This window comes from Vidua macroura, chromosome 15 (assembly GCF_024509145.1).
Source record: "Vidua macroura isolate BioBank_ID:100142 chromosome 15, ASM2450914v1, whole genome shotgun sequence".
Taxonomy (NCBI): Eukaryota; Metazoa; Chordata; class Aves; order Passeriformes; family Viduidae; genus Vidua; species Vidua macroura.
This window is the reverse complement of record NC_071585.1, coordinates 15782982-15918679: the sequence shown is the minus strand read 5'-3', so window position 1 is coordinate 15918679 and position 135698 is coordinate 15782982. Positions and strand designations below refer to the sequence as shown.

Below are 135698 nucleotides of genomic sequence, written 5' to 3'. Positions count from 1 at the left end.
GAGATACATTTTCCATCTGTTCACCAACAGCAAGGGACACAGAACTCTTCTTCCTATAGGAACTTTCTCTTTTGGAGTTAAGAGAAATATTCTATCATTTTGGCACCATCTTCCTCCTCCTTTTTGTCTATTCAAAAATAGCAATGCATGAAGACCCCAAACGTTTTGGAACTGCAAAAGATGACACTAAGCAGAGGTTCAGAATTAGTCTCTTCTCAGCCACAGACCAAGGGGATTTATGTTTATTGATTATGTGAAAAACATAAAGAATTGAGCAGCAACTGAGCTGACAAAACACCCTGTGAACAAAAGCTGTAGGTCATGGACTTAAATCAATGGGCATTTGAATATTGAACTGTGGGAAGTTCTGGAGGCAAAACCAACCAACCAAACACTCTGAAGGCTGCATCTTTTCAACAAGAGTCTTTTCTCCCCTATCCAGGACTTTTTGAAGTGTGCTGGGGGAGCAGCATTTCCTTGCTGCACAATCCACAGGTGAAGGCCAAGATCAGCATCTTTGGGAGGGTTTGTCAGGACGCTGTTGTTTCTCTTTCCCTTCTGTGGAAGCTTCTCCCTGGCTCCCTGAGAGGTTTTAGCCCTTCCACCCTGACCCACAGACACTCCCAAGTGGCTCATGGCTGTTAAACTGTCCTCATCCTTCTTGAATGGACCAGACCCAGCTCAGTTGTAAATTCTGTGAGGAGTGGCTGAGGGAGTTGGGGTTGTTTAGCCTGGAAAAGAGGAAAACTGGGAGGACCTTCTGGCTCTGCACAACTGACAAGAGGGGACAGCTGGGGAGTTGGGCTGTGCTCCCAGGGAACAGGGACAGGAGGAGAGGGAACGGCCTCAGGCTGGGCCAGGGCAGGCTCAGGGTGGACAGCAGCAGGAATTTCCCCATGGAAAGGGTGCTCAGGCCCTGGAACTGCCCAGGGAGGTTTGGATCCCCATCCCTGGAGCGTCCCAGGAAGGGCTGGAGGTGGCACTCAGTGCTCTGGTATCACTGACGAGGCTCTTGGACTCAGTGATCTTCCAGGTTTTTTTCCATCCTAAATGATTCTGCAATTCTGCGAACTTATGGTGAGAGTCACCCGAAAGCAGATTCAGTGAAATGTATTTTTAAAGAAATTGACAGTTCAGTGTGGAAGTATTGCTGGGCTGGTTCCAGCTGATCAGATGGATGGATGGACAGCCATGCTGCCTGTCAGAATGACGAGGCTCCATCTCATCACCATCCCTGCGTAGGTACAGCCTGCCTACCTACTCACAGCAAGAACATTTCTCAACAGGACCCTTATTTCAAAAAAAAAATTAATTAAAAATTTGAGGTTTTTCTGTGGAGGCTTTCTCATACATCCCTATAATAATAGTATACATAATACATGTGTTCTGTTACTTCATTTTCTTCTACTTTTGATGAGATAGGTTTACTAAAATCTGAAATTTAAATATTTATACTGTAGGCTTTTTGATTAGCATATTTTGAAGCTAATCATAATAGGGCTAAGCTCATTTAGTGGATGTCAGTAAAATGAATAATGAATTCAGTGACAGGGGTGAAGAGGAAAGAATGAAAAAGAAGTAATTTATACTTGTGAGAAGGATAATGTCTGTTACATGGGGACAGACCTACAGAAAGTTAAGTAGGAGACAGCTCCTACTCCCTTTCCAATTCAAGGAACAATTTTTCAGAGAATGCACTTTTGGAGCATGAAATATTTTAATCTCAAGTTTAAAACTTCCACTAAACTGGCTTTCAAAGTTTCCCTTAAGTTTAATGGGAAAGTATTCAGATTCTTTTAACATATGGTACAAAGCTGATCACAGGGAGAATTTAAATCCTGGTCTGAAAGTACCAGGGGATGCAGCTCTCAGGATCTCAAATACCAGCCTCGTGCAAGTCCAAAAGAGCAGATTAATACAATTGTTCTGTTATCATCTATACACATATATTATAAATATATGTAATCCTGAACTTTAGGAGGTCTTGTTTGTTTATTCTGTGCAGCCACAAAGGTCAGAGGATGATTAGGAAACCAAAACTGATCTATGTGCATGACTGAAAGTACTGAGCTCTGACAGAAATGTCTGGCATCATGCAATTTGTCACAAAATGATGAGAACAAGCAAAACAGAAGTCAACTAAACAGCAGAGAAGGATTTATTTTGTTTCATCTTAGACGACTGTGACACATAACATTTTGTCTCAGCCAGTCAGCCCTGACAAAGAGCATCTCCGGAGCATCATCCACCCAGGCTCTTGGAGAGGTCACTGTTCCATGAGGGACTGGTGCTTGGTATTGCCTTTTGTTTGCTATCAACCATTTCCTTGATTTATTTTTTCCCCCTAATTTTGCCAAATTTGTGGGAACATGAAAGGTGAAACTATGGAATGATAATTGCCCAACCCATCAGATCAAGACCATTGTACAAGATCTGCTACTCAACACTAAAGCAAGTCAAAGAAAAAAACTCTTCATTTACATCAACTGAAAGCATTCACAAGTCTGAGAGGCAAATTCATTGGTTTGGCTAAAAAAAGCCAGAGACAAATTTCAAAATTTAAAAAAAAAAAAAAAAAAATTGGTCCTGACATTTCTCTAATGAAAAGTCTAGGAGCTTTTTAATATGAAAAACATTGCATTTAGAAATTAACTTAAATACGTTTTAAAGGAAGGAATCATTCCTAAATGAAACAAACTCATGAATGCACTGTAAAAAGGTCAAATGGGAGGCAGTTCCTCAATCCAAACCTAATTCCCCTGATTTTGATTCCATCCAAATCGTATTTGTAACGTAATTAATTAATGAATTTAGCCAGGCTGATGAGCTGGCACCATGACAAGCTCCATTGAGAAAGTCACTTCATTCCTTCGGCTGAGTTCAGCGTCAGGAGCAAACTGCAGCCCTGCTCCTGCCAATGTGATGCCCGAACAAGGACAGATTCTTGAAGTGGTGTGATGACTTGGCCTTTTCAGGCTGTGATTTATCCCAAAACAATTATGGCAGTGAGACCCATGGTTGGCTGTCACCACATCCATTGCCTGGCATCACCTGAATTTGCTTTTTTATTTTTCTATCTGGTTGCCCACAGATCCTTCCCTCTCCTGTTTCCCAAGCCAAGCAGCTGAGATCTCTGATGGACCCTGGCCACACTGCAGCCCCTCTGCTCTCCTCAGCCTTTCAGCTGGGCTTGAGTTCCATTTAGAGCCCTGTAAAAATCCTTAAATTCTTCCCAAACAGAATTTGCAGGTGGGAACAGAGGTGGTGTTGCATTGCACGAAGCTTTTCATTGCAAAGCTGATCAAGCTACAACTGATCTTCCCCATGAGGAGGAAATCCAATTATCCTGTATTTTTAAAAGAGGTGTAAATCATTAATTTATAAACACTTCTTTCTGTACCAATATTCAGAATATGTCTTGTATCTATTTAGAAGACCAAGGGGACAGATTATTATGTTCTTATGAAGTTTAATGGAATTTGAGCACCTAACTCCCAAAGGCTTCTTTGACAACTGCATTTAAAGTCATTTACCAAAGAGATGGAGATCTTTTTAAAACAGTTTCTCTAGTCTACACTTGATATCTTCCTCCTTTCCTTTTGTTGTGGTGGCTGTTATAAATATTCCATGGTTTTTGTGAGCCTCAGCAGACCAAAAATGATCTTCAAAGAACTCGTTTACATGTATTCACATATTGAAAAAACCCTAAGATTCTCTTTAAAAGAAATACTATTGGTGTTTCTGCAAGTCTGCAGATAGTGAAAAGAAATTATTTGCAGCAAATTATATTTTCACTGAGGAACAAAGGGGCAGAGGAAAGGATGAGAGCACTGAAGAAGTGATATATGTTCCAAGAATTCCTGTTATGAAGCTCTTGAGTTCTTCAAGGGTTGATTGTGCAAGATAGTGAGAGAGTTAAAACTCCACTGATAAACCAGGGACTCTTTGTTCTCTATCCTCTCCACCACAAGTTGTCAATGAAGGGAAAGGGCAAGCAGAGCAGCTAAAACAATCCTGAAATGCTGTGGTTTGTACTCACACCTCCAAAGGTGATTTATCTGATGGGCATTTCAGTTAAAGCAGTAGAAACAAAAACTCTTCCAAAGCATGGTGGTGTCAGTTGGAGAAATTCCAGGACAAAGTCAGAGGAGAAGGAGATGAAATCAAAGTACAGGTCTAGCTGTGAGTAAATAAATAACAATATTTTAAAATATTATAAGATTATCCTGTCTGTATCTTTTTTTTGGGGGGGGAGCTTCTCAGAACTGTGGCCAAACAAAACCTTGGTTTTCCTGATGCACATCCAACCTGGCCTTGGAGACCTCCAGGGATCCAGGGGCAGCCACAGCTTCTCTGGGCACCCTGTGCCAGGGCCTCCCCACCCTCACAGGGAACAATTTCTTCTGTACATTCAACTTACATTTTCTCCTCCTGCAGTGGGAAGCCCTTGTCCTGTCACTCCAGTTCCTGAAGAACTGTCCCTCTCCTGCTTCCTTGCAGGCCCTTCAGGTCTCCACACAACCTTCTCTTCTCCAGGCTGAACAGCCCCAACTCCCTCAGCCTGTCCCCATAGAGGAGGGGCTCCAATCCTCTTATCAGCTCCTCTGGACTTGCTCCAACAGCTGCATTTCCTTCTCATGCTGGGGCATCAGCCCTGTGCCCAGGATTCCAGGTGGGTCTTAAGAGAGCAGAGTAGAGGGGGAGAATCACCTCTGTGGCAGGCACATTCTTCTCTCTCTCAGGATTTTTCCATAGAGGAGCACTGAGAGAAGAAAGAGAAAACAATTTCTATTTCTGCTCCTTGTTTTTCCCATGTGGAATATGTTTGGAGAATTGTTTACCTGGGGTGATTGCTTGGTTGGATTCTGGTGAGGATTGTTTGAGCCTGGTGGCCAATCCAATCCAATCCAATCCAACCCAACCCAATCCAATCCAATCCAATCCAATCCAATCCAATCCAATCCAATCCAATCCACCTGTGGCTGGATTCTCAGAGAGGGTCACGAGTTGTTAGTTAGATATGGTAGTTAGAAAAAGTAGGTTTGTGGTTTTAGTATCTCCTTTAAATAGTATATTAATGTATTATAGCATAGTTATAATAAAGAAATCATTCAGCCTCCTGAACTGGAGTCAGACATCAGCATTTCTTCCCACCGGGTTCACCTGCGTTTACAATGCACCTCCTTCCAAGGATCCATCCTCCAAACCAAGCTGGGGCACTGCTGCTCCTTGTCCTGCCCCTTCTCCTTTATTCTCCCTTTATTCTCCCTTTATTCTCCCTTTATTCTCCTTCAATCTCCTTTATTTCTGATGACAGCAAAAGCAAACAGGGGCGCTCAGAATTTTTCCCGGTCGAAAATTTCAAGTTTTTCCCAGCAGCTCTACGATTTTGCCTCGTGCCTGACAAAGAGTGGAACAGGAACACGGCACTTGAGCAATACCCACAGGGTAATCAATCACTGTGGGAGGAGATTGAAAACAATCTGGCCTCCCACAGGAGGTTCAAAGCCACCAGCACCATTTTATGCACCACCAGCACATGTTTTATGCATCTGTTATTCTGTAGTGGGAAGCCATTCAACAGATGGTTTCATTTTCACTTACATTAGGTATATAAAATTGGGAGCCTGTTTGTAACAAGTGATAATCAAATTTGAGCTGTAAAAATAAGTGTATTGATGCCACCCAAACTTTCAGTACATGTTTGCTACTACTTTAATGAGAGGTGAGGTTTCAGATACTCAAGATCCATGTTGATAGAGTTACAGAAGGATCCACCCTCCAAGCCAAGACTGGGTCAATTCTGCTCCTCCAGCACCTTCTGCTTTAGCTCTGACGAAATCAAAAGCAGGCTGGGATGCTCAGGATCTTTCCCCATCCAAAATTTCAAGTTTTTCCAGCAGCTTGCAATTTTCCAAGCTCAGTTATTCACCAGGATCACCTAGAACCCAAGAGGCACAGTGACAGGATGTGAGGACCATCACCTCTGAGTGCAAGTGGCCAAATCATATCTTAATTGTGCTTATTTATTGCTTGAAAAACAGATTTTCATATTATCTGAAAACTGAACAGACAGGACTTCCAGACAGAATTGATGTGGATTTAAATTCAGTTTACAACTCAGGGAGTGCATAAGTGTTTGAAAACCATTGGGTCATGAGCAATGAAAGGCACAAAGTTGAGAGGCTTTTCCAAACTTGCACTTATAATCAACAATGAAAACTGAACATTCTTGATATTCCTATAAGCCCCAAACTCCTTTGAAATTCTTGTCAAAATTCACATTCTCAATGACTGTGCCTTAAGTGAATGTTTTGTGAAATTATTCCCCACTGCCAGCAGCTTCCCACCTTCCAACATCCCTTTGATCAGGGATGAACACATGGAGAATTTTCTGGCCCCCTGCTCACTGATCAGGCTTTGTGCCTTTCCATCATGCTGAATTCTTCCCAAAATAAAGAATCCATATATAAATTCCAGGAAAAAGTTCTAACTATGATTTTTAAAAAAAATTTTAAAAAAAAGTTAGTTTATGTTAACATTTTAGGCAATGATTTGCACTTAATAGCTGAAATGACAGAGATGAGCTGAAGCACTTTCTGAATGCAGATGTTTCAAAAGCAAATGTAAAAAGTGGATTTGTGGTGGCCTTGGGGGAAAAAAGTGAAATATTTCTGACAGTGATGGTGTAGCATTTTTCTAACATTGTTTTTGCTTTCTTTTTCTTTTATTTTTTTTTCCATTTTCAAGTTTCACTCAAGATAAAAATTTTTATTGCTTGAGGGAACAGACAGACAGGAACTAATGAAAAAAAGGGAAAGATGAGCAGCTTCAGGCACATGGCATTAAAAGGGACCTCCCACCCCCTCCTACCATTTCACCCCCTAGACTTTACTGGGTCAAGAATTCTCTCTTTTGAGCAAATCATTCCCATGGTTTGTTGGGTTTGAGATGGTTTTGGTTTCTTTCCTGCAACATTGCCTGAAACGTTCAGTTCTGCTGGGAAAGATGTTGGTGTTCTTCTGTGACATTTCCTGGGCTGCTTGCCTGGAAGGCTCTGCTCAATCTCACACTCTGCCCGTGGGGAGGGAAGGGAAGGGAGCTGACAAGCCCTGGGGAGGGAGAAGAGCTGGCAGCAGGGATGGGCCAGGGGGAGGAAGGCTGGGGGGTGAGGAGGAGGAGGAGGAGGGTCTGCCATCAGCCTTCCAGCCTCCCCCAGAGCAAAGACTTCCATGAAAATCTAAGCCTTAGGCTGGAGTGTCAAAGGAAAAGATACAGAAGAAGAAACCAATTTTGGTTTCCTCAAAACAGCCAGGGACTCGCTCAGAGCTGCTGGTGCAGAAGGAGACATTTTTACCTGGAACAATTTTCCATGAGACTTCTTCTCCCCTTCTCCAACCAAAACTCATCACACCAATGCCCTCTTTGCTCCCCTCACTTTTCACAGCTCTGTTTCTTCACTTGCCCTTTATATTCTGATCTCATATTGAAGCATCTTCCCTCTCTCTTGCCCACTGGCAAAGCACAGGTTAGTTTTATATCTCCCAAAGGTGCAAAGCATTGAAAATCACAGACCAAGGCCTCATTTCTCCTGCCTTAACTTCTCTAACCACAGTTAAGCACTGCCAGGGGAAGAGCCTCCAGCACCTGCAGCCTGGCCAGAGCTGTTTCCTGGTTTTATCCCAAATTATTGCTCACAGACCCTCTGTAAGCACCTTCTGCCACCTGGTGCTTCCATATCCCTGACAGCACATTTCTGTGCTGCCAGATCACCCAGCCATGCAACACACTCTGGATGAAACAGGGACATCCAAATGCTTTGGACAAGGTGTTAAGTTTCCTAAAGCCCCCCCAAAAAAACACATTTTCCCAGGTCTGTAGCTATGTGCTTGCTCTGCATCTCTTTTTCACAGGGGCAGATTTTAAAAATGTGCAGCATTTTTGATGCACATTTTTTTTCCCCTTGCTAAGGACGCTGTCACCAAGACTTGGGCTATAGATTGCCTTTTTCCTGGCTATGAACTGACTAACATCTTTCAGGACCAACACATTTATAACCTGTGTTTTCTCATCCATTTCTGTGCCCATCTCTTCCAGCCATATGTGCAGAAGAAAAAGCTGCACTTGGAGGAAACATGCATTTGGAAAACAAGGATTGTTGTTGTTGTTGCTGCTGTTGTTGTTCCCTCCTTGGCCCAGGATCTGAGGGTTCCTTGCTGCCCTGGCTGCAGACAGAGTGGGGATGGCAGAGCCAAGGAGGGGACAGGAGATTTGTTCTGCAGGGGACAGGGTAGCAGGACCAAGGATGACAGCAGGGCAGCATCCCCAGCTAGAGCAGACGAAGCCTCCCAGTGCTTTGACAAGAACTGAGGGAGTCCAGGGGCCACAGGCAGGGTCTGCCACAGTCCAGAGCCCAGAGAAGTGATGGGGACCTGCAAATCAAACCATGAGGTCGGAGCCTGTGGGCTGGAATTCCCGATTCCCATCCTGCACCCACTTGTGGAGCCCCACCATGAGCCCTCACACCAGGGTGGCTCCCAGGAACTGCCTTGGCCCAGCCAGCTGGTTCCTCTGCAGCAGAAACATTTCATTCTTGAAATGTTTTTGGCTGCACTTTGCCTTAAAAATAAAATGTGCAAAATCAATCTGTGTAGCAATATTGAAATCTGACAGCATCACTCTGCACAGGGCAGGTTATTCACACGAGCACTCACAGCAATGATCCCACCTTTCCCTAGAAGCATTGATTACAGGTGAGATAAAAGAGTGAGTTTGCTCCCTAATTCATATTAGCCACACGTTATTTCTGCAAAGAAATGGGTGCACTCAGTGTCTGTGCAAATACATCTTCTGGGGAGCTGCAGGTGGTGATTATGAGGTTCCCTGTGTCAGCTCATGTCAGGTGACAGATGTGGAGCAAGGCTCTTTCTGGGCAAGGAAATCATTAGCAGACTTCAGAGACACAGTGATGTAAATCAGAGGTGAATCAGCCTTGCAATATAAATCCAGAGAATGGCCAGGCATGGCAGTTAAAAACAGGACAGTGGCAATTCCCAAATATCTGGGCAGCTCTCTGCAGTCAAGATGCCTTTGGGCACACCAGAGCCGTGGACAGCAATGAAATCTCATGGCTCAGTCCTGGGGGTGCTGCTGGGGAATGCCCCCAAAGACTCCCCATGAGCTGCTCACAGGATGGCCTCCTCCTGCTGGGTGACTCCTCTCCTACAGACCTGTTACTTACTGCAAACCACCCATCCCAACAAGTCTGTTGACATATTAGATTCAGGCTTCATTTGTGTGTTGAGTTGCTCAGGAGAACTCATCCTCCAAGACTTCACGGGGAGAGCTGGGGAGCTGCAGGAGCAGAGTGCATGTCATTTATTTAATGGAAAAAAATAAAATATGCATCAAAGCATCTTCGTGGAAGTTGTTAGGATGCAGCTCAGCTTTAATTTGTAAGATGGTGGCATTTCTACACTGTCACTTCAGTATCATCACTGCCATCACTGGCATCACTCGTTATTGGCAGCTCTGAATATTTGATTACAGCCTCACACACGCACGCTGCCTACAACAGGCTCTGATTCCTCTGAATCCCACAGCTCAAGCAGGATCCTGCTGGATCTGTCACAGATCCCAGACCTCTAAAGAAAACTGTGGAGCTGCAGTTTAGGGAGGGTAAACTCTGTGCTGTTGCTCACTGCTTAAATTAGTGACAGTCACATACTTTATCTCAGTGGCAGGCGGTGTTAGGCTTCTTTATGTGAGCAAGACAGAAAAGCAAAGATCTGGCTCTCATTGCTGAGTAAAAATCCAGCAATTAAATTCAGGAAAATAAAAAAGATCCAACAATTGCTATGAAGAACTTCTCCTGTTCTGTTGAATATTTGCATGAGCAATTAACTGCCTTCTGCCTAAAATTCTCCTTCAAAGGTAATAGATACAGCATATTTTCTCCCTTCTTGCCCCAAGCTGGTCTGCAGTGAATGATGTACATTGTAAAAATACTGTTATTTCAGCCCAGGAGGGGCTGCAGGGAGCTGGTGGATAAAAGGATGATTTTTTTAGACAGTTTCTTAGAAAACTGCACTGAAAAGTACAATAAAAAAGTATATTAGGATGCAATTTGTCCTCAAGATGTTCTGAGATTAAAAAAAACCCATATTGTGATACTGGTTGTTCAGTTAAAGAGGACAAAATTGCACTCAGTATATTCAGGAATCACTGGGTTTTTTAGAAATAAATCAACCCTGACAGGGCCGTTCCTTGTCCAGATTTTAATGATCTGTGTCACTAAAAGCCATGTTCTTTGTCTGAGCTGAGTCCTCCTCAGCAAATACCTCAATCAGCCTTGGAATAGAACCCGAGGAGGGATGGGGCTGTGGCTGGATGCTGCTGAGCAGAGCAGGCAGAGGCAGCTCCCTGGGTTTATTAACACGCTAATAAACGTTAATTTAACGGGAGAAGCAGAGGTTGGAGATGCAGGGCTGCCACAGAGCTCCTGGAGCCCTGGGGAAGGGGTGATTCCCTGTGATGCCTCCATCTGACAACGGGAATTTCCAGGGAAAATGTCCTGCCAAACCGGCCCTGTTAGCAGGCTGAGCACAGCAGGAGAGCTCCCTCGTGGAAAAGGGAAATACAGATGGTTTAAATCTCCCTGGCAGGGAAGGGATGGGGGGAAGCTGTGTGTGCACAGCAGAGCTCTGGGGTAGCAAAGCAAAGGTCTGGCTGATAAAGCTTAATGGATGTGGGCAACATAAGCAAAGGAGCTGAACTGAGAAGATGCTGTTGTTCAGAAAGGGAGTGAAAAAAAAAACCTGTCATTAACAAGCCTTCAGGATACCTCTAAAATAGCCCACTTTTTATATTTGATGTATGAATAACCTAGGTGTTATCCAACGTGATAAAACCCACCTTAATCTTATGCTACTCTGAAACTGTAAGATTTTGATTCTTTCACTGTTCAGTTTTGGCTCTTTCCCTTTTATTTTGAAATACATATTCAACTTCTGGAGGTTTTACTTTTGCTTGATATAGCTTTGAATCTGTGCTCTGGGCAAAAAGCCACGTTGACACACAAACAGGTTAAAAAATGTCCTGTGAAAGCATTGCTTGGAAAATATCACCTTCCAACTGAAAATCTCACAAAACCAGCCCTGCTCTCTATTTTCAGGGCTTTCAAAAAGGCTCATATTTCAGGTATTTTGCATTTTACTGTATGCTTTCCACATGCTTTCCATGACATACTTTAAAAAAACAATCCCAAGCCTTTCTGCTTTTGAGAAAAGACCTTCATTTTGGAATACAAAAGGTTTTGTAATTCTCTCTTCTATTTCAGGAGAATATTCATACTAAATAAGAATTCGTGCTTCTATAAGTAAATCATTTATCTTTAATTTTTCTGTAGGAGGAGATCCTCATCCAGACTCAGAGCCTGGAATCTCATAAGAAATTCCAAAGGGGTAAGGGTAGCTTACATAGGAAATTACATTTTTTATGGTTGTTTTGCTTGTGTAAGAGGAAAACCATGGATTGCTGAGACCACCCTGAGCCCATCCTGCTGTGTTTGATGTGTCCTTATCAAAGGGGAGGAAGGAGCAGATGTGGAATGAGCAGAAAATGCCCCAGCTCCTGCAGAACCAGGGGGTTCAGGCTCAGAGCCCAAAAGAGAGCATCTCTTGCTGCTGGCAGCCTGGGGTGGGACATCAACCTCCCAGCCCTGGGATCACCTAATTCAGAACCTAAATCTCTCTCCAGTCCCAGCTCACCAGCATCACTTTGCCTGGTGGCTTTTAATATTTGAAATAAAACCAGCAGCTGTTATGCAATGTAGCATATTTGAGGCACTTAAAAAGAGATAAAGGGGCGGGAGGGGGGGGGAAGAAGGAAAAGGAAAGGAAACCTTTACTTTAAAAGGAACCTTAAATCTTTATTTTACTTTGACATGAGGGGAAATTCTGCAAGTGGTTTGGGTTGAAGGATTTGCTGCAAGTGTTGACAAGGCATCTCAGGGGTTACACAGCTCTAGTTCTGCTTGCACCTAACACCTCTGGAGAAGGGCAAGTTGCTGCCTTCAGAGATGAGGCTGGTCCTCCCCATGCTGTGAGCAGCAAGCTCAGAGCCCTGGGACCGAATGGGGGCTGAGACAGAGGTTTTTGTTTCATTTTAAACCTTTGCAGAACTCTCCCTCCCCAGCCTCACAGTCTGGGACTGCCAGGCACATGTCCCTGAGCACGGGCTGTGTGTGACCTTGTCCCCTTCAAACTGCAGGGGGCACTTCTAAACCTCCGTGGGGAGCCACATCTGCCTGCTTTAGCCTGGAGCTCTCTTTTTCACCCAGAGAGGTGTGGCTGAATCAGGTTTAATATGTTTTGTCATTGTTGTTAGCTGACCTTACTTTTTCAGACAGCTAATTCTTCATCATCAGCTGTGTCATCCACTTCATCATGTACTTCCTGGCTGGATAAACTACTAGTGTTTGATGCTAGACATGTATCTTATTACTTCAGTAGCCAGAATTATTGCAAATTAATTATTTTGGTGGCAAACAGGACCTGTGTTGGTGTGCCCAGGTGTGTGTCTGCTTGTATTCAACTCCTGTGAGCCATTCCCTGCGGCTTTGAGTTTGGTTATTCATGCTCATGGAATCATCAGGGTTGGAAAAGACTGCCAAGATCATCAAGTCCAACCTTCAACCCAATTCCACCATGGACATTGAACCATATCCCAAAGAGCCACATTTACTCCCTTTCTGAGCATTTTCAGGGACACAGGGAGCAGAGAGCAGCGAGAACTCACCGTGCTCAGCTCCAAACCTTTATTTTCCCAGAGCAGCCTTCTCTATTCCAGTCTTTCCTGAAGGATGGGCATTACAGCTCCTGCACACCCATCCACCCCCAGGCTCCTCTGGGCAGGTGCCAGGGTCGGAGCAGCAGCACCTGCCCATTGCTGAGGTGCTGCCCCAGGTGCATCTCCAGAGGCAGCTGCTCCCACTGAGCATCCCCCGTGCCAAATCTGGGAGAGCCACAAAGTAAATCAGCTCCAAACCAACACCAAAAGGCCCAGAGCAGAGCATGGACCAAGTAATGAGACACAAAAATGCTCTTTTCTTTATTTACACAGTACTCTAATTATTGTTGTAGGGCCAGAGCAACACGAGTTACATCTGGATGAGGATTTTATCCCAGCCCTCCTAATGAGGGCATGGCAGAGGCTGGAAAAGCCAGAACTCTGCCCTCAGCCCTCTGTCTGCAGCTCCCCTCGGTGAGCAGCCCCAGGCTGAGCTCTCCCCATGCTCTGCACAGCTCACACGGCTGCTGCTCTTCTCCCTGCTGCAAATTTCCCAGTTCCTCTGTGGAATGAGCATCCTCAAATGTCTCCTCGCCTGACTCATTGCTGCCTGGAGAGGATGGCTGAAGCTCTGAGCTCACTTTCTACCTCTCGGGCTTGTGGCTGAGCCTGTGACTCACACATCACCCCCTTGGACTTCTTTGGGCTCAGGACATTTTCTAATTTCTCTCAAGATTCACTGCCCATGACCCATTCTGGAAAATGTAGAAAACTTTTTTTGTCTTGATCCACTTCTCTCTTCCTCCTGAATTCCTTCACTGCACATTGCCATTTCCTGCATTTTCAGCTGTCTGAGCCCTTTGTAAATACATATTTTTGTCTACACACACAAAACAAAACCTCTCCTCTGTTATTAGAATCACAGAATGGTTTGGGTTGTAAAGGAGCTTAAAACTCATCTCATTCCACACTCTGCCATGTGCAGGGACAGCTTCCACTATCCCAGACTGTTCCAAGCTCTGTCCAGCCTGGCCTTGGACGCTTCCAGGGATGCAGGGGCAGCCACAGCTTCTCTGGGCACCCTGTGCCAAGGCCTCATCACCCTCACAGGATGAATTCTTTTTTTTATATATAACCAAAATTTCCCCTTTTTCAGTCTGAACCCATCACTACTTGTACCATCACTACAATTTCTAACAATGAGTCCCTCTCCAGCTTCCTTTCCTGTCCTTTACTCTGATTTCCAGGACTTCACTGCAAACACCAAATTGCTCCAGAGACAAATTGCTGGTTTTGTTGAGTGTTTTTTCCAGCAGACATCCTGGTTAGCTTTTCAAGCTCTTGGTCCTGTCTGAAGACAGCCATCCATCAGATGTGCACCAGCTGAAGAAAAGTCTTCAGAAGAGTATTTTGGAGAGAAATTAAGCTTGTAGCCCCACCTGAGCTCCTTAAATCCATGTCAGAACAGAGATCCTGGGCTGTCCTGTGGTGAAATTCTCCCTTCTGTGGTTATTTGAGCTCTCAGCCAGTGCACTCAGCCCCCAGGACAGATCACAGCATGAGGGAAAGGCAGAAGCACATTACAGAAAATAGGATGCTAAATTTGAAATTTGTTTTAGTGCTTATGCCCAGCCACAAGCTGCTCTCCTTTTTCTTTAGAAGTTTCCCTTAGTCTACATATGTTAAGATTTATATTTCAAATCTGAAAACAGCCATTTCTTGGAGATAAACAGACAACAAGCAATTGATTCCAATCAGAAAATTTGTTTTTCTTCATTTGTTTTAAAGCCCCTGCAGAATTAACTATTTCTATCTGAATAATGGATAGAATAGAGTAAGGTGAAAGCTAAATTCAGAGGTGCAGACACATCTTGTTAGGCAAGTTCAGGGTGCAAGGGTGCACAAAACCAAGAAAAGTGTCAGTCACAAGGAAAGTGACTGAAGAAAACAAGAACAAGAAAAGGAGCAAACAAGAAAAATGAAAATACAGGTTGAAAGGCTGAATACAGCACTGCCCATGCAGCCTTTTTGCATTAACTGAGAGCAGCCCTTCCCGAGCTTTCCCTGGGCCAGGGCAGGAGCAGGAGAGGAGGAGAAGAGAAGAGGAAGCACAGCAGCTCCTGCACAGCAGGAGCAAAACCAGTCTCTAAAAAGGGGCCTTCTCCTCATCCCCACCCACAAGCTGTAGCAATGATGTTAAAACAGTAAATTAATTTAAAAACACACTATGGAAGGGAAGGCAACGCTGCCTGCACAGGCAGCTGGGCAATGGAGCAAGCTCTCAGCAGAACTTGCCTTTGTCAGGAAAAGAGGTGAAGAGTGACAGGAGATGTGGCAGCAAGCTCAAGAGCCTCAGCAAAAAGGTTCTCTTCCGCAATTTCTTGATATTCACAGCCAGATTTAAATATCACTCATTCCACAGCGTTTCAACACAAGGTGCCAGTTTGGAGTGCAGTGCTGTTAAGTGACAATTTTTATCTAATGCACCGTGACGGTACAGAACACTGGTGAAAAATGGGCAGGCACTGTGCACTTATAAATTCTGATTTTGGAGCTATTCTTTCGAGGGGCTATTTGCTTTTCATGTTCATTTCTTCCTTCACTGGAGCCTGACATTTCAGCTGAAGTTATCTCCTCTCATTTAGGGAGCAATGTATCCGAGCACAGCTAAAACTCACATCAGCTTTATTATTGCCTAGCAGAGAAAACAGTGGTTAACTGACAGCAGAATGAAGGGGAATAAAGCAATTACAATATTAGTGTTTGCCTCACAGATGGGGGAGCTACTAAATAACCACGAGTCCATTACAGGGGATTTCTCAGATGCTAAGAAGGTTAAATGGTTGAATGACTTATCCAAAAGTGATTGCTTTTCTGATCCCAGGTCCCTCGTGCTATGGCAACATTACCTTATTGCTTTCAAAATCACTCATGTGGCTTTTTTAAATTATGATTTGACTCTTCTGAAAGGTACCATCCCAACCATCTGGAGCCAGTCAGCTCTGCCCAAGGCATTTAAAGCTCCCAGCACAGGCAGGACAGCAAGGGACAAACAACCCCAGGGCTGTGCCTGCTGCTGGAGGGACCAGGGAGAGGGCCAAGGTTTGTGCTTCACCCAAATCACCCAGAAAAGGATATTCCACAGCTGTCACAGCCTTGCCACAGCACAGGGTGGGACTCAGAAATTCACCCCAGCTGATGGGAAATGCTCCCACAGAGCCCTCTCCTTTGAGCTGCAGCTTTTCCATCAGCCTGGATGGGTTTTTTCCCTCCCTTCCCAAGCTTTCCATGAGCTTTAGGATTAAATAAGCAAGCCAGCATTAGCCCAGAGAAGAAAATCATGTCTGAGTTGATCAAATAGTTTTGTGAGGTTATGCTGCACATGTGTCAGTGGAGTAGATCTTCCAGTCTTTCTTTTCTGTAGAAATCTTCAAACACTGAGGAAATTGGTCAGGAAGAAAGTAAAATACATCAGTAAAACAGAAGAAATACTTTTACGATCTAGAGACAAAAGAACTCAGTGTTCTCAGGCACATGGTGGAATTTATTGGGTTGTCCTGTGCAAGGCTAAGATTTGGGCTCAATCCTTGTGGGTCCCTTCCAACTCAGCTTATTCTGTGATTTGTGATTCTGTGCACTGACATGCCAGCTCCTCCTGAGATTCTCCAGGAAATGAAAATTAATCCATTTTTAGATTCTTTCAGACAAGCTCAGATCCTCAATCTAAGCACGTCCTGTCTTTCTCCATTCCATCAGCTCCATCAAAAGCCCTGGGTACTTGAAATGGAAATGAATCGTGTAAAGGAGCTCTGGATTTGTCATTCAGTTTTGGAAATAAAAATCTTTCTTTGATCCTGCAAGATGTCATGCTCACTGCCTGAGCATGTCAGCAAAACCAAATTATGGAGCTGCTGTGTTTTTTGCTGCCTCTCAATTCCTATGACACAGGAATTGTAAGGGATTCTGCCTTTTTAGGCTCAGATAAATATCAGCAATTTAATTGCTTTCTTTAAGCTTGGGTATGGAAAGTTGATGGAACCATTAGGAAAACAGGGTCATGTAAGTGGGTTTTTTCCAGTCAGTTAAGGGGGGGGAAAAAAGTAACTGTGATGTCTATAGACATAAAAAATAACTTAAACAATTCTTTACCCCTCTCCACACTCACTTTAGTACCTCAAAAAGGTCATGTCTAATTGGAGCACAGAGCCAGAATGCAGCTTGCTTCTATTCCAGAACACTTTGTACAGTACTCATCATCAGAACTCCTGTTCAGGGAGACTCATAACATACAGGGCAGATTTTGTGTCTTAATATCACAGATTATTTTAAATGTACAACATTCTGCACGACCGTGCAATCCTGCAAAGCTGTTGCCAGCAATTCCTGCTTCAAATTCCTGTCAGACAGCAGAAACTCTCATGGTGAACACGAGCTGGATATGCTGTAAGTGAGGCAGGATTGGTGTGAATTCCAGCAGAGCAGGCTGACAGCCCTGTGGGGAGCGTTTTCCCCCACGATTCTGCCCAAGGAAACCTTCTGGAGTCAGGTCTGGGCATCACAAGTGGGAGCAGCAGCTCTCCAGCATTGGTCTGTGCTGTCAGCAGCACGTTGTGAGTGGGACACGACTCCTTTTATTTTTTTGCAAATTCACCAAATCCCTCGTGTCTCTTTCTCATCTTTTTGCCTCAATGTGAGTTGAACCTCCAGCTGCTCATTTTCCTTTTTATTTCTGTTGCTTAAGTCCGCTCAAGCTGTGCCAGCTTTAATAGGAAAGACTTCTGCTGATCTCCTTTCCTGGATGACAGAGCTGGAATCACCTTGGGCACACAGTTGTTCACTAAACACACACATGGAAGCAAGTATCAGCAGTATCTTCCCTTTCTCACATTCTGTTGTATGTTTTTATTAAAGATCTAAAAAGCACAAATGAAACTTCTCCCTCTTTGTTCTCATTTAGTAATAAATCCTTAATATTGGAGAACTTGTCTTAGGTGAAGCTCAAAACTTCAGTGGAGAAGTTAGGTTCTTCAGGTAAGCCTGGAAGGAGAAGGAGCACATTTGGTGGAGTGGTGGGGTTTTTTGTGAGGTGCCCACACAGCCCCGAGCACACAGGAGGTGAGGTAGTTTCAGGGACACCTAAATTCCTGAAGTTCAGGTGTATTTTTCCCTGATGGAACAGCAAAATCCAACAGAAGGCACCTATAGATCCAGCCACCTGCAGAACTGTCTGCCCTTGCTCCAAAACACAGCAACCCTCGAGCTTCCCCTCACAACAGCCCCAAATTTTCATGTGGGAGACACAACTTTCCTTTTCTCCTGTTCTCTTATGCTGCACTGATTTCACTGCTGTGACTGACACTTTGAAAGTTTGTGGGTCTGCCTGAGGCACAGATCCAGCATAGAAAAATCTCTCTGCAAAGGCTGAGGCTCAGCAAAAGAGATAAGTGACTGAAAAAAGGGTCTTCTGAGGGAGAGATCAGACAGTCTTAAGGTGGTCTGGGTCTCACCCCAACCACATTGTCCTAATCAGCAGGGGGATTCTCAGATCTCCTATATGCCAGGATAAATCTAATGCAAGTCACAGGGAGTAAATTATATTACTGTGGGTTTACTCAGCAGTAAGAGATCAACATTTGTCCCCGAGTGACTCCAGCATTTCTTCCCTGTGTGTGCAGTCCCCCCCCCTGCTAATGCATCCCCCACAGGAGGGAATGTTTCTTCTTCTAAGCAGGAAAGAGGGGAACAAGCCAATTGCAGTTTGCTTGATGGGAGAATTTCAAATGTGCAATTTCCCTAAGACAGAGGCTCCTGTCTCAAACAAACACAGATATGTAACCGTGCCCTCACATGGAAAACACAATAAACTCAGACTGTGAAAATGGGAGATTCCTCAGAGCTCGAGAGGCTTCATTCCTCTGCATTTCTCTCCTGAAACATCTTTTGCATTAATCCAGAGAGAGACCAGTTGTCCAGATCCTCATAACCATGCACCCTGCCTGCTGTATGCTCTAGGATGCACCAGGAATTAAGTAGCTGCTCATCTGGCACCGTCTCTTTCCCTGAACTCCTGATTAGAAAGTGCTCCCGGGCAGAGCAGGGATTGCCTGAGCTCATTTCTAATCCAGCTCCAGATGACACAGTCAGGTTAACCAGGTGCTCTCCACACCCATCCCACGGGGCAGAGCTGCTCCCAGCCCTCACCACAGACTGGAGTTTGGAATTGTCCATTTGAATGTCAGTGTGCTGTTCACAGCTCCCTCCTCCTGCTCCTGGCTGAGGAGAACAAAAAGCACAATAAAGTGGATGCTTTCACTGCTTACATTTTGCTTATCTCCCTGTTGTCCAGCAAACATCCTCATCTGCTGTGACTCTGTTTCAGGTAACTCATTAATTCCTTGGCTCATGATTGACCTTTCTAGGTGTGACCAGGAAATCAATCAGAAAATCTCTCACCTTCATAGCTATTGCTGAAAGGAATCACAGATGTCCCAAATCAAATGTTTGTTTCCACCTCACAGCGAGTTCTGCATTGGTGGGGAGGAAGTTTGGGATTTTTTTGGAGGGTGGTTTTCAGTATTGAAACTCTTCTGCCTAGTTCAGAATGAAGATTTCTGAAGCCTGCACATTTAATCACAAGTCTTTTCTCCAGCTAAGGAGAAATTCTCAGCATGACCACAATGAAAGAAAATAAAATCATGTTTATCAGTATTAACTGAAAGCTTGGTGCCCATGTCTAGACACACAAATTTTCCTGCAGTAGTAAACATTGGTTTTGATTAGAAAATTGTTCTTACTCCAGTTTTAACCTCACAAGACAGAATTGTTACTTGGCAGCTGAGATCTGAGAAAGCTCAGAAGCTGGCCAGTTAGAAGTAATATTTTTCACTTTTAACGAAAAAATATTTTCTGTATTTTTCTCCATCATGCTTGGAAAAAACGTTGTTTTACTGCAGGGCTCTGACTGCAGCTCTGCATCACATGGGAGTCCAGTGGCAGAGAACAGCACTTAGAGCATTAAAAATGCATTCTCCACGTATCAAACCAAAAGAAGTGTGCCTCTTGGCAGCATTGCTGGCCTAATTTTGGCTGCAGAATGAATAAAATCCAGGCTTCCACTGAAATCCCAGCATGTAGCTGCAGGCAGGGAGATACCAGGGAGGGAGTTTGGGCGGTTTTTGGGGCAGGGGCTGTGGGTGCCCTCACCATCAGGGCTCTGTGCTGATGGAGGCAGCATTGCTGAGCATCCCAAGGGCAGCTGTAGAGGGATTGGATCTGCAACATTTGTCTCCTGAAATCACCAGGCTCCTTTAAATATCTCTGCCCAGCCGAGATGCACCGGGGCAGCCTCGTTCATCCCTCAGCAGCTCCCAGCAGTGCTTTCTTGCCAGGGATGGGAGCAGCTCCTGGAGCTCCTGACGGGAGGGAGCACGGGGAGGTTGATCTGGCAGCACCCACACTTCAGTCCTCTGACAGCAGCTGGGTGGGAATGGCTCCATCTCCTCAAAGGGAGCACTCAGGACTAGCTGACACTGTCCCAAAAATCTGCCTGTTGAAGGATTGCTGCAGGCAATCCTTATTTTTTCTTTTTTTTTTTTTTTTTTTCTTAATGAGAGAGGCTGATTTCAGAGAGGAACAGAGGAGGCAGAAGCTGTTTGGGGTGCCAACGTATCACAGATTGGTTTGGGTTCTAAAGGACCTCAAAGCTCATCTCTAAGGGACCTCAAAGCCATCTGCAGGTACACTTTCCACTATCCCAGATTGCTCCCAGCCCTGTCCAACCTGGCCTTGGACACCTCCAAGGATCCAGGGGCAGCCACAGCTCCTCTGGCTAACCTGTGCCAGGGCCTGCCCACCCTCACAGACAAGACTTTTTTCCTAACATCTAATCTAAAACTCCTCTCTTTTAGTTTAAAACGATTCCCCCATCATTATTTGTCCGTGTAAGAGGCAAGGGGCACAGCATGACAGCTGTAATGAGGGTAAGTTGGGGAGTATTATGATGAACTCAGGGTCTCCCAACCCCTCAAATCCAGGCCTTGTGTGACAACAGCAGCTCCTCCAAGACTGACAAATGATAATGACTCTCTGAAAGCAACATTTAAACCTCCTCGTGGATGTTCCTCCCATCTCAGCTTCCCACTGAGACAGATGTGATAGATGGGAACAAGCTGGAGTTAAAGTATGAAGTGGCATCACCCCCCCGAGCCCGCAGGAACGAGCTCCTCCCTGAGAGCCGAGCTCCTCACAGGGTGCTGGCTGGAATAACAACCACAGAAATCACTGAAGCACTCAAGTCTTGGCCCTGTGGCTATCCCCTGACCTGTCTGTGGTGACCCTGAGGCCCATTTATTTGTGTCTCTTCCTATTTGGCTTTTCCATGGGCTGTCTATACAACCTGAGCTGTGCCCACACATCAGAGCAGGCTTTGACCCACAGGTGCCTGAGAGGGAAATCAAACCCTGAGAAACCACCCTGCAGCATTACATGCCATCCTTTTATTTTCCTTAAGGAACTAAAATGCAAGGAGCATTTTGATTAATTCAGCTGAAACAATTACAGTCTATTTAGTGCCCTTGAGTTATGGATACAACTAAACATGGACTTGCTGCTAAAAAAAGCAGCAGTGTTACAAGACAATGCAAATTAAATTAGTCCTTTGTAATAAAACAAGATATTCAGTCCAAGCAAGGGAAATCCTCACTTCAGCTTCTCAGAGAGGAAGGTCCTGCTTCCTTATGTTACCTTTCTCTTCAGCTCAGTGACTCCAGGTTTCCCTGGGCAATGTTTCTGGAGCATTGTTTTTGCTCACCCTAACAAGTGAGCTGGCCTTCATTACCCACAGGTATTTGTAGTTTAAAAATATTACATAAGAAACAGAGGAAATTAGCATTCAGGAATGATTTTGTGTCAGTTGTGAGCAATAGAAAGCAGTAAAATAAAATCACATTATAAAATGTAATAGAATCAAAAATTAAACAATAAACTAAAACAGCAGTGAAGCTCTTTGATTTTAGGGAAAAGTGTATTTTCTCCTCAGACACTCCATGCTTCCCCTCCAGCTGAACTGGGAAAACCCCAGAGGCTTTTACTGGTGAATCTTTCCTACATTTGACTTTGAGCACAGGCAGCAAATGGACGTGGAGAGGAATCACCAGTCATTTTGAAAAGGGAAGTGAAGGAAATATTGAACCACAATCCATTGATTGCAGCCTGTGGTGTACAAAGTGTTTCCTTCATGGAGTGGGAATGGGTGGGCACTGCCACGGGGGAGATCCTGCTGGGGCTCCTCACTCACACTCAGCACAGTTTTGTGGTGTTTTCCCTCCCTTACATCCCATCAGTGGGGTGGGAATCCAGCCCTTCACTGATGGGTTCTTTTCCTGGGTGTCAGGATTGATAACTCTATATTCTCATTGCTTTTATCGTGCAGCTGGGTCGTTACTTCAACCACATGTCAGAATTGAGGGTGTTTGCACAGCAGAGCTGGATAAATACTGCAAAATAAAAACCATTTCTGTAAGTGGTTTTTGAGCTGGGAAGCACTGGAGAGCAGCATTCCAGGGGTTAAGTTTACCAAGGGGTATGAGCTCACCGATTTTTCGGCCTTTTTTTGAGAATGCCTCAGTGAATTCACTCAGGGGACTCTCCCTGTCCCAGCCCAAAACGTGCAGCATTGCCCTGGGGATGTGGCAGGATCCTGGGATGCTGCAGCCGTGCACGGCTGGGAGTGCCAGGGGTGTCCCACGGGTCAGAGCGTGCCTGCCTGGGCTGCAAACACGCTGCTAAAATCACCTTCAAATCACATTCCCACAATTTACTTTATCTTAATAAGTAAAGGATAAAGAGGCTGAAGGAGTGAACATGCATTAGAGACAGGGAAGGGGGAAGAAGGAATTTGCTCCTGCTGAAAAGCAGCAGGACAGCCACAAAGGGCAGGAATTCCTGTGCTGTAGCCTGGGTACAAAAATGCCACTTACAGAGGTAAAAGTCCACAGAGACTCCCAGCAAAAGGCCAATTAATCACACTTATTATAATGGAAGTTACCTTCACATTCTCATTTAATCAATTTTTAAAAATATAATCAATATTTTACAGGGGAGCTAAACAGCACAACTGAAATGACTAAATGTCTAAATGTGACTGCCTATACTCTTTGCTAGGAAGGCTTTTACTCATGCCACACCTCATCCCTCACTGCATTTTATCCTCTCAAGCAAGTAAGAAAAGTGACTGGAAGTTTCTGCATTAAACTGTTTTAATCAGAAATTGTTCCTTTTTTTTTTTTTAAGATTGTCATACATGCATAAAATGCATTGAAAATGTTCTACTTTATAAGGATCGTAATGATATTTAATTTTTTCTGAAATTTTAACTATTATAATCTTTCTCACTTCAAATATACTGCTGTTCTTTAAGCCATAATCTTGCTTTTGCGAAAATTAACTCAAACTGTTTGCAAACAAATCCAGAAAAACATGACAATGGATCAGGTTTTGGACTTACAAAAAAGATACCAACAGAAAATGTTTTTTTTCCCTCAAAAATAATTTCCCACTGCTCAAAACCAGCTGTTTCCAGGGGGTTCCTTTCACTTTGTCCCATATCCCAAGAGACCTGGTGGGATCCAGGGTTCCAGGAGGCTGCAGGAGCTGCTGGAGCAGAGTCTGTTCAGCTGAGAACACAAATCCACATCAAATTCTGATACCAGCACAGAAGAGCAAAGAGAAGGAAACCGGATGGTCCCACTTACAATGCTGAAATCATTACAGGAATTGCCACAAAAGCTTAGTAAACAAGAAAGTGAGAAAGTAAATAACAGTATCATTAAATCTTTTTTTATTGTTATTTAAAGCACTTTCAGGATGCAATTTCAAAGTGTATTTTCACAATTTTTTTAAACGTTTCATCTCTCTGGCACAAAGTGCTGGCATGGAAGATCTGTCAGTCCTGACAGGTTTGTCCTTTTAATGCAGGTGATGCAGGCCTGGTTCATCTCCTGCTTCTGTAACAAAGAAATTTCATTTAATTTCACCATTTGTCCCTTCCACACGCTCCATGAATCCTTTAATTGAGGATGATGGATGAGCACACACATGAAAATAGATTATTGGTACTGACACAGAGAGGCATCCAAATCATTAAGAACTTGGCACCATTGAGAACTCCTTTATTAACAGAAATAAAATGGAAGCAGGGGGAAATGCCTGGTGTCTGAATCCAGAATTCCCTCTGAAATTAAGAGAAACTTTGCAATGGTGGCAAAGGTCAGGGAAATGTTTGATTCCTCTGCTTGCTTCAGTGGAAGGACAATCTGGGAAGCAAATATTTCCCTCATTCACTTCTTTCAAGATCTCAAAAATATTCTCTTGTCTTTGGAAAATGTGAAATTAATAGGAATTCTATTATCTGAAAATCAAGGGATGGGAGCAGGAAAAGGCTTTTACCAAACCAATTGTTTAATGCAAGCCATGTTAACTTGTTTCATTTTGTTTTAATGTTTAAGTTGCTTGTCAGTATATTCAAACCAGAGATCTGAGTTTTAAAATCTCACACTGCAAACTCTATATTTAAGTACATCAAAAATAAAATCATTTTGAAAATGTAACAAATTATTTATACAAACAACACTTTTTCTGATTAACTGGTTTGGGTTGGGTTTTTGTTTTCATTATTTGAAATATCCCACAAACTCTTTTATTCCTCTTGGGTGGGAACTATTCAAATAGAAAAAAAATGCAACTGGTTTGGAGGCTGTGCCACACACAGCCCTGAGCAAGAACCTCATTCCCTGCTGAGCTGTTCCTGTGTGCCGCAGGGACTGGGAGCTGGTTTGGTCCCTGGGTCTGGGCTCTTCCCTCATCTCCCCCTGGATGCCCAGGACTGTGGCAGGGCACGTGGGCACAGGGTTTGCCCAGTGCCACCCCCCAGCCCCGCTCCCCTGCAGCCAACCCTGCAGCCCCTTTCTCTTTTGTGCCTCTTCAACCCCAAACCATCCATGCCAGCAGCTCCAGAGGGTGATAATGAACCAGAGCCAGGGTATTCCTTTGATCCCATTTCCATCCTGGGGGAAGCCAACCCCACACAGAGAGACAGGAACTGAAGCCAGGCCACTGGCACAAATCACATTATTTTGGTGGGTCCAAGTGTGTGGCTGCAGCTCTCCGTGGTGGCTACCAGGATTTGCACCTCCTGCCATCCTTCACCAGGCACTAAGGAAATTCCTTCACCAAAAAGCCAACAGGAACTTCCCTCTTGAAAAAGGGAGGAACAGCCTGCCACGACCAAAAGGGAAATGAAATTGTGATAGAAAAGCAATGGCCACCAGCACAGCAGGGCCAGCAGCTTTCTCCTGTGTCATTGCCCAGAACTTTTCCCTAGAAATCAAATTAAACAAAGCATGGCAGAAACTTGCTGTTTGGTTCTGACTGTGATTGTAACAACAACCAACATGATAACAGCTGTTATATAACCATTATGCACTCGATTTACACGTTCAGCCCCAAAATCACCTCTGTAGAAAGGTGCTGGCAGTGGTGGCTGGGCAGGGCCAGCACAGGGCTCAGCTGATCCCTCGGGTGCCACAATGCAACCCCAGCTCTGACATCTGGGGTGTGGCAGGAGCACCAGATTCTCTCTCAAAGGTAGGATCATCACCTGAACCAAGATTGGAGCCCAACACTTGGTTCACAGACCAGTGCAGGAACACCTTGGATTTGTGTTTCCACCTTTTAAAAGCGATGAAATAAATACCACAGTGTTCCTTGTCTAAGTCACATTCATTGTGTGGCCACACAGGCCACGTGTTCATCTCTAGGAACACACTCTGCTGTCAGTACACTAGAAACCAAAACAAATGCTGGAATAATCTGCCTTTCAAGATACTATTCATAGCAGGTTTTTGAGATTTCAATCAGATTTGGTTGCTTCTGAAAGCTATTGATTTGAAAAAAATCCAGGATTGGCTCCTAGTAACTGTGTCATGATACCTGTACCTCAGCAAAAAGCATTTCTTCATTCACCCTCTATCTTTTGCATGCTTTGTTAAGTTAGAAACTCAAATCAGCGCAAAATTCTTGATGAGAGGAGAAATATATTCAGATTTAATCTGGTGATTGCAGCTCATTTGTTGCCAACAGCTCCTTCATCAAGGCCATCAGGTGAATTATTAACCTCTTCCATCCACAAACAGAAAAATACCTTCAGTCACGAGGAAGCAAAAAGAGAAAAAAAAGTTCCTTGGTTTATCTTGCATTCATGTCCTGTCATGGGAAAGGGACACAGTGAGGTTCACTCTATGGAAGAAAACACTGCTGGAGGGGAGTAAGGCAGGGAGAAAAGTGTGAGCAGGGCAGGGAAAAAGTGTGAGCAGGGCAGGGAGAAAAGTGTGAGCAGGGCACGAAGAAAAGCATGAGCAGGGCAGGGAGAAAAGTGTGAGCAGGGCAGGGAGAAAAGTGTGAGCAAGACAGGGAGAAGATTGCCTGATTTCTCCAGAAGAGATGTGGGGACCGTCCTGGTGGGAGCAGTGACATCCCAGTGTCCTGGCACTTCCTGGCTCCTCTGTGGCTCTGCCTCTGCCCAGCCACTCACTGCAGCACGTGGTGAGAAAAGACTTTCCTGGGGACGTGTTCCACCAAAGTGGCCAAAGTTGTCTCAGGGGAGACACTCTCAGAAATGAGTTCCAGAGCAGCAGCTGCCTGCCAGGGTGGAACAGCCAGCAATCCTCCCGGGCTACTCACAGGCTACTCCAGCCAAACCTCATCAGTCAAACCTCATCAAACTCCCTGCTCTCAGCTCCACAGAGCCCAGCGAGGGCCTGGCACTCCTCCATCCCCTGGGGTGCCCCCTGACATTGGTGTGACCAGTAGTTCCAGCAGACCACTGGTTTTGAGCAGACAGGGAGCAGGCACAGAGCAGGTAAGGAATGCAGCTTCTGAGCAATTAATTCAGCACATAAATAGAGAAGCAGTTAGCAGTTGCCTGCTGCTGTCCCTGCTAGCCACCCCTGACACTGGTGTCCAGGCTCTGCAACAGGTAAGGGAGGCATTTCTGGGAGTAGGATGTGGGAAGGGGACTCTTGGCTGTGCTGGGGGAAAGGATTTTAATTTGGACTTTCTTCCAAGCAAAGGGTAACTGGGGCAAATAAAGCCAAAAAAAGGCAACAGAAAGAGTCTGGTAGTAATGGGAGGAAAGGCAGAGAGGACAGGTAGAGGCACTTGCTGGGAAGGCTGGAAAACAAAGGGTAAATGGGGTGTGTTGGTAAATGAGGATCAAGGCAAATTCATGTTATTTTAAAATGTATGGAAGGAGAAGGAGCCAGAAGCAAAAATTAGTTAAATCAAATGAGAGAAAAAACAATAAAACAAAGCCATTCAAGGGTCTCAACAGTCTCTCACACCTAGGGGACACTCCCAGCAGCAACAGCAGCAGCACTTCACTAAACTTCACAGAGCCCCCTGAAACTCAGATCCTTCTGCAAGCAAGGAGGTTCTGTGACAGCTCCTGGTCAAGCAGAGCAAGCATTTATTACAGAATACAAATCATTCCCTATGAACCCCTGCAAAAACAGCACCTTGCTTTACACGATCTCCTTAAACCACATTTTGTATTTTGCTTTTGTATCAGACTGCTGGGAATTTTGAGAATAAGTAAGAAATCACAGTACCTCCTCTTTGGCCTGTGTACTTTTAAAGGAATGAGGTCATTTCTAAAAGGCAACCCCAAAAAATCAGGCAGTAGGAAATTTTCCCAAAGGAGCCCAGAGAGGCTGGAGGCAGCCAGGATGCCCTGTGTGCCTCAGACCTGCTGCTTCACTGACCCCCAGGAGCAGCCAGGGAGGGGGACCTGGACATTCCCACAGCTCCTGCACCAGCTCCAGTCCCAGCTGCTGGACTGGTCGTGCTGGTGCTGCTCGAGGCAGAAGTGACCATGTAGATTTGTTTCTTCATTTCAAAATGAATGTGCTGACAGAGGCAAAAGCAAAGGGCTGGCAGGAGCAGAGGGATCCTCAGCTGCACCCATCATCACCTCACTGCCGAAATGGCTCATTTTGCTCCAAAAACACACCAGCAGTGGGGCTGTATCAGGCTTTGAGAAGGACTCCACAGCTTGGGAGGGAAAAAAAGAAAAAAGAAATGGAAGAATAACAATAAAAACATGTTATAAACCAAATTCACTATGCTGTTACACCAAGGTAAAAAATAATCTTTTAAATTAAAGTCAACAGTAGGTCGAGCTTTACACATTTAAAGCAGAGAGTGGCTTTTTCCAAACTGATTTTACTGCTTTCAAATCCTAGTTTAGAGCAAGGGTTCAGTGGTCTCTAGTAAGGAGGTTTTCCTCTGCTTTTAACAGAAATTCTCGTCTGCCTCATGGGTGTGATCCCAAATAAGGGCAAATGGGAAAATAAAGGAACAATCCTTCCCTTTAACACAATCAATACAACTGCCAAAACCCAGCATGTATTTAACAAATGCAATGTAGATTGCTTTATTTGGCCTTCTGTTCACAAAATAATTTTATTATATGTATGAAAGCAGCATACAGGCAATAAAATTATGAAAACATTCACAATACATAAATACACAGACCTGATGCAGGATGTATATAGTTTGTTAGACTTTAAATTTTTTTTTCCCTCTCAGTTCTCTTTTTCTGACAACACATTTGTTTTGATATATGTTATGAAAAATTTGCTCCAAAGGGTATTTTATCCCATTTAGAAAAGAAATGGGCTCCTTTGAATGCTGCTGAATATTAACACCCAACGTTCCTGTTGCTAATGCTCACTGATTGCTTTTGGCATTACAGAGGGAAAGCAGCAGGGAAGGACAGTGGAAAAGTAGCAGGATTTTTTAATTAAACATTGGCAACTTTTTTGGAGTTCACAGGAGGATTTCGAGATGGAGGCTGCAGTTCCACCCGTATTTAGAAATGTTTTAATCCAAAATGGTAATGAGGCCACTATTCCTTATCGATTGGAGTATTGACATGGCAATCACTAAACTGTAATGTCCTCCCAGCTCCCGGGGAAAAGCACCAGGGACCTCAGGTTTTAAATCTGACTGTGACAGAGGAGCAGACAGACAGCAGGGTCCAGGTGGTCCTGCAGGATAACAAGGTTTTGGCATCCTTCCTACCATTATAACCCAGTGTGTTTGTTCAGAAAAGATATCCAAGACTTGAAATAAGAAAAGTCTGAGAAAGCTGTTTATCTTACATAAATACAAAACACTATATACTAAGAATTGTTATCTAAGAAGCTTTCCTTCCCAAATTGGATTCTTCTTAAGGTTGTAGTCATATTTAAGGTATTTACAGATCCACAAACTTGACATTCTAGCAAAGTCTCTGTAACATGAAACTTTTTAAAAATAAATAGCAGCAATTTCTTTTATTTCTGTAAGGGAAGAGAATTCGCAACTCAGTCAACTCTGGTCCTATCTTTTGAAAGAAACCCCACTTAAAAATAAAAAAAAGCCCACAAGCAAACCAACTCCACACAACATCAGTTCTCTTGATTCCTTCATTTCTTGCTGAGCTCCTTAACATTCCTCTGTTCCCCTCACCAGCTCTCCAGACTATCAGAGCCTGTAATAAAGTGCTGACTGGTTGACTGGTCAAAATGCAGTTATGACACTCCAAAAATATCCCATTATTTAAACATCTTAAATAACATAAATAAAGCTAGATCTGTTTATAACATATGAAAAATATCAATTTAAAACATGAAATAAATAAAACCAGTATCAACATATTACCTCCCAAAGCTTTAAAAATAACCATTCTCGTTATAAGGCTCAATTATTTGTCAGAAATAATTTTAAGAAGGCATCTACCTACCTTTACAATCCCCCAGTCATTAATTAGGACCTGTTAACACCCACTATCACAAGACAAAGCAATCTTTTAACTTCTAGTAAACATTAATCTTTAAATACTCAACACTTATCTTTTGCCTCACTTTTAGCTAGAAATTGGTTTCTCTGTACAGAGAAGAAGCAACATTTGCTTTGTAACTGCACTGTATCTAAATTTGTAGATTTTTTTCCTCAGTGTGAACAGTACAGTTTAACATCCTTTTTTATAACCAATTTCCAGTATCTTTTTCTGTTTATTTAAATGTTTGAAATGTTAAATTTGCTCTGAATGCCAGGAAAATTAATTCTGGGCTTGGTGTAAATGTGCATTTTTCTCCCTTAGAGCTTAGGTTCTTACCAAAAAGATCTTGTATATCTTTTTTTTTTTCCCCAAAAAGATTATTACAATATACACCATTAGGTCTTGCTGACTAAACCTTACTGTTCAGGTTTTATGCTGCCCATTCTGTGTAATGGGATTAATCTTTTCCAAAGAAACATCAGCTTCATAATCCAAGATACCCGACAGTGCTGGAGACATTTTCTCCAAGGTCTTTGACAGTTCACCCTCCTCGTCTTCCTTTTTTAGAGGTTCTTCTTCCGGGCAGATAATGGAGTGTGGAATCAGATAAACCAGATTAGACTCTTTGGGGCTGGACCCTTTGGGCTCATGTTGGCTGGAAAAAACCACAGCCCCATTGTTGTTAATGCTGACAGTCTCGATGGCATTGCCAGACAAGGGGCAGAGCCTGTAGCAGCCCAGCAAGGTGGAGAATGCCTTGCGGAAATCAGCGTTGAAGGCATAAATGATGGGGTTGAGGGAAGAATTGGCCCATCCAAACCATATAAAAACATCAAAGGTGGTGGAATTAATGCAGAAAGCCTCTGCTCCCTTGGACGGCTGGGTGGGCTCGCAGAAGGGAATCATGCAGTTCAACACAAAAAATGGCAACCAGCAGCACACAAACACCCCCATGATCACCGAGAGGGTCTTTAACACCTTTGTTTCCCTCTTGAAGGACATTTTGAAGTTGCTCTCTGGCTGCTGGCAGTCCATGCTGCTCCTGTTGCCACCCGGGTTATGGCAGTTCTTGGCATGCACTGCTGCTCTCTCCAGAGCCGAGATGCGCCGGATTTGCTTCTGAGCAATCCGGTATATCCTGGTGTAGGTCACTATCATGATGGCCACGGGGATGTAGAAGCTAATTAGAGAAGAGGAGATGGCATACATCCTGTTTAGGCTAGAATCACAGTTGTCCATGCTTACACCTTCTAAGGTGGCATTGAAGTCCAAAAAGCTCGTGGTTGTAGCCTTGTGCCAGTTCAGCTGCACTGGGATGAAGGAGATCAACACGGACAAAGTCCACGCCACGCTGATCATGATGAAGGCTGCCTTGGGGGTCATTTTCCTCTCGTACCTAAATGGGCTGGAGATGGCCCAGTATCTGTCCACGCTAATGACACAGAGGTTTAAGATGGAGGCTGTTGAGCACATAATATCAAAGGCCACCCAGATGTTGCAAAATGAACCAAAAGGCCAGAAACCGGCGATCTCAGCCACAGCTTTCCAAGGCATGACCAAAACTGCCACTAAGAGATCTGACACGGCCAAGGAGATGACAAAGAAGTTGGTCACCTTGGACCTGAGGTGGCGAAACCGAATGACAGCTGCGCAGACCAGCGTGTTTCCCAGCAGCGTGGAGAGGATCAGGAGCGAGAGGAAGCAGCCCGTGAGGATCCGAAAGGAAGAGGAGTCCCTTTCCACCAGCAACCCTTCCCCGTCCATAGTGGTCTCGTTCCAAGTCATTGTTTCTCCTGAGGGAAAATCATATCATGATTTTCATGACGACATCAACTCCTCTCCTTGCAGAGATCAGAGAGATCAGACGGCCACTAATTACTCATCACCAAACCGAGCAAAGGTCTTTTCCTACAGTCCCTTCGCCCCCAGACTGACCTCACCCTCTTTGAATCATCCTGAACAACATCCTGAAAGCTCTGTGAGCAGGATCTGAAAATGCACAAACACAGTCCACCCTACAAACAGGGGGTTTTGGCAATCCCTTCAGAAACACACTGCACAACCCTGGCACAGAGTAGCCTAACTCAGACAGCTCACCTGTAAATGTTCTGCTGCCGTCCTCTGCAAGCACACCCCACACACAGCAAAGCAATCACTTTTCCATGCTTGCATCTATTCCCACTTAAATAGACTATTGATCGAGTGTTTCCAGTGTCCGCTGCACCAGCCCTTCATATTTACTGAAGCGTATCAGACAAGATGCCTTTTCTCTAGTTCCCAAAATGTCTCACTAATGAAACACTCCATCCTTCCTCCTCGGTACATTCCTGTTACAAAATGCACCAGTTCTCTCTCTGTTTCTTGGCAGTATCGGAAAGCAAATCTCCACTTTGTTTCAAACTGTTTTACATTTCCAAGACAAAATAAATAAACATATGGTAGGTGTGTTTTAAAGGTTTTCAGCAAGAAGTAGCTCAGGTTATTTAGTTTGACTTAAACAAGAAATGCTGGCTCCTACCTTTCACCTCTGATTCCCTGTTTGCTCTGGGACGCAGGGCCGTCTCTCCTCCTGTTTTAGTTTTGGAATTGCATAGCAAATCTTATATACAAAACCAACACAGGAACACTGCTTTGCATCGTGTATGTGGGCTTTTTTCCCTGAAAGTGCAAATTGGCAGGGGAAAAGTAAGAGTGGACCACCAGGAGTTAGTTTTCAAGGGAGCAGCAGGTCTGTGCCGTCGGACCGTGCGTGACGGACCCTGCTGGTGTGTGCCCAGCTCCCTCCATCCCACGGCCCCCGCTGATCACTCTGCAAACTTTCTTGGCCGAATCAGTCCCAGTCGCACTTTGTACATCCCGCAGAGGCGGCACATCGGGGCAAATCATCCCAGGCAAAAGGCACGGTATTCCCAACACTGGCAAGAGCCGATTACCAGTTTTTCCCTCGGACGTTTGCCGGATGAAGAAAAAGGCGAGAGGAGAAGGACCCGAGTGACCTTCCCTCGGCCACCACGCCGGTGATGCCCGCAGTGGGTTCCTCTTCCAGCAGGAACAAGTCGCTTTAACACTCCGTTGACAAGTTATAGCTCTCCATAACTACTCCGGAATAATCCCACCTCCTGCTCAGCGGGGCTGCGCTCCAGGGATCGGGTCCAGCTCTTACCATGCTTTTTCCCTCTCGGAAAGGCGCAGGCGGAGGCAGCTCGTCACACTCTCCCGCTGCCCGCCCCGGGCCGCGCATCTCCCGGCTTCCTTCTGCCCGGGGCAGGGCTCGGCAGCATCGCCCCTCCAGGAACGCTCTGTCTGCCTGGCGACTCCTTCCTAAAGGATTAAGACAAGGGAATGACAGGCATGGAGGCACGCAGCGGGCAAAAAGCCACCCCCCTTCTCCTCCTCTAACATCTTCGGTCGGTCGCCGCTTCTTCTGGGCAGCTTTTCCTGCCTTCCTGGGGAATAACGTCCCGGGCAGCCGGGGCGAGAGGCAGAGCGGGGCTCCGGGAGCGGCTCTCGTGGAGTTTAGCGCGGCCGGGATTACTTTGCCCGAGCTGCGGGACGCGCGGGGCGCTGCGAGCCGCGCTCGGTGCGCTGCTGCGGACAGTGAGTACCGGCCCCGCGCCTCCGCGACGGGCGATGCTCGGGAGGGGCCGCGGGGCGAGGCACCGCCACGCGGGACAGCGGTGATGGCCCGGAGCACGCTCGGGAGCCGCTCCCGGCACGGCGGGGCAGCGGCCGGGGCTGGGGGCTCGGCCGGGGCAGCGCTCCGTGCGCCGCCCCCTGCCTGGCGCAGCCCCCGGCTCCCGGCGCAGCCGCGGCCGCCGGGCTCCCTCTCCTGGGCGGCCGCGGCCCCGCCGGGGGTGGGCACGGACGGGGGGCAGCGTCCCACCCCGCTCCCAGCCCGGCTTCGCGGCTGACACCGCGGCTGGCATCGTCACCCTGTGGGCAGGGAGCGGGGAAAAGCCACGGACAGGCTCCGCGTCCCCGCTGGATCGTGCGGGCTCCAGAGAGGGCACGGGGAGGGACAAACACTGCGGAGCCGCCGGAGCCCCGAGCGGGGCACCCCCGAGGGCAGGGAAAGCCCGTCCGAGCAGACCCGCAGCTCCCTCTAAAACCTCTTGGCAAACTCCCCCGCCCCGTTGGGTAGTGAGCACCAAAACCGGAGCGGCTGTTACTCAAATCATTCTTTCTACTAAAGGGTCTTTTCTTGCTTACCTTAGCTGCGACAGGCAGGGAAAGAGGAACATGCTGATTTGCAGCCTTTGCACAGGAATCTTACCCCCCAAAAAATCAGAAAATAAATATAAAAGACAGCACAAGGAGGTTTAAAAACCTACTAGAAGAACAAATACTCTCATTAAGTTTTCAACGTAAATTCTGTGGGACCCAGCACATGTGAAGTTGCTTTATTTCTCATAATGTCACTTAAAGCAGTGCTAAGCTAACCTTGACTAGTTAACTGAAACACTTGTTTTCCTTTCCCTTTCTTTTTTTATAAATTTTAACTGCTTCTCACCAAGTTCTCATCCCGCCCTCCCCTGCTTATTATCCTGTCCTTTAATCATCATTCATCCCCAGAGGAGGGTGAAAATAGACAAGAAAATGAATCCTGTGCTGCTTGGTAATCGAGATGTCTAATGAAACCCACTGTGAGTTTTCTTTTTCTATTTTCAAGATCGTTTTTCTATTGTCTCCTGTTCTTAAAGCTCCACACAGGTGAGGTTTAGTGCATGATAAGTATTTGCTGCAAAGGTACCATGTTCCTGTTTTTCCATAGAAACCCTGGGCTGAGGGGAACATTGCTTGCAGAAGAAGCCACTGAGCGCACTTGATTTTATTTGCAATAACTTCTAGAGGCTCTCCTAAAATTACTTTCAACCACAGCTATCCTGGATAATTCCAGGAGAAATCACAACTTGCAGTCACCCAAAAAGCAAAGTTTTTGAGACATATTCCAGAGAAATACTGAGGTACACATTGCTGAGGAGAGAAAAGTCTGCTCTAAGCATCTGCATATCAGCTCATCCAGTGAACTCTTCTTTTCAGTTCCTTTTTACCAGGGAGTGGCCTTTCCTGGGGGAGAGGCTGGGTTCAGCATTGGAAGAACCTAATGCTGCTGATATGAGTGAGGGTTTCACTTGAATCTGACATTAAAGAAAACCTTTTGGATCACTACTTGCAGCAGCTTGTAAGACTCTCACAGCCCTTACTTTTTGGCAATTCAAGCATCAGTTTCCGAAGCCAGAGCCTCTCTCCTGTCTCTCCCCTAAGTTTGTGTGACCAGTCCAGGGATGAATGTGAGGTCTGGCTCAGCCCTGACTGCAAAGCCCCTTCAGCAGTTTCAAACACCAGCAGCTCATCTAGGGCACCCTGCTGTACTCATTTGTCACTTCTGCTAATTTATGAGCTTTTAAAACTTTCATGACTCACCAGTCATACCCAGATGAGGAACAAAAGCAAAATCCACTAAATCCATATTATTATTTAGGTAAATTTAATGCTTGGATTAGGCAGCAGATTGCCACAGCTCTGGGAGACAGTTACATGAGTGTTGGGTCATTTTTCCTTTTGCTGCTCTCTGACCAAGCTGTTCCCAGCCAGTGTGAGCAGAATCAGCTCTGGTCCAGCTCTGGGCTTGTCTGAAACTGTCAGCCACAGGATGATGGTGCAGGTGTTTCCTGGAGATTCAGAAAAAAGCACAGAGCTTGTTAAATTCTCCCTGGGTACCCACATAAAACAGCTGCTTAACTTTATTTAATGTTTTTCAATCACTACCAACTGCTGCTGGAATCAAAGCAATGGCCAGCAAAAGAAAGATTTTGTGTCTCTATTCCCAGCTGCTCCTCCCAGGAGATGATGGTTGGAGAAGGCCCTACTTAGTCCATATGAAGACTTAAAAATACAAATACTAAGTAGCACGTTGATCCAAATCATCTTAATTCAAGCAGAAATTAGCTACTGGAAGACCAAGTCCAAGCTGAACAAAGCCCAGATCTTGCATTCAGAGATGAACATTCTTTAACCTAAATAGTGCACACGCTAGACCTGGAGAAAGCTTAGCTGAATTTACAAAATATATTGTAGTATGTGGATACAAATTGTACTCACATCACCCTCGGGAGGACTTTTTATGTCTGCAAGCATGGGATTTACTAAACATGAAATCAGCTGAGACATATTCTCAGAAATAATGTCTAAAAGAGCTGTCAGATTTGTAAATAAGTGGTTATACTAATAAGCTGAGATAAATTTAGCCTCATTGTAACCTTCTTGAAAAAGTCAAGGGCTCCTGGAAATGAAACAGCTCTGAAGTCTTTTAAAGATCAGTGAAGCACATTGCTTAAATTGATATAATGTTGTGCATTCCATGAGGAAAAACACAGTAGTGACTACAAAATCACAGAGCAAAGTGTGGCAGCAGAAAAAAAAAAAAAAAACAACACTGCTAACATCTCCAAGGATCTCAAGTCTCACTCTTGAATGATAAAGATCCATCAGCAGGGAGAACGGATCAGTGAGAGAAATGATTTCTAGTCCCCAAAGGCAGACAACAAATATTCAGGCCTAAATATTCAGTATTTGAGCGTGAGCACTGTTTTTTGACTGTAGATTATAGTCACTGCAGCTGGCCCTCAGTGCCTGGCAGATTCAGCAGGGCTGATCTCGAAAAGCACATCAGTGCTCAAAAAGCACATCAGCACATGTTGACTTGTGAACTATTTTTCCAATGGCAGCCACAGAGCATCCCTTGGTATCAGGTCACTGGTGAAGCATGTGAGGAAATTTGAACACTGGCAGGGAAAAGGAAAATCAAAAAAGTCCAGAGAGAAGCATCATGTATGAAAGTCTGAATTTAAATGAGTCATTTGAGGGGGCTCATTCAGGCTGGACACAGAGGGTAGTGCAGGAGGGTATAAATTGCAAGGATTTGCTGTGCAGTGCTACTGCTCCCCGGGATCTGGAGCTCATGCACTGGCTGCAGGGTGCTCAGAAGGCAGGACCAGGCACTGCTGCTCCCCTGGCATCTCCCCTCTCAGGCACTGATGCATCAGCACAGCCTCACTCCCAGCCAGGAGAGCCCAACTCCAGCCCTGGGCCACAACGGATGGAACCTGCAGAAAGGATTTCTGCTTGCAGGAGATCAGGCAGCCGCCTCCCAAAAGGCAGCCGCGTGTCACCCACAGGCTTTAGGAGTGCTGAAAACCATCCTCTGGTTGTTCCATCTTCCCCTCCCAGCCCTCTCCTTCTCAGAGCGTGTTGAAGCTCTGCTCCCCTTTCCCTCCCTTCCTCCCCAGTGCTCCCTCTCTCATGTCCCTGGAGCAGGTTTCAGCTGTAATCCCCCCAGATTTTACAACAAAATGGCTCTTTTTGGAGAGGTGAGGAAGACAGGAAAGAAAGAGAAGTACTAAACCTGCTGCCAGGGATCCAAGCAGAAGCTGTCACCTGCACAGTCCCCAGCCCCAGGAGCTGTGGGTAATTTAAACTCAGTGTGATGCTGCCAATAACTGTGTTATTTAATCTGCAGAGCTCATGCAGTGACTTTTTATGGGGTTTTTCCAGTTCCACCCACTCACTCCCACAGGATCAGAGAAAGAAAATTTTCCCACAAGGAATACTTGGAGTGACCTCCTCTTGCAGCTCAACCTGCTCTGCCAATCCAAAGGCCATTTACTGGATCTTAAATCACCCTGGAAATCACTCAAGCAGGGAAACCTAAAAATCCCCCCCTTTTCTTTCTGGGATTTCCATCTGCCAGAGATACGGGGCAGGAGAGGGATTACTGCCCTGCCAACACTTCCCTCCAGAGTGGGTAGAGAGCCAAACTGCAGAGGATGATAAGAATAAATTATAGCTGAGAGGAGAGCTCTAAGGAAAGGAAAATGCATCCTCTGACTGCCTCATCCCTGCGGCACAGCAGAACAGTGCCAGGAAATCCACAGCAAACTAACAAGACTCTTTCCTTAAAACCTAATCTACACCAACAAATGTGGAATACCTCAACATTTCTGATCATTTCACTGACAAGTGTGGAGACTGGATGTACCCCTGAATTTTATATTCTAGTCCATGTATATAAAAACCTTAGCTGATTGCTAAGGGCCTACTCTATGAAATGGCTCATAAAGTAGTAAGTCAGCACAAAAATTCAGAGTGGGCCATTGCCTCCCAATTTAAGCTTTATTTGTATATGCATATTTTTACTACTGTACAGCTTTAATTCTTTCACTCCACACTGGACATTTTAGGTCCTCAGAAAAAAAAAAAAACAAAACCAACAAAACCTGAATATGTGAATCAAAAGAAAAGTCATGGATAAAATGACAGCACTTTTCATGTTAAAGATGGCTTTGACATATTAATTAACATCTCAGAGATGAAATAAAGCCAGCGATATCGAATGATTCATTAGAATGAAATTAATCTGAGGAATAATTAACTCTGAGGGGATGGAGAAAAAGAATACAAATAGATATATTAGCAGCAAAACTCTTCACCAATGAGTGTGACAGTGATTTCTAGCAGCAGTGGATGAGACTGCAGATAATACAATTTTCTCAGCAGATGGCTTGGTAGGTGGCACTCTCCCTCTTAAGCTGCTCTTACAGATTTACTCCTGAGCTGCGTGCCAGCATCAAATAGATCCTTACCCATATTCCAGCCCAGCCCCTGACTGATGGATGGAGAAGGAATGTTTAACAGAACTGTTTAACTGCAGTTTTGTTGGTTTTCTGGTGCAGGACATAAGATGAAGAAGTGTGTGCTTGGTACCCACAGCAAGTAGACAATAGTTTGCCCTATATTTGGTTATTAAATCCACATTATTACACATCCAGTGTGGTCAGGTTCCACAGCCCTTCCACTGGCAGGCTACAAATCCTTGAATTAAAGTTGACTAAACTAATACTTACCAAATAAGCAGAAACATCACTTCTCACTCCTAGTGAAGACTGGCAGCAGCACCACAGGGAGCCACAGGAGCCCAGCCAGGGCTCTCTGCAAGGGGAGCAGCCCCATGGTGCCCATGGGGCACAGCAGGTACAGCTACAGGAGACAGGATCAGTCCAGCACGGACCAGACCACTCCAAATGTGCCAGTCGTGCAGCTCTGCTGTTGACAGCATTATCTGCAGCTCCCCACACTGTTGTTGCAATGTTGTAGTTCCACCTTCAGGTTCTGGGATTAAACTCTTCTCCAAGGCTCCTTGTCAAAGTCAAATCACATAGTCTGGGCTTGACAGAAGTCAGAAATGTCCCACCAAGTTCAATAAAACACTGGAACAATATTCCAAACAAGAATCTGTACCAAGGTCTAAGCCTTGGGCTGCTTCACTCCTCCTGATGTAACTTTCATGCACACCTTTGAAAAACCCTGTGATCCAACTGCCCCAAACTATGATGTTGTCCCAAATCCACTCTCACCCTTGTTCAGCTGGATCTGTTATCCTGTCCCAGCCTCTCTGCCTGGCCCACCACATCAGGCAGAACTCTTTCTTCCTCCTGACATGAGTAACTTCTCCCTCTTTGCATTCTGCTTTGATGTCCTTGGCTTTTCCCTGCCCTGTTGCTGGGACAGTCTCTAACAGGCTGTACTTTCCCAGGCTGGAAATGTTCCCTGAGGTTCATTATCCACTTGTCAATATCTGTCCCAAGGTCAGGGGCCTTCCAAGGCAGACATTTCTTCCTGCTCCCTTCCCACAAAGCTCATCAGGGCTCAGCTCCAGGCATCCAGAGTCTCTTCTCAGTCCATCAAACCAGCCCTCTCCATTGAGGAGAGGCTAAAAGTAGGGATGTCTTCCATGTCAGTAGAAAGTTCCCTGGTGCTTTCCAGTAATTGTGTACTATTTATGGGAATTCCCTTCTGCTTTCCAAAATTTCCCTTCTGCTCTTCAGAAATTTCCCACAGCTTTCTAAGAGCTGTGCATTTCCTCCTAGGATTTCTCCACTGCCTTATTGCAGTTCCTCCTCACTTCATAGAAAATTCCCTCCAGCTTCCTGGGAATTTGTAGGCAATTTTTTCAAAACTCACATTTGCTTTCCTGGGGTTCTCCCACAGCTCTCTAAGAATTCGATTTTCCTTTCTAAGGATTTCCCATAATTTTTCCATGAGTTCCCTGTAATTTTCTAGGACTTGCCCATGTTTTTCTAGACATTTGCCATACCTTTCCAGGAATTTCCTGCTGCTACGAATCTCTGACTGCTCTCTAGGCACTTCTGTCTGCTTTCAGGTGTATCTAGCAGGTTGTGGCACAGTGTCAAGGGTTTTTCCATGCTGGTTGTGCTGCTGAGTGTTGTGATGTGCCCAGTTGTCCTCTGGTGTCTTTTTTTATCATATATGACAGATTTTGTCATTGTTGTGCTGACACGCCTCATTCTCATACTTTTAACTATTTTATAAAGCCACGGGAAAGGCTCAGGAGGTGAAAGTAAAAGGATTAATCAATATCTGGTCCCTAGATGCTGATGAAAAAAAATTGTCAGGTCTGTTTGAAGGAGCTGTGAGAGCTGGCATGGATCTTTCATGGCAGCAATGATCCCACATGAGACATTTATAAAATAGCCACATCACAGCCTTTCCTAATCCCCTTGAAAGGCTGCTTTATCCCTTTAAACACAGCTTTATGTCCCTTCTAAATGCAGATTGGCTTTTCATCTTCATTCCCTTCCATTCTTATCCAATATAACTGTGCATCTAGAGAACGAGGAAAATTGAGTATGCATTAATTTAGCTTGGCACAGTAGAGCATGAGTAACCTAGAACTGAGTTCAAATATTGCAGATGGAGCCAAAGCATTTAAGTGATTTTGTAAGTAACACTCTATCAGCTTATATAAGAGATTCATTACAATTTATATTGCCAAAAATTGTTGTGTTACTTGCCTGTTTGATCCAATTTCCCAAGCTAATAGTTTATTCCTTATCAGCTGAGACTGGGAAAACAGAGTGGTGGTTTTTGAGGTACTGACACAGACTCACAGAAATCGCTGGCTCATTTACAAAAACAATCCTTGAACTCCCTCAGAGTGTACCGATGTCCCAGTCTGAAGTTTGGATCTTCCACATAAAATTAATGTATATTACGTCAGGAAACCACAGGAAATGCTGGATATACGTGGTTCACCTTGCCCAGCATTCTGCTCCTGATAGCAAAACCCAGCACAGAACCTTCACAGGCACCTCCCATCAAGTGCTAACAAATCATTCCTGGAAATGTTGCTGGTTTCTTCTGGCAAACCCCTGATAACAGCCAGCTTGGTGCCAAGGCCAGCTCCTGACATCATATTCCAGAGCCAGTCACTGAAAACACCCCAGATCCTTGCATGTGCCTTTGGGAACATCATCACATCATTCCCCACTGCTCTACAGCTACTTTTTTTCATGGAGCAGAAAAGTCTTGACAACTAGCACGTTTCCCTTCACTCTGACTGCACTGTTTTCAACCCAAGGTTTGAAATTCCTGGTCCTGCAGTGCCACTTACTGGACATTTCTGTTCATAAAAGCATGTGCAGCACCTCTTCATTTGCTCATTTGATTCTCAGGGCTAATCTGAAATGGAGAAAAACATAAAATACAACAGTGCTCACTTAGGAATACAGGAAAGCAAATACAATAATGCTTATTTCTTAGATGAGGCAGTAATTGTGGAGGAACAGAAATCCTCCTTTTCTGGTCAGTGTGGGGAAGAATTTGCCCTGTAATAGTCTGGGAATTCTTCCAGGTGGAAACATGCAGATGGTCAAATTCACCCCTAGTTCAACAAATGTACATGGGAGTTTGCAGGATTTATTAATATATCCCTTAGGAAATAAGGAAATGCAAGGAATGCTTCAAAAGGAGCTGGGGTGGGGTTTATTTGATTAATCCAGACACACATTTTTAATAGAGACAAAAACATTTTAGTGTGAAAATTAGTGCAGATGAAAAAAGACATAGAGTCAGAGGGCAGATATTCTTTGTGACTACACATATTCACCCATTTGCCTTTCAGTTTGTAGCTCATGAGTAACTGGTGGTGATGCCTCAGAGCCATCTCGAGCCTTCTCAGGATTCATGGCAAAATATCAGATTTGTTACTCAGCAATGGGAGAAATGACTCGTCCAGTGAAAGAGAAGTTATGTAGCTGCTCAAAACCATCTGCACTGAGCACTGAGCAAACTATTAACTCAAGCAGCTTTGCATGTAGTGACTCAGAGAAAGAATTTAGGTATTCATACATCCACATTAAATACTCTGCAAGCAGAATTTCAATTGTGATGTGAAGAAAAGTCCACATGTTGTTTTAAATCAGATTAACAAATTGGTATCTTTGGCATACAAGGAAATTACAGGCAGAACACATCAGTCCTCAGAATGCAAACCATACAAAACAACCCCAGTTTTACCCAACAACAACTAATTTATTTCTCTGCACAACATCCAGCTGTTTCCATTTCATGAACAAGGTGTTTTTCCTGCTCAGTCATTGCCATGTTTTTTAGCAACAAGTGTTATGGCCAGATACCACCACAGATGTACCAGTGTTGGATCTGTCAGTGGTCATGGAGCCTGGAATCTGACTGACAAGATTAAAAAGAATTATATATTAGCAGGGAAATATATAAACTGTGCACAAATTTTATTGTGCAGTGCAAGGATATCAGTGACAGTTTTTATTCTTTAATGGTGGACTCTCACTTGGTATATTTGCAGCTGCAATTGACATATTTATATCTCTAAGACTTAAGTTGTGGAGCCACAGGGGAAATAGAACAGGAGACATCTGAGATTGAATGTGGCTGTGTCAGAATGAAAGTTGACTCTTAATTTTTTATTAAAAATCATTAAATTAGTTGGCTTTCAGTTAAAAACTGAAAGCAAACTCCAGCCTACACAATTCTATTTTATGAAATGTATATATATATATATAATATTTCATAGAAGTTGAGTATTAACAGCAAAGCCTTCATCAGTAAGTGCAACTCCACAAACACTTGATATCTGGGTAGAGTCATGGGTTTTTAATATAAAATTCCCACTCAGTATCCTACAATGAGCAGAGAGAGGAAAGTCAGCCCTGTATCCAAAGAGCTGAAGAGTAGGATTGCTCTGCTGGCACAGCTGCCACTCCTCCAGGGATGAGACCTCTGGACAGAGCAGTGATCTTACAATGGGAATTTCAACAGAGGAGCTGGGCTGGGCTATAGATGGCATTTGCAATCTGTCTCTGTGTTATTCTGATCCACAAAAGAGCTGAACGAGCTCAGTTTGCGGGCTGTAAGGGGCTGCAGCACCGCGGGGTCTGCACGCGTGTCCCCCTGCTCCCAGGGGAATCAGCACCAGGGATGGGATGGGATGGGATGGGATGGGATGGGATGGGATGGGATGGGATGGGATGGGATGGGATGGGATGGGATGGGTGGGATGGGATGGGATGGGATGGGATGGGTTCGGGCTCGGGTTCGGCTGGTCTTTGTCCGGCCGATACCGCCCCGGGCTGTGGCCCCGCCGATCCCAAAGATTCCCATCACGGTGCTCCCCCTGCGCCCGGCCCGGGGACAGTGTCACCTGCCGGGACACCTGGAATTAGCGGACGCCGGGCACGACCGAGAGGGTTGCACAGGGCTGATGGGAACCTCGGGGGAAGTAAAAAAACAAAGCAGAAGGTTTGAAATTCCGAAGTGTTTCTACTGTCGCAGCAGCCCAGCCACTCTGAGAATAACAGAAAGAAGGAAAATGACAGTGAGGAAGCCACCATTTGCCCCTGTGTCGATTTCCTTCTCCACAGCTGTATCCAGAGCATCATTTCTGGGTGTCAGCAGCTTTGAATTGCTGAAATAGAGATGAAGACACATCCTGCCCTGAGAACTGCCGCCTTCCCAGTGCCCACACCACACACCAGGGTTCCGGGCTGGGAGCCCGGCTGAGGAAGGGATGTGTGTGAGCAGAGGGTGACCGTGACATGCGGATCCTCCTTATCTGGCTGCTAATGCACTTTTTATCTCCTCCCTCAGGTGCGAGCGCTGTGACAAGCCTCGTACTTGAGCGACCTTCAGAGCAGCCTCCTGAGCTGACGGTGCTGTCCTCACACATGGCAATTTATTGTCCCTCATCGCCAGGTTTGGGGGCGTTAGTGGGGCTTGGGTTTCTGGTAATAACCCTGAAACAACAACCCCAAGCAGCGTGGAGGAGATTGACGGCAGACCTCACCACGCTCCCTGTATGGGCCATTCGGGGCCGTACTTAGGGGTTGGACTCGATGATCCTCGGGGTTCCCCTAAACTCAGAATAGTCCGTGATTCTGTGATTCTGTGGGCTGCAGCTTCCTCAGGAGGGGCAGCACCGATCTCTGCCCTCTGTGACCAGTGATAGCACTCGAGAGAATCGCTGGAGCTGTGTCAGGGGAGAAAATCAGGAAAAGGTTCTTCACTCTTTAAAGGGCTCCACAGGGAAGCCCAAGAGAGCTCACAAGGAGCGTTTGTTTGGCAAACGCTCTCGGCACAGGGTGGGATTCTTCGGCCTGTGTGGGGGGCCAGCAGTGGGACCCTGACGATCCCAGCGGGTCCCCCCCCCAGCAGAGAATATTCCATGAAATAATTAACAGCGGTGACTGTGCGAGAAACGCGAGGCAGCCCGAGCCGAGCCGGGCCCTCAGGCCAGCGGGCTGAGGGAGGCGCGGGCGGCCCCGGGCGCTGCCCGCACGGCCCTGCCCGGCCCGGCCCCGCCGGGGCGGAGCGAGGCGGAGCGGGGCGGCCCCGCCGGCTCCCGGCCCCTCGCCCGCCGCGCCGAGCCGAGCCGAGCCAGGCTCTTCCGGGCAGCGGGGCCAGCGCGGCGCGGGGCCGGCGGCCGGGTGAGTACCGGGGCCGGGCAGCCCCTGCGGGGATGGGCTGCGGCCGGGGACGGGCGGAGGAGCCGGTGGCACTCCCAAGTGCTGTACTGTGCTGACCGGGCAGGGACCCAGCTCCATCTGCCACCTCAGTCCCCTCCACGGGGACCCAGCCCCCCCCTCCGTGTTGCTGTGTTCCCTTCACCGGGGAGCAGCCCCGCCGTGTGGCCTCGGCCCCTGTGCAGAAGCCCAGCCCCGTTTGTCACCTCTGTTACCCCTGCAGAGGCCCTGATCTGTTTGTGAGCTCTCCTCCCTTCTCAGGGGTGCAGCCCCGTCTGCCTCCTCCAGCCCTTCCACAGGGACCCAGCCTCATCTTCCTCCTCCAGCCCCTCCACAGGGACCCATCTGCCACAGGGGACCAGCCCTGCGTGTCACCTCCGCTCCCCCGCAGAGCCCCTGACCTGTTTTGTCGCCCTGTCCCCTCCCCTGGGGTGCAGCCCCATGTGTCAGCCCATCTCCTCCGTAGGGGTCTAGCCCTGTGTGTCACCCCTGTCACCTCCCCAGAGTCCCAGTCCCATGTGCCACCCTGTCCCTGTGGAAGCTGGACGCTGGCAGTGTGGGGCTGTCACAGCCCCCTCCTCCCTGCACAAGTAACAGCTCCCTGCTTCCCCAGCCGCTCCCAAAACCTGCCCCTGACCACTCGCTGTCCCCTGAGCAGCACTGTCTGTGTCACAGGGATTGCGTGACAGCGGCACAGACTCCAGGCCTGCAAGAGACGAGCCTCCCTGCTGCAGGATCATCATTTCCAGGGGAGGAACACGCCAAATAACTCCAAGGTCAGACACGTGATAGTCAGAGACAGAATTTTAAATATGAGTATTAATGATTTTTTTTTTAATTTATTGAATCATAAATAATCTATTGTTATTATACTGGTGGGCGGGGTGAAGATTGGTTTTGTACCAATGTGCAATTAAAATATCACCTGGATGGAAGAAGATATATGAAACAGTGAAAAAGTACAGAAGAGAGCCGTGAACACACCTGGGGGTAGAGCCAAAGCTACTGCAGTTTATTGGTGGGGGTTAAAACACAAGGAGCAGAAACAAGCTTGCAGCAATCAGGACTGAAATTAGAGGTTGCACTAACCTTGGTTAGCAAAGGAGGTTTATTTTCCTGAATGTGGAGATGAGGTGGACACGTGCGGCGTCTCTGGACGTGCCTCGTGCAGTGGGAGGGGAGGTGGCAAAGCAAAGCTGTCAGAGCTGAGCTGGCTGCAGGGACCTCTAACATCTGGATCTGTCTTTAATGCAGAATGATGAAATCTCTGGTCAAGTTACACGCCAAAGATGGCTCCTGTTTTGAGGAGAGAGCCCCAGCAGCAAGCTCATCGCTGCTGCTTTTGTTGCTAGGCTACAAGTGGGATGTACATTTATAAGCAAAAAAAAAAAAAAAAATAAACCAAGCATCTTGTAGTGTTGCCATTCTTTGTCTTCTCCAGCATTCCATTTAGGATTGCAGTAGGAAAAATCATAGTGCGGACAAAGATTTTTTTTTTTCCCCCTGGTGATTTAAGTAGGCATTTTACTGGTGGAAGGTGCTTTGAGAAAGAAAAACTTGGCAAGTGGCTTTAACATTTGGTGTAAGTACATTGCATCAGACTCCCAGTCATCAGCTGTGCTGCTTATTTCAAACTGTGGCAGCAAATGTACTGCAAATAGAGGAACACCACTGCTTACAGACCCTGATAAGTCTCACATGTGCTCTTTTACCACCACACAAAAGTGCTTTTTTCCCCAGAAAATCTATTAGTTCATCCCATTTGAACTAATTAACTGCCATGACTGACATCCCTGGAGAGGGCCTTGTGTTCCTTTCTTTGCCAGAGCAATTAAAACGTGGATTTGCCTTTCTGCTGTTGCTTTGCCAGTGTTTTGTAGTTTTAAAGTAGAACAGGTCACTTTTTCCTAATCAGAGGGAGGTTTATTTCCTGTGTTTTCTCCTAAGCCAACACAGCAACCTTTTGGGTGGGCATTGTGGAAAATTGGGCACTGGAAAAGAAAAATCTTGAGTTTGTTCAAAGAGCCCCAAAAAAGGAACAATGTGTTACTTGAGGAATAAAGAGACCTAGCAGGACTCTGGAGTATTTCTCTATCAAAGTGGCATTGTTTTCAGCTCTGCAAAAACAAGCAGCTGTGGGCACTTGGATTTACAAAGAGAAGGAAGAAGAGAAGCTCTTCTCCCCATTTTCTGGCAGCAGGTACTTTTCTCAGCCTCAAGATTTTCCAGGCTGCATCTCATTTCCCAGGACAAGGCACTGACAGCTGGACATCAGGTTGTTAAGGGACTGCTTTAAAGAATGGAGATGTAGGGGCCTAAGTGTGTCAAATCTTATTTTTGTCTCTCCCAGTGCACATGAAGTATCAGCAGCACCTGGCTCTAACTTTTGAACTATTCTTATTCAAAAGAATCCTAAAGGATTCTGTGAAGAAAGAGGTTCTGCTGTTATCTTCTATTTTTACTGGGTTTTCAGGGAAAAGCCTCGCTCTTGTTCTTTAAAAAAAGAATTCTTAGTTGCCTCTAGAAGATTTTGTGAATCTTTATCTGACCTGAGCACCTTTACCTCACCAGAACTTATGGGTCTAAGTCCTGGTAAAGGACACCACAAAAGTGACACCTTTCAGCATTTGTGCAGGCTGGTTGGAATTCTGTTTTAAGCTGGATTACCCAGCTCATCCCATGCTTTGTAACAGGAGGTTGCAGGTTGGGAGTTGGGCACCAAGAAGTGAAATGTCACAGTGAGCATTATCACAATTATATCTGCTCTGCTTTTGGATGTGGAATTCTCTTTAGACTTCTCCCTGAGTTCACACTTGCATCATCATGAAATTTCCTTTTCTGTCACTCTAGTCCCAGTTTTAGCTGATACTGTAAAGAAACTGATGAAAAATCTTAATTTTGGAGTGGAGTTTTTCAAGGCTTGGGTTAAAATACAAGGTGTCAGTAACATAAGAAAATATCAATTGTTCCAAGGAAGGTGGCAAAGCTTCATTTCATCATTTGTGCACTGCTGCATGAGTTTAAGTTGCCCAGAATTTCCCAGATCATTTACCCATCTGGATTATTCAGTCATGTAACATAGTTTAAAATAAGTGATCAAATATCTGGGTTGTTCAAAATTGAGTGAAATAAATACTCATTGCTATTCTTCTCACTGTTGCTTTGGTTTGAAAAGTGGTTGCATGACCTTCAAATGTGATGTTTAAAAGATGAACTTTGTCAAGGAGCAGCAGAGAGTTGAACTCCTGACAACTCCTGAATCTGCATTTTGTATAATTGTTGCAACTGCTACTGTTAACCTTTAAACAAGGTTTAAAGTCTTCTGCTGTTGCTGGTTCTGTGGAAAATCTAAATGTAGCCTTTGTACCAAAACTGCTGATCAGGTTTTGTATGTAATTATTGTGTTAATGCAAGCCACTCTCACTTATTCTGAAGCCCTTTATTCCCCCCAGTTAATATTAGTATTAAACTTTAGCGTGTGAACTGGCAGATGATTCCATCTGATCAGAGAAATTTGCCATGGGCAGGGACATCTTCCACTAAACCAGGCCCCGTCTAACCTGGCCTTGGACACTTCCAGGGAGTAGCCACAGCTTCTCTGGGCCCCCTGGGTGCTTCACCAGCCTCACAGGGAGGGATGTTTTCCTGATATCCAAACTAACCCTACTCTATTTCAGTTTGAAGCCGTTCCCCCTTGTCCTGTTGCTCCAGGCCCTTGTAAAAAGTCTCTCTTCATCTTTCCTGTGAGCTCCCTTCAGGCAATGGAAGGCCACAATAAGGCTGAACATTCCCAATTCTCTCAGCTTTTCCTCACTGGAGGAAAAACACAGCCATGTGTTGAGGAAAAACTTTATGAACTCACCATCAGTTATGACTCTGAAAAGATGGTACACAGGAGGAGCCACACAGGGATAATCAAACCTCTGTGTGAGTGCTGGGGAGACAAAGAGTGCCAAAAATGTCCCTGGTCATGGGAATGCCAGCCCTGGTATTGTTCAGGGGGCCAGGGTTTGCCCAGCACAGCTGATGCTCAGCCAGACAATCCCGCAGCACGAGGCAGGATTTAGCTGCTCTTCTCCACGGGCAGTTTGGATACGCTGCTCTAATTTGGAAACTGAAAGGGTTTAGTGATATGAATGTGCCAGAGAGCATAGTCCAGCCTTCAGTGCTGATTTAATTTGCTGGGGAAAACAGCTGCAGGGTTTCCAGGTACAAGTGGTTTTATTAAATACCTTCCTAATTGTTCTGTTATGTGAAATAGTGAAAATATGGATGATTTTCTCCCTTTCTGGGTGTTTTCCATGAGAGTTGTTAATTGTTTGACTGCTTTACGATGTCATTCTTTATCCTTTCCAGTACTGCTGATCCTCCTATGTGAACATAACCTCAAAGTGACATTTCAGTACAGATTATTACAACAACTGATGTGTTTGTAAAATTCACTTTGTTTCCCAAATCCTCTGTTCATGTCTTTGTGTGTGGAGAAGAGCAATTGCCTGGGCAATTTTGCTGCTTCCACATTAAAAGTAAAGGTGCTGTTGATTAAAATTTTATCCTATTTCAGGATTAGTTGGTATTTTCTGCATAGCAGCAGGTGGGAACAATAAATTCAGGTGTTTACATATATGGGCACCTTAATTAATTAATTAATGGTTAGGCAGTTTGCCTTCATTGGTTGATTGTAACAAAGCAAACAGTTTTATCTTTGTCTTTATTGTGCTTTTACTTTCCAGTTCCCTTGCAAACTTTGTTTATCTCAAGGTTCAGCTTGATTTATTTAAATTTTATTTAATCCTAATGTCCTTTATTTTTCCTGTACCCAATTTGATTAGGGGTAATGAGAACTTAAATCTTGGGCACACTTAGTACAGATGGAAAATTAGATCACTGAAAGTAGTGGAGTTCCACCCTTGACAAAGCATTGTAGTTAAAATAATAATTAAATCTTAAGTAGTTTTATTACAGTGCTTTTATTATTAAGTATTTGAATGGGTTATGCAAACAGCAGCTCCCCTCTGAAATTGTATCTGAAAATTAAGGTGACAGGTAGGTAAAAATAGTGTTGCAGCAACTTAAATTGAGGGTGTTGCCCCTTTTTCTTACAGTTTAAATAAAAAAATGGAACTTTAAAAAAATCCATCTAATTTATGATGATGACTATGGCTGTCAGAAAATATATTGATGAAATATTTTTGGGCAGTTGCCACTTTTACTTTGTAGTTGGACATTTTGTTTTATAAAGGGATCACTTTGAAGTATATCAGCACTTTATGAGCTTAGGTGTTTGCTTTATGGGATTTATTTCCCTTTTCAGCATTTACTAATGGGGCCTGATGAGTCATGAGTAGCATCATGCAGTCTCTTTAAAAGAAGAAACTAGCTTTTGTTGTAAAAATATTTTGCTGGAAAACTTCTAAGTTTTCAAGACAGAAATTCCCTGGTTCTCTTAGGCACTGTTGTAACAGGTCTGTGATTCAGAGTCCCATGACTGGCAAACTCAGCCACCTTTTTTACTTCACTGCAAGTTCTACCTATCTCCATATTATTCTCCACTCGTTTTTTTTACACTCCCGTGTGTGTGTGACATCTGCTCTTTCTCTGTGGGCAGTGGTGGTCTGTCTGGTTTATTTTAAGTTCTTTAGAACAGCTTTGTTCCTACTTATCTGCTAAATGGGCAAATCAGCCACATCACTGAGAGAAGAAAATCTGTTTGTGTACTTAAATAGCTGTCACCTAAAATTTAAACCCCTTTTTCAGGAGATTTAACCTTTTTGCAGGGTGGGCAGCTGTCCCATCCCCCCTCCCCCCATCCTGTGCAGGATTGAATGTCCTTTATTAAGATTAGTAATAGTGAAGTCCATGTTCTCTGTTCCCATCTTTCTAAACAGTCACAGACATTTCAGGCATGACTTTTTGTTGTAGCACATGAATTAATGGATGTTTTCCATTTTCCTGCTAGGTTTCTTTTCTGCTGCTGCAGCAGCACTAAGCCTGTTTTGTGGATTTACGAGGAGAAAGAGAGACCAAACCTGTGCTGACCTGTCTCTGGTAGCTGAGTCTGGCTAGGATGGGAAACAGCAGGAGGAAAGGCATAGAAACATCTGGGAAAATTCCAGGGCAGAATTGTGGCTCCTGTGCAGGGGCAATTCCTGGCTCAGTCCCTGCCCATTCCTCTGGTGCCACTGCCAGGCCCCGGGGCAGAGCCTGGCCCTGCTCTGACCTCCCTGCACCCAGGGACAGCCAGGGACAGCCAGGGACACCCAGGGACACCCAGGGCTGAGAGCTCCTCTCCAGGCTGGGCAGCCCCAGCTCCCTCAGCCTTTCCTGGGCATGGAGGAGCTCCAGGCCCTTCCTCAGCTCCGCAGCCTCTGCTGGCCCCAGGAGCTCCAGGTCTCCTTGTCCTGAGGATCCAGAGCTGGATATAGCACCCCAGAGGTGCCTCAAAGGGTTGAGCAGAGAGGCAGGATCACTCCCTGACCTGCTGAAAATGCTCTTCCCAGGGTCCTGTTGGCATTCTTGGTCACCAGGACACTCTGCTGGTCATGGAGAGCTCATTGTCCAGCAGGACTCCAGAGCTGCTCTCCAGCAGGTCACCCCAGCTGTGCAGCTGCAGGGCTTCATTTCCCTCCAGTACCATCTTTTTGCCAAGGTAGTAAATTCCATCAGCTCACCTGGGTCAAGGAACATCAGAGCAGGGGAGGGGATAAAGACAGGATGTGAACGTGTTTAATCTCCTGTGTTCTGTACATTCACCTTTAATGATTGCTTCAGTCTGAAAAAATCCTGAATTGTTTCAGGATGGATGAATTTAACTGGCATGAACTGAACCATCTGCAGTGAAGGCAGATCCTTAATGTTTGGATTTCTTATTACTGAGGGATGTGGGTTTGTGAACAGAGGTATCAGAAGTAAATAAAGGGAATTTCCAGAGAACCCAGTCATGTATATTCTAATCAGGATAAAAATAAAGAATTATCCAGAATGAAAAGAAAGAAAAAAGCTTCCATGGATGCACTGCTTTATTCAGCATGCATTAGACAGCTTTAACCAGATTATTATAAGCTATCCTAAAGCAGCTTTAATCTTTCTTAATGAAACTGATAATTTAATTAGAAAATCATTTACACTTGAACTTTCCTGCAAGTAAGGGAAGCAGTCACAGAACAAGTTACCAGCCCTAATGTACTGATTTTTATCTTTATTTTGGTGGAAAAGAGGGTTTAAATAAATGAGTGCACTTGCTTTCGTAGGGCTTTGCAAAACCAGCAGTTCCCATTTTAGACCAGAAGATGGACTATTAATTCACAACACAGCACTGTTCACAGGAGGGTGTTTTTAATGGCAAAGTAGTAAGAAAAGGAAAAGAAACCTAAGGAGCATCTCCTGTTGAGATGCTGTGCATGAGAAATCTGTTCTCCAAATCTGTCCTGAGTCTTTTTTCATTTCCATGATCTGTGTTCATCCTGCATTGTGCCTGGTTGAGAGATGTACACGTGAAAATAATCCTGCTAATGAACAGTGCTGCACAATAATGAACTTAACAGTGAGGGAAATGTGAGGGGCAAAAGGGGAAAAGATTTTCCCCTACTGTACCAGATCTATTAGCGTTCTGGTATCATAGAAGCACAGAATTATTTGGGTTGGGAGGGGCCTTAAAGATCATCTAAAATTGGATCTTTATTTATAAATATATAAAAATGGGTTTTTATAGATCCAATTTCTTTCTGCCATTTGAAACAAGCATTATTTGAAGGAGGATATTTTTTTCCCACTGGTCGTTGAATAGGCTGCAGAAATTTCTTATAAGAAAGTTAAAATCCATATATTTGGGCTATGGAGGGACTGTCCTTTTTTCATTAGATGTTGAAGTAAACTTAATCATCCTGAAGTAATTTTTACTTTTCTGAGCTTTGTGCCCCATAAATGCAAAACTCTTCAGTGTCCTTCGCTATAGTTCTTTATCCATCTTTGAAGTATCATTAGGAGATCTGGTCATGTGTTCATAATGTAGCAATTGTTGCATTACATAATCTCTGTTTTGTCAAAACATGGATTTAGAGAAACAACATTTATTAAAATAAATTGGTGGGTTTGTGTTCCTAATTTTTGGGTTGTTTTGCTACGCCAGAGAAGTTAACTGGATTTTATTAAATACTTCATCTCTTGAAATAGCACAGGCATCTCTTGAAATAGCACAGGCATCTCTTGAAATAGTTGATTTCTCATTCCCTTCAATACCTTATTTTCAACAAACAGTAATTCATCACTGAAGTAAAGCACTTTCTGATTAATATATTGTTGTTTGGTATCTATTTATTAATAAACTTTTATGCTTCCTTTGCATCTGCCTCATCCTCAGGTATTTGTACAAATGTAATAAATAATGTGGAAACATTTTGGGGCACTGGACACAGAAGCATTTCTGCAGACTTACCCCTTTAAACCCCTGTTCTGCAAATTCTTTGCTGTTTGTTCTCTGGGTTTTTTACTCTAAATGTGGCCACTTTTCATCTTGCAGGTTCTAGATACATTAGGAACTGAGTGGAATTTTGAATTGCAAATGTTGATGTTTTCTTGGCAGAGCTTTTGAAGATGGCACCAGATATCCCATTAAATATTAATATCAAGGAGCCCCGATGGGATCAAAGCACTTTTGTTGGACGAGCCAATCACTTCTTCACTGTAACAGACCCCAGGAATATTTTGTTATCTGATGCCAAACTGGAAAATGCAAGAAAGATTGTGCATGATTACAGGTATGGCATTGACTACTTCTACCACTGGCCCCAAAAAGTCCAAGTCAATGATAAGTACATGGTGATATATCTAAAAGGAAATACTTAAAACACTGTTTCATTGCAACACTTCTTATTCCCACTTCAGGGCTTGAAACACTTATTTTTAATCAAATTTGCTAATGGATGGTGAAGTTATGCCCTTCTTAAGGGTTCTGAAATACAGAAGAGTCTGATTCTGAAAATAGTTAATATGACAGCAAAGCTTAAAACTTCCTCTTACGTGTAGCATTTGGAGCAGTTGGTTTCTTAAATACTCTCAATTTTCATAGTTTCACACTAATGACCTCAGAGATTTTGTCTCCACATTTTAGCACTAAAGCCTAGTGCAGCTTTGAGTAAATAGACTCAGCCAACATAACCACTGCTGGGAGTTTTAATTCTTTTTATTTCACCAATCCATTTAAAAGCTGAAGAATCTCTACAAGCTGAGAGTCTCCATTAACTTAGGGTGAACATCCCCAAATCCTCTGATGCCACATTTCTCACGGGCGTTTGCAGCATTTTATAACAGTTGTGCTTCTTGCTGTTGTCTTATCTCTTAACCTGTCCCAAGACAAGGTATCGTGGCACCTGGCTTGACAGAAGATGAGCTGTGGAGAGCAAAATACATCTATGATTCAGCCTTTCACCCAGACACTGGGGAGAAGATGTTCGTGATCGGCCGAATGTCCGCCCAGGTGCCCATGAACATGACTATCACAGGCTGTATGATGACCTTTTACAGGTGAGAGATGGCAGTAAAGCACATAAAACATTTGCCTGCTAATTAGAGAAGTGAAAATCAATGTTATTGTCAAAAGATTTATTGTAAATATTTTTAAATGTGAAATTTTGCTTCCTTTTCCTCTTCTCTCTCCTCATCCCCTCACGTTGATTAACGGTTCTTTCTAGAAGTAGTTTTGAGATAAGCCCTTAGCCCTTCTCCTTCACCATCCCACTTTCCCTCAAACTGGGAAATGTTCCAAAATCCCATCTGTGTGGAGGACAAAGAGAAGGAGATCCCTGGGAATTTCCAGCCTTACTGGCATGCAGGATGTTCTGTCTGCCCCGTGAGTACTCGGAATGCTTCAATCCATTTGGTATGGTTGATTTTAATTACTGTTGTAGACATGGCCACTGGCTGTGGAGGTTCTGCAGCTCCCCTGTCATCCCTGCATTTCCTCAGTGGTTCTGGAATCTCCGGGACAGTGAAGCCCACTGAAGCAGAGCCAGTGCTCTCTTAGCAGCCTCGATATAAGAAACACTTTTTGACACAGGATGCAGGAACTGATGGGAGCTCAAAGGAAACAGCAGCAGCCTTTTGGATGCTGAGATTGTACAAACTCCTGGCACACACCCCAGTTTTGGATGGTGTTTATAAAACATGTGTGTGCTTTAAATTGCAGTCAAGAGAATGAATCAAACCCCCAGGAGAGGTGCCCATTGCCAAGCACTGCCTCCTGTTAACTGCTTGTTCTGTTATTATCTATAACACTTAGAGAAGCTCTCTACCTTTTCTTTGCTTTATTATTCAGGTTCAAAACTAGGTGATTTTTAAATTCTTCTTCTAAAATAACTCTGACTATCAAGTATCAGTATCTCACTGACTGTATTGTTTCATTCAAATAAGCAAGAACTGCATGGTTACTGCTTGCAGTGGCTTTTCTTGATTTGTCATTTTCTTGTGCTGTTAATTCAACTGTGAGTTTAATAATAATAATTACAATTGTTTCTCTTTTCAAGAACGACACCAGCAGTGCTTTTCTGGCAGTGGGTCAACCAGTCCTTCAATGCTATAGTAAATTACACGAACAGGAGCGGGGATGCCCCAATCACTGTCAGGTCAGGCACTGAACCTCATAATGCTGATGAGTAGAAGTTGCTCTCTGGTGTATTTGAACATGGGTGGGCATTAAAGTTTGAGGCGAGACAGGGATAAGTTTTTCCATCTCCTCTAATTATTAATTTGATATGCACAGATGAGAAGTCTGAGAAGGGCAGAGCTGAGAACTCCAACTCTGCCATTAAAGACAAGCCTGAGCACCTTGATCAAGAGCACTTAACAGTGCAGGATTTAACAGGAGTCTGTGTTTCAGGACTCAGTCAGCCATTTGCAAGTTTTCCTCATCAGTTTGGTGTCCTGCCAGAGTATTTCTAAGCTGATATTTTGTGGGGGCCTTCAGTTGTGTCACCGTGCCACCTTCTCAGTGCCAGCACACACCACACTGAGGGTTCATTTACAAAAAGAGATTCCTTCAACTGGTCTGTGCTTGTTTCTACTTGATGTCTAAAAAAGAGACTAAATAGATACAGAAAGCAATAAATCTCAAACTGAAAAAGGGGAAATTTAGGTTAGAAAAACATAAAAAATCTTCCCTGTGAGGGTGGGGAGGCCCTGGCACAGTTACCCAGAGCAGCTGTGGCTGCCCCATCCCTGGAAGTGTCCAAGGCCAGGCTGGATGGGGCTTGGAGCAACCTGGGATAGTGGAAGGTGTCCCTATCCATGGCAGGGTGGAATGGAATGAACTTTATGGTTCCTCCCATACCATTCTATGATTCTATGAATAGAAAACTGGAATTGCAGTACTTGACTTTCTGGTTTTGGGGCTGACTTGCTTCAAGATGTCTGGGAGCAAACTTTGGATTCCAGCACATAGAGACACCTCCTAGCTGAGAATTATGTAAAGTGTGGTTTGGGGCAGGTTGGGTTGGATTTGAGTGTTTGCAGCATGGCTGGTCTGTGTGTATGGGGTTTGGTATGGTTGGTTTTAATTACTATTATAGACATGGCCTTGGAAATCCAAACTGATTTTACTAGGTTAAGCAATTAGGAAATTAAATAAAGAACTAAGCCTTCAAGGTGTTCATTCAGCTACATGAGAAATGCTGAACAGGCAGCAATGCACAACCAGCAGAACCTGATTCAGTATTATAGTGTGGCTTGAATATGATTTTTAGTGCTAGTGAAATCAAAGTGTTTAATTCAGTGTCCCATCTAGATCTTGCATCCCCACCTTATTGCAGTAGCACAAGAAAGCTTATTTAACTTCTGGGGGGGCATAACTACGTGTGTAAAATGTAATTGTTTTTCACAGTGACACCAGTGTAGCTGTGCATGTGCAGACATTTTCATTTCTGTTTTAGGCAGCTGGGAACAGCCTATGTTTCTGCCACCACAGGTGCTGTCGCTACAGCCTTAGGACTTAACTTACTAGCAAAGGTATTTTTTTCTATTCTTCCCAAACTGTGATGTCCTGTGAGAAGCTCACAGCTCATTTCTCCTCTGGTGTATCTGTGTCATGCACAGTTCCCACTGTGGAGTTGTTATGACTGCTCCTTTCTTTAGATCCCAACTTTATTTTTTCCCCGTGGAGATGGGTTTATGCATATCTGTCAAACAGCCCATGTTTGGTTCATGCAGACTCTGTCTAATAAGGTGCCTTTTTCCCAGTTTCTTTTTCACTTTTCAAGGCATATAAGAAGCAGTTGAAAATTAATTGGACTTGTAATTACACTTCCCTGTGAGGCTACTAAATTCAGAATGGTTTTGCCACTCTCCTTCCACTGCTCACTCTGGAGAGAAGCATTTATGACTTATTTCTTGTTTGAAGCTTGTTCTACCTCTGCCCCACCAGTGAGTTTTCACTGAATTTTAATGTAAAGGAAATAAGTCAGGTCTGTCATTAGCAGATGAAGTATTTCCATAAAGACAATGATTATGTACATTTTTATTTTCCTTTTTTTCTCCCCTCTCTGTTTTCCAGCGCGTCTCACCTCTTATAGGGAGGTTTGTTCCTTTTGCTGCTGTTGCTTCTGCCAACTGCATCAATATTCCACTAATGAGACAAAGGTAGGAAAAAGAACAAAGATCACTCATGCTGGAGGCAAAGATGTTGTTCAGTTGGTTGATCAGCAAGTTACTAAATAGAGCACATTTTGTATCTTTAGCTTGTTTCAGTACCTTGCAGGAACCTCATGCATGAGGTTTTGACTGGTTGTTTGTAACAGGTATAAAATAGAACATAATCATTCTCTTCAGATAAATATCCAAAGAGTTCTTCAGTCTTGGATCTCAGAAACCAGTTACTTCTTCCTTCAAAACTTTGCTCACATGGACCTCTGAATACCAGCTACACTTTGAAAAAACACAGTCATTTCAAAAATGGTGCTTGAAATCCCAGCTGCAGAACTTAGTCACAGAAGTCAGGCTCTGCAGCTGTTTAATCATCGAGGTGACAAAAAGATGCAGTTTGTTAGAAACAAACTTCTTTTTTGTGTCGTGATTTGACTAGGAATAAAAATAGTAGTAGGGAAAAGCAAATTAAAATCATCCTGTTGTGAACACAAGGTTATGGGCAGAAAAGGGAATATCTAGACTTTACAATGGAAGTTGATCTGTGGTAGTATTTTATCTTTTGTAAAATCCAAGGAGAAGAATAAAGGCAGTCCTGAGGATATTTGCTGTTCCCTGTACTTCTCCCAGTGTGAGTTTAACACCTAACCCTGCACTTGAGCAAAAGATCTAATAGAGAATAATGCAGTTACAGAAACATAGTTTATTTTGTGCCTCCTTTTATACTTTCAAGTATGTTCTTCATGGTTGAAATGACAGCTCAGACTAGAATGCCAGGGGGAAGATTTCACAGAGCCTTCTGTTTCAACTCAGTGAAAATAATCTTCCTGTGTTCCATGAGCTGTCAGATAGGACAGGCTCCACTTCCAGAGCAGTCCAGAAAATTCCACTTTTCTGAATTAATGTGTAAAGGGACCTGTCCCTTCTGTGGAATACAGAACAGGCACATCTCTTTTCTTCCCCTTTGGAATGCTGTGATCAGACTCAAGCAGCAGATTGCTGTTACAAATATTCAGTTGGTAACTTCTCAACATATTTTTCCTTGATCTTTCTCTGCCTTTTAATTTTTTATTTTTTGTGCCAAGGAGTGTTACAAACAGACTCACTTAGAAAATAAAATAAACCACATAATTCTTACACTTGACAATTTTAAGGGACAAAGATAAGGTGACAAAAAATAGTGAAAAAATAACTTTACATCCATCACTGCTTTTATTTTTTACCCCTTATTCAACAGGGAACTCCAGTTTGGAATTCCTGTCACGGATGAGGATGGAAAAAGACTGGGTGATTCATCCAAAGCAGCTCAGCAGGCAATTGCCCAGGTGGTGATATCCAGGATTTTGATGGCTTCTCCTGGCATGGGTAAGGATAAGTCCTGTGCAGTCCTGAGTATCAGTTCCTGCTGTGAGAAGGAGATTCAGTTCTATCCAAGTGATTTTCCTCAGGGTTCAAATTACCTTACAGTTCCCCAGGCAGTGTTTGCCTTTCTGTTAAGAACTTCCCCAGGGGAATGTGGAAATATCCTCAGTGTGTTTCACTGAACTGCAGCAGGGAAACTCCTGGGATGCTTGTGCAGAAAAGAAACAGGGAGCAAAGGAATGGGAGCAAATTCCACTTGCTTGGAGTTGGTTTAGGTGCTCTGCCAGTGCCAAATGACTGAGCTCAGGTTACTTACATGTGAAATTGCAGGTTTTGCTTATTGGAAGAATTTACCTTTGTAAATACCAATCCAACTGGCAATGTGAAGTGAAAACTCAGTGAATGACAAAAGGCTGTGAAAATTGTATTATGGTATTCATTCAGCTAAACAGAAAATGAAAACAAAGTGCCTTTCTCTCCAAGGTTAATGCCTTTTTTTATCTTATTTGCAGCAATTCCTCCATTCATAATGAATACCCTGGAAAAGAAAGCCTTTTTAAAGGTTAGTCTTAGATAATCTATCTCTATGTATTTTATATCCTAAGTTAATATTTTAACGAATTTTAAATACTTCCTGAATCTTCATATTTGCCTCCCAAACACTGTGGGAGGACAGCCCTGTTGAACTTGCTTTACAGCTGTCTCTGTCCTTCTGCCTTTCTTAAAGACAACTTGGTTCCTTTTGTTACAGTGCAAGGTAACATCGAGGAAATAGGAACATTCTTGTTACTTTTACTTGTTACTCTTGTTCTTAGAATGCACATTTCCTCCTGTGAAATAAACCTTCCTTGTACTGAGTCTTGGAATACAATTTATTGGGGTAAAAAAGGAACATTTTAATAATGCTGGTTTTCTCAAGATAGCAATTAGGAGGCTTTTCTTACCTGCTGTAGTAGTAATCTGAGTTTGCAAACAAAAATGGTGGTAAAAATCTCTCCTGAAAATGATCCTTTAAAATTTACTGGCTGTAAAGTGCAGGGTAGGCATAGAATGGGCAATCTTTATCAAAGATTACTTATTTCCTGTATTCTTTTTATGCTAATGTAGTGTGAAGTCAAACCCCTGGTGTTGGTAAATCCATTACCTACATCAACATTGTGCACTGTGTGTGCATGAGAGGGTAAAGAACAATAATGGAATTCGTTTCAGGGTTGTCTAACACAAAGGAAATAATATTCAGGTGAGGAACCCTTTAATTCTTTACCAGTAAAGGGAGTTTCATCCTCACTGCTGATATCACTGATTTAATTACTTGGTAGCTCCAGGCAAGGCCTCTGCTTGTGAGACCCACCCAAGAAGCTTAAGAAAATCTGTCTCCTTCCTGTTAGAAAAAATAGGAAAAAAATCATGGTCTGAGTCTCCAGACCCTGCCTTGGAAAAGTTTGTGTGGGGACAAGGAGGACAAGCAGGGGAAGATTTTGTTTGGAATGGTTTTGTTTGTCTAAGATAAAACTTTCTAAAGTGTTTAAATTTTATCTCTGTCTGTTTCTGCCCTTTGTGTCTCTTGTGCAGGGTGAGATTACCCAGTTACACACCCCATTTGAAAGTGTTTCTGTATTCATTAGGCAGGAACAGATTGCCAGGTAATCTGTCTGAGGCAGTTGTGGCTGCCCCATCCCTGGAAGTGTCCAAGGCCAGGTTGGAAAGGGCTTGGAACAATTTGGAACAGTGAAGGGGGTGGAACTGGATGATCTTTAAAGTCCCTTCCAACCCAAACCATTCTGTGATTGTCTTCCAATCTTAAAACTTCTTTTTCCCTAAAGTGCTTTGCTTCCCTCCCACTTGTTAACAGAAAACACTTTTGCTCTCAGTGTAAAAACAGGAAATGTGGCATTTGAGTTTCAGGGTACAAATCAGTGTGTGCTGCTTTTATCTCCTGGAAGAAGTGAGCCTGCAGGGCATCCAAACACACCACAACTTGTGATACTGTGATGTTCTTGAGAATGTATTGCCTGGAAAGTTAACCCTTGTTAAAAAGAATTTAGAGAAAAAATATTTTGTGTGTATTTGACATGTGAGACATGTCAAAGCCATTGCCTCAGCTGACAAATACATGACATTTGTGAAGAAATTGCAGCAATCCTCAGGGTCTGGAGACAAATACGTGTTGTTTTTGTGTGGTGTAATCAACATAAGGGTGTTGTGAATTTTTCAGATCAGCCAAAATGAGCGATTTCTGCAGTGACTACTCAGTGGTCTCTGGTACCATCCTGTCCTCTCCCTCAGCCTCAGAGACTGAATCCAGGTGAAACACTGCTCTGCAGGTAGCCAGTGGTAACACCTGGTAGAGATTAGTATTAAACCCATTAAGGAATGAGCTGCATTTTTAACATGCAGCTTCTGCATGTCCTCATGGGGTTTGAGAAGCACCATCCCATGCCAGCACTCCACCACCATCCCCACACTGCTTTACTAACTCACTACCCTTGGCCTTTGCTTCACCACCACTCTTGGAAATAATTCCTGACTGCTTGCCAAAGCCTCTTAAGCAACAGACAAGGCAAAAAAAATTAGGGAAATTATAAAAAAAATTAGAAAGCTGGGTAGCAGTAAGACAGAGAGAAGGAAATGCTCTTGGGATGTTGGTCTCAGAGCAGCCTGTCATCCTCTGGTATTTGAGATAAGATGTAGGTCATGTAGCCCAACTCATCCCCCACACTCCCAGAGGGTTTTGCACCAAGACATTGGTGTGAATTAACAACACTCCCAGAAGTTATTGCTAGAAGATGCCTCAAGAATGTTCTTGGAACACGAGCATGTATTTACTGCTTCAAAAGGAAGTTGCCTTGTAGAAGTATTTTTATCTATAGAAGTTTTTTGGGGTTTTTTTTGCCATTGGTTTCAGCAGCAGCTTTGGGGCCTGTTTATGTAATTATGCAGCATAGCAGTAAATGATTAGGCTGCATAATGATTATTTTCATTATCCCTATGGCCATACTCCTGACCAACTCTCTGCAGAACCAGGTTATTTTACCTGCTGCAGCAGGAGGACCCATAAAGAGCCTTGCCCTGAGGCACAGGGTTTATAGGTTTTACTTACAGGTAACTTTTCTCCTAAAGAAATAAATAGGTTTTTCCATATAAACCTATGAAAATTCCAATCGACACTAAAGTTTTAGTTTATACTACTGCTCTTACACAGCTTTAGCTACAGTTCCTCTTCTGTTCTGCAAACTGTATTAACATCCAAGTTGATTCTAGAAGTTTCCTTATACATCCTTTAAACAAGCTCCTTGGGATCTTTCAATCTGCAGCTAAAATCTGTGTTCAAAACGGTTGCAAAACCAGAACAGAGGGTCTTTTCCTTCAAGCATTGTTCTTGAATGTCTTATGCCCTGAAGTCCTCCATGCATTCCTAATTGCACTGTCATTTCATGTATTTATTTTTTTGAAAACACACATAGCTGGCCTGGAAAAGCTGACAGATTTTTATATCCAACAAAGAGAGGAGGCAGTTAGAGAAAAGCTGATTCTCCTTATGGCTTTTGTTTGCTTAATTATCATTTTTCCATTTTCTTTGTTTGCACTAACCACTAAAATGTCATAAAGACATCTGGAAATTAAATCCTAATTCATTGGGAGCTGCCTTCTTCCGGAGTTAAATGATAGTTCTCTAACACAGTGAATTCTTCTGCTCTTTCTCTTGTAGTTTCTCCATTTGCTCTCTTTGTGGGGGTGTGCAGCCTGCATTTGAATTTTATTGTTTTATGTCGTTCCCTGGGCAACTCCAATTCTTAATTCTGACCTCCCAGTGTTACTTTTTCCTCACCATTTCTGTATTAGTGCAGCCTGGTAACATTCTGAAAAATAAAGGCTGGAATTCAGATCAAGTTGGCAAAAAAAGTTCCAGCACATAAACTCCATGTTCCTTATAGAGTCTGTATTAGACACCTCTGTCAGATCAGTGACCAACTCTGACAGACAAAGGCATTAAACCATTCATTCCTCTCAGGGCACCTTCCAACAGCCTTTTGAGTTCTAAAAATCTATTTGGGGCTGTTCTGTTACATCCCTGGATCCCACACTCCCCTACAATGCACAGCATCCCCCTCCCTCCCTTCTCAGAGACAGTGCAGGGTTTGGCTTGTGTTCACACCTCTTGGCATGGACTCTCCCAGGGCATAAAATGAAAATTTGGGGTGAGTTTATCTCAGCTGAGGGTCAGATGGAGGTGTTTAGAGAATGCCAGAACAGCAAAGCTCTGCTGCCTTCACTCTTCACCCTTCTCGCTGTTGTTTTCTGTTCCCATTTTTTATCTCTTGTTGCAGGTTATTGCTGAATTGCACAGTTCTTCCTGCACTCATTTCTGCATTACAGATTGACTCCATGAAAAAAAAAAAAAAAACAAAAGAGAAGCGGTCTTCTACATTGTTTCTTCTCCCTCAGGCTCTGGAGAAATTTTACTCCACACAGGCTGGTTTTCCCTGCCTCAGACACTGCTGTGACCTCTCTCAGCCCTGAGCTTTGTCCTCCTGAGCTTTCTACATTCCTCTGCCTGTTTCTACACTCAAACAATGCCCAGCTTCTGTTCACCATTTCCCTCTTTAACTTCTGTATCTTGAGAAATTCTTCTTGCAGAAACACCATCTTCACTGAAAACCTCATCACCTCTATCAAGTGATTTTTACCTCATGAGCTATTTTGTTTTAAAATTCCCTTTGTGTCCTTATGGGAGCTGTATTCTGCTCTTAATGGAGCAAGAGGCAGCAGTGTCCAATGAACAGCTCTGGGTTTACTTCATTAGTAATGAATTTCAATGAAAATTCTGTCAATGAGAGTGGATTCCTAAATAATTTCAAAAGCCTACAAAAAAAAATTCTCAGCATATATTCAAGTTCTGAAAAAGTTACAGAATTAATGAGGCGTGTGGGTTATGTGTTGCTTTTTCAGCTTTGTTTTCCCAGTCCTCAAACCCTTCCTTCCCTCAATAAAAGGTGAACTCTTGCAGAACTGGAGTGTTGCTACAGGGACAAGTTCCTTCACATCAGGGGAAGTCATATGACAGGAGAAAGGGCTAAGAGAGGCAGATTTACATCTCCCTTTTTTATGGCTGCTGGCTCTAGTTGCAGGTTAAAACCATTTGATGCCACCAAAGAGAATGTAACCAGACTGAGCTCTCCCTTGGAATGCCTGGGCAAAATTAGGCACCCTGCAGAGGTGTGGCAGCACCACTTGGAAACTTCCAAGTTTTAGCTCTGTTGCTGCTGTGGGCTTGTGAGACTCAAAGCAAAGGCCCAGGAGCAGGTCCTGACTCAAACAGGAGTTTCACTCACTGGAGTTTCTAAGGGACACTTACTCAGGATCATGGTGTACATGGATTCCCCTGGGAATTTCCTTGCTGCTCTCCAAAGGGATTTGGCTCTCAAAGTGGAGCTCAGCATGAAGCCACGCTGGTCAGGCTTTTGCCTTCACATCTCAGAGTCTTTTAGATGAAATCTGTCTCTTAAAAGAATTCCAGGAAGGTAGGAAGCAGAAAGAAAAGATTCCACACTCACTGTGCGTGGTTCTATTTTCAACAGAGATTTCCTTGGATGAGCGCTCCCATTCAGGTTGGATTAGTTGGAATCTGGTAAGTGGTTTCTTTGAGTTGGGTCTGCTATCTTAAGAGATACTTGTAGGGGTTTTGAGAATGCAGCAATATTTGCTTTTTTTAACAGAAAAAGGTTGAGAGTTACTGAAGGCACAGCAGTTATTTCCATCTCTGTAACTGATAAAATATCATGTTAAAAACAAAAAAGCTGTTAGCAGGGAAGAAGCTGCCAAGAAAAGCAGAGGGAGGGGAGAAAAGGGAGTGGCAAAAAAAGGAATGTGGCAGCTTGATTAGAAAAGATGCATTGGCTGCTACTTCTAAATAGCCAGTGGAATCTCATCCTGGAGGTTGATAATTCTGGAAACATTTGGTTAATAGGGTTTAATTTGCTGTGTTCTGGCATTTTCTGCATGCACATAAAGGTAAAACACTGTAAGGACATCAAATGGTAATTTTAGACAAATTTGGGAGTGTGGTATTGAAACATTTAGTGCTATTTGTAGGTAAATTATTTCATAAGGTACAATGCAGTGAGATATAAAAGTTACATAGCACTTTGTGGAACTTTATCTCACTGTGTACAGAAAACAAGAAAGCCTTTTACCTAAATCATGCATAAGATTTTTGAATTCTGTTTTAGCATCCTAAATATTGTAAACCTGGTTTTGTCTCCTCTAGTCTCGTGTTTGCAACTCCCCTGTGTTGTGCACTGTTTCCTCAGAAAAGGTGGGTACTGCTGTGAATTATTCTCACTTCAGTGTTATTCCAAATCCAGACACAAACACGGGGTCATTGCCTGCTCAACCACAGTTTTAATTCCCATATAACAAAGGTGATAAACAAGAGAATATACAGAAAAGTAATAACTACGTTATTCACCAGTAATATTTAATAGTTGTTTACAAACCCCAGCAGCTCAAGATGAGTTCTATACAATATATTCTTGTCCAGTAAGGTTATGGATGCACTAAATACAGTCAGAGCCCATTTTATTTTCAGCTGGAAACTCTTCTATTTATACAGAACAGCACTGGATTATCTGTGCTCATTTGTTATTTGTTAATATTTTTCCAGACTTTTTCATCAATACAGAAGTAGTTCAGTACTGAAAGCAGTCTTAGAAGCAATATTCATTGTCGCTGAAATCCTTATGAAATCTGAACGAGTTACTTAACAAAAACTTTTGCTCAATTTGGTAGGTAGTATGGACAGGGCTTTAAATTCAGCTGTCCCTCTCATTTTAATAGTAGTTGTCTAAATTCAACAAGCTGCCAGATGTACTTTAAACAACCCAAGCTTGAGCTGAGTCCATTAAAATGCTGAACTAAGGCAGCTTTTGACTTCCAGAAAACAATAGCCAATTCTCAGTGTTGTTTGAGTACAACAAAGCTGACACCATCTGTCTCCCTGCTTGGCCTAGGACAGAGAATGTGGTAAACAAGTGTCACTAGGCTACCTGGAGATGACTTGGCAAACCAACCCAGCACACATGCTACAGTTCTTGATTTCAGCCAGGGCTCTCCAGTTCAGAGGAAGATTAGACCTTGAACTGTGCTCAGGAAATTGCAGCTGTTCAAATGACCTGGCAGCTTAATTCACTTTACTGTGAACCAGCTCTCATAAAAACAAACCTTGTATTCAACTGTATAAAATCACATAGCAAGTTAAATAGGCAAATACATTAAATTTAATAAGAACCCTTTTAGGAAGGCAAGTTTCTATTGCCAGCAACAACCTGAGCAATGAAGTGGATTCTTACCCTCATGGTAGTAGCAACAGCCATTTCCTGGCTCCATAGACTATCCCTGCCCTTGGAGCAGGGATTCACGTGCCCTGGTCTGTGAGCCTGCTTCCTGGATAAGATGTTTAAGATCTGAAAACTCTTTTGACAATGTAGGAAGTTATAGCAGATGCATTGTCCATCTCATTTTCCCTTCTGATGCTTGTTTGCTGTAACCCCTTCACTGTTTCTTTTGCTCAGTTCGATGTCGGTGTCGCACTTGGAGCCAGATTTGCAAGCCAGGATCCGAGACAACAGCCCTGGCCTAGAACGTGTATACTTCAATAAAGGATTATAACTCAAGGAAGGCAAAGTATCTTTCAAGGAGAAACTTATGAACTTATTTTTTGAATTGTGTGCCAACATAGACAAGAACACACCTTTATCTTGTCCTTTTGTTAAACAATATTGATCATTGCATTATTTTACAGTTAAAGACTCTCCTCAGTATAGTGTTTAAATTACATAAGGTCACTTTGGTATTGTTTGAAACTTTAAACATACATATCCAGAGATGTTTACATAAGTCTCAAGCAGCTACAATAACAATAAAGAAGCGCACAACGAAAACCAGATGCTATTATATTGGATTTGCCACCTGTTCCAGTAATAGCGAGGCAGGGACCTCCTTTTGAAAAGTCATAGAGCAACTGAACGAAGTTGCCAGCCTCTGGTAGCCACAGTACGGGTGGCTGAACGTGTCAGGATGTTGTGCAGGAAGGGCTTTTTGCCAGGAGGCTGATTGGGCTGCAGGTTTTCCCTGTTGGCACAGAAGCGTTTCTTGAGGGCGGACGTTGGCGGCGCCTGCAGCTTCTGCACCGTGTGGTACTGCTCAGCAATGCAGGCCGCCTTCTTGCGCAGGTCCAGCTTCACCAGCATCATGTTGTTCTGCAGCTCTGCCAAGGTCTGGTCCTGAGGAAGGCAAGGCAAGATATATTTATATAAAAATATAAAAATATATAAAAATATTGAATCATAGAAAGAAAAGTCCATTCCTAGTTGGAACTGACTGGATTAAAGATCCACTTGTTCTCTGTTGCAGGACTAGACCAGCTTGCTCCAAGCCCTGTCCAACTTAGCCTTAAAACACTTCCAGGGATGGAGCAGCCACAGCTTCTCTAGGAAATGTGTTTTCAGTGCTTCAGCATCCTCATAGTAAAGAATTTTTCCTAATATCTAATCTAAACCTCAGTATGAAGCTATTCCCCCTTGTCTTGTCATTCTCTGCTCTTACAAAAAGAGTCCCTCTCCAGCTTTGTTGTAGGCTCCCATCAGGTACAATGACAAGTTGTCTTAACTCCCTGGTTACTGTGAACTGAGGAGGATAAACTGCCTTTTGCCAAAATTCACTGACTGTTCTGCTACATAAGACCATGCATAAAAGCTTCTACTGTCAACAGTGTAGCAGTTCAGCAACACCTATGAACAGTAAGGATGGGACAAAGCTGACTCCATCCTGCTGCAAATATGCTGTCATGGAGTGAATAAGGAAATGAGAACTCTGAATTCTCCTACTTTAAGTGCAGACTGCCAGTTAACAGGAACAATTTGGGTCTCCTGTGGAGAGGTAAATACACAACTAACTCAGCCACTGAAAAAAATCAGCCATAGAGCTCCCTTCACAAAATATGTACCAGCAAATAAATAATTTTTATTTGCAGCAGCAAGAACTTTGGTTGCTCTGATTGTGGCAAAGCACACAGACTGGACCCCTCTCTCCCCCATGCAACCCAGTCAAAAGCAGACACATCACCTGTCTTGCCAGGATGTCATCACACATGCCCAGGGCTTCTCGCAGCTTCCCTGCCCCTGTGCTGTGGCAGCACGCCCGCTCAGCAGACTGGAGAGATTCCCCAATTTTTTGTAACTCTGAACGCAGCAATCTGACGTTCTGGAAGAGAGGGATTTAATGCAACAGCTGGTTTTGGCACTGCTCTGCAAACAAAGCCACTCCAAGGTAATTCAAACGAGCAGCACTGAAGGAGGATCCCATCTGAGTGACCAGATACTACAACCTTCAACAACTCCCTTAAGTTCAACAAACCCATTTCATTTGTTTAAAAACCTGGAAACAGCAGCCCCAAACTCTGCTTTAAGCTGGCAACCACTTTGCCCTGCAAATGTTCTTTTGTGTAACACAGAACTAGATTTACCTTCTGCCCATCCTCCAGCTTCCTGTCCACATCCATAGTAATGGGTTTTGAAGAGGGAGGTGGCTCCACTAATTTCTGGTACTTGTGCAACTCTAGGAACAGACAAAAAGTAGTGAGCAACAGGACATTGATCAGCTTTCAGTATTCCCAAAATTCAGGACTTCCCTTGAGACGAGCTGCCACAGGCAAGCTGGAAGGAGCTTTTGAGTTTGTGCAGAAAAGCACAAACATTCCAGGCTTCTCCCATTCACTTAGACAAAGGGGCTTAAGAATTTGAATGGAAAGATTATCCTGTCCTAAAGTCCATTTTCCTGTGAAAATGAAGTGAAACTGTCCATCCAGCACATTATTCCTGTCACCTACAAGTCAAATAATGTTTTGAGGGTGTCTAAATCCAATGTACCCTGAAAGTCTCTCTAACCCTGCACAGGGATCTCTCAGCACAGTTCAGAACCGGTGCAGCATTGCTGCTGTACCTGCACTTGTGGAATTCAACTGCTTTTGACACTGCTCCAGCCTGGCTTTGGTGTCTGCCAGCTCCTGCTGCAGAGCAGGTGAGGTGGCCACTCGCTTGGATCGACGTACACTCTGCTCTGAGTCCTTTTGCTTGGCATCCAGGCTCTCCAGTTTTTGCTTGGTCTCCTGTAAAGCAGCTTTGAGCTCCGAAATCTCCTCATCACGCTCCTGAGAAAGGAAGTTTGTTCAGAGAGTCAACATGATTTTCATAGCACAACTTGTCTGAAACGTTCTATGTCTTTATTCCTGGAGAATTTCTCAATCCTACACTTCACACATTGAACCCAGCCTTTAAGGTTACTTTTAAACAAGTACAGCAAACCGATTTCCTGGGAGCCTAAACCACTTTTTTAAAGGTTCTAAAGAAGAGGGATTGTTTTGGGAGTTGGCATCTTCAGAGCAATCTGCAAGAAGTCCCAGAGGTCACTCAAATGCTGTAGGCATGAAAATATGGACAGGTCCATACCCATCATCACAACTGAGAGCAAGAAGAGAAATTCACATAACTTGTGTGAATCTGAAGAGCCCAGATCAAGCCACCAGTGGAAAGGGTAAGGGGGGGAGAGAATCATGTTGAATAAATGACAGTTGTACATTAGCTTCCAGACTGACTGCTCAAAATTAGGAAGCCTAGTGGGCCACATAAAGTAGGAGACAAGGAGAAAAAATTGTGGATCAAGACATGAAATAATATCACCAAAAAAACCTCAGAAAGCAAAAATCTTTCTTTTCACTTTGCATAAAGATCTTCCTGGACTCAAGTACCCAGAGTCCCCTCCCAACCCACTGCCACTTTCCTGATGTCATTGCATTGCATTGCCCTGAACAAACCTGCATCTCCTCCTGGTAGTGGTCAGTCAGTAACTCCTTCAGGATGGTCATTTTACCCTCATACAGTTCCTCCAGCTGCTCTCTCTGAGCATCCACATGCTGGCTACAAAGAGAACAACCAATTCCATGTCAGCATTAGGCAGTTCTTGGTGCTGCAGCTCATCCTGAGCAGAGTGAGGGAGACCAGCACAGGCTGTACCTCCACCACTGCTCCTTCTGTTGCATGTGCTCCAGCATCTCGTTGCAGATCTCCTCGCGCAGGCGCATCTCAAGCTCCAGCTTCTTCTGCCGCTCCTGCACCAGCAGCTCTCGTGCAGCTTCGACCACGCGCAGCAAGTCCTGCAAGAGGGACACAGCTCTGCTGCCCACACTGCACAACAGGGTTAAAAACCTGGGGTAAACTAAATGAACCCATGTCTGCAGGATGCAGTGATCTAGATTTAAGGATTTAGTCACTTGGGAAATAAAGTTGCCAGGGTTTGCTACCTTGACACATGACAGCTTGAGTCTCTGTAGGGATATGACTTCATCATGATCTTTCAGCTATCCCTGCTGCCTACTTTATCTAGGAAGTTTGATTATTTTTTCCCCATTTAGATTCTTGTTCTGCATGTTTTCTAGATTTCCCTTGCAGAGCAGGAATTACAGGTCTGCACCTGCACTGTTACTGCCACTATTCCACAATTGACAAAGTGCTTTCAAATTCAGCACGTGTGTCAGATTTAGACCAACTGCAGAATATTTTTGTCAAGGATTCCCAATTTCCTGGATCCTTTTTCCTTTTCAAGTTCTGTGTCATCTCTCTTGGCTCTCTCCGAGCTTGAATCCCAGCTCCCCGGGACAAAGCTAACAGTCATGTTCTTGACCTTGCAGCCACATAAAGGCTGTAAAACAAATCACAACCCACCTTCTTCTCATACAAAGAGACATCTGCCTCATCCTCAGTGTCTTCTTCTGATTCCACATCTTCCTCTGGCTCTGCCTCTGGACCCTGGCTGATTCGCCTGCTGTGTTCTTTGATGATGGATTTTAAGGATGGAAGTCCCAGCTTTGTGGGAGGTGCCTGAACAAGCTGAAGGGGAAAAAGACCACCATTATCAATCTGCAAAGCCTGGAAGTTGTGTAGTCTTTAAACACAGCCAGCCCCTCTCTGCAACCTGTCAGCCATTTCAGTTTAGCAGAATCTGGAAATACTCTGGAGGTGATAACCACTGGAGAAGCATAGGGATGAGGTACAAGCACGCCCCCTCTCCTTGTGGTGGGAAGGAGCCAAGTCCCACAGAAGCAGGAGAAACCCAAGCTACCCTGACCATGCCATGATCCTGGTGTGTGTTACTCACCTGGCTGGCAATGGCTGAGAACTTTGCTACATGCAGAGTCTCATCATAGGTGGAAGCACACTGGTTGATGTTGACAATCATGCAGGAGCGCCCGCGCCCCGTGAAGAAGCCCTGGAACACGCGGGTCAGTTTGCTGTCCCGGAACGGAACCACCGCCTGCTTTGTCCTGTGGGAGAGACAGCAGTGAGCTGGGAAAGCAAAAAAAAAAAAAACCACACCCTCCCTCTGGAGGTGTGGATGCTCACCTGGCCTGCTGGTTCTGGCGGAGGGCGGCGATGCAGCGGCCCAGGGTGTGCAGGGAGGTGTTGATGTTGTTGGCTTCTTTCATTCGCTCCCCGCTTCTCTGGTCCTTGCAGCGCTCAGACCCCGCCAGGTCACACAGGGATAACCTGAGGGAAACACGGTGATATTCACATCACTTACAGGGTTTGTCCTGCCATATCAGGTTTACAGTTCAGACACCCTGCAGTCACCTTCCCAGCTTCCCCATAAGGGCACAGGCCATTCCTTTGGGGTGCCTGGGCTGCTGATGGATGAAGGGCCTGCCCTAAGTGTAGGCGTTACACAAAGTAACAGGAAAATGAGCTTTGAAGTGTCAACTTCAAAAATCCTTTGCCAGTCCTCAGAACAGCCGCTTTCCAGATAAACACACCCCAGGAACAGGGACCAGCAGCACGCAAATCAGCCCTGCTGCAAGGGTAAGGATGATCACATTTACCTTCACTCAAAAAGCTGGAGAATTACCTCAAATTGTACCTTGCAATACTCCTCAAACTCCTGTCAGTTCCAAGACTTAGTATTTATTCCTTCCAAGAACTTTCAACACCATCAAGATGCTTCCCATACCACAGGCCCTCAGCCAAAGAGACAAGAAAGTTGAGTTTACACCCAAATCCTAAAGAACATGAAACTTACTCGCTGATTTTGGGAACAACTTCACTGCTACCTCTTTGCAAGTGCAGAATCCGAATGGAGAACACACTGTGACTGTAAAGAAACATGCAAATATTAAAAAAAAAAAAACCCAAACAACTTTAAAAGCCCCTCAGAATTGTATTTCTGCCTAAACAATCCCTCTCCCTTCAGACCTGCGACTGGAGTTCTGGTTCATGTGGGTGCTTGCAAAACTCTGGTTTTTCCGACCCAGTTTCAGGAGCTTCCAGGCCTCATCAGCATCCTGGACATTGATCCAGTTCAGATCTGGAAAGTAAGCATGCATTGGGCACAGCAGTTGGGAGACTGGCAGAAAACTTATCTCAGCCCCAACTTCACCACTGAATATCCTTGACATCAGCAAATTTGACAATCCTGTAATCCCGACATCAGAGCTCTCTGTGGGGCTCTCCAGCACATCACTGCTAAGCCACCCACCCACTCAGCCCTAAAGCCTTCCTAGCAGGCCACTAAACCTCTCTTGCAGGCAAATCTACCTTTCACATAGGGGTTGCCAGTCTGGTCCTCGCAGAGCCGCAGCGTTTGCCGCTTGCGGTTCTGCCCAGGTAGAGCTGGTTCCAACAGGTCATAGATTAACTCGTTGTAGATCTCAAAGAAAGAGACCCAGATGGAGAACTGCACATCTCCTGTGCTGGTGAGTGAAATGCGATCCAAATCAGCCCAGCAAGGGCCCGGTTCTGGGGAAAAAGAGAAAAAAGGAAGGAAAACAAATCATGACTGGTGCTTTTTGTGGGTCCAACCAAAATGGCTTAGCTCTAGAGCAAGATACTTCCTTCAGCAAGCAAAACCACCCCAGACACAAATTCTTTTATTTACTTCCTCCCGTTTGCATCTATTCTAAAGCCTGTCCCCAGTAAGACAGCCTAAAGTTTCCCTTAACAGTATCACCCATTCTGTGTAAGGACTTTTATATACTCAGTTTTGATTCCAGAATTACAAGGTATTTCAAACATGAACTCTTTCCAGCATAACTGAAGTTTTAGTCCTTGTTATCTCAATCACTCCATGCTTCTGGATACCTAAGTAGCTGGATTTGGTAGGCAGAGCACAAGTGCTCAGTGCAGCCTGCCACTTTGGCATCCTGCTTCCCAGCAATCCCCATCTCACAGCAATCAGCTGCTCAATAACCACATTCCTTGAATGAACTGAGCGAATGTCAAGCAATATTTCATTTCACAAGGCTTGGTTATTATGGACTGGTGAATTCTTCTGATATTGGCAAAATATATGCACAGAGTTCTTCTGACATGACATCTTTCATAGGGAAAATCTGAGGCTACAGCACCCTTGCTCCCTTACCCACAAGACAGCATCCAAACAGCCATCACCCTTTGCTTCCCCCATCCTCCAGCAAAAAGCAGCAGGTAGCTTCCAGAAATACCTTCTGTCTGGCTGAGGTCTGAACGGTTGGTGAGTTGGCTGGACGAAGACAGACCAGCAACTCCACTGTCAAAACTGCCACTGGTGGTGGCCTGGAGCTGAGATTCAGCACTGTGACTCCTCTTCAGCGGCGTTAGCAGCTCCTCCTTGAAGGAAACAAGGATCAGGAGCATGCAGGTAGTGTGACACCACCCCTTAGCTCTTGCTAATCCCCCAGAGGCCCCGTGCTTACCTCCCAGAGACCCCTCTGCAGCATCATCTGCTTCTTGGTCTCCTCCTGGCGCACCTGCCTGCTGTCCAGCCAGGTCACCTCGTTGGAGAGGGCAGGCTTCAGGTCCATGGCCTGGTACAGCCGGTCCCCCACACTGTTGAAGATAGTTGCCAAGGAGCGAGGCAGAATCCCCCCATCTTGGGTGGTGCCTGCAGCAAGAACAGCAGCAAAGCTGAGGATTCAGAGGCAGAAAACAAAAAACAATTCCTTCAACAGGCCCCACAACACCTGGTGCTTTCCTTACCCTGAATCGTGTGAGTCTTCCCTGAATTGGTGATGCCATAGGTGTAAACCAGACAGTTCTGCCCACTCAGCACATCCTTTACCACCTGCTTCACTGTCTCATCAAAGAACAATTTCTGCCCCACCTCTGGTCCAAAAATCTACAAACAAGACACAGGAAAAATGGCTTCATGCAGATCTTTCCTATCCTTTGCTGATGGCTGCTCAAGTGATATTACGTGGTCCTGTGTTCCCTGCACTAGCCATGAGCAAGGAACCCACCAGCAATTCCAGCTGAGCTCCCTACAAAAATAAGCTGCTTATTTGTTTAATCCAATAACATCTCATATCACTGCAGCCCTAGTGTGTTTACAGCCTTGTGAACAGGAGTTTGCCATTTGCTGACAAAAAAGAGTTGTCAGAAACAGCTTAGAAAGAAAAAAACTAATAAAATAGCAACTAAAACCTGAAGTAACTGATTGCACGAGACTGCAGAGTTCAGGCAGCGCCCTGGGCTCAGTGAATGTGAATAAGGCTGCTTTTCAAGCTGCAGGGCTGGTTTAAGCTCAAATCACTTCCAGATGGGCTGTTTGTCCCAGCTACCTACCCGGGTGAAGGAGAATCTGTGCACTGCTTGTCCCACTCCTCGCTCCGTGCTCCGCATGGTGAAGGAATTCTTTGGAGCTTTTAGAATAAGGGTTTCTGAGTTCTCAATACAGACACAGCCCTAAAGAACACACAAAATCCATCGTTGCAGTGGCTTACAGGAGGATAGACAGCAAAGGACAACAGCATCTCCCAGCAGGCACACAGGCAGCTCAGACTCTGCTTCATTCAGTGTCTCACCTGGTCTTCCCCCTTTTCTACTTCTGTAGATTTCAGAGGTCGAACTCTAAGGTAGATCTTTAATTTTCCATTATTGTCTTCAGCTACAGCCTACAAGAATCAGCACAAGTTAAATATGGCAGCCAGAGAGGCAGCACACAACCCCCCATGGGAACACTTAACAGGAACCACAATATGGAACACACATGTTGGCTGTGCTGCTACTGCTGAGGAATTTCTCTGGTCTCAAAATCACCAACAATGCCAGAATCTTTCTTAGGCATTTCCAAGCACACCAGTTTTTTGGTTTTGCTTATTTATCTAATGGATCAGACCAACAAAGCAAAGGCCAAACACCAAAACCAAGCATCACCCCAAGAGGCACTCGCTGTCCACTGCTCTCCCAGGAACTGCTCCCCACAAATGTAGCATTCTGTTCCTGCCTCTTCTGAAGGCTCTCTGTTTTTTCTGCATTACATCACCTTTGTACAGAGAACAGCAGCCACGAGTGAAAACGCTGCCCTGTTTGTGACAGAAGAGCTCCAACCTCACCTGAGAGCCCTCCAGGTTTGGGGAGATGGCGGAGAACTCGGGCAGCAGGTCCTTGCGCAGGTCAGCCCCAAACCCCGCCGCTGTGGACTCGAGCACAGGGGAGGCTGCAGCCTCATCGTCAGAAAACAGCCCTGGGGAGGCAAGTGCTTGTGCCATGGTGCCTCACACGGCTCCTGGGGAAAGAGGGGCGCAGGACAGGGTGATGTTACAGCAACCCCCTGCCACATCCATCAGTCCCCACAAACATGGATCCCCACCTCGACACACGACGCTGCTTGCAAACGTGCACACAAACACACCCCCTGCACACAGGGAAACCACACAGGACCTCGGACACAGCCCGTGCACACACAAAGACTACCCAGGACTCCAAACCCACCTCCTGCACAGAGGGACACCGTGCAAGTGACATGCACACAGACACCCCTTTAACACACGCTACCAAACAGACCCAACGCATACACCGACCACCACACAGGTCACCTCCTAACCCAGACGCAGCTCGTTGCCGCTCCCCCCCACACACACAGAGCCCAGCACCACGCGGGTCTGGCCGCACGCACAGGTACCCACAGCCACCGCCGGCCGCCCCTCTCGCCACTCCGGCCCCGCTGCCCCTCACGCCGCCCCTCGCTCGGCGTTTCAAACCTCGCCGCCCGCCCGCTCCACCAATGGGAGCTCGGCATGAACGTCCCTCGACCAATCAGAGCCCGCTCCTGAGGCAGAGGGGGCGGGGCCCGGGCAACCAACTGCCCGCGCGCGCGCGCACAAGGTGAGGGGGGTGTGGCAGCGCTCGGCCGCCTCCCGGCGGGCTTTGCGCGCGGTGCCGCCCCTGCCGCCCTCAGGGCCGGGCGGGAAGATGGCGGCGGGGCCGGGGAGTGAGTGCGAGGCTGGGCGGGAGACGCGGCGGGGAGCGAGCGGCGGCGGGGCTGGGGAGGAGAAGGGGCAGGGGAATGGCCCGAGGAGAACGGAGCGGTTGCGGAGGATCCTCCCGGGAAGAGCCAACGGGGGGCGCGGGGTGGGGCGCGGCCAATGGGTCCGGGGAGGGGCGGGGCCAAAGAGTCCGGGAGGGGCGGGGCCAGCCTTGGCGCCGCGGGTTCGAGTCCCGGTGTGCCCGGGCGCTGCCCCCGCACACTCCTGCCCTGTCCCGCAGAGCACAAGCTGCTGAGCGCCGGCCCCACCGAGCCCTGGTCCATCCGCGAGAAGCTCTGCCTGGCCTCCTCCGTCATGCGCAGCGGCGACCAGAACTGGTACGGGAGCGGGGAAGGCGGGCGGCACGTGCACAGCACCGGGGCAAGGCACGGGGCTGTCACCCCGCTGCCTCTGTTCAGAACAAAGATGGGTGTAAGAGGTGTTGAAGGTGTACCTGGAGAGGCACTTTGTTCCCTTCGTAACTACTGTGTAAAAGTAGAGGTGCGCTCATCAAAATAAAGAGCGATGAGAGCTGGAGAGGAACTTTGGGCAAGGACACGGAGTGTCAGGACAAGGGGAATGGCTTCAGACTGACAGAGGGTTAAGTTGGAGATTAGGAAAAAATACTGTAAGGATGGTGAGGCACTGAAAAGGGCTGCCCAGAGAAGTTGTGACTCCCCATCCCTGGTAGTGTCCATGGGCAGGGCTTGGAGCAACCTGGGATAGTGGAAGATGTGCCTGCCCATGGCAGGGGGTTGGAACAGGATGATCTTTCAGGTCCTTCCCAACCCATTCTATGATTCTGTGTTCATAATTAAATGAGGTGAGTTGTGGACAACAAAGATATTTGGTAACAGATTCCTGTGCGCTGAACCTATAGCTCTGTTTTACTGTATTTTTCTCATCACTAAAGTAAGGGTTTTGTGGAAATGTAATCACATAACCAGATGCAAGAAACTTGCTTTTCAAAGCAAAGGAGTGAAGTTACTGTTTATTAGAAGCAGTTAAATATTTTTGAGAATTGTACTACTCCGCCGTGAGTTTATCACGTTTAGCAGGGTTATTCAATGATGTAAAGAGAGGTTTTCATCTTTTCTCTGCATGTTGGTTGTGGGAGAAGGTGAGTTGATGGTGACTTGCCATTTCCCTCCCACAGGGTCTCAGTCAGCAGAGCCATCAAACCTTTTGCAGAGCCAGGACGCCCGCCTGACTGGTTTTCCCAAAAGGTAAGACACTGACATTTGAATCTTGGACACCAAATCTCTGCACAATCAGAAAAGCCATATTGAGGATGAATTTAGGATTAATTGTTCCATGCTTTATCCAGTACACAGTTACTAAGTAAGGCTAAGTAAAGAGATCCTTCACCAGGCATGTGATTAAGCTGTGAAATTCCTTGACTCGGGAATTTGTGGATGTCCTTGTATTTTGTTGTGTCCTGCTGTTTGGGCAAGCAAACTGTCCTCTGACTTCCTTTGTTTTTTCTCAGCACTGTGCATCTCAGTACTCAGAGCTCTTGGAGACCACAGAAACCCCAAAGTGAGTACAAAGTCTGACCCCAGCACAGCCTGCAGCAGCTGAGGGGGGGACTTGTGGGTTCATATAGCAAAGTCCTTGTCACTGTTAAATTACTTTCTCCCCTAGCCAACTCCTCCCAAAAGGAGCATTTCAGAATGAGAAAATTCAGGTGGAATAGCTGTTGTGGGACGGTGGGGTCAGGGTTTGTCAAATGAGAAAGTTAATATTTATTTGGCTGGAATAAAACACTGCATCTTTGCCTTACTGATCAGAAGCTTTACACATAAATTTATCATTCAGAATAGAGGTAGAAAAGAGAAGGAGTGAGAAGGGAGATGTTTTGTATTTGTCACTATTTTGCAGTGGTTTCTTACTGTTTTCTTATCAGCATTATCATTACAGCTCTGTGATCTCAGTTATTTACTGCTCCTAATTCCAGGCATTTTGTTTGGGGACTTCACAGGATGTTAACTTAAAGATGGGATGTTCAAAAGTAATATTTGTTTGCAACTGATTTGTTTGTGAATGATCTTCAGCACTAGAGTTGCAAAATCAAAGAGCTTAGTAGAGTTAGTGAAGAAAAAAATAGATGTTTCTTCCTGTGGAGAAAAGAATTTTCTCTTGAAATTGAAGGATTGATTTCAGGTTGAGAATCTTTAGTGGACTTGCATCTTTGATCTGAAGACTTTAACACTGGGTGAATTAGCAAAAATTTGCTGAAGAAATTGTTTGAACATTGTGCTGTCCAGTATAATTTAATGGAATTGGAGGAAGTTGATTTTGTTTTTTTTTTTTTGCATGAGCATGTCATTTATGAAAAGCAGCCATTTATGAAAGAGGAACTGAGTTTTCTTGTGGCTTGTGTCTGAGTTTTTCTTTTCTCTTATTCTGTAGAAGAAAGCGTGGTGAGAAGGGAGAAGTTGTGGAAACAGTGGAAGATGTTATTGTGCGGAAACTGACTGCAGAGCGGGTTGAGGAGTTGAAGAAAATTATTAAAGAAACACAGGAAAAATACAGGTACATGACAGAGGTGTAAAATGTTGCACACCTTAGAGTATTGTCCTGAAAAAGCAGTCCAAGTGGGATGGTGACTGGGGTGAAAATGCTGCTTAAGGTGTCCAGTTCAGTGCTCAAAAAGTAAAAAGATTTTATCGTTACAGGCAACTCAAGAAGGATGCAGAGCTGATCCAGGCCGGACACATGGATAACAGACTGGAGGAGCTGTGCAATGAGATTATGATGTGAGTTATTTCATTATTTCTTCTGAGATTGTCGTTTCCTGACACTCTGTTTGTCCAGCATCTCTTGCTCCACATAGTTTGGGTTAAGAGAAATGGGGCAGCTGGGCAGATGCTTTGGCCTCTGAGGGGAGACTTGGCTTGGACTGGGGGATACCAGCTGGTGTGGAACATCCTTTGGGGTTGCTCAGTAAAGAGCTTGGCCATGGCTTGCAGAACCATGTTTGCTGCCTCCATTCTATCAATTACCTGGAAGTGAAATTTCCTGCCCAGTGTGTCATTTTCTGGCTCTGCTTCTCACCTTGGGGGATTTGAGCCTGAGTCCACAGGAGTGGTTTGATGTTATCTGGAGATTACAAGGTGGGCATCAGTAAAACACGTTTTGAAGGGGGAATCAAGGGGAACTGAGACACCCTGTGACAGCAGGTTTTTGTTCTTTGTACAGAAAGAAAAAAATGGAAGAGGAGGAGGCAGAAGTCAAGAGGAAGGCTACAGATGCTGCTTATCAGGGTAAGCTGGAAATGAGGTGCCTTCGTTTTCCTCAGACCAATGCATATATTCATAAGAACATTTAGAAAATACTGAAGTCTTGTTGAGACCTGCAGGAGGAATTCCTTGATCCTAGAGTTGGAGAGAGAGGCTGTATTCTCTTTCCAGCACTATATTTGTAACAGGGTGAAAGGCAGAGGCTTCTGAAAAAGGAATAAAATCTTCAGGAAAAGTGTATCCAAGGGAAAGCAGGATTAGTAAGGAGCTCTGTTAAAATGTCAGGCTTTTCACACCTTTAGTTTCCCCTGGTCACTGAAGAAAAGAGGAAGAAACTTTTATTCTGAATGTTTAGTTCTTCATAACTCTTGGGGCATTTAATTTGGTGGTGGGAGGTGGTAAATACCCAACTGCTAAAGAAACCCACAGCTGGAGTGCATTATCCAAAGTCAGTATTATTTGGGAACCGGGCCTAGTGGAGTGCAAGAAATTCCTATAACATGAATTGTTCTCTTAAAATTCTTCAGAGGTAACTCTTGGGGACTGAGCACGATGGAGTCACAGAATCTCACTGTAGTTTCTGTCCTCTTCCAGCTCGCCAGGCCATTAAGAACCCACCTCGAAGGCTCACGGGGGTGATGGTTCGTTCTCCTGCTGGCTCCACCTCCCCGGGCGGGGATTATTCCCTCGGAGATCTGTCCCAGCCTGCTGGGGATGAGGCCAGTCCAGGGGTAAGGATCCTTCTCTGGGTGGGAGGGAAAGCCCAGCTTGGGACATGGGGCTCTGCATCCATCACAGAGAAGGGGCCTGGGGAGAAGCCCTTGCCTTGCTTTGCAGCCTTCAGGTGCTGTAGTGTGGTTGGTGACAATGCTGCTGGAGATCCATGTCCTCTTCCCTGTCTGTGGTGATCCGGTGCCTGGATCAAAGACTGTGTAGGGGCATCAGTGGGTTGGCCAGGCAGTCTGTGAGTGCCTGGGAAATGGCTCTGCAGGGCAGGGAAAGGGTGAAAGCACATGCCTGGAGTAGGAGCAGTGAGTGAATGGAGTAGGTGTCTGTGGTGTGCTGGATCAATGCTCTTGGGGGAAGCAGCAAGTGGGGCTGGTCCGTGTGGTGGAGTGTGGCTTTGAACAGTGTGGTTTTTCTCTTTCTCAGGTCACGCCAGGGACATTGCCCAGCACCCCAGTTGCCTCCTTCATTGGAATCCCTGACACCCCTCCAGGCTCTGCTCCCCTGGATGCCCCCATGACCCCAGTCACTGATGATTCACCCCAGAAAAAGATGCTAGGACAAAAAGCAACTCCGCCTCCTTCCCCTCTGCTCTCAGAGCTGCTGAAGAAGGGCAGTCTCCTGCCCACAAGCCCCAGGCTGGTATGGAGCTCTCTGCTCATATATGCAAGCACACAAACAATTTGCTCCAGACTCTCTCACTGAAAAAGGGGGATCTGCAAAGAATTTTTAAAAATGTGCAGTTTTGTGAGAGTCCCAGCAGAAGTGATAATCTGAGAGGTATAAATACTCCTGTGAGCTGCAGAGGTGAGCCCCTTTCCCAGCAGGACTGCAGGGCTCGTGCAGCAAGTAGGACTGGCTGTCCCCTCAGTCATAAGGAGTTGGAGTTGCAGGGTTTGCTAGAGGAAATAGTTCTCCTCAGGGAAGGGAACTTGTTAGTCAGCATCATCCCCATCAGCCTCCATGGTGTTCCTGGTGATTCCTACACTGGGCTCACAGTTCTTTACACCTTGTCAGGAAGTCCTGTTTCAATATTTTTAATGTGTACAAGAGTAGGGAATCCTTGAATGGCACTTATGACCTATACAGAAGTGCTTCAATTCTCTCCTAATTGTAGAGAGTTACTAAAATCACTGTGATGAGAACCCACTTGTGGTGTTAGTGACTTGGGAAGTCTTAGGAGATGCTGACACTGTTCAGAGCCCAGTCTGAAAACAGCAGCCATCAGCTTGCTTGGGACACAGATTCCCTGGGTTAGTGCTTGTGTGATGGAGTAGGTGTGTTGCTGTTGACTTTTGTCTTCTTAGTAGTTAGATTTAGGGTTTTTTCTATTTGTTAGCTTGGGTAAATGTTCCATTGGTTTTGTGTCTGCAGGATGTCATATAAAGTGAAGCAGGGAAAGGTAATGGCTGTGGAAGACTGAGTTGTCTGTGTAGGAATAGGACTGGTTTGCATCTGTTTGAAGGTCCATCATAGGTTCACTGTGTGACCTTGATCAAGTTACTTTCCATCTTGGTACTTCTGTTTCTCTTAACTCAAAACAAGGGATATTTCTGTGCCATCTCAGGGTCTAGAGAGACTCATATGTGTAAAGGATTGTGAGGTCCTTGAACAGAAGAATTGTGATAGAGCAAATGATGCACTTGGCCTCACCTCAAAGGAAGATAGCACTGCAGCTGTGTTACAGCTGAAGAACAGCAACAGTTTCAGACTGTCATGTTCTGCACTTGTATGAGGGGCCTCAGGCAGGGACTAACCTGAATAAAAACTGCAGAAGAAATGCTGGGACACCAGGTGCTGGTCCTGTTCATGGAGGTGCACATCTGGCAGAGAATCACTGGTGTGGTGGTATCTCCAGGTACTTGAGTCTCGTCCTCCTTTGACAGGTCGGTGAAAACGAAATGGCAGTGGCTTCTGGTCACATGAACAGCTCTGGAGTGCTGCTGGAGGTAGGAAGTGTCCTTCCAGTGCTGCACGGTGGGGAAATGCAGTCAGCACCTGGTGCTGTCCCTGCATCTCCAGCTGCTTCAGGTAACTCAGGCCTCTCCCTGTACAGTTCTCCCTTAAGATGTACCTTCAGACTGTTCTGGCTGGTTTGAGGGCTTCTCTATCAGTTGTATTCCTATTTCTGTAGCCCTGTCCATCTCACCCCTACTTTTCCCTAATCCTTAAAAGAGTGACTGAAACAATTTGGCTTGATTCAGTCCTGATCCATGCAGTCTGGTTTTCTGGGTTTGGCACTGGCTAATACCAGTGTAGAAAGAAAGGGTTTGTTCACAGGGAGTTGGGGGAAAAATGGTCTAGATCTGATTCCCAACATGTCAAATGCAGCTCCCTGTGGATCTGGAGAACTCATGTGCCTTCCCTCTGCTGTATCTTAGAGATCTGTTGATAATTAGACCACTGAGCTCCAGAGGAAGTTCCACAGAGTGGGGGTAAGGGGAACACTGCAAGACTGCATTGGGCTTTTTCAGAACAACCTGCCTAAGGAAGTTTTTTTCTCAGCTCCTGCTGACCAGTGATTTAATCACATTGTCTGCAACTGAGAATTTAAAGCATGCATTCATACAGAATTCCATACAAGTAATCTTGCTTTCCTTATCCACATCTGGGTTTTTAAGACCTGTTAATTTGGTCCAGACAGTTCAATAAATTCAGACTGGAAGTTACAGCTAAGATGAATGGCAACCTTTGAGATAAGAGGAATTCTCCAGGAAAAACCTGCAAGGAAATCCCCTCCGCTCCCTCCCAGCTCCTGTGATGACTGTTTGTCTTGGCTTACCTTGTGTGGCTCTCTCAGCACTGTTTTTCAGATTTCCCATAATTGTTTTGGGATGAGCCTTTGGAAGGGCATCTCTATGCATGTGTGGCTTAGTCTGTCCACCCCTTGCAGTGAGTGCAGTGTTCTGTAGCTGCATGATTCTGCCTCAGACTGCACACACAACAGGAGTCGTGCGTTTTTTGGTGCAGGTTTTCTGTACAGCTTTTGGGACTCTTTATAGGTATCTCTCCATGTCTTTTCCCAGAAGAAGCCATCAGACAGTGAAGAGCCTATGGTGGCTTTGTGGGCTTCAGTGGTGGCTGCTTCTTGCTCATGTGCTTTTCCCTTCTACTCTCTGTTAGGTGCTCCTACGCTTTCCCGGCTTTTAGAAGCTGGTCCTGCACAGTTCACCTCACCTCTTGCTTCCTTCTCCGCTGTTGCCAGCGAGCCTCCAGCTAAGCTCCTGCCACCCCCAGTAGAGCCTGTGTCCCAGGCCACTATTGTCATGATGCCCACGCTGTCAGCACCAGCCGTTGTGCCACCAGCTGCAGCTGCAGAAAGCGTAGCCACAGGTGCGTTCCTAACTACGCACTCAGAGGTCGCGTCCTGCTGGAAAGCAGAACTTCCCGTGGGATCCGCGCCCTGCGAGCTCTCAGCTGGGCCTTATCACCTCAGACTCGCCATCCTGGCCAAAAAGGATGGTTATGGCTGGGTTCTGGAGTAAACAGATGGTTTTAAATGGGGTTTGCTGGGTGGGGGTGGGGGTGCTGGTGATTTGCTGGACTGTGGTTCAAGGGTTGGAATCTCACTTTGTCTCTCCTGTGGGAAGGCAAACCCGTATTTGTCTTTTATTAATCTAAGCTGTGGTGGGGTGGATGGGCCTGGGATACTTGTGGTTGGCGCTTGGTCTTACCCACTGCAGTGTTTGTTTATGTGGGGACTTCTCCAGCTTGGTCTCTGACTGTCCCTCTCATCCTTGTGCAGTGAGCCAGCCAGAAGCCTGTGTTTCCATGGAGGCAGTCTCTGATTCCCATACTGTGACAGTGTCCATGGACAGCAGTGAAATATCAATGATCATTGATTCCATCAAGAAAGAGTGCCTGGGTTCTGGGGCTGGCAGCACTGCAGGATCTTCCAAAGATCACTGCATGGATGGGAAAGAAGATCTGGATTTGGCTGAAAAAATGGATATTGCAGTGTCCTATACAGGGGAAGAGCTGGACTTTGATACGGTTGGAAATATTATAGCCATCATTGAGGACAAGGTAAATGGGGAAAGCAGAGTGCCAGTGCCTTTTGCTCCACATTTAGTTGGGTTAATCTCAAATTATTGCTGTTCACCAATTTAGTTTAAACAAGCAAGAAATAACTATTCCAGAATGCACATTCTCACCATCATTTTCCAGATCAACGGGAAATGACACCCTTTCTGTTGGGTAGCACTGCTGCCTGTCTGACACTGGTGGTCCTTTTCAGAGTACAGAAATAAATGTCTTTCTTCCTTGGAGGGTAGGGTTTGGGTCATGTCTCTGGCAGACAGATGAGCACTGCTCACAGAATCCTTTCCAGGAGTGTCATACTTCTGAAACTGAAGCTTCAGGAGAAACTCTCACAGGGAGTGATACAAATCTGGCTACAAAAAGGCAACTTTGTAAACGGAGTAGACTGGGATTTCCACAATTGTTTCAGTACCATATAACATGATTTCTTCTTTAATCCCTCTTTCTGACCTCAGCCTGCACTGCTGTGTGTTTGTTTTGGTAATAAAGGTAGACGACCACCCTGAAGTCCTGGATGCGGCGGTCGTTGAAGCTGCTCTGTCTTCTTTCTGTGAAGATACCGATGACCCTCAGACCCTTCCTGGCCCATGGGAACATTCAATTCGTCAGGAGCATGAGAAACAGGCCCAGATGCCACAAGTGTCTGTGACTGTGAAGCAGGAGAGACTGGAGTGTGAGGAGCCAGAGGCAAAGGGAATTCGAGACCTAATGGGCATCAGTGAGCTGGGGTCAGAAATAAAGACTGAACTTGCAGAGCAGGACCAGAGCCAGCTGGGCCATGAAGAAACCATACCAGCAACTGCAAGAGTGACAGAAACACCAGAGCTTAGAAACCAAGAGATAGAAGAAGATCAAAGAGCAGCTGTAACATCAGGAGAGACTTCTGAAATCAAGATAGAGTCATCCCAGGCAGAAGATGCAGTGCTCAATCCAGTGAAGACAGAGGTATGTGGTCACAGAGGCTGCCTGGAACTGGTGTGGGGAAAGAGAGGAGCAGCTGTGGCAGGTAGGAGCAAAGTTTAGAAGAAGGATGAGTGCTGGGTTGAAGTGACCCTTCAATGAATGTGACTGACTGTTTTCCTGGGAGTCAGGCTGCTGATGTGCAGAGCAGCTCTGCTTTAGGCAGTACCTTTGTGTATCTCCCCCCACCCATGTGCAGAACTGCAGCTGGGAAGGTGCTCAGTGAACCTCATTGCCTGGAGTTAGGTTAGGGTGAGTGAGATGTGCCCACACCTTCACTGAAGTAAGCTGACACAAACATCTAGATTTGTGCATTTCTCTTCCCTCCAGACCCCACCTGATGATGATTCATCCCCTCCACAAGTCCCAAATGTGAGTGAAGACTCCTCACAGGCTGATGTTCAGCACAAATTTGAGCTGTCAGGTAACTTAATTCAGCTAGGAAATCTTTTACATGAAACATTATTAGCTGGATAGTTGTTAGTTATCTGGTTCAGTTTTTTTGGGGAGGAGGGAGAAAAGATACCTCTAGGAACAGTGGTAATTACTGCAGGACAGTAGGCATTGGTGCAGGAGCTTTTGTAGGAAAGGCTGCTTGGGAGAATCAATCTTTCTGCATTTCTTTCTTTCACAGAGTCAATGAAGGAGGAGGCCCAAGCCCTGTTTAGGAGTCAGATGAAGGTAATTCCCCGTTGGTTTTAGTCATCTTGAGCTTATTAGCAACATCTTGGTGCTGCTGTCTGCTGAAAGGCAAAGCTTGTGTTCAGCTTTCTGCACTGGGAAGTGAGCAGTCTGCAGCTGAAAGGGGGATTGCTTCAGAATGTAAAGGTGTTTGTGTATGTGCTTCTAGGTCTGTGGGGACGTGCAGGGCAGGCTGGAGAGACTGGGGTTTTGTGGAAGTGCCTGTACAGTTGTCAGCAGCTTCACAAGAAAATCACCTTGCTCACAGAACCGTAGTTGCTTTGGAGGCACCGAGTGGCTGCTGTAGCTGGCTGTGCCAGCTGATGGACTCTGTGTTTCAGGATGGGCAGGGTGAGGAGGATGATGAGGACGGTGCCAGTGAGGCTGCCAGTTTGGAGGAACCCAAAGAAGAAGACCAGGGTGAGGGGTATCTCTCAGAGATGGATAACGAGCCCCCCGTGAGCGAGAGCGACGACGGCTTCAGCGTCCACAACGCGCCCTTGCAGTCGCACGCGCTCGCCGACTCCATCCCCAGCAGCCCGGCCTCCTCGCAGTTGTGAGTGTCAGGGCACACAGGGACTGGAGGATTCCCATTTCTGGTTTGCTGAGTGGGTCCTAAGGGAGAATTTGTTGATGATTTGTTTGGTTCTTGCTTACAAGGGCAAGTGTGCAGACGGCACTCCAGTACCAGCTCCCACTTTTTCCTTCTGTCTTTGGTGTGGATTAGCATGGGCATGTCAAGGACAAAACAAACCATGAGTTTTCTGCTCTGAGGCAGTGATCAGACTCCTGAAGGAATTATGTTCTTCTCTTCCCAGCTCAGTGTGCAGTGAGGACCAGGAAGCGATACAGGCTCAGAAGATCTGGAAGAAAGCCATCATGCTGGTTTGGAGAGCAGCAGCTAATCACAGGTGAGTTTGATGTCTTGGCAGAAAGAAGTGACTAATCCTAGACAAGTTTCCACTCTCCCGTCTCGGAGGCTTATCTCTCTTGGGAGATGATGAATCATACAGACAAATGAGCAGGAGAGCATGAAACAAATACTTACCAGCAAGGACAGGCACTGAGTGGACTCTTTTTCTCTGCAGGTATGCCAATGTCTTCTTACAGCCTGTAACTGATGACATAGCACCAGGCTACCACAGCATCGTGCAGAGGTGAGTCTCAGCAGTCTTCTGTCATTAGAACTCTGTATGTTTGCCTGTTTGTAAGGCATTTCTGGCAGGAACAATGTAGTTTTTGCCTGCTGTGTAGACTTGGAAAAGTATTCTTTTTCTGACATGATTCAGTCAGAAGCAGGTTTCCCCAAGAACAGTCATCATCTGTAACAGGCACGTGTCTGTACACAGTCCTGACTGAGTGAAATACACTGACTTACACAGAACGTTTTATCAGTAAGGTGAAACTGATCTGTTTCTCCCAGTTTCTATCCAAGAGTAGGATTTAACCTTTGGAATTCCTAGAAGCTGTTCTTTAAGCAGTATTTTTTACTGTCCCAGACGGTGGACTTTTCTGGAAGAATTACCAGAATCCCCTACTAGCTGCTGAAATCTCTTGTAAACAGTTCAAGCTCAGTGGCTGCAACTCTAGCTCCTTAGTTTCTCCTATCAGTGGTGAGTGGAGAAGGCAGATGCCTCTCCTGAGAGATCTCTGAGGCTGTTTTTACTATTCCAGGTAACTGCTGGACACCTTGGGTTTTCTGACCCAGGCCTTGGTACTGGGGAGCACAGCCCATGGGGGAGAACCTGTTCAGCTAAATAAAACAGGCTCTGTAACTAAACACGTTACAGAGCCAGGGCTGTTTCCAAATGAGATGGGAAAGAATTAAGCATTTCTGTTGCAATTTTGCCTGCATTTCTTTCACAGGCCAATGGATTTATCTACCATCAAAAAGAACATTGAGAACGGGCTGATCCGAACCACAGCCGAGTTCCAGCGGGATATTATGCTGATGTTTCAGAATGCAGTGATGTACAACAGCTCTGACCATGATGTGTACCACATGGCTGTGGAGATGCAGAGAGATGTCCTGGAGCAGATCCAGGTAAAGTACTGAGCTGAGGCCAATGCAGGACAGAGCATCTGCCTTGGTCCATAGGTCTGGCTGTAAGACCACAGTTTCACTCCCAGTGTGCTTGAATGCAGTGGGTCCTGTCCTTCCCTGCTTCTTTCTCATGGTAGCTCAAGTGTTTGTGTTGAACTAGATTGTGGGTGACTTAAAAGTAATGCAGCAAATTTTTTAATATGTTCATCCCAGACCAATTTCAAATGTAATTTCCTTCAGGGAAATGCTTAGGCCAGCAAGAACCAGGGTGTGGTTCAGGAACAGAAACAAGTAACAAGAACGGTGAATGACATGGGATGCGGCGGCTTCTTCGGGTGGCTGTGCTGGTTTATGTTGATACAAAGTGCACATGAAACTGCCCTGTGAATTTATGCTATTTAAAATACCCTTTGAAGCAGAATGCCCCAGCTGGCAGGGCTGAATTTGAATTGGGGTTTTGTAGTTCCTCAGGACTTGTGGCTTCTGAGGTAAATTGGGGAACTTATTCTGAGCAGCACACAAGGAACTGAAACTGCCTCTGACCCAGTCATTCCCAGCCTGTGGTCTGTGATAGATAACTGACATGCACTTACTGAGCTCGTTTTGCTTGACAATCTTAACAGAGTGTGGTTTCCTTGCAGCAATTTCTGGCCACACAACTGATGATGCAAACATCAGAGTCAGGGATCAGTGCAAAGAGCCTGCGGGGGCGAGACTCCACTCGCAAGCAGGATGCTTCAGAGAAGGTGAGAATGCTGCACCCTCTGCAAGGGCACTTGGGATCTTCTGAAGAATCCCAAGATACTGCATGAAGTTCCCACACCAAGGAGGCAAAAGTTCCCACACCAGCATCTTCACATTAACAACTTTTCTTTAAATGTGTCTATTAATTGTATTTCAGTTCTGGAACTGTACAGCATTCCAGAGACAGGTCTCATGAGTTTTTTTCTGTAATCCAAATACTTCTATTACCTGTTTTTAAAAACAGGTGATAAAAACTGTAGGGAAATGAACAATATTGGAAGAGGTGTGAATACTCTCAGGCACATGGTGTGACTCTTGAGGATGGGCCTGCAGGGCAGGGAGTTGGACTCAGTGATCCTTGTGGTTCCCCTCCAACTCCACAGATTCTGTGATTCTATGGCATGGCAGAAAGGTGAAGGGAATTGCCATATCCTTCACTTTCTAGTCAGGTTTTTAGAGCTAGAGAATCAGTCACCTCTGGTTTGCTGTGTAAAATACACCAGAGAACCTTTGAATTCCACACTGATCTAAGCAATGAAGATTTGTGGGTTTTTCTTCTGTAAAGACACATGCAAACTTGATGAAGTGATCTTAGATACTCTCTGGTGCACACAACACTGTGACAGCAGGGGCTGCCTGCTTAGTTCTAGTGACAGCTGCACCGAGCAGGAATTGTTTGGTGGACCAGGAAAACTTGCTGTGGCTGTGGAGGGAATATCCCTTTCCTGGCATTCTGGCTCTCGCAGTATCCCTCTTTTTGTCTGTTTTTATGTTCCTGCTGCATAAGACTGACGCCCTGCAGGAAGGGGAGTGGGGCACATGTTCCTCTATGCTCATGTGTGGGCTCAGTGCTTCTGTGTGGTGTGTGCATTTCTGTAGCTGATGCCTGATAAGTCCTTCTGTTTGGCCTTTTAACAGGACAGTGTCCCAATGGGCTCTCCTGCCTTCCTTCTCTCTCTCTTTGTAAGTATTGAAAGGCTCCAGCAGGTTCTGCAGTACTGCTGCCAGGTGCTCTGCTCCTTGTCTGGGTGATCACTGCACTGTCACAGCATCCTTAGCACTGCAGCAGGGTGTGTTTGACTTGGGGGCTGCACCACTGTGATCTGAGAAGAGACATCTCAGTCCCTTACTCTCAAAATGGGTGAGCGGGTGGGGCTTCAGTCTTTTCTTCTGGTTCCAAGTGGTTTTTGTCATCTGCTTTTGCTTTTTTCCATGACTTCTCTCCTGCTTTCTTTCCATGTAAGTGGGAAGACAAACCAAGTGGTGCAGTCCTGTAGTTCCTACATCTCTCATGTTTATACAGCTGCCCCTTCTACATGTCCGAGGCAGTACAAAAGGTCTTGGGAGAGTGAGGAGTCAGCTGTGTGTCCTTTATCCGTTCCTGGTTCAGAAAGCAAATAAGACTCTGCAGAAATATCTTGCTCTGTGCCCGTGGTGATCTGGAAGTGTTTGGAAAAATATTCCCTCTGTGAAACCCCAAGTCTCTGAGTTACTGTGAGGAGAGAGAGGAGGAAGATGGAGAGCTGTCCTTATCTCTCACATGTATCTAAAGACAGAGGAGTACTCCAGGAAAGGCAGCAGATCAGCCAGAGAGAGGATCAGAGGAAGCTCTCAGCTCACCTTCTGCTCGTGGAAAGGAGCTGTGTGGAGGAACTAGGGAGCTAGTGCCAGGGCCACTCAGCTGGAGGAGCACTTCTCATAGGGATCAGCACCTGATAAGGTAGGTTAGCCAGCAGTTTTCCTCTTCCCACCTTAAGCTAGAATCTGCTGCTTAGGAGAAAGCCTGCACTGTCCAGGCTCCAAAAGCATCTGTCTGGGCCAGCCAGAGGTGTTGCCTCTCTCTGCCCTGGCTCCAGCAGTGCAGAGATGCTGCCAAGCCCAGCACCCTGTTAAGTTAGGTCTGCAGGCAGGCCTTGGCAGGGACAGCTTCCCGTTCTCCTGATGGGAAGGTGTGAAAAGTTGTTGCCAGATACAGAATTCCCTCTGTCCCTCCCTCCCGCGGTTCCTGTGGGGTTGTGTAACTCTGTTTGTTTGCCTTGTGAGCAGGACGGAGGCACCAGAGGGCGGCGCTGCGCCATCGAGGCAGACATGAAGATGAAGAAATGATGCTGCAGACACAAAATTCCAGCAGAATCCCAGGCATCCGGAGCTGGAGTGCAAGCAGGCAACTCTTAACAGCTGTTGGAGGAGGAAGAAAAGCTGCAGGTCCATTTCTGGGACCTGGTTCACCACCTTCGCTTGCCTTTCTGGAAAGAAGTGTCGTGTCAGAATGTGTAACCCAAAGAAACTTCCCTAGAGGGGAAGACCAGCCCCCCTGCCTGTTTTAGGGCAGTCATCTTGGGCTTCACACATCAGTGTTCTGGTGTTAGCTAGCAACTGGTGGCTCGTACGTACTGTAATGTGAAGTGTACAGATTTTTACTAGTGATGTGTAAATGTGATGTATATTAAAATCTGGGAACAAAACCCGTGTGCAGTGTACTGAGCACCGCAGCTCTGCAGGGAGGAACCCTGTGGTACAAGCCTGGATCCCCACCTGGAATATCTGCAAATATAATTGTTTTCCAGTTATCCCTATAGCACACATGCATGGCAGACATCTGATTTTAGAGACAATTCATAAATCACAGGAATGCTGCACAGTGCTTGGATGGAGAGGAAGATTCCCTGCTTGAGTGTGTGAGGATACAGCACCACTGTGGTGACACTGGAGATCAAACCTTGAGAAGTTAAATACTGCAGTCTTCTTGGAGCTTTCCTTAGGTGAAAATGCATTGAAAAGGACTTGACATTCTTTCCCCAGAGATCTGGGGAGGCTGCACTAGTCAGAGTTAAAATCTCTGATCCCAGCACCCGTGGGCAGGAGTGCCAGTACCTGGTTTCACATCTGAGCTTGTGCACTGTTTCCACTGGGAATTACAGTCCTTTTCCTCAGCAACATGAAGGTTTAAGTTCTCTGCGAGAATTTCCAAGTCACTTTCTGCTTATATGACCTGAGATGAAACTTGCATGTTTTCTGCCCACACAACCTTTCGTGGGGGAAAAAAAAACAGCAGAATGACACCATCCTTGATTGCTGCAGCAGCTGGGAGTGCTCTGCACTCCGTGCAGCATATCCAGGGTGCAGCTTTCTGGTAGACAGGTTTCAGGAAACTGAGTCACTGGGATTAAGACCAGAGGCATTGTTCCCTTATCCAGTAAGAGCTCTCAATTTTCACAAGTTCAGTGTTGAAGTTGGCCGTGCCTGCTGTGTCAAGTCCTGTGTATTGCTGAGGTGAATTTTCACCAAGAGTCACCTTACTGATGTGGAAATGCTGAAACTCCCTTGGATTGGTGATTGGTTAATTGTCTTTGCACTGCTAAACCCAGGAGCAAATTTCTGGTTTGAATTGTTATTTTTCTCAGCAGAAAAAGTTACAGGGGTCTTTGTCTTTCATGCATTTTATGGAGTGATTTCAGTTAGGGACAAACATTTTAGCATTGCCTGTTGTGACAGGACAAGGTACTGGTTCTAAACTAAAAGAGGGCCTATTTAGACGGATGAAGATTTTTTTTTTTACAATGAGGGTGGTGAGGCCCTGGCACAGGTTACCCAGAGAAGCTGTGGATGCCCCATCCCTGGAAGTGTTGAAGGCCAAGTTGGACAAGGCTCTGAGCAACTTGGAATAGTGGAAGGTGTCCCTGCCCATGGCAGGGGGGCTGGACCCAGGCAGTCTTTAAAGGTCCCTCCCAACCCAACCTGTTCTGTGATTATAAGTTGGAAAAAAGCTCTGTGCATTCCTTTACTTCATTCAGCTGCTCAGAGCAGGGCCAGCTTCAAATATTTACCTTATACCCAGTCAGCAACTTGTCATCCCTGTCTCCTTTCACTGTTGGGCTCTGAGAAGAGTCTGGCTCCATCTCTGTAACACCTCTGTCCTGCCACTGTCCCTGCTGGAAAACTGAAGGTGCAGCATGGGAGAAGACCTTTATCAGACCCTCTGGTAACCTGCTTTCATCACAGCAAGCTTTGCTGTTCCTTCCTACCCTTGGTTTCTTCTCCTAACCAGGTATTTTTCTCTCAGCCTTTTCTCTTGTCCCATGACATTTTAATAGTCTTTAATGATATTTAAGAGCTTTAAAATTCCAAGATAGGATTTTCTCTATGGAGCCTCATTCCCTCTTATCCCAATTTATCATCTCATGCTCTGACTACTTACTAATTCTCTTCTTCCTAATACTTTGTTCTAATCTGTCTAGTACAGAGCTGATGTTTTATTGTGCTGCATGTCCCAGCACCCACCCTTTTACAGACAGATAAAACTGTCACCCCTTTCTGGTTTTCTTCTTAAATGACAAGTTACACAGCATAGGCTCAGTCACGTTATATTTAAGCTTCTTTAGGGCTCACAAATGAATCCCAGTGGGTTCTAAGGTTTATTCACTCCCTCAAATTGTTCTAAAATCTCCCCTGTTGACATTTTAATTAGATATAGTCTCTCAGACCCATCCCAAGAGAAGGTCTCATGTGAGTTCCTCTGTGGCAACTGCTGATAATGATGATTAATTTGGTTTTTCCAACTGGCCCTATTTTCCACTGAGATGTTTGGCACTGATCGTGTGTCATCCCCACTGATCATCTGGCAGCTCTCTGCTTCTGATGTTTTTGATGAGGTTTTTTGTTTTTATTTGCTTTTATGTCTTTAGCAAATTGTTCTCTTTTTCCTTTTTTGGTTTTTTTTTTTTGCCTACTTTATGTGGATTCTACATTTCATTTATTAGAGTTCAGGCTTTTATCATTTTTCTTGTTTTGACATGTAAGTTCTTTTTAAAGGCTGTCTTTTTTATTTCTAACAGCTTTTTCCCAGAACAGCAAGGGTTGTGCAGTGTCTGATCTCTGCAAAGTGAACTAAAACTTTCCAGTTTGAGAGAGGTTCCTTGCTAGTGACTTATGTAGCCAACATAATTAAGAACTGTCAGGCAATTCTTAATTAAAAGTTCAAGTCTGTGTCATTTTGTCTGGAATTGATGTAGAGCTGAGCTGTCTGTGATTATTTCACTCATCATGTCTTGCATTAACACTGCTGTTCTGCTCTCTGGCATCTTGAGTCTTCCAAGATTTGGTAAAACTGAACATAAGGCTGAAGATCTCTTTAATCTTATGCCCAAGTTCCCAGGACTTCCTGATTTTCAACATTTATCCCTCTGGAGCACAGAAGAATGATCACAAGTGATCAGATTACCCCAGGCTGAGGCTTTTCTGTGCCTCTGCGTGTGGCAGCTCTGCTGAGGCTGCAGGAGAGAGCTCCAGGCACAGGCTTTCTCCTCAGATGGAATCTCAGTTTGCCCAACTCCCTCACCTGGAAGCTGAGAGCAGGTAATGTTATCTCCTACCTCATCAAATTTCATCTGCTGCCACTGAAGTGAACTTTGAAAGAGGTTTCAGAAGGACAGGCTTCCAGATCCCAAGTCTGCTTGCAAGTTCACAAAACAAGCAAAGCAGTTTTCTCATCCCAGACCCAGTGGATTCTGTATTTCTCCCAGTTATGCACCATAAGCTGAATTTGGAGCTGTGCCAGGAGCCCTGAGAATGGAAAAGCCAATCTGTGAGAAATGTACTTGTTCAAAACTCTGAAAAAATTAGGTTGTACATAATTAACTGAAGACTCTAAAGACAGTGTTAATTAATGCACAGAATTCTCCATAGGTGCAGCATCCAGGCAGCTCCATTCAGTGGCAAGATGCAGATTTTGTGACATCCTTTACTGTTGTACTGTGACTCTGCAATCAATTCCCCAGGCTTAGAGGACTCAGAGTGCACTCATGTAGTAGAAGACATTTAGGCATGGACTAATGAGAGATTAAATGAGTGGTTTCTTCCTTCTTTAGAGAATGCAAACTTTTATTTTCTGCTGTGGATAGAACTGTGCCTGTCGGTGTGTGAGTGTGGTTATAATTGTTCTGGCTCAGGTACATGAGATATCACCATGCAGAAAAATCACTCCTGTTGCTTTCAAAACTCTGTCTGTAAGGTCCTTAAAGTAAGTTATCTCCAGTATAAAAAGTTCTCAGGGGGCAGCAAGTGGAATTTCAGTGAGTTGTCCTTGGAGTCATCAGTTGTTCCCAACACTCAGCAGCTGAGGAGCCCCAGCAGGGCTCGGTCTGAACCTTGCTGGATGCCTTCAGCACGTGAAATATGGAGCATCAGCAAAGCCATGTCCTTCCAGGCAGCTCAGCATGCCCTGAGCAGAGTGATCCACTGAGCAGGGCAGGGAGAGAGCACAGCAAAAAGCACCAGAAAACCTGAAATTCAGTTGCTCTGAAGCACAGTTTGTGTTGCAGAGCTGCAGCCCTGCCATGTGCTGTGTGATGAGCTCAGGGGTAGGCTGCTCACCTCAGAGTCCTTCCCATGCTGTGGCCCTCCAAGCATGTCAAGAAATGAGCTGATCTTGGCAGTTCTGGATCAGGGTACAAAGAAATTGCTGTATTTTCATTGTTTGCAGATGGGCCATGCCTGGAAGTCTGAGTTGGAATCTCCCATCAAGTCAGAGAACAGTGATTTCCAGTCTCTTCCTGACTGGGATTCAAGCTTGGATCTGGATGTGACGAACTGGAGAAATACTGAGGAGGAGGCCATGGGGAAGCGAGAGGGGAGCAGCCAAGAGGCAGACGATGAGATGGAGCTGAGTGAGCCTCTCTGGAATGATGATAGTGAAGATTACCACGAGGCAGAGAAGCCATGTGAAAGTGACAGTCCTTTCCAGTTCCTCTTGGAGGTAGGGCTGTTTGGATTACAGGAAGGTGGGCAGCATAGTTCAGGCCCTCCTGAAACATTGGGGTTTTCAGGGCCTGCACCATCCATACCAACAGAAACAGTTTGGGGGCACAGCACAAGTTCTGGGTTCACTTTCTCCCCAGCCCAAGTCCAGCCTTTCCTCCCATTTGGAGCTCTCACTGCACCCAGGCAGCTGTTTTGCCAAAACACAGCTCACCCTTAAGCACAGAAATGTCAGAGAACTGACACTGTAATAACACAGGACTTCATCAGATTCTGCAAGGATTCCTAAAAATGGAAAGGCGTTCGTGAGCGATTGCAAAAATAGCATCTCTGCTGTTTATTTCTTCTCCCTTTTGCCTTCACAATTTGAAGTAATAAATCACTGTCTTGCAGGTAACCCAGATGTTGGAATCTTTCTGCATTGGCAGCACAGAGTCATCACAGACTCCGTGGGATTATTGTGGCTCAGGGAAGCAGAGTGACAGGGAAGAAGTGAAGTGCCAGGAAAAGACCACAGGAACAGCAGTCTCAGGAGCAGAGGAAAGTCAACTGCACATCCTGGCAAAAGATGAGGAAGAACACATCCTGGGAAGAGAGGTAGGAGAGTGGTGGTCCTAAAAGAGCCTCTGGCCCTGGAAAAGAGATGAGGCAGTGAAGGTAACTAGCTCTAGAAGAGATGGGGAGCCCCAGGTTCTGAGAGGGGAGACAAAACACACAGGAGGAGAATACAGAAAAAAAATGTATGAGGGAAGGGTGTTTTTTATGTATGGCTGTGTATCTTTATAAACAGGAAGCTTGTTACAGATGAAACCTTCAGATGTGAGTTGGAGGAATTGCTCCTTGGCAGTGTAAAGGTGACTCATGAGAGCTGGCAGGCTGCTCTCAGGTTTAAGGCAAGGTTGGAATACTTGCCTGGTTCTAATTGCTGTGTTTTGCAGCACAGCTTGGCTGGTTTCAGGCCCACGTGGCTGTGCCAGCAATAACCATCTGCCCCTGGGGACTGTCATGTCTTAGAAGCAGGCACTGTCTAGCCTGGGTTTGCATGAGTCTTGTGTTTGGGGGCTGTGGGCTCCCACCAGCCTGCTGGATATTCCTGGGAAAGCAACACAGCAGTGGAGGAACAGGGCCATTTTCCCACACTTGTTCTCTTGCAAACTCAGGACACTGGAGACAAATAAGCTCCAGGATTTCACCTGTTCAGCCAGGACAGTGTGTTCCCAGCAGTTACTCTGCTCTCAACTGCTGAGAGCAGTCCCAGCAACTCCCTCGCTGTTCTCCCAGTGGTCACAGCCAAACACACAGTGTCCAGTTTCTTTCTGAGAAGTCTGCTCGTGCTTCAGATCTGTTGAGGATTCTGCATGAAATCCCACTGAGCATTTTACTGGCAAACCACTGCAACAGCAGCACCGCTCTGCTTCCTGGCTGAGTCTATTCCCTGTCATTTTAACGTGGGAGTTTGTGAAGAAACAACCTTGCTGAACTCCAGGGGTTCCTGTTATCTGAATCTGGAGCTTTAACAAGCCTGAGGCAGTCTTACCTCAGCTCCTGATTGCCCTCTCTACATCCATGACTCTTCCCAGAGAGCAGACACAACACTGGGCACCACTCAGCTCCCCAGGGTTTGTGTCAGCCAGGGGTGGATGTCATCCAAGAGATCAGACACAGCTCCTGCTGGGAAGGTCTGAGTGAGGTCAAACAGCATCCTCTGAGTAACAGAGCAGGCAAGCTCCCAGTTGAGCCTGGATGCAGGAAAGGGATATGCAGCAGGCTGGCTTCTAGATAAAGGATTCAGGTAATGTGCTGCCATTTTAGATGTACCCTCTGTGCTCTTCAGGGCAAGACTCAAGAGACACCTGGAGAACCCCCTTCAGATGAGCTGCATCCACCTGAGATGAGTGCTCAGGCCCTGGATCAAGATGACAGTGACAGCACCTCTGCAGCCTCAGTGCTGGACTCCACAGGCTCTCCCAACGTGCACCTGTAAGTAGCTGGTTCTGCACTCTTGCAAAGGCAGCAGAACAGAGCCATCCCCCTTGTCACACGTGAGAACAAGTGCCTGGCACAGGTCACATCCAGGAAGGTGAGATAGCCAAGCAGAGCAGGAGGGAAGGAGGTAACTTGTGCTATCTCTGGATTTGCTGGCATTATAGGGCATTGATCCTAAGATGGAGTGAGAAGAGTAGAGATTAAATAAGAGATTATATGGCAAATACATGTTTTATGTTTTCTCAAGTCAAATAAGCCTGGTGTGAGCTGCACATGACACCAGGCAATGCACAGCCCAGCATTACCAACCCCTTTGAGCAGGTAGCAGGTGTGTCAGTCACATGCAGGCTCTGCCACATGTGTGATAACCTGCACAGCCTTTCAAAGGAAAAATGTGGGATTTTGGGAAGAGAAACTTCATAAAAAACACCTCAGTAAAGTTCTGAACTGCAGAGCAGCTTGAGGTTTTCTATCCAATTTGGTCCAGCTCCTTATCTCAGCTTTGCTTTTACCTCTTGTCCTGCATCTTCCTGCACTCTGGATGTTCAGTTGTGCATTCTGAGGCAGAACACTCCCACCATCACACTCAGAGGCTTTTTGTAGCTTCATCCACCTGGATGTGGTGGGAGCCAGCAGAATTGTCACCTCCTACTTTGTCTCGAGTGTGATAATCTGGCAGTATCTTCACTCCACAGGCTGCAGCCAAGCTGGAATAAGCCCCTCCAACACCTGATCCTCAAAAAAAAGCTCCTGTCCATCTGGAGGATGATAGCCAGCCACAGGTATGTGGGAGCAGAGGGCTGCACATGTCCTGAACACACTGCCCTGAGTCCAGTCCCAGCTCCTGTGTCACCAGTCCCAGTCCTCCCCTCCCAGGGGCTGGCCTGTCTCTCCAGGACTTTGCTTTGGGAACAGCTGCCTGCTGCAGAGCTGGAGAGAACACTGCATATTGATTTCCTCTGCTTAATGTGGCAGAGCCCAAATGCTGCTTCCTACACAGCTGGCACAACACTGGCTGTGCATCAGGGCCAGCAGGGAGAGGCAAGCCCTGCTCCATGTTTTTGGAGCAGGGACAGGCAGAGAACATTCCTTGTCCTTGTCCCTGTAGGTTCAGCAGCCCGTTCCTGAAGCCAGTGTCAGAGAAACAAGCCCCTGGATACAGGGATGTGGTAAAGAGGTGAGTTTGTGGAGGAAGTGCTCACTGGCTGATCTCTCTCAGGTTGTTTTCTGTCTTTGGTTTCCAAAGGGCCAGTGGGATGGTTTCCTCCCTCCTTTTCCAGAGTTTGGCTGTCACCAGCATCTCCCACTGATTCCTTTCAGTAAAACTCCCTTCTGGGTAATTAGAACCTGGAAGCTTGCGCTGACTCTGGAGCTGGTGGGAATTGTGCCTGCCCTGTGCAGGCATTGCACGGCTGGCTCATTCCAGGCACAGTGCCTGGGCAGGGGATCCAGGCCCTGCAGCTCAGCAGTCCCTTCTCCCCATGCCTGGAATGTGCCTCGGGAGATGCCCCCTCCTCACCCGCTGCGAGCGCCCCAGATGTTTCACTCTCAGCACAGAAGTGGGTCATAAGAATATTTCCCAGAGAGATTAATGGCATTTTTTCAGAGCTGAATCATGTTCTATTCTGGTCACAGTTGTCCTCTCTGCAGCCATTCATTTTCCCATTCTGTCAAAATAAGGGAAGTAATATTTATTGCCTATCATGTTCCCCTTACCAGCAGTGCTATTTTTGCTGGTGGCACCATTCGATCTTTAGGGAGTTTAATAGATACCTATTTTAGTAACTTTTCTTTCTCCACTAAGACCTGGACTGACTTCCTGAAGACTAATTACTGCTTGCCTTCTCTGGAGCTCAGCATCCCATTTTTTCCAGAGGTGACTGCTAATGACCTGCCAAGTTGATTGGATGGCAAGTGTCGCATTGGCTGAACTCACTTTTGTGTGGCTTGGAAGAAAAGCCTCTCTCACTCCCCCCTGTGTGTCTTGAGCAATAAAATTGATTGAAAATAGCTGTGCTTTCAGGGCCACCCTGAAATGAGAACAAGCACATTCATACGGATCCCAAAGGATGCCAGGCCCTGGGCTGCAATTTCATTCTTCTCCTCTCTGTCTTTTGTAGACCCATGGATTTAAGCAGCATAAAGAGGAGGCTGTCAAAGGGACACATTCAGTCCGTGATGCAGTTCCAGTGTGACCTGATGCTCATGTTCCAGAACGCCGTGATGTACAACAGCTCCGACCACCACGTGTTCCACGCGGCTGTGGAGATGCAGCGAGAGGTCTTGGAGCAGCTGCAGGTCTTGGCTGAAGCCCTCCTGTTGTCCAGGGACAGGCTGGAGTGAGGCAGAAGGTAACCAGCCCTGCCTGAGGCCTCTCTCAGCTGGAGCAGCGTTGTCTCCGTGGGTCAGGGCATCTCCTGGGCTCAGGGGATGTGCTGCCGTGGCCTCGGGTACATCTCACTCTCCCCAGTGCTGGCTGCTGGGTTGATGGGTTGATTCCGAGCGGTTTTTGGGAGGGTACCATGTTGGAAGCCTCCATTCTTTTTGGGAAATGCAGCAATGTAGCCCTGCAGGGAGAAAAGTTCCCTGGGCCGAAAAACAAGAGAGAAAATCCTGTGTGTGGCCAGGAGGATGAAGCGGGCGCAGCCCCTGAGGGTGGCTGGCTGCACGCCGGGCACGGCAGCGTTCCCGCGTTGAGGTTGTTGTGATCTTGTGTTGGGTCGGGTGGGTCCAGCGTTACCGACCACACCCAATAAAGGCCCGTGTTGAAGCTTGTCCCGGCCTGCCTGACACTGGGACCGGGACTGGGACTGGAAGGGGTCCAGAAGTGGAACTGGGACTGGGACTTGGTCCAGAACTGGGACCGGGTCCAGAAGTGGAACTGGGACTGGAACTGGAACTGGGATCGGGTCCAGAAGTGGAACTGGGACTGGGATCGCGCCTGGAACTGGAACTGGGACCGGGTCCAGAAGTGGAACTGGGACTGGGATCGCGCCTGGAACTGGGACTGGGTCTAGAACTGGAACTGGGGCCGGGCCCGGGAAACGCGCGCCGGAGCGCGTGGCCGGGGTGGTACAAACACCGCTCGCCATTGGCCGGCCCGGCTGTCTGTCACTGCCAGAGCGGTTGCCGATTGGCTGTCGGAGAGCTGGCGGGCGCGTGCCCCGGAAGCGGAAGCGGCCTGGGGCGGCCATGGCGCGGGAGAAGCCGGAGGCGGCGGCCGAGGCGGAGGCGACGCCGGAGCTCTCGTACCGGGAGCAGCTCGATTTCCTGAACCCCATCGCGCAGCCGCTCGCGTCCCGGAAGCTCACCCGAAAGCTGCTCAAGTGCATCAGGAAAGGTCTGGCGGCGCCGGCATACGGCGCGGGTGGGCAGGGGCCGGTCCATGGCGGGGGCGCGGTGCGGTCCCTCACGCTGCGGTTCTCAGCCCCTCACGCCCTGGTTCTCTTGCAGCGACCAAGCACAAGCAGCTCCGCCGCGGTGTGAAGGAGGTGCAGAAGTTCATCAACAAGGGCGAGAGGGGGTAAGTGCTGCCCTGGCCCGGCCCTGCGCGGCCCCGCCGGCCCGGGCGCTGACCCGGCTCTCCCTGCAGGATCACGGTGCTGGCCGGAGACACGCTGCCCATCGATGTCTACTGCCACATCCCCATCATGTGCGAGGATAGGAGCCTCCCGTACGCATACGTCCCTTCCAAAACGGTGAGTGCTGCGCCGGGGGAGGAACCGGCCCTGCCGACGGGGAACCCGGCGAGGAGCCCGGGCTGTGACCGGAGCCTTCCCGGGAGGTGCAGATCCGGTGCCCGAGTAAAGAACTCGGTGTTTGTCCCTGACCAAGGCACAGAAGGGACAGTGGGGAGGTGTAGGAATCACTGTGGAATCACAGAGCTGTCTGTCATGATCGAGTTCCTGCAGCAGCTCCGGGACAGAGCCAGCTCATCTTTTCCAGGCTTCTCTGGGGTGGGGCCAGCTCTTTTGCAGACAGGGACTTGGGTGGGCAATCTTTGGAGCTTCAGCCCCGGTGCAGGCAGCTCTGCCGACCCACTCTGGGGAAGAATAATGGCACGTGAACCCTGTGCCAGTCCCTTCTGCCAGCCCAGCTTGCAGCTTGCAGGAGACAAGCTGGGAAAAAGGTTCGTGAGGTTCTCACCTCGGGAAGGGACCTGGCCCCCCATGGCCTCCCTGTGCTCCCTCAGGACCTGGGAGCTGCCGCCGGCTCCAAGCGCCCGACCTGTGTCATCATGATCAAGCCCCACGAGGAGTACCAGGAGGCCTACGACGAGTGCCTGGAGGAGGTGTCGGCCCTTCCCCTGCCGCTGTGAAGAGCCGGGGCCGGGCTGTGCCCTGCGGGCCGGGCTGTGCCCTGCGGGCCGTGCCGGGTCCCTGTGCCCGGGGGCCACACGGCTGTTTCTGGGCACTCTGCCGAGGGGACTGATGGGGGGATGCTGAGCACTGTGGGGTGAATAAAGGTGTCCGCGGGCTTGTACAAAGTGGTCCTGGTGCTCGGGGGGAGGGCTGGGGGGGGTCCGTGGCTGGGTTAAAGCACAGCGGGGGCGGGGGTGAGGCTGCCCCGGGAGCCGTGACTCACGGCCATGCCCCGCCCGTGGTACCACCCAGCCCGCCGGGCAGGCCCGGGCCGGCCCCACACCATCCCCCTCACCCCCACCCTCATGGCCGGAGCCCCCCGACCCCGAGGGAAGCAGAGCAGAGGCCGGGAGAGAGAAATGCGGGTTTATTGCAGGAACGGGGTGCAGAGCCGGGCCCGGCCTTCACGGTTCTGTTACACACACAGAGCAGGGCTCTTTCCTTCCAGCATCTCTGGGCTCCCCAGCTCCCCCTCATCTCCCCTGGGAGGGGATACCCCAGCCTCTTCCCCAGCTCAGGCACATGCCCCAGTCCTCTCTCCTACCCCCGTTCTTCCCAGTGTGGCAGAGCACCAGTTCCCATCCCTCCTTGCACAAGGCATTTCCCCATCTCAGCCCGAAGAAAGCTGCACCAACCAACCACCTCCACTGCAGAGCAGCTCCACACTGGGGACACGAGAAGCACCTCTGCTGGGGCAGCTGCCCCCTCCCAGCAGCACCAGAACTCCTCGGGGTTTCCTCCTCTGCCTGCCCAGAGGCACCACCAGCCCCAGGGCCCTGCTGACAAGGCAGCCACTGCAAACAGTAGCTGCCAACTCCTGCAGCAAGGCAGTGGGGTGGGGGACAGGGCTTAAGCTGCTCCTCACAAGACATTAAGTTACTGGGTTGTAGGAACAGGGGCAGCAGAGCAGGAGGGACAGGGAATGTCTCACAGGGTGCTTGGTTTCTGCCCCTGAGGCAGAAGGAATCACAGGGCAAACACTCCTGGAGTCAGAGCACGGGGCACATGCAAGACCCCCACCCTGGCACAGATGACCCCCCCGCCCTCCAGAGACCCCCACCAGAAGGGCCTGAAGTGCTGCAAGAAGGAGAAGCTCCCCTGTGGCAATCGGTCCTTCAGCCCAGGGCAGCGCCGAGCGGGGCCAGTCCTTGTGCACACCCTGAGATCGTCCCACTGCAGCGGCAAGAGACCTTCCCCCTTCTCAGTCCCACTGGCATCCCGCCCCTCAGATCTTGGAGGACTCCACCCGCTCGATCCAGGGCGAATCGATCCTGACATCCCTGGGCTCCGCCCGCAGCTGCCGCAGCTCCCGCTCCAGCGCCTGGCTCCGGTGGTACATCTCCATGTAGCTGGCCTGGAGCTCCCTCTGGTACCGCAGCACCTTCTCCTTCTCCTCCTGCCACGTTTTCCTCTCCAGCTCAAAGTTCACAGCCTGCAGCTGGCCCTGGCGCCGCTCCCGCAGCAGCTCTGCCCACAGCCACTCCACCTGCCGCTCCAGGGGCTCCGCCGAGTCGCTCTGGAGGCCCCGGCACTTGGAGTCATCAGTTTCGCAGCCAGGGAAGTCCTGGCACGACGGCATGGGGTCATCGCCCAGAGGCAGCGAGGTGCTGGGCTCCGGGGGGCTCTGGAAGGAGTCTGCCAGCTGTGCCAGCTGGGAGTCCCTGGCCTGGACCTCTGCCTTGGCCTCCCGCAGCTGCGTCTTCAGGCTGAAGATCTCCCCCAGCTTCTGAGCCATCTCCTCCTGGGTGTCCCGGAGCTGCTGCTTCAGCAGGGAGATCTCCGCTGCTTTCTGGCACACCTGCAGGGCACGGGCGAGCAGTGAGGAAGGGCTGGGGGAGCAGGACCCCAGAGGTGGCAGCAGCCCAAGTTGTCCTCATGGAGATCATAAGCACCAGACGTGGCTCATCCCTCCCGTACTGTGACCCCGAGTGACACCAGAGCAGGGAACTGCTGTCCCCATCCTAGCCCCACAGCCAGGAGGGTGGCAATAGGGAAGGAAGGAATGAAGGAAAGAAGGGGACTCACCTCCCACTTGGTCTCCTCCAGTTTGGGGCTGCCATGCTCGCCCTGGGGCTGCCGGAGCTTGGTCTCCTCGCACTGGCACTGCTGCAGGCTCAGCTCCTCCTGCAGCCGCTTCTTCTCCTGCTGCGCCTTGTAGAGCTGCAGCTGCAGCGCCCGCTGCCCGCGCTGCGCCTGCTGCATCACCTGCTGCAGCCGGGCCATGTACATCTGCTTCAGGTCCTCCAGCTCGTCCAGCCACAGCCGCTGCTTGTCCTCAAACGCCTGCCAGCACAGGTGGACACTGGTGAGAGGCTGCAGCCCCAGGAGGGACCCCAAGAGGTCCTGTGATATTTGATCCTCCCATGCTTGGGCATTCCAAGCCCATCACCCGCCACAGCAGCTCCTTCACTGCTCCTTCCACCCCCACATCCCTGCCCGGGGCACCCAGCACTGCCCCAGCCCCACGGCTCACCTGTGTGAAGGGGTCTTCAGTCTCGCTGAGGCTCCTCTTGAGCTGCCGCAGCTCCCCTCCCGTCTCCTGCAGCCGGTCCTCCAGCTGCTTCACCGCGTCCTCCAGCGAGTAGGAGAACTCGTACGGCGGTGGGGGCTCGCCAGGGCTCTGCAGCCTGCTCAGGGTGGCCATGCTCTTGCAGGACAGGGGCATCTTCTCAGGGGCCAGGGTATCCCTGGGGCTCCGGGAAACCCTGTCCAAGGAGCCCCCGATGTGGTTGATGTGGCCCATGGAGGCGCTGAACTGGCTCTGGGCAGGCTTGAGGCGGGAGCCGTAGGATGGGAAGCTCTGGATGGAGTTGTGGCTGGAGTCAGAGGCCTCATCCAGGCTGATGGCGTGGAGCAGGTGGCTGCGGAGCGGGCCGTGCTGCGGGGCCGCCGTGCTGCTCTGCGACAGCAGCGTGTGCAGGCTCCCATTGCTCTTGGACAACTTCTGCCCCTTGGATGAAGACAGGCCCTGCATGGAGACCAGCCCCTTCCCAGCCACTGCCTTGAAGGCTGAGGGCCTGATACGGCACTGAAAAACAAGAGCAAGGTCAATCAAGCATGAGCCTCTACAGCCAGAGAGAACCCCCACACTCCCAGCTTCATATCCCTGAACATCCTCAAAATCCCCACATCCTGCAGATCATCCTGCTCCATCCCCATCCTCTCGCAGACCAGGCTGTATTTCAGGCCCCCACAGCCTCACCTTGTCGAAGCGGCCCCGCTCGGGCAGGGAGCTCTTGGAGAAGTCGGCCCCACGGTGATGCTCGCGGGAGCAGCGCTCGGGGGACCGGTTCTCGCGGTCGCTCTCGTAGTCCCGCTTGTAGCAGGCGCCCGGCGTCTGGTGCTTCCGCTCCGCCCGCGTCTCCTTCTTGGCCCCGTGCAGGTACCCAAAGAGCTCCCGCTGGTTCGGCCCCTTCCGCAGCAACCCGTCGGGCTGCCGGAGCCCCCGCGAGCCGCCCAGCGGGGCCCGCAGCTCCAGGGGGGACAGATCCTGCTTCTCCACCAGGCTGCCCACGCTGCCCATGCTGCCAACGACGCCGACGGGCTCCGAGGAGAGGTAGGTGCCGAGGACACGGGTGTCGGGCTCACAGGTCACAGGACCCTGTGCTGCTGCCATGGAGATTTAGAGAAAAGCCCAGAACCAGCACTGCCGGGGAAGAGACAGAGTCAGGGAAGCCGGGACACACCCCCGGCACCCCCTGGCCCAGCCAGCCCCAAGGGCCCACACGGGCTCGTGGCACTGGGGTGGATCTGCCATCTCCCGTGCAGCTTCCCGGGGCACAGGGCACAGCACGCACGGGGCGGGGGCTCCCCGCCGCTGCCCCCACCATGGTGCAGCGCCTCCTCCCACACCCAGCCCCACCTCCCGCCCGCGGCCGGGGCCGCCACCAGAACAGGCACCTGCCGCCCAGCCAGGCGGGCGAGTTCGGGAGCCGGCAGCACCTGCCCAGGCCTGGCGCCAGCCCCGGCCCGGCGGCACCCAACCTCCCCGCCGGGACCTCCGGCTCCGGACACCCTCTGGAGACCTCCCCAAAATGCCCCTGGGGATGCCCATCAGCTTGGCCTCGCCGGGGCGCGCACGGGACGGGCACCTCTGCGGCACCACGGGGACACTTCCCGCGCAGCTCGGGCGGCACGGGCTCCTGCAGCTCGCAGGGCGAGCTCCACACGGCCCCTTCCATCCGCACGCATTCCCTCCCCAGCACCAGGCAGGGACCAGGCGGCCACAGCCCAGCTGCTGCGTGCGTGCCGGGACCCCGTGGCCGGACATGGCGTGAGGGCGGTGGGAAGGGGCAGGATGCGGACGGGACAATGCAGCTTCCTGCGCAGGTGGCCGGGGGAGGAAGGATGAGAGGATGCCTTCGGCCTCGGCTCTGGCTCCCCAGAGCTAGGGAGGGGGACGATGGCCTCACACCAGTGCAGGGGACATAGAGAGTGTGCAGAGCCCCCAGCACCGCTCCCAGCCTCGCCGAGGGCTCCGGGGCCGGGTTACACCCAGGAAGCTGCCCTGGTTCTCAGCACCACGCGCCGGGTAAACAAACACCCCGCTTTTAATTGCTGCCACGCACAAACCTGTCTGACAGCTCCCGGCCTGCGCTGTCACCTCCCTCTGCGAGCCCAACACCTGCTCCGGGCACCGGCACCCCACGAAGGGCACCAGGGATGGACCCTCTGGAAGGATCGGGGCTGCCTGCGGTGCCACCGGGCGCGCACGGGGATAGGGGATGTGGATGTTCCCATGGGGGGGGGAACGTGGATGCACATCCAGCCCCCGGCATTGGGGAGCAGCTCGGCCGAGCCCCGCAGCGGCTCCTCCCGGCACAGGCGGCCGAGGAAGTAGGTCAGGTTGTGGGAGGTTTGGGAAACGCCGGGGGAGCCCGAAGGTGTCCTGCCTGCGGCAGGGAGGGGATCACCCTCCAGGCGGCAAAACACCGGTCCGGCCAGCCTGGCTCCTTCGCGATCTGCTCCCAATCCCGGCCGTGCCCAGGCAGGATACGGCCACAAACCTTTTCCCTTTCCCATTCCTATTCCACTCGGGAGGGAACGGCAGGGCTGGAGGGAGGCGAGCGCGGATCCCCGCGCAGCCCCCTCCGCGCCTCCCCGCAGCCCCGCCGGAATTTCCGGCACGGAGAAGGCGGAGGGGGCAGTCGGTGCCCGGGGCCGAGCCCGGGACAAAGCCCCGCTGGCCGCAGCGCACGGGGGAGGGGGATGGGGCGCGGCGGGGGCCGCCCGGCCCCGCACTCACCATGCCGGCGGCGCTGCGGTCCCGCACGGCTCCGCTCCGCGCTCCTTCCCTCGCCGCGTTTGAACGCGCCCCTCGGCCGCGGCCGCGCGGGGCGGCGGGCGGAGCCGGCACCGGCAAATCGCGGCGCGGGGGCGGCGGGACGGGAGGGGCGGGAAGCAGCAGCAGCAGCAGCAGCAGGAGGAGGAGGAGGAGGAGGAGGAAGGAGGGGGACGGCCTGGCCGTGCCCACCAGCGGGGCGGGGCGGGGCAGGGCGCGCTGGCTGCGTGCGGCGCCGCCACTTGCGCGGAACCCCCCCCCCAAATGGCGGGGAGAGCCTCGCAAATCCCCCCAGCTACAGCTCCGGGACCGCCGGCACCGGCGCCGCTCGGCTCCCGGTAACAGGCGGGCTGGTATTCCCGGGTATCGCCCACCAAGCGTGGAGAGAAATAGTTTGCTTCGTACCTGCGGCGTGGAGAGGGGTCTCGACTCCATGGAACACTCTCTGTGCCGTCCTCTAGCAGGGCAACCCCGTGTGCCCCCCCTCACAGCAGCACCCGCGGGCGGGCAGGAGCCTCACAAAGCCCGGGGGACACGGCGTACCCCCGCGGGGCTCTCGCCTGGCCTGGCGCCAGTGAGACGGGACACGCTTCATCCCTCTGAATCACATCCTGGCCTGGAGCCGGTTTTGGCAGCCGCAGGGAACGAGGATCCCGGCACGGGCTGGACCTGGTCAGCGGTGTCCCGGCCTCCTCTGGGAGCAGGACACCTGCCGCAGCCCTGCTCCGTCCCACGGCGCGGTGCCCGTCTGTCCCCGGGCAGGGACCGCCCGTCCCCAGCCCGGCGTATCGGTGTGCTCGCACCCCGCTCGCTGCCAGCTCCCTCCGCCGCACACCCGAGTCCTCAAGCTGTGCTGCCAGTGCTCTCCCACACACACACAGTGTCCCCGGTCCCTGCTCGCCGGGCTCACATGCTGGCAGTGTCCTGGGTGCGCTGCCAAGGCACGCTCCGCTCCCTCGGGCCTCAGCCCCCGTTCCCCGCAGCTCCTGTGCCCAGCGGCACCAGCACGCGTGGCCTCTGAACAAGGGAGCCCTTCCCAACGGTGCCATGTCCCGTCCTGCTGGCCTCAGGAATGTGTCTGCCATGCCCCGGCCCTCTGCCTGGGGCTCAGTCGCAAAAGGGCCGCCCCGGCACTGGCACCATCCCACGGGGCTGGGATCGGGCAGGTTGCAGCGATGCCGGGTGGCTGCACGGGGTGCTGGTCACGGCCGCACCCCTCCTTCCCGTCTGCCCCATTTCCTGCTCCTTCGCGGGCTGCACGCCCCGAGCACGTCTGCCTGGATAGCAGCTTCCACAGGGCCCCGGAGCCTGGCCCTGCCCGGGTCACTCCAGCAGCCAGGGATGTCACCTCCTCCAGGCAGAGATGCTTCAGCTTCCTCTGACTTTTTCCCCAGTCCCCTCTCTCTGCTCACCTCACCCCCACTGCCCCCCTTTAAGATACTACAGCAATTTCACATGTCCACCAGCAAACAGCTCTGGAGCAATCCACTTTATAACAACCTGGCAATAAAAGCCATCAATTGCTCTGCCTGCGTGTGGCCTTGCTAACAGTAATTGGGACCCCAATTACTGAAGGGGGGTCACAGAGGGGCAGGGCTGGGCCTCCAGGGGCCCTCTCTGCCCCTGAGCATCCTGATGCTCTCCTCAGGCTTGCTGAGAGCATGAGAACACTGGGAGGCTTTTGGCTCGGCTCTGCAGGGCTCCTGGGACAGCAGGCAGGGTGCGATCCATCTGTGGAAAGGCAATGGGGAAAAACTTCATCCCCTCCCGCTGGGCCATTGCCGATATCGAAGCGTGTGGGGGGAGCAGAGCCGAGCGACCTCCGAGTCACATTCAGGGCTATAAAAGGAAGCCGGGTCTCCAGCAGGGTGCCTCTTCCACAAAAGCAACCGGGGGATGAGGGGGCTGCGAGCAGAGCTGAGAAATAGCTGCCAGGCAGCGGGAGAGGAGCCTGGAGCGCTGAGCGAAGTGCGAGGTGCACATATGCTCTCTGTTTCTGCACAGCTTCGTCTTTACGAAACCTGCCCCAAATTGTGTCATCTATTTTGAACGGCGCAGAGAAATACTTTGATCTGCCTCCGCCAGCCCTGGCTGCGGTTCAGGCACCAGGAAGGGGCTGCCATACAGATGGCTGATCCCAAACCCGTGCCATGGAGAGGCAGGAGTGGGGCTGCTGGGCCGGTATCTCCCTCTGGCTGCCCACAGCAAGGGCATGACTGGTCCTGGAAACACCTATGGAGAAGTGCACCAGCTGTCCAAGTTCACTGGCACCTTCATGCCAGATACCAGAGCTGCTTTGGAGCCACCAGGCTGGACAGGCCACCGGGAGCTCTTGGACACCACAGCCCCACATCGCCCCGAGGCTGAGCCTGCTGCTTCCATGATGCAAAGCAGATTCTCACCACCCTGCACCAGCACCTCAATCCCTGCCTCAGAGGCAGCCCCCGACACTCTGTCCAAAGGCTCCAGACTCCTCTCCCAGCTCCAGAGCAGCACAGAGAGCAGAAGGCACCAGATCCCACCAGACACCCCATCCCAAGCCCTTACAGGGTACGTGAGCCCCACTCTTGGCTCTGATGCTTTTTTCCCTCCCTCCTCTCTGGAGCTACTCATCTTTCCGGGATGGCAACAGCTTCTCTCCGGGGATGCAAAGCAACCACTCCAGGAAGTGGCAGGCAGGAGACAAGGACAGAAGGGGCCAGGAAATGCAGAGGGCCTGGTGCCAGTGCTAGTTGTGGGGCTGAACAGAGAGGTACTGGCTGTTCAGCTGGGTCTACCCAGCCTGAGGAGGCAGCAGCACCCAAAACGTGTGCCAAGACCCCAGGGCAGACATCCGACTTCCCAACCCCCCCAAGAAAGGCTGAGGCAGCACAGGCCACAGAAGGCAGGCAAGGAAAGGAAAGCACAGCCAGAACTCTCCTCCTCACCCCAGAGAGGTCCTGGCCTACAAGTGCTGACATCCAGCAGTGCTGTGGATGTGGGGCTCGGGCATGGCTCAAGCACAACCACTTCCTGCAGTGAAATGCCAACAGCCCAGCCCTGGGGGTACCTGGCAGCTGGAAGAGGCAGCATCTCTCTCAGAGCTCGTTTCAGACTGGCTTGGCCTCCGAGCCAGAGCAGCTCAGAGCTCACCTGTCACACAGAGAGGAGCTGGGGCCAAGCCAGAACAGGTGTGCTGAAGGAAGATGAAGGGAACAGGAAAATGGAGTAGTGCCAGCACAGCTCAGGGCATTCACAACTCACAGGTGCCCTGACAGTTCTTTATTGTCCTCTGAGCTGCGTGGCAGCTCAGCCATGTCCAGCACAGGAAAGCCACCTCCTGCACCTGCCCTGGGAGGCAGCACCAGCGCCTGCAGCAACACCAGCGAGTCCCACTCTCAGCCTCTTCTGTTGCTCCCAGCAAAGTCCAGTTCTCAGCCTCTTCTGCTCCTCTGTGTCTCGCCAGCACTGCTCATCCGCTGCAAATCCCTGCCTGCTCCAGGCAGCTGCACGGCAGCCAGGGAGCCTTGGCACCAGCACAGAGCACACGCCTGGCACGCGGGGACGGGCTCAGCCAAACGTGCACCAGGGGGTCTCGTTTGTGTCACAGTCCAGCAAGATATTGAGGACGGTGCAAGGGGCTCCTGCCACGCTCAGATCTGTCCGTGACTCGATTCGGTACCTCACGTTGTTCAGGCCTCCCTCCCGATCCACCTTGAACTGTTCCTGAGGAAGAGAAAGACTGCTCGGCCCAGGCTGGAAGGAGGAAGCACCCGGTGCCCAGGGAGGGAGCCAGAGCTGGCAGAGAAGGACACGAGCACGGAGGGCTCGGAGCACGTGGTGACCACAGCCCAAATCTCCTGTGGTTCCCCTTGACCACAGGTCTCACCTGCTTCTGCGCAGCGATGCGCTTCTGGTCCCTCTTCCTCCAGGCTGGGTCGTGCAGGTGCTGGAAAGTCTCGTATCCAGTTGTGATTCCAGAGGGACGACGAACCTGGGAGAAGAGCAGGGCTTACGTAAAGCTACTGGAAAACTCCTGCACCTGCGGCTGGAGCGCAGGGCTGCCTTCCCCAGACCCCAAACTGGGTAGCCACACTGGGGGCCAGGTGAAGACACATAAAAAAGGGCAATTTCAAGCCAGGAGAGTGCAGAGACCCCTTACCTGGAGACCAGCTCCTTTGATACGTCGATAAAACTCATCGTCCTCCCGTCCCCAGCCCCAGAAGCGGTTGGACATGCCATTGCACTGGAACAAGAGCAGCACCATAGCAGCCAAGGTCGAGCACAACTCCACGGCCTCACAGGAGCAGACACCAGCCCAGCCTCCCCTGTCCTGCCCCCCAGCAGCTCAGACCACAGGCTCTGTCCCCAAACCATTCTGACTCCTGTCCCCACTTCCCAAGTTCACCATGATAATGTCATAGCTCCTGCTCCAAGCTGTCCAGGACATCCCACCCAGGAGCTCACCAACTCATAGTGCTGCTTGGTGAGCAGCAGGATGCCACCCACGTAGGTCTTGTAGTGGTAGAGCGGGTGCAGCTCGGGGGATGCCACGTGGAAGGGCCCTGCCTCTGGGAAGCTGTAGTCCAGGTGCTCGTTGAGGGGCAGGAGATCCACGTCGTGCATGGCGATGTAGTCGGTGTCGTTGCCGCTCTCCAGGAAGCCCACGTTGATCAGGGATGCCCTGTTAAACCTGCCACAGGACTGGGGGCTCTCAGTGCCACGCACAGCAGCCACTGTCCCCACACATCCCCCTGCCACAATCATCAATGCCCAAGGTCTGACCGGTCCCCAAACAGGGACACATGCAAACACAGCGTTCCATCCTGCAACTGCACCCCTGCACAGTGAGCTGGGGGTGACAGCGTTTCCAAACACCCCGTGGCCTGTCTTTGACTTCCAGAGTTCCCATATGTTTGCTGCTGCAGACCCGTGACAGCGGGGAGAAAGTGAAATACCTGAGGATAAAGGATTTTATGTTAAGATTCTATTCTTGCTAAGGAATAAGGAAGCAAGCCACCACTTTGTCCATCTCTAAGCTCTAGAATGAGCAGCTTTGGAGGGAGCATCACATACTGCCCCTGACATCCCGCTGCCTGGTCCTCCGCTTCTCCGCAACACCCTCCCAGCACTCACAGAGCTTCGGGAAGCACCCCGTCGGCACAGGCAGACGCTACCTGAAATGATCCACTTGGTTGAGGATGAAGATGTGGTGGCGGATCCTCTTCTTGCTGAGGAAGCGGTGCATGTAGGGCACGAAGGCCAGCAGCTCCTCGAAGCGCTCTCGGAAGGGCACCAGCAGCGCCAGCCGGTGCGGCCCCCACGACGGCTCCTCCTGGGGCGGCTGCGGCGGCGCGGGGGGCGGGCAGGGCTGCCGGGGAACCCCCCGGTGCTGCCCGCCCGGCGCCGGCCCCTCGCCCGAGCAGCTGAGCTGGAGCCAGAGCAGCGAAGCGAAGCCCAGCAGCAGCGCCAGCAGGAACAGCGGGAAGGCGGAGAGGCGGCCGGGGAAGAGCCGCAGGAGCGGCGGCGACCTGCGGGATGGCGCGGGGTCAGCGCACGGTGGGGTCAGCGCACGGTGGGGTCAGCGCACGGTGGGATCCCCCCCGCCTCCCAGACCGCGATGGGGTCCCCCAAGCCCCCCCCAGCCCCCGGTAGGACCCCCCGGTGCCGCCGGGCTCACCCTCCGCCGCGCAGCCGGAGCGCGTCCCTGCGGCGGGCCGGGCCCATGGCGCCCGCCCGGCCCCCCGGCCCCGGGACACGCTGGCTGCGCCCGCCGCTCCCCCTTTCTCCCCCGGAAACACGGCCCCGCTCTCTTCCGCCGAAGGGGCGGGACGGGGGCGGGACGGGCCGCCGGGGACATCCCCTCCATCCCGTCCGACGGCCACCCCCCCCCGCCCCGGGGCTCCTGCGGAAACCGCGGGGACACCTCAGCACATCCCCGGCAAGTGCCGGTGAGCGCAGACCCGCGCCCGCGGGGACTCTGGGATCCTCCCAGGATTGCCTCCCTGCACTCCCACCAAGCTGAGACCCCGTTCCTCCAGCACTTTCCATCCTCCCTCCCTTCTCTCCCCATCACACAGAGCCAGAGCCACGGGTGGTGTCAGTCCTTTAATGCCCCACTCGCAGTCCCCTCCCCTCAGCCCTTCATGTTCACACCGGCCCCAGGCAGCACAGCAAGTCCCAGCAAGGTGGGGGGAACGCTGGAAAAACCGGGGAGCAACCTCCAGGCTCCCACACCACAGCCCTGGGGAGCCAGCGGGCATCACCCCCCTCAGTCCAACCCACGGGAGGCCAAGGGCCGGGCAGGGGTTACAGCCAAACAGACAGGTAAGAAAATACTTCTGGTATTTCTCAGAAACAGCATTTAGAAACCACAGTTTTTTTACAGCTCCCCATAAAAAATGATGGGTTTGGGCACAGGTGTTCCACTAGTAGAAACGCTTGTTCCGCTCCTGGCGTTTCTGGAAGACCACGGCTCCCACCACGGCGCAGACAATGATGCCCAGCAGCGCACAGAGCAGGAGCAGGAACACCTTCCAGCCCGTCAGCGGCCCGCTCCGGAAATTCCCCGTCGGGTCATCCACGTTGTCTGCAAGGGAAAAGAACAGCTACAGAGACCAACATAACCTCGGCTCCTGTGGAGTTTTGCCAGGTGTCACGCCTTCAGTGCCTTCCAGAGTCCAGCCCCGACATCCCAATCCCCCACGGAAGGTTTTCAAAACCCACAGGCTCACCTTTGGGGGATTTAAGGAGGCTGACCCTCGGCTCGATCTTGGTCCAGTCAACAGTCTCATCTTCTACAGGGTGCTCCACCATGAGCTGGAACAGCTTCATCGAGATAATGTCGTGATTGTCTGGGGAACAACCATGAGCACCAAACACCATGAGAAGCTCTGAGATGTCCACACACTCAGAGCACTCCTCAGACCATCCTCTGCCAGGTCCAGTCTCCTTCCCTCCCAAGCCACCCTCATCCCCACGTATCAAACTGCAATCCAAAGATGTTCCTTAGCTCTCAGGTGCCTCCTTTCCCCAGGCATGAGTCCCAAGAGGGTTTCAAGAGCCCGGTGAACAATTCAGAGAAAGGAAGCAATGGAAACTATCCAGTGCATCCAGCGTTACAATCACAGAATCACAGTTTTTTTAGGGTTGGAAGGGACCTCTGGAAATCCAACTCCCCTGCCAAGACAGGGTCACCTAATCCAGGTTCCAACCACCACATGTTCCCCTGAGCAAAGCCCCTCTCACCAGAGAGATCTCCAGTGCCAGCAGAAGCACCAAAGAAGTACCCGGTTGGCAGCTGCACCCCTGCGATGTCGATGCAGTTCTTCCATTCGTTCTTGTCTTCCACGTCGGTCATCACCTGCAAAACCAGGAGAGGGTCACACCAGGAATGTTCAGAATCATGGGACAGGGTCCATCCTCCCTGCTCAAGCAGGGCCATCCCAAATCACATAGGTTGTGTCCTGATGATTCATTAGTATCTCCAGTGAGGGACACTCCACGCCCTCTCCAGACAATCACTTTTGTCACGCCACTGTCCTGCCTGGCTGCACCTCTTTGGAGCCGGAGGTGCCAGAGAGGCAGTGGCTGAGCCTGGAATACCATCTCCAGCTCCAGGTAGAGCCAGCCCTGCCCCCCTGGAAAGCAGGACCCCCCGTGGGTCTCACCGTGAGCCGGCCCCGGGAGTAGCGCACGGCCAGGAAGGTGTCGTGGTTCTGGTTGCGCAGGTCAGCCGAGCACCCGGCCAGCTCCGTCCCGCGCCCGTCCTTGCTGTGCTCGTAGGTCAGGGAGCCGTTGTTGACCATGGCTGAGATGTAGGGGAACACACGCTGTGGGGACAGACAGAGGCTGTGGGAGCTCCTGGGGCACGGCCAGAGCCCGCAGAGGGAGCGGGGTGGGAGCGCGGCACGGCAGCAGGGCCGCGGTCAGGATGTGCACGGCTGCTGCTCCACCTAAAGCTGCTTCTGAACCAAGCCAGAGCTGCCTAAAGCAGAGCCACCCTTTCTGACCTCCCAGTTCAAGACCCCTGCGGACGTGACAGCCTGGTCAGAGAGCAAGAAAACTAGACAGGTTTTCCCAGAATCGGCCTGGGAGATTTTAGGGAGCTGGAGATAAACAATGATAGCCAATTATTAAAAGCAACCTGCAGGTGTTGTTTTCCTAATATCTGTTTTCTTGTTATTCTCATAAGATTTATAAACGGGCATCTTGTTAATTAGCCAGTCAGGTGAAATGTATTGATTAGATGACCAGTCAGGTCCCCCTGTATCAGAGCAGTGTGTAAAAGAAGCAGTTCAGAGCAAAGACACGTGCTAATGCCACTCAGCCTTCTGACTGGCTCTTTGTCATTTCTTACTGAACAGTGACAAGGCCCCCATCCTGTGATTCTGTGAATAAACCCACCCTGTACTCCACGGCCAGGGCAACCAGACTGTCCCACACTTGCAGAGTGGCTGGGTAAAAATCCCATAAGCATTTAGGTTGGAAAAGACCTCTGAGAGCATTCAGTCCAACCTGTGACCAATCCCCACGTTGTCAGCTAGCCCTGACTGCCACATCCAGTTGTTCCTTGAACACAAGAAGTCTAAGAACAGAGCACAAGACCCAGAACGGACAGAAATCTACATAAGCAGCAAAACCACACACAAGGTTTTGTGATCAGTGGATTACCTACAGCAGGAGAGGACAACTGGAGGCAGGAATTCACCCCCCATGAGCACCAAGACAACAGGGAGATGGGTCATTTCCAGGTGCTTTATGACTTAAGTGTCATGGTTTTGATGGTACAGACCCCAAAGCACAGTTTTGTTTTCTGACTGTGCCATAATGAGATCCACAAACACAGAGCAGGTCAGAAGAAAAGGATCCCCAGCCCTCACAGGACTGATCTGTCCCGTGGCCATGGGCAATTCTGGAGCAAAAAGGCAGCCCAGGATTTTCTTTCAAAGACACACAGCTTGCAAAGAGAAATTAAGGGCAGAAACATCATGGGATGAGTATCCAAAGCACAGAGGTCAGGGAGTAACACTCAGGATGAATATGAGCAGGTGGTGCTGGGTTTACACCAGTTTTGTGCCTGCTCTCAAGATGCCTTGGAAACATCCAAGTAGCCAAGAGCAGCACAAGAAAGAACAAGGAGCTTCTTATCTCCATTAATGCACACAAACTCTTCTCTTTACCAACTCCCAGGACAGGAAGATCAGACCATGCCCAGCTAGGGAGAGACTTTTCCTTGGATTGGGTGAGAAGCACTTGGAGCAGGAAGGGAACAGCACTGCACAAGCTGCCTGGACCACTCACCTCCGTCGCCTCATCGTTGGGATAGGTGTCAAGGAAAATAGCCAGTCCATGGAAGTTGTCCTTGCTGCCAAAGACAGGACCTGGAACAGGGCACAGCGGAGAGAGGAAGAGACAGAAGGAAGTGAGAATTTGTGCTCAGAGAGTTCTGAGCAGTACAAGCTGTTCACTGCCAAGCAGGTGGCTGAGGGCACCTGCTGCCCGGGCAGGACACACGGGACACGTCACCCCAGTCTAGTGAAACCAGAGCGGGGAGCTCAGAGCTGTCCCTGGCCCGCTGCCTCCCGGGACAGGCCCCGCGTGCTGCGGGCCAGCCGCTCCCGGCACCGACCTGGCGTCAGGCGCTCCTGCGTGTACCACAGCGCCAGCCCATCCCCGTGCAGGTTCTTCTTGCCGGCTCCGTGGATCTTGAAGTGGACGTGGAGCTCCCAGTCCTTGAGGAAGCAGGGCTGTGGGAGAAACCCCAGCGGCGTCAGGGCGTGAGGCGCCAGGGCCGCCCCGACCGCCGCCCGTCCTGCCCGGGGCTCTCACCACACGGTTCCAGATGGAGCCCTCCCGACTGCGCTCGTCGGGCGTCAGGCGCACGTACTGGCTGGTGACCATGGTGCTGCCCGTGAAGTCCCACAAGGGCATCGCGGCCGAGCCCGCGCCTGCAAAGGGGCGAACAGAGCGCGGATCAGCCCGGGCCGCTCGCGGGGCGCCCTGAGCGTCCCCCCGGCCCCGCGCTCACCCTGGTACGGCTTCATCAGCGAGTGCTCCCGCTTCAGGTGCTCGTTGTTGCCATCCGTGAGCTCGGCGGGCGCCGGGCGCGGCCCGGCCAGGGCCAACAGCAGCGCGGCCGCCGCCGCCAGCCCGCCCGCACCCGCCGCCATGCTCCGCTTCCGCCTTCCGGCGCCACGCCCTCTGCCCCGCCTCGCAACCGTGACAGCCAATTAGAAACCCGCACTCACCGAGATCCCGCCTCCAGACGTGAGTGGCATTACTGTCCGCCTATGGCAGGGGAGGAGGGCGGGGCCAGCGGGGCGCGCAGCTCCCATTGTGCGGCGGGAGGCGGGAGGAGGGGGCCGAACGGCCTCCCGGCGCGCGTTACGCGTGCGCGGCGGCGCGGGGCGTGCCGGGAGATGTAGTCCGCCCGCCTTCCCCGGGCCGCCTCACGTGCGCGGGCCGTGCCGCCCGCGGGGCACGTGACCCGCCCCGACGGGTCCCGGGAACGGGAACGGGAACGGGAACGGGAACAATGGAAACGGGAACGGGGCTGGGGAACGACCTCGGGAACAATGGGCTCGGGAACCGCCCCGGGATGGGGCTGGGGAACGGCCTCGGGAACAATGGGAACGGGAACCAGCCTCAGGAACAATGGGAACGGGAACAGCCCCGGGATGGGAACAGGGACCGGCCTCGGGGACAATGGGAACGGGAACAGCCCCGGGATGGGGCTGGGGACCGGCCTCGGGAACAATGGGCTCGGGAACGGCCTGCGAGCCTCGCCGGGCCGCAGAGCCGCGGGTCAGCAGCGCCGCAGAGCAGGAAGGCCAGGCCGAGGCCGCGTGGAGGTCACAGCAGCTTTATTGAGGGTCGCAGGGCGGCCCCCGCCCCGCTCCCGCAGGTCTCCCCCATCCCTCCGCCACGGCAGCCGCGGTGGCCAGGGAGCGGAATGTCCCAGCCCTCCGGATGGGCACCTCCAGCCGGGCGACGGCAGCCCCGGCTGGCACAGGACACGTGTGGTACCAACCCAGGGGTACGGGGACCCCTCGGCGGCACAGAGCAGCCCCCGCTGGCACGGGCAGGTCCCTCCGTTGGTGACTGGCCTGTGTTCGGGCTCGTCCCCAGTCCTGTGCGCACACGGGGCTCCTCTGGCCAGCGAGAGGTGCTGAACGGAGGCTTTCCCGAGCCGGCTGCCGCGGCTGGGGCAGCGCCAGTCCCATCCTGCGGGAGCTCAGGGGGACGCAGCGCTCGGGTGCCTGGCGGTGTTGGGGTGCCCGGGGCAGCGTGTGGGTCACGGCAGCCCCTGCAGGCTGTGACGGCGGCGTGGATGGACAAGTCCTGGGCAGGTTCTCATTCTGGAGGTGTGCGAGCCCTCAGCACAGTGGGACACGTGCTTCCCTCCAACAGCACGGGGGCTGCAGGGGAGTCGGGGGTGTGAGGAGGGAGGGAGAGGGGAAGCCGATTGATTAGTGGAAGACTGGGTGGGAAAAATCATGTGAACATGGCAGTCTGAGGCTCAGGGCCCAGCCAAGGCTCGGGGGAAGCCGAGGGACCAGGGGGGTTGGCCATGGCGAAGGGACCTGCAGCTCAGTCCTGTCTGGCACTTTGCAGCTCTCACTTCTTCCTGTTCATGATCTGGCTGGAAATCCAGTTCATCCCATCCTGGAGAGAAGAAGGATGTGAGTGCAGGCCCTTGGGCCCTCTCCCAGCTCTGCAGAGCCCTCCGGCCCCCATCTGTACCTGCACCCCTTCCCCAGACAGGGCCGAGCAGGCCTGGATCTGCCACTCCCGGTCCCGGTAGGTGTGGAGGCTCAGCCCTTCTGCGATTTCGGCTGCGGGTGCTGCAGTCACCAGGTCCTGCTTGTTGGCAAACACCAGCAGCGGGACCCCCGTGAGGGACTCGTCCTCCGTGAGCTCTGCCAGCTCCTGCCAAGAGAGAAGCTTCTCCCAGGGCTGCTGCCCTCCTCCACGGAGCTGCCCAGCACGGCCTGGACACCTCAGCCCTCCAAATGCCTCATCCCTCCTCTCTGGTGCTCGTGGCACATAAGGAAGCGTTGAGGTCTTGACATTCCAAGGGAGAGAATCTCCTAAAGGAGCTTCACGTCGTGGAGCTCCATCAGCCCAGGATCCACATGCAGGGCTACTTGAGGACTGAAATCCTCCCAGCACTGAGAGCCCTGGGCAAAGGGCAGCTGCAGGAGGCTCCTGGCAGTCCCGGGCTGTCTGACACACCCACACCGCCGTCTGGTGCTGGAACAGCCGGGGCTGGCACTTGAAGTCTCACCTTCCCCTCTCAGAGCTTCATTCCCAGGGTTTGTAACTGAATTTGCTGCTCATAAACCTTTGTTTGGCCGTGCCACTAATGGGGTGCTTGGGGCCGGGAGGGATGAGGGCTGGGGACTGAGGGGTCACTTTCACCAGGGACTGTCACCTCTGTGCTGGGCACCCTTGGAGCATCCCAGCTCAGAGGGAGCTGCTGGGCCATGGAGTGGGGTATCTCTGCCTGCTGAGATCTTGAGCCTTTCCAGAGAGCTCTGGGGACAGCACGGCCCCCCTGCAGCACTGCCCCATCATTCAGAGCAGCTTTGCTTCCCCCTCATCCCCAAAGAGCTGGTGCCATACAGATCCAAGCCCCAGGACCCCACAGCCACCCCTCACCGGACCCCTCATACCTGCCCTGTCTCCTCGAAACGCTTCTGGTCGGCGCTGTCAATGACATAAATCTGCCGTGGGGACAAAAGGGACAGTCAGGGGCTCCTTGCCCAGCTGGGGCCCGCACAGCATGCACAGGCCTGGGGGTGCTGCCCCACTCACCAGCAGGTCTGTGCTGCCCAGATACTTCTTCCAGTACGGGCGGATGGAGCGCTGCCCCCCGATATCCCAAACATTCAGCTTCAAACCGTGGGACTGGACGCTCTTAATGTTGAATCCCTGCGTGGGGACACAAACCCCAACGTCACCCAAGGGATGGGTGGGACCTGCACCCTCCACCACTTCCCGTGGCCCCCAGCAGCTCCTACCTGTGTGGGGGTGATGGTGCTGACCTCCTCGGACGCCAGGCGCTTCAGCAGCGTCGTCTTGCCCGCGTTATCCAGCCCCAGCAGGACGATGCGGAGCTCCTGCTCCGGCGAACCCTTCAGCTTCTGGATGACGGAGAGCAGCCCCTGGGGGCAGGGGGTGCTAGGGGAGCCCTGTGGGGTGCCAGGCGGCTGCAGAGCACCCTTGTTTGGGAGGGGGAAACTGGGCACGCTGTTGGCTTTGGGTATTTTGTGTGTATGGCCTGAGCGAGCATCAAGGCACAGCTCCCAGGGTGTTCAGGCGGCCCCACAGCAGCTTTGCCCAGCCCCAATTCCTCCCTTCCTGGGTGTGCTGTCCCAGCCCTGGGACCACTCCCAGCTCCTGTGGGGACATGCCCCAGGCAGAGCCCTGCTCTGCCAGCCCTCTTGGCACCACCACTGAGAGCTGGTGCTGCACTCCCCCCTGGAGCCGGTGGGATGTCCCTGGACCCCGCTTACCTTCTGCACATCACCCATGGTCTGGGAGTCGCTCCGGCCCGCGGCACCACCCGGGGAGCTGCCAGGGGCTCGTTCCCGGGGCCCGCCGGCGGGTTCGTGACTGGCACGCTCCCCGTCCCCGGGGGAGGAAGAGGATTACGGGCTCCGGAATTAGCTGCTGTTCCTCCATTTACCCACAGCATTAAATAATGCCCTCGGCAAATCCTCCAGCCAGCTGTCGCCCCGCCGTCGCCCACCCCCGGGATAAACCAGGTCCCCCCGGGCTGGGCCACTGGGGCACAGGGCATCCCTCTCCCCACGGGGCAGGGCTCCCAGGCTGGGAGGACGCCGTGCCCAGGCACAGGGCTGGCACAGCCTCCCACACTGGGATACCTCACGTTGAGGCAACACCAGCACCCACAAGCTGTCCCCTTGCAGGGTGGCAGAAGAAATTGCTGAGCTTGCTTGAGGCCACGTCAGCGACTGCCACAGCTCCCCACTGCTGCCCAAGGAAAACCACCAGGCCCTGGAGCAGGTTGAGGGCTGATTTGTCAGCAGCTGGAGCTTGAGGATGACACAGGACAGGGGTCCATAGGGGCTCAGATACATTCTCCAGCAGCCCACCCCCAACCCAGGTGGGGTGAGGGGCTCATCTGTTCTCTGTTTGGATTAAGTGCATTAATTAAGCAATGTCTTTGATTCCTGCATGCTGCAGTTCCGTCCTCAGATCAGGTTTCCCATCAGAGAGGTTATCCTTGTGGTGAGGACCATGAGTCACGCACTCTTGGAGAGACATTTTTATTTATAACTCTCGTGGCAAAGCCAAGCCAAACAACACAGCCACACTCCAACAAAGCAGAGGGGAGCAGCACAATCACCCCTCATCCCACTGCTGCTCCATGCAGTGGCAGGGGGCAGAGGGGCAGCCAGAACCCTCTGTTCCCCCCACCCAGAGACCCTGCCAGCCCTGTGGCTGCTTGTGGTGCTCTGCTTTTTTGCCTGCTCAGGGTGGGAAAGCTTCATTTTTTTCTGCATAGATCTGCACCCAACTTAATGTTAGGGTTCTGCTTTTCATAGGTTAATCACCCACCTTACATCCCCGTTATTAGCATTTCCCTGAGCGGGTTGCCATGGTGCTCTGCGGTTTATCCTGCGCTGTTAGTTACTGAGATTTCCTAACAAATAACCTAAAATATCCTCCACTGGTTTGTGGTTGCTGATCAACATGGAACCCCGACCTTAGGAGATGGGCAAAACTGCTTAGGCATCAGTTTGGTGACTCCGAGCTGCACGTCCACTGCTGCTCTGTGCCAGGTTCTGCTGGCACACACAGCGCAGGCAGCCCTCCCCAAAAGCTGGCCCCGGGGCCAGCCCCACACCCTCTGTGACCAGGGCAAGTGGCACCAGGCTGGTGGCAGCGTGTGCTGGGCCTGTTGATGTCCCCCTGCCCCTGCACCCCTCTTCCCCAGGGTGATGTGATGGCCGGGAGGAGGAGGAGGACTCAGGTGGTGACCCCAGGGCAGCACAGCTGTGCTGGGAATGGAGACTGGGATGGGTTTGGGAACAGGGATGCAGATGCTGATGTGGTCACGGATGTAGATGTGGATGGAGACAGGGACAGGGATGGGGATGAAACAAAGATGCAGATGAGGATGGGATCACGGATGTGGATGCAGATGGGGAATCAATGGGATGGGAAACAGGGATGCAGATGGGAATGGGATAACGGATGTGGATGCAGATGGAGACAGGGACGGGGACGGGGACGGAGATGCAGCGGCGCCGCGGCGGCTCCCGGCCCGGAGCTGGAGCCGGTGTCCGCCGGGGCGGTGCCGGCGGCGCGGGGCGGGCGGGCGGCCCCGCTCCCCCCGCTGCGGTCTCGGTTCCCATGGCGACACTTCCTGTGGGAGCCGAAAGCGGTAGTGTGGTAGTGCCGGGAGCGCCGGGCCGGGCCGGGCCGGGAGAGCCGCGCCGCCGGCCGGGGATGCTGCGGGGCCGCGGGCCGCGCCCGTAGCGCGCCGGGCCGGGCCGGGCCGGGCCGAGCCAGGGATGCAGGGCAAGGGCAAACTGCTGGTGGTCCACAACGGGCGCATGGTGAGTGCCCGGGGCGCCGGTCCCCATCCGCCGGGGCTGCCCCGCCCGGCGGCGCGGCGGGGAGCTCGGTACCGGGCGGGCGGGTGATGTGTGGCATTGCAGACCGGGCGGGCAGGGCGTGCAGAGTGGATAACGGGCAGACTGAGGGATGTATGGAGTCAGGAAACAGGCAGGTGGGAGGGTGTGGGGCTTCTGGGCAGGAGGGGCAGGATCCCCCTGCCCCTCCAAAGTATCCAAAGCAGGCGGAACTGTAGAGGGTTTTTTAGGGCAGGCAGCGGTGTCTGGGGCTGGGTAACAGGCACGTATGGGGCCGGGGTAGTGAGCAGCAGGGGTTTGTGAGGCTTGGACAGCATGGTAAGGGGGCGTGTGGCACTGGGTAATGGACAAGCGGTGACGGCTGGGGATGGGGTCACAGCAGTGCTGGTGCCTGTGGGGCTGGGCGGCGCAGGCACGGCAGGGCCGTGTGCGTGTGGGCAGCGGGGATGGATGGGGAGGAGCAAGGAGCTGGCAAGAGAGAGGGACGTGGGACTGGGGTAAGAGACATGGCAGAGGAATGTGGGGTGGGGTAGCAGGGAAAGGAAGGACTGGGATGGAGACAGTCAGAGGCTGTGTGGGGTAGGCGGGGGTGTGTGGGGCTGGCAGGCTGGGGGGCACGGGCCAGCTGGGTCATGGGCATCACTCAAATGTGGGCACTGCCTCAGTGTGGCCCCAAGCAGGTGATGAGACACAACACCGTGTAGCGACTGCGTGGCTCGGCTTTGGCTACAGAGGTTCTGCCCATCTCCCTGCTTGGCTGCTCCATCCCCGGGGCTGCTATCTAGGGTGGCCCAGCAGGTGCTGCAGGACACCCTGTCCTGCTGTGCCCTGGGTCACTGCACCTGGTCCCTGCTTTTGTGTCTCTGCCCTCCGGTAGCTCCAGGTTCCAAGGAAGGAGGGAACAGGCAGTTTGCCTGCTTGGGGCTGTGGTTGTCCTTCCTTCCCTCCCTTCCTCCCCTCCTCTTCCTGTGCCGTGGAGGCTGCTTCTCTCCACCCTTCTTGTTTGGGGTGGCAGAGTTACATCTGACAGCAGCTGCCCTTTCCCAATTGCTGGCCTGGCCTTAGGCCATGAAGAGGTAGAAGAAAGGCTGTACCCCCTTTGTAACTCTCTCCTCGATGCCCTGGGTTGGAAGTCCTGTGTCCTGCCTCTGCCACAGGGCAGGTAACACCAGAGCAGTGTTTGCTGACAGTGTCTCTTGCTCTGGGCTCAGACTGGGTTTGCCCTGGTGCTGCTGCCAGGCCAGCAGATGCCATGTAGCCCCTCTGACCTCTCTTCTTTCCACTCCCACAGGGCCCGGCCGTGTCGGATGGAGGTAAGGCTGCTCTTTGCCCTGGGACAGGAGGCCAGCATCATCTTCAGGGGAGGGGGAAGCCCACAGGCAGCCTGGTGCCAGGGGCAGGGAGCCAGCAGACAGCAAGGTCATGTGTCAGCACAGGCTGTGCCATGGGCGGGTGGCTGGGCCCCCGCAGTGCAGGGCTGAGCCCTCTGCCCAGGACTGGCCTTGTCCCCCCCATCCCTCCCACACAGCCTCTGGTGTCTGTCCCTCCTTTTGGCTGCTCAGCTGGCACTTTAGATGCTGGGGGCTGAGTGGCTTCCTGGGGCAAGGAGAACCTGGGTACCAGGCAGCCCCAGATCCTCTGATGGAGTCTGTGTGTCTGTCTGTCAGTCTGACTGTGCACTGGATATCTCAGATGGTTTATTTAACTGTCTTGGCCCCAGTTACTTGTGGTTTAGACCACCAGGAGAATAAGTACGGGAAGCCTGGCAAAGGAGGAGCCTGACACACCTCCTCTATTCCTGCCAGCTTTGCCAGGAGAGCACTGCTTCTATACCCTTACCCTTGCAAATGAGCCCCTAATTCCAGCTGCACACCAGTCAAACCAGTTCCAAAGCTGGGGTTGCCCCTGGGAACTTCCATCTTTCTGAACACATGGTCACCCTGGGTTTCCCCGAAGTGGGGTTTCCTCAGGGTTGGGAGCTGGAAATGACACTTTCTGTGCCCTCCACATGCTGGGTTTGTCCCTTGTCTTGGCCAGAAGAATAGAGAAAGTGAGTTCAGGCACCTCTGCCCATCTTCCAAACTTCACTCTGTGTGCCCTCTGTGTCCCCTTCCACTCTGCTTTCCCTGCTGGCTAGGTGCCTTCCCATGGCTGTCTTACCCCAGGAGATGAGCCACATGAGTCACATGTGGAGGTGACATTAGGGGACAGGGAGACAGCCAGAACTGACCCTTTTTCTCTCTCAGAGTTAAATGCCTCCCGGGCCCGTGGCAGCAACCACAGTGTGAACAGCCTGCCGGGCCCACCAACCACGTGTGGATCCAGCCAGGGCTCTGTGGTCAGCTGGGCTGAATCCTTTGAGACCCTGCTGCAGGACCGTGTGGCTGTCACCTACTTCACCGTGAGTGTCACAGCCCAGAGCTCAGCCCCTGCTCCCGTCCACTCTTGGACACCGACTGTCCCACAGCCACAGTGCCACCAGACCAGCAGATCTCTCTGCCCTGCAGGAGTTCCTCAAGAAAGAGTTCAGTGCTGAAAACGTCTACTTTTGGCAGGCATGTGAGCGCTTCCAGCAGATCCCGGCCAGCGACACACAGCAGGTACCAGCTCCGTGCAGCTTTGCTCACACAGCTGCTGGGAGGGATGTGGGCAGAGCTGTCCAGCTGCATGTCCTGGCAGACCCCTTTTCGGGGGGGGTGAGCAGGCTGGAAGCTCTTGCAGAAGGAATAAGGAGATGGATGTGATGTGCATCTGAAAAGCCACAGCTGGGACTGCCTGCCCCACAGAGCAGGATGTGCTTCCCCAGCCCGGGACTGCCAGAGGGTGGAGAGTGTTTCTGGGGGGACAAACAAGACCAAGGGCAGAGCTAGACAGGGAATCATGGGGACAGAGCCAGGTAGCTGCAGGGGATGCTCCCTCCCTCAGGTTGTACCTCTGTGGAGACACTGGTGTGTTGTGCCTAGAGCTTGGTCCTGAAGTCCAGGTACTGAGCTGGTCCTGGGGCAGGTTGGTTCTTCAGGGCTCAGGTGTCTTTGTGGGGTGAGCAGGGGGGCTCCCCTGGTGTGGTATAGAGGAGGGGGTTGCTGGTCTCAGCCTGGCCTCCTGTCCCTTCAGCTGGCCCAGGAGGCACGGCGGATCTACGATGAGTTCCTCTCCAGCCACTCGGTCAGTCCTGTGAACATTGACAAGCAGGCCTGGATTGGGGAGGACATGCTGGCCAACCCCTCCCCAGACATGTTTCGCATCCAGCAGCTCCAGGTACGGCAGCACCTGAGCTCCACCCACAGGATGGGGGGCTGTGGAACCACCCCACATGTCACCCAGCATCACTGCTGTTGCCGTGGGGCTGTGCCATGGGGCAGTGCCCAGAGCCTGTAGGTGTTCAGGCGTCTTAAGCACACACATCCTCCCTTTCCAGATCTTCAACCTGATGAAGTTTGACAGCTACACACGCTTTGTGAAATCCCCACTCTACCAGGCCTGCCTGCGGGCAGAGAGCCAGGGCCAGCCCCTGCCTGACCTGCGGCCCCACTCCCGCAGCAGCAGCCCCCCTCCTGACCTCAGCAAGGTGAGTGAGGGGGAAAGGGGAATGGGGACATGTCCCCAGGGTGCTGGGTCCCTTCCCTGCTGCTCAGCCCCAGGCTGAGGGCAGACAAACAGTCAGGGGACCAGGGAAAGGGAAGGGGAAACCTCAGGTGTTGCCATGTTGAGATGCTGCTCAATTCACCCCAGAAGACGAAGCTGAAGCTGGGCAAGTCGCTGCCACTGGGCGTGGAGACAGCGGGCAGCGGTGCCAACCGCAGCCTTCAGCGCTCCTTCAGGAAGGGAGAGCGGCGGGAGCCATCCTGGGCAGGTGGGTGCTATGCTGAGCAGGACAGAGGGGCCACGCCACCCTGAAGGGTGTTCACGTCCCCACCACCGTCCCTCTGTCTGTCCTAGAGGGGGGAGAAGGCAGCAGGAGTGCCATGCTGTGGAGGGAGTCCCAGGGCTCACTCAACTCTTCAGCCAGCCTGGACCTGGGCTTCTTGTCCTCGGCCAGCACAGCCGCCAGCCCCTGGGCGGAGGTGAGTGGGCACCACGCCAATCCCACGGCACCACGCTGCCACTGGCTGGGCTCATCCTACCACATCCCTCCCTCAGGGCCAGCAGAAGAGCCTGGGGGGCAGCGAGGCAGAGCTGCCAGCCAAACCCATGAAGTACTGCTGCGTGTACCTGCCCGACGGCACGGCCTCGCTGGCCTCTGTCCGGCCCGGCCACTCCATCCGGGACATGCTGGCAGGGATATGTGAGAAACGCGGCTTCCGCCTCCCCGACATCAAGGTCTTCCTGGTGGGGAATGAGCAGGTAGGGCAGGCAGGGGGGGAGCAGGGTTTCTGCCAGCCAAACCATCCCTGTGCCAGGACCACGTGCCACTCTGCTGGCTCTGTCCTGATGATTTGTCTCTTGCAGAAAGCGTTGGTGCTGGACCAGGAGTGCTCTGTGTTGGCAGACCAGGAGGTGAAGCTGGAAAACAGGATAAGCTTTGAGTGAGTGGGAGCTTTGGGGCTGATGCTGTTGGTCATCCACAGCGCCTCAAACCCAGTCCTCCAGGCAGTGCTGAGTGCCCTGGATCTGCTCCTGCCTGCAACCACCTCTTCTCCCCCTCTGCAGCCTGGAAATCTCCTCCCTCAACAAGACCATCCGCATCACAGCCAAGTCAACCAAGCGCATCTGGGAAGCGCTGCAGCCCGTGCTGGGCAAGTACGGCGTGAGCGTGGAGCAGGCGCAGCTGCGCAGGGTGAGCCTGGGCCTCGGCAGGCACGGCCAGCCCCGTGCTTTGGGGGGAGCCCTGGGTTTGGGGCTCAGGCCAGGGGCTGCTGGCTCTGAGCAGGTAGTGGGGAGCAGCAGTGCATGCCAGGGCCAGCCTGTGGGCTGCTAGAATCGCTGGTTTTGGGATGGGCTGTGACATCCCTCTGTGTGCTGGGAAGGAGCAGTGGGTGTTGCCTGTGCTGGCACAGTGGGGTCTGGCCAAGTGGGTCCTCAGCCTGGCTGCCTTTCCTGTGCCACAGTGAGTGTGACACTGGCTGCTGTTCCTGTTGCAGCAAGGTGAGCCAGCCACCCTGGACTTGGAGAAGCTGGTCAGCACAGTGTCTGCTCAGAAACTTGTCTTGGAAACACCAGCAGGTAAAGTGTCCTCCCTCCCATACCATGTCCCCTCAAGCCACATCACCATGAAGAGCACTTAGAGGGTCAGGCTGTTTTTTGCTGGCCATGGCTCCCACTTCATGGGACAGGGACCATCCTGTCATTGCCTGGCCAGGACCAGGATGCTGGAACAGGGCACTGAGCGTCACTTCCCTTGCAGACGTGCGAGCGATGGGGAGCGCTGAGGCTGCGGCTGCCCCCTCTCTGCTCCGGAGTGAGGTGAGCATCAAATCCCACCAGGCCTGGTTAGAGATGCCCTCACAGCTGCTGTCATGGTCCACAGGGAAGCTGGGCCATGCTGTGGTCCCAGCACTTGTCACGGGGCTGGGCAGTGGGTGCCGAGGCAGGAGCCAGGCTGTGGGAGGGTGATGGGGACACGGCCCAGGGGAGCGCTGCCTCCTTGCCCCATGGCTGAGGCACGGGCTGCTCATTGTAGGAGGGAAGCCCAACAGGAGCAGAGCCTGACACACGATGGGAGGTGCCCTCCTCCTTCTCCAGGCCACAGTCTTCAGCTGCCATGAACCTCAACCGCCGCACGTACGACCTGGAAGGTGAGACCTGACGTGTCTGAATCCTAAGGGGTTGGGGCAAAACACAGGCCGAGGGATGCAGAGCTCCTGGCATGCTGGGGATGGGGTCAGGGTCCCATGACGCTGGGAATGGGCTGTGGGGTCTTGGGGTCTGGCATGGAGCAGGGAGAAGGTGCCGGCGCTGTGCCTGGGACACGTTCAGGGTCATATCAGGTGGAGAGGGCAGCTGAGGTGCTAGGACAAAGCCCCAGTGCCTGGCTCAGGTGCATGATCTGCATTTCCCCAGGGCTGGTGGAGCTGCTGAACCGTGCCCAGAGCTGCCGGGCCAACGACCAGCGTGGGCTGCTCTCTAAGGAGGACCTGGTCCTGCCTGACTTCCTCCAGCTCCCCGTGCAGGATGACAGTGCCTGTGAGGGGTCACATCAGCCCAGTGCCCCTCAGGCTGGCTCTGAGGGAAGCAGCTGCCCTCAGGAAGAGCCTGCGCTGGCTCAGCCTTCGTTCGACCACAAGCTCTGATGAGTCCTGGTGCGTGGCACCCCCAGGCCATGCCGGGGTTCAACAGGGGCCCCACAGCCCCTGCCCTGCACCGCTGACACTGCCTGGACTGCAGATCCATCCACGTCCTGTCCCAAGCTGTCATGTCGTGTCGCTGTGAGTGGCTGAGCAGCTGCCATGCCCCTCTGTGGGGCCACGTCCCGGTGCACATCGAGGGAGTCTTGTACATAGTTTGAACCCTCGTTGCAAAGGACTTTGCAACATCCCTGGCGCTGTCCTGCCCAGTGCCTCTGCCTGCAGCAGAGCTGCCTGCCCAGCACATCCTGTCTGTGTCAAGCTGACACAGTCCCACTCACTCTCTGGGTGGGGAAAGCTCCCTTCCAACTGCAGGGTGTGCAGGATAGACAGGGTGGGTGGGGAGGAAAGGCAGGCTCCAGTCCTGAACTCCAGTGCTGTGGGCAGGCAGGGTCAGGAGAACATGTGCCCGGAGCTCAGAGCCAGATCCAGTCGCTGGCCCCGTGGGAACAGGGCTGCCCCGTTGTTGATTTGCAAGTCCACCCTTCCTGGGGAGGGTGAGCATGGCCCTGCCAGGCTGTGCCCCGTGCAGGTTGTTACGTCTGCATTGTGTGAGTGTGGCCTGATCCTGCCACAGTAGCACTGCTTGGAGCAGGGCACATGGTTCCTGGCCCGGGCAGCCAGAGGCAGAGCCAGCAGATGGTGCCAAAAAAGCCTTCCTCCTCCCCGCTGGAGATCCTGCGTGGGCGGCTGCTGAGGGACACGCAGGAGCAAAGCCCCATATCCCCCCTGCCCCGTCCCCACTGGGGCGTGGGTGCTCAGCCTTCCAGGACAGCTCTGCTTGGTGCCAGAAGAATGCAGCACCCCTGGGTGCTGAGCACCTCAGCCTGGTGTGCAGGTCCCCAGCGTGTGCCCAGCCTGTCATTCCTGCCAGTGGCTGTGCTGGGCTGTAGCCTTGAGCCCCGATCCAGTCCTGGATGTGTGCTGCTGGCTCCCATGCCCAGTGATCCCAGACAGAATCTGTGATGGAGACATTCCCCAGGAGATCCCTCCACAGTCCATCCGTGCCAGAGCCCTTCCTGGCTGTGCTTTGGGTAACCACTCCACCACCACTGCCTGGGCCAGAGGCAGAGGGGTGACCCAGGGCCCCCAGGCTTGCCCAGAGATGGGGGCATGGCCACCCAGCCCTATGCTGCCACAGCCAGCTGCAGCCCTGTGGCCTTAGTCAGAGCCCCCCTGTGTCTCTGTGATGCTGCTCAGTTCTGTCTGTGGTGTGGAACCAGGGGAAATAAAGAGCATTGCCTGGATGTACCTTTCTTCCCTTCCTCTGGATGGTGCTTTTCCCTGTAGCAATGTCCCCTCAACCCCCCTCTCCCCCACAGAGCCTTCCTAGGGCCATGGCAGAACTGGGGCCAGCCCTCAGCTCCAGTGCCACCCTGAGTGGCAGCAAGGGGCAGTGCCAGGAGCTTGTTTACCCAGCACTGCTGATGGAGTAGGGGAAGCTGCAGGGCCGGCATGGCCAAGGACTTCAGCCCCGACCCTGTCAATGAGTGACAGCCAGAGCTGCCAGGGCCTCACTGGGTTAATGATTGAGGGGGCAGCTGGCCAAGAGCCCCTGGGCACGGGGCAAGTGCGGACACCAGCCCCCTGCACACTGGACATGTCCCCTGCTGTGCCACCTCCCGGGCATTCAGCTCCATCAGTCTGTCACTCAGTGGAGGTGGCTCAGTGATGCTCCAGCAGTGGCACAGGTGTCCCCAGGCTGTCCCTGAGTGCCCTGGAGTACCCAAGGGATTTTCCCTTACATTTGCACCTGGCTCATCATGGTGATGGGTTCTGACAGTGCTTAATCCTGGGGAAATGGGGATGTGGCAACTGAACACCTCTTTGTGCCCATTCCCACAGGCAAAGGGCTGGAGGAGCCTTGGGCCAGTGTCTCTCCCCTGGACAGTTGTGGACATAAGCTTGCTGGGTGTCCTGTGGGTGGATGGAAACTTGGCTGGAGGAGTGTAAGCAGCAGGTAATGATAAACAGGGCCGAGGATGTGGTGACAGCAGCGCTGGCCTCGCTCCTCTCCTGCTCACCCACCGCACATGCCAGGGAGATGTGGTGCCAGGGAGATGCAGGCTGTGCTCCACACAGCCCTCAGCACTGCTGGCTGCCCCACACTGAGCTGCTGGCATGGACAGAGCCCGGCTGTTTGCTACCATCACCACCAGTGGCAGGACACAGGGATCACACTGGTGTTGGCATCAGCCATCTCCAATGCCCTGGGAGTGAGGACATTGTGCCCTGGTCACAGCTGATCCCTCATGGCTGATGCTGCGATGGCACTGCGGGTGCTGGATGTGAGCATGGCCTCATCTCTGGTTTGTGATGCCCCAAGCAGCACCAGCACCAAGCCCTTCTCCTCCTCCTCTTCCTCTCATGCAATGGATGAACCACCTGGCACCAAATGATGGAGAGCCGAGGCTCCTCCAGTGTCACCTCTCAGGCACTGGCTCTGCTCATCACCGCAGCGGCTGCTGCTCACCCAGAGCCCGGGCAGGCGAGGCAGGAGTGCCGGGGCGCGGTACCCTGGGGGCACGTGCCCCACACTCCCGGGGGCGCGGTACCCCGGGGGCACGTGCCCCATCCCACCCCGGGGCTGCAGCTGACGCGGGATGTGGTGGGGGTTACCCATTAACTGCAGGAATTTCTGGGGAGGAGGTGAGCAGCGAGCGGAGGCGAGGGGCGACACGGGGCTCCTTAGACTTTGCTCTTGGCGTGTGTATAAAGGGCCGTGGTGCCCCACGGGCCACTTCGCCGGAGGGACGCGTGGATGTGGCATGTGGAAGTGGCACTGCCCTGAGTGCCCGGCCAGCCCCAGGTGAGCTGGGCCCTGGGCAGGAGGAGTCCCCTTCCTGCCCTGCCTGCCCTTTGGGAGCTCGATGGGGTGGCACAGCAGCAGCTGGTGGCCCAGGGGACCAACAGATGATGGGATGGTGCTTCTCAGTGGTGCCAGCACTGCAGGGATCTGGGGGGACGTGGCAGCTGGTGCAGCACAGCTTTGGTGACATGTGGCCACCTCTGCTCAGCCTCAGCAGGAGCGATGCTGCCCTACCGGACGGAGAGCCCGGTCCTGCCCGGTCGCTGCCCGGTGCGGGGAGGAAGGGTTGTGCACGGGCCACAGTTCGCCTACTGCCCCAGCCCCCAAGGTAGGTGCCCCCAGCCCTCCTCCTCCTCCTCTTCCTCAGCTCTGCTTCTGGCCAGACCCTGGCCCAGGCAGTGCTGGGCTCTCCTCTGCAGGGAGCTCCCTGCAAGGACAGGGCTGTAACGTAGGTGCCCTCTCTCCCCAGCTCTGCACCGGCTGCCGGGTGCCCACAGCTGCCCCTTCACGGTCAGCGCTGTGCCCTGCCCTGACCATGGCTTCCCCTGCCCCGGCTCCCCGGGGCGCCTGCGCGAGGGCCGGGAGCGGTACGAGCTGGACGCGCTGTCCTGGCAGGGGCACCGACTGGGCTTGGACGAGCTGCAGAGGCCAGGTGAGACCCCGCAGGGGGTGGGGGTCTCACAGCACCTGGGCTGGGGAACACCCCAGAGATCTGACAGAGGCACCTGGGGCACTTGGGATGCCAGGACTGTGGAGTGCCAGGTTGGGAGGGGAGTGCTGGTGGAGAGACTCTCAATGTCCTGGGGTGACGTGGGAAGAGCTGAGGGACAATGGGGCAGCTGGCACAAGTCACTCCAGGGTGGGAGGAGATGGAGGGGATCCTGGGACAGGTGGCATAGCTAAGGACATGAGCCCTGTGCTGCCAGGAGCCATGAGAGTGGCATAAGCCTGTAGGAGCCTGGGGAGCCAGGGCCATGCCACAGCAGGAGTTTAACACTCTCTCTTGTCTTGCACAGAGCTCGGGTGCTGGGCCAGGGTCCAGTCCTTCTGTGTCTCCCTTCTAAAGGTGCCCCTGATGTTTGGGTTCCTGTACCTCTTTGTGTGCTCTCTGGACGTGCTCAGCTCTGCCTTCCAGCTGGCTGGAGGTAGTAGGGTGGCAGGGATGCCTGGGAACCTGGTGGCAATGGCAGTGCCAGCAGCCTGCGCTCACATTCTTTTACAGGTAAGGTGGCGGGGGACATCTTCAAGGACAACGCCATCCTCTCCAATCCAGTGGCTGGGCTGGTGGTGGGCATCCTGGTGACTGTGCTGGTGCAGAGCTCCTCCACCTCCACCTCTATCATCGTCAGCATGGTCTCCTCAGGGTGTGAGTGTGCCCATGAGGCTGCTGGGGACCTGAGGCTGAGGGAGAGGATGGCTGGATGGGGTCACCCTGAGCCGGGCCATGCAAGGCTAGCGGGTCTCTCTGTCCCCAGTGCTGGAGGTGCGCTCTGCCATCCCCATCATCATGGGCTCCAACATCGGCACCTCGGTCACCAACACCATCGTGGCCCTCATGCAGGCTGGCGACCGCAGTGAGTTCAAACGGTGAGAGCCGGATGGGTCAGAGGACACTTCTGGGGCTGGGGGCTGCTCCTCAGGACCACCTCATGCCAGCAGGCTCCTTTATTCTGCACAGGGCCTTCGCTGGTGCCACAGTGCACGACTGCTTCAACTGGCTGTCAGTGCTGGTGCTGCTGCCACTGGAGGTGGTGAGTGGGTACCTGCACCACGTCACCCGCCTGGTTGTGGCCACCTTCAACATCCGCAGCGGGAAAGATGCCCCCGACCTGCTGAAGATCATCACAGAGCCCTTCACCAAACTCATCATCCAGGTCTCCTCAGCTGTTATGTATGCCAGAGTGGTATGCCCCGGGCTGGTGGTGATGTCCTCAGCACTGGTGTCCCTTTGATGGCAGTTGTATCCAAGTGCCCCCAGGCTGGCGGTGGTGTCCCCATGCCAGTGAAGATGTCCCCAGCCTGCGGGTGCTGTTAGCCCCCAGGTGCCCTCTCCAACATGTGTGTTGTTGCAGCTGGACAAGTCTGTGATCACGGGCATCGCGACAGGGGACGAGAGCCTGCGCAACCGGAGCCTCATCCGCATCTGGTGTGGACCTGCAACCCCACAGGTGAGGGGCCCGTGGCCCTGCTGGGGCCACCAAACACTCCCACAGAGGATGGCTGGTGGGCAAGGGCTGGTGGAGGACACTCTGGAGCCAGCTGTAGCCCACCTTCTCCCTGCAGATGGCCACTGTGGGGCTTGGGCCCCCCCCAAACTGCACATCCCCCGGCCACTGCAGCACTAAGGGCATCGAGGTCCTTCACAACGTCACCAGGCAGAAGTGTGAGTGGGTGTGGAGGGCTTGGGGCAGGGCTGGGGCACAGGGCATGGGGCTGGGGAGGTGCAAGTGGGGCTGGGGGTTGTATGTGTGATGGAGAAGTGCTGGAGTCATGATGTGGGGCAGGGCTGGGAGATGTTGTGCTGGGGTCCAGGTGTGGGGCTGTCTGCGGGGGCAGGTTTGTGAGCGGGGCCGGGCCAGCCCCAGCCCCTTGTCCAGCCGTGCTGTGGGGCAGGTGAGCACCTCTTCACCGACACACCACTGCCCGACCTGGCCGTGGGGCTGGTGCTGCTGGCCGGGTCCCTTGTCGTGCTCTGCACCTGCCTCATCCTCCTGGTCAAACTCCTCAACTCCCTGCTCAAGGGGCAGGTGGCCAAAGCCATCCAGAAGGTCATCAACACTGGTGAGTAGGATGGGGACCACATGCCACATGGCCACCCATGCCCATCTCCACCTGCCATCCTCAGACCTGCCCCTGGCTGCCCCTGACCCCCAACGCTGATGTGGCCATGCCCATGTCCCTGTTTGTGTCCCATGCCCGTGGCCATGCCGTGGCAGACCTTCCACACCCGCTCAGCTGGCTCACCGGGTACTTCGCCATGGTGGTGGGTGCTGGGATGACCTTCGTGGTGCAGAGCAGCTCTGTCTTCACCTCTGCCATCACACCCCTGATCGGTGAGTCCCAGCCATTCCTCATGCCCTGCCATGTGCCATCCCCTGGCCTGTGGGTGCTAAAGCACTCAGAGAGACAAAAGGAGCTGTGCCTCCTTTGGAGAGCATGGGGATGGCACTGCCAGGAGTGACGGGGTGCCTCTCCCACAGGCCTGGGGGTGATCAGCATTGAGCGTGCCTACCCACTGACCCTGGGCTCAAACATTGGCACCACCACCACTGCCATCCTAGCTGCCCTGGCCAGTCCAGGGGACAAGCTGGCCAGCTCCTTCCAGGTACAGTCAGCCCGGGGTCATGGCTGGGCTGGATGGGGTCAGCAGGCAGGGCAGGGGCTGGGGGAAGCCCACGTGCCCGGCCTGATGGGGATGCCATCCTTGCAGATTGCTCTGTGCCACTTCTTCTTCAACATCTCGGGCATCCTGCTGTGGTACCCACTGCCCTTCACCCGCCTGCCCATCCGCATGGCCAAGGCGCTGGGCGAGCGCACGGCCAAGTACCGCTGGTTTGCCGTGCTGTACCTCATCATCTGCTTCCTCCTGCTGCCCTCCCTCATCTTCGGCATCTCCATGGCGGGCTGGCGGGCGCTGGTGGGGGTGGGCGCGCCCTTCCTCGGCCTCCTCTTCTTCGTGGGGCTGGTGAACGCGCTGCAGGCACACAGCCCCGGGCGCCTGCCCAAGTGGCTGCAGACCTGGGACTTCCTCCCCGCCTGGATGCACTCGCTGCAGCCCCTGGACCGCGTCATCACCCAGGCCACGCTGTGCTGCACCGACCGCTGCCGCAGCCCCGAGGGCTGGGAGGAGCAGGAGGGCGCACCCCGCGACAAGGCCAGGCTGGGGCTGGACAACCCCGCTCTCTCGTACCCCGAGGAGATGCCCAGCCCCACCACGCGGGTGGGCTCCCCTCGCCCACTCCCGCACGGTGCCACACGGCTCTAGCTGGCAGTGCACACCCGGGCTGCTGCTCCTGCGGCCGCTGGTGTCCGCTGTCCCTGCTCAGCTGGTGTCTAATAAAGGGGGAGCGCTGACGCCCCTGTGTGTGTCTCTTTGGGTCCTCCCTCTGCAAACCCTGCTGTCACAGGTACCCCCCACACCACCATTGCTCAGCTCAGCTGGTGCTGGGGACACACCAAACACTCTGCTCATGCTGTGAAGCACATGGTGATGATGCCACAGCTAAACCCCGAGCTCTGTAGCCTCCTGTACTGAGCTGTCACAGGCAGCATCTTCTTCCCCCCTGCCTTGTCCCCAAAGGGCTGAGCTGGCAGGGTCCATGGTGCCCCACTGT

General features: G+C 50.2%; 11 protein-coding genes across 20 annotated transcripts; 5 read left to right on the top strand and 6 right to left on the bottom strand.

Moving 5' to 3' along the window:
* Positions 1-28247: 28247 nt before the first annotated feature.
* On the bottom strand, positions 28248-32279 carry DRD1 (dopamine receptor D1). Its single transcript, XM_053991375.1, has 2 exons — positions 32187-32279; positions 28248-31461 (listed from the first exon to the last, which is right to left on the bottom strand). Exon 2 carries the CDS (start codon positions 31451-31453, stop codon positions 30092-30094), a length of 1362 nt encoding a protein of 453 aa, XP_053847350.1. The 5' UTR covers positions 31454-31461; positions 32187-32279; the 3' UTR covers positions 28248-30091.
* Positions 32280-44393: 12114 nt separating this feature from the next.
* On the top strand, positions 44394-66188 carry SFXN1 (sideroflexin 1). 3 transcript variants are annotated; one of them, XM_053991376.1, is made up of 12 exons: positions 44394-44487; positions 45199-45299; positions 53105-53279; positions 53875-54045; positions 55044-55142; positions 56445-56520; positions 57065-57150; positions 58391-58518; positions 59028-59077; positions 64095-64144; positions 64784-64831; positions 66087-66188. In XM_053991376.1, the coding sequence occupies exons 3-12, from the start codon at positions 53116-53118 to the stop codon at positions 66181-66183; spliced, it is 969 nt and encodes a 322-aa protein (XP_053847351.1). In that variant the 5' UTR covers positions 44394-44487; positions 45199-45299; positions 53105-53115; the 3' UTR covers positions 66184-66188. The 3 variants fall into 3 exon arrangements, with proteins under 3 accessions (XP_053847351.1, XP_053847353.1, XP_053847352.1); XM_053991377.1 differs by lacking the exon at positions 44394-44487 and adding an exon at positions 44559-44762; XM_053991378.1 differs by lacking the exons at positions 64095-64144; positions 64784-64831; positions 66087-66188 and adding an exon at positions 60731-60808.
* Positions 64895-75594, bottom strand: KIF20A (kinesin family member 20A). 4 transcript variants are annotated; one of them, XM_053991370.1, is made up of 19 exons: positions 75503-75594; positions 74930-75102; positions 74399-74488; positions 74160-74279; positions 73575-73713; positions 73292-73479; positions 73061-73205; positions 72156-72356; positions 71814-71925; positions 71641-71712; positions 70971-71114; positions 70726-70891; positions 70293-70457; positions 69585-69724; positions 69386-69488; positions 68515-68722; positions 68039-68130; positions 67639-67776; positions 64895-66797 (listed from the first exon to the last, which is right to left on the bottom strand). In XM_053991370.1, exons 2-19 carry the CDS (start codon positions 75083-75085, stop codon positions 66525-66527), a joined length of 2652 nt encoding a protein of 883 aa, XP_053847345.1. In that variant the 5' UTR covers positions 75086-75102; positions 75503-75594; the 3' UTR covers positions 64895-66524. The 4 variants fall into 4 exon arrangements, with proteins under 4 accessions (XP_053847345.1, XP_053847346.1, XP_053847348.1 ...); XM_053991371.1 differs by having other exon boundaries at positions 75499-75516; XM_053991373.1 differs by lacking the exon at positions 75503-75594 and adding an exon at positions 75413-75440.
* Positions 75595-75700: 106 nt separating this feature from the next.
* On the top strand, positions 75701-99796 carry BRD8 (bromodomain containing 8). Of its 3 annotated transcripts, XM_053991367.1 has the most exons (27): positions 75701-75807; positions 76083-76179; positions 76998-77067; positions 77331-77380; positions 78254-78376; positions 78520-78600; positions 79043-79107; positions 79678-79814; positions 80236-80451; positions 81696-81840; positions 82933-83142; positions 83555-83835; positions 84340-84795; positions 85141-85234; positions 85445-85491; positions 85833-86047; positions 86310-86402; positions 86580-86648; positions 87358-87535; positions 88177-88281; positions 89198-89242; positions 94761-95033; positions 95429-95632; positions 96870-97015; positions 97717-97803; positions 98130-98198; positions 99142-99796. In XM_053991367.1, the coding sequence occupies exons 1-27, from the start codon at positions 75789-75791 to the stop codon at positions 99362-99364; spliced, it is 3798 nt and encodes a 1265-aa protein (XP_053847342.1). In that variant the 5' UTR covers positions 75701-75788; the 3' UTR covers positions 99365-99796. The 3 variants fall into 3 exon arrangements, with proteins under 3 accessions (XP_053847342.1, XP_053847343.1, XP_053847344.1); XM_053991368.1 differs by lacking the exon at positions 80236-80451; XM_053991369.1 differs by lacking the exons at positions 94761-95033; positions 95429-95632; positions 96870-97015; ... (1 more) ...; positions 98130-98198; positions 99142-99796 and adding an exon at positions 90326-90738.
* On the top strand, positions 99291-101507 carry NHP2 (NHP2 ribonucleoprotein). The gene is made up of 5 exons (XM_053991379.1): positions 99291-99372; positions 100143-100361; positions 100475-100544; positions 100614-100719; positions 101214-101507. Exons 2-5 carry the CDS (start codon positions 100214-100216, stop codon positions 101337-101339), a joined length of 450 nt encoding a protein of 149 aa, XP_053847354.1. The 5' UTR covers positions 99291-99372; positions 100143-100213; the 3' UTR covers positions 101340-101507.
* A 225-nt stretch (positions 101508-101732) lies between these two features.
* N4BP3 (NEDD4 binding protein 3) lies at positions 101733-107414 on the bottom strand. 2 transcript variants are annotated; one of them, XM_053991482.1, is made up of 5 exons: positions 107069-107414; positions 104585-105028; positions 103856-104410; positions 103408-103665; positions 101733-103180 (listed from the first exon to the last, which is right to left on the bottom strand). In XM_053991482.1, exons 2-5 carry the CDS (start codon positions 104996-104998, stop codon positions 102608-102610), a joined length of 1800 nt encoding a protein of 599 aa, XP_053847457.1. In that variant the 5' UTR covers positions 104999-105028; positions 107069-107414; the 3' UTR covers positions 101733-102607. The 2 variants fall into 2 exon arrangements, with proteins under 2 accessions (XP_053847457.1, XP_053847456.1); XM_053991481.1 differs by lacking the exon at positions 107069-107414 and adding an exon at positions 106628-106736.
* Positions 107415-109871: 2457 nt separating this feature from the next.
* On the bottom strand, positions 109872-112411 carry B4GALT7 (beta-1,4-galactosyltransferase 7). The gene is made up of 6 exons (XM_053991141.1): positions 112323-112411; positions 111820-112173; positions 111110-111335; positions 110805-110888; positions 110532-110636; positions 109872-110368 (listed from the first exon to the last, which is right to left on the bottom strand). Exons 1-6 carry the CDS (start codon positions 112367-112369, stop codon positions 110213-110215), a joined length of 972 nt encoding a protein of 323 aa, XP_053847116.1. The 5' UTR covers positions 112370-112411; the 3' UTR covers positions 109872-110212.
* A 326-nt stretch (positions 112412-112737) lies between these two features.
* LMAN2 (lectin, mannose binding 2) lies at positions 112738-116837 on the bottom strand. Its single transcript, XM_053991313.1, has 8 exons — positions 116673-116837; positions 116474-116592; positions 116274-116391; positions 115946-116025; positions 114313-114474; positions 113891-114005; positions 113377-113496; positions 112738-113231 (listed from the first exon to the last, which is right to left on the bottom strand). Exons 1-8 carry the CDS (start codon positions 116812-116814, stop codon positions 113071-113073), a joined length of 1017 nt encoding a protein of 338 aa, XP_053847288.1. The 5' UTR covers positions 116815-116837; the 3' UTR covers positions 112738-113070.
* A 653-nt stretch (positions 116838-117490) lies between these two features.
* LOC128814965 (ADP-ribosylation factor-like protein 3) lies at positions 117491-120493 on the bottom strand. The gene is given in 7 exon segments (XM_053991314.1): positions 117491-118309; positions 118388-118573; positions 119320-119370; positions 119462-119578; positions 119668-119868; positions 120163-120228; positions 120230-120493. Coding segments are annotated over 7 exon segments (771 nt in total). The 5' UTR covers positions 120332-120493; the 3' UTR covers positions 117491-118261.
* A 1624-nt stretch (positions 120494-122117) lies between these two features.
* Positions 122118-129811, top strand: RGS14 (regulator of G protein signaling 14). Of its 2 annotated transcripts, none has more exons than XM_053991391.1 (15): positions 122118-122235; positions 123563-123584; positions 124518-124672; positions 124779-124871; positions 125386-125529; positions 125690-125839; positions 126007-126124; positions 126211-126335; positions 126412-126615; positions 126721-126797; positions 126922-127048; positions 127353-127434; positions 127616-127674; positions 127892-128006; positions 128272-129811. In XM_053991391.1, exons 1-15 carry the CDS (start codon positions 122191-122193, stop codon positions 128499-128501), a joined length of 1746 nt encoding a protein of 581 aa, XP_053847366.1. In that variant the 5' UTR covers positions 122118-122190; the 3' UTR covers positions 128502-129811. The 2 variants fall into 2 exon arrangements, with proteins under 2 accessions (XP_053847366.1, XP_053847365.1); XM_053991390.1 differs by having other exon boundaries at positions 126004-126124.
* A 625-nt stretch (positions 129812-130436) lies between these two features.
* SLC34A1 (solute carrier family 34 member 1) lies at positions 130437-135420 on the top strand. Its single transcript, XM_053991155.1, is given in 14 exon segments — positions 130437-130515; positions 131573-131692; positions 131834-132016; positions 132381-132509; positions 132587-132730; positions 132840-132951; positions 133043-133238; positions 133437-133532; positions 133648-133700; positions 133702-133747; positions 134106-134145; positions 134301-134417; positions 134565-134689; positions 134795-135420. Coding segments are annotated over 13 exon segments (1902 nt in total). The 5' UTR covers positions 130437-130515; positions 131573-131586; the 3' UTR covers positions 135350-135420.
* Positions 135421-135698: the final 278 nt, after the last annotated feature.

What these genes read in the sequence shown, in the direction of transcription:
- DRD1 (XM_053991375.1), bottom strand. Translation starts at nt 31,453, where the DNA reads ATGACTTGGAACGAGACCACTATGGACGGGGAAGGGTTGCTGGTGGAA.
- SFXN1 (XM_053991376.1), top strand. Translation starts at nt 53,116, where the DNA reads ATGGCACCAGATATCCCATTAAATATTAATATCAAGGAGCCCCGATGG. An exon ending in TGTATGATGACCTTTTACAG is followed by an intron (nt 54,046 to 55,043) that starts GTGAGAGATGGC and finishes TCTCTTTTCAAG; the next exon opens with AACGACACCAGCAGTGCTTT. An exon ending in GCACTGTTTCCTCAGAAAAG is followed by an intron (nt 64,832 to 66,086) that starts GTGGGTACTGCT and finishes TCTTTTGCTCAG; the next exon opens with TTCGATGTCGGTGTCGCACT.
- KIF20A (XM_053991370.1), bottom strand. Translation starts at nt 75,085, where the DNA reads ATGGCACAAGCACTTGCCTCCCCAGGGCTGTTTTCTGACGATGAGGCT. An exon ending in CAAACCTGGAGGGCTCTCAG is followed by an intron (nt 74,489 to 74,929) that starts GTGAGGTTGGAG and finishes TGATTCTTGTAG; the next exon opens with GCTGTAGCTGAAGACAATAA. An exon ending in TGCAGAGGGGTCTCTGGGAG is followed by an intron (nt 73,206 to 73,291) that starts GTAAGCACGGGG and finishes GTTTCCTTCAAG; the next exon opens with GAGGAGCTGCTAACGCCGCT.
- BRD8 (XM_053991367.1), top strand. An exon ending in GAGACCACAGAAACCCCAAA is followed by an intron (nt 77,381 to 78,253) that starts GTGAGTACAAAG and finishes CTTATTCTGTAG; the next exon opens with AAGAAAGCGTGGTGAGAAGG. An exon ending in GCACAAATTTGAGCTGTCAG is followed by an intron (nt 85,235 to 85,444) that starts GTAACTTAATTC and finishes TTTCTTTCACAG; the next exon opens with AGTCAATGAAGGAGGAGGCC.
- NHP2 (XM_053991379.1), top strand. Translation starts at nt 100,214, where the DNA reads ATGGCGCGGGAGAAGCCGGAGGCGGCGGCCGAGGCGGAGGCGACGCCG. An exon ending in GCTCAAGTGCATCAGGAAAG is followed by an intron (nt 100,362 to 100,474) that starts GTCTGGCGGCGC and finishes GTTCTCTTGCAG; the next exon opens with CGACCAAGCACAAGCAGCTC. An exon ending in CATACGTCCCTTCCAAAACG is followed by an intron (nt 100,720 to 101,213) that starts GTGAGTGCTGCG and finishes GTGCTCCCTCAG; the next exon opens with GACCTGGGAGCTGCCGCCGG.
- N4BP3 (XM_053991482.1), bottom strand. Translation starts at nt 104,998, where the DNA reads ATGGCAGCAGCACAGGGTCCTGTGACCTGTGAGCCCGACACCCGTGTC. An exon ending in AGCGGGGCCGCTTCGACAAG is followed by an intron (nt 104,411 to 104,584) that starts GTGAGGCTGTGG and finishes CTTGTTTTTCAG; the next exon opens with TGCCGTATCAGGCCCTCAGC. An exon ending in CTGAAGACCCCTTCACACAG is followed by an intron (nt 103,666 to 103,855) that starts GTGAGCCGTGGG and finishes CTGTGCTGGCAG; the next exon opens with GCGTTTGAGGACAAGCAGCG.
- B4GALT7 (XM_053991141.1), bottom strand. Translation starts at nt 112,369, where the DNA reads ATGGGCCCGGCCCGCCGCAGGGACGCGCTCCGGCTGCGCGGCGGAGG. An exon ending in CTCCGGCTGCGCGGCGGAGG is followed by an intron (nt 112,174 to 112,322) that starts GTGAGCCCGGCG and finishes GCCATCCCGCAG; the next exon opens with GTCGCCGCCGCTCCTGCGGC. An exon ending in AACCAAGTGGATCATTTCAG is followed by an intron (nt 111,336 to 111,819) that starts GTAGCGTCTGCC and finishes GTCCTGTGGCAG; the next exon opens with GTTTAACAGGGCATCCCTGA.
- LMAN2 (XM_053991313.1), bottom strand. Translation starts at nt 116,814, where the DNA reads ATGGCGGCGGGTGCGGGCGGGCTGGCGGCGGCGGCCGCGCTGCTGTTG. An exon ending in GCTGATGAAGCCGTACCAGG is followed by an intron (nt 116,593 to 116,672) that starts GTGAGCGCGGGG and finishes GCCCCTTTGCAG; the next exon opens with GCGCGGGCTCGGCCGCGATG. An exon ending in CCTCCTTAAATCCCCCAAAG is followed by an intron (nt 113,232 to 113,376) that starts GTGAGCCTGTGG and finishes TTTCCCTTGCAG; the next exon opens with ACAACGTGGATGACCCGACG.
- RGS14 (XM_053991390.1), top strand. Translation starts at nt 122,191, where the DNA reads ATGCAGGGCAAGGGCAAACTGCTGGTGGTCCACAACGGGCGCATG. An exon ending in TGGTCCACAACGGGCGCATG is followed by an intron (nt 122,236 to 123,562) that starts GTGAGTGCCCGG and finishes CCACTCCCACAG; the next exon opens with GGCCCGGCCGTGTCGGATGG. An exon ending in TGTCTTGGAAACACCAGCAG is followed by an intron (nt 127,435 to 127,615) that starts GTAAAGTGTCCT and finishes CTTCCCTTGCAG; the next exon opens with ACGTGCGAGCGATGGGGAGC.